This window comes from Vigna unguiculata, chromosome 4 (genome assembly GCF_037176805.1).
Source record: "Vigna unguiculata cultivar grain cowpea cultivar isolate G323 ecotype 2 chromosome 4, ASM3717680v1, whole genome shotgun sequence".
NCBI classification, from domain to species: Eukaryota; Viridiplantae; Streptophyta; class Magnoliopsida; order Fabales; family Fabaceae; genus Vigna; species Vigna unguiculata.
Genome location: NC_140795.1, coordinates 20,586,958 through 20,731,136, shown reverse-complemented (window position 1 = coordinate 20,731,136; position 144,179 = coordinate 20,586,958). Strand labels below are relative to the sequence as shown.

Sequence of the window (144,179 nt, the reverse complement as noted above, 5' to 3'; positions counted from 1 at the left end):
AATTGATATTTAATATACAAAAATTGAACAAAAATTTCACAAGAAATAGGTTGCCAATACTCGGATGGAATTGGTGTTCTTAAATTTGACAAATTCCATTTCATGGTAACACGTTTTTTAATTTTTTTACTATTGTTTAATATTTACAATTTAAATTATTGATATTTTATGTATAAAAATTGTTCAAAATTTCCCAACAAACAACTTGGCCAATACTTAAAAGGGAATTCTGTTCAGAAATTTGAAATATATCATCTTTTGGTAACACTTTATAATTTTTTTTACTATTTTTTACCATTTACAATTTAAATAATTCATATTTTCCACATCAAGGTTGCTCAAAATTTCACAAGAAACCCGTTAGCCAATACTCAAAGTGGATTGGTGTTATGACATTTGAAAAATTAATTCTTTTTGTAACACTTTTTAAATTTTTTTTTACTATTTTTTACTATTACCAATTTAAACAATTGATATTTTATAAATAAGAGTTGTACAAAATTTTGCACGAAACATGTTGGCCAATACTCGGATGGGTTTGCAGTTTCAAATTTGAAAAATTCCATCTCATGTAAGACATTGTTAATTTTTGTTTACTATTTACAATTTAAATAATTGATATTTTATATATAAAATTGCTGAAAATTTTACAATAAACAGGTTGGCCGATACTTAAAGGGGATTGTTGTTCTTAAATTTGAAAAATTCCATCTTTTGGTAAAACTTTTTCAATTTTTTTGCTTTTTTTTGCCATTTACAATTTAAATAATTCATATTTTCTACTTAAAGATTGCCCATAATTTTACAAGAAACCCATTGGCCAATACTCAAAGTGGATTCGTGTTATGAAATTTGAAAAATTCCTTCTTTTTGTAACACTTTTTAAATTTTTTAAATATTTTTTAGTATTTAGAATTTTAATAATTGATATTTTATAAACAAAAATTGCACAAAATTTCACATGAAACAGGTAGGCCAATACTCGGATGCAATTGGTGTACTTAAATTTGACAAATTTCATCCCATGGAAATACTTTGTTAATTTTTTTTTTGTCCTATTTTTTACCATTTACAATTTAAATAATTCATATTATCAACATAGAAAATTCTCAAAATTTCACAAGAAACCCATTGGCCAATGCTAAAACTGGATTAGTGTTATGAAATTTAAAAATTCCTTCTTTTAGTAAGACTTTTTTAACTTTGTTTACTATTTACAATTTAAGTAATTAATATTTTGTAAATAAGAATTGCACAAAATTTCACACGAAACAGGTTGGCCAATACTCGGATGGGATTGGTCTTTTAAATTTCACAAATTCCACCTCATGGTAACACTTTGTTACTTTTTTTTTACTATTTACAATTTAAATAATTGATATTTTATGTATAAAAATTGCTCAAAATTTAAAAAATTCAATCATTTTGTTACACTTTTTCAATTCTTTTTCCTATTTTCAATTGACAATTTAAATAATTCATATTTTCTACATAAAGATTGCTCAAAATTTCACAAGAAACTCGTTGGCCAATACTCATAGGAGATTTGAGTGATGAAATTTGAAAAATTCCTTCTTTTTGTAACATTTTTAAAATTTTTTGAACCATTTTGAACTATTTCGAATTTTAATAATTAAGATTTTACATACAAAAATTGCACAAATTTTCACAAGAAAGAGGTTGGCCATTACTCGAATAGGATTGTTGTTCTTAAATTTGACAAATTTCATCTCATGGTAACACTTTGTTAATTTTTTTTATTATCTTTTACTATATATATATATATATATATATATATATATTCAATAATTGATGTTTTATATAAAAAAAATTGAACAAAAAATTCCTAAGAAATAAGTTAGCTAATAATCGGATGGGATTGATGTTTTAAAATTTGACAAATTTCATTTCATGGTAACACTTTTTAATTGTTTTTACTTTTTTTTGTCTGTTTACAGTTTAAATAATTGATATTTTCTGTATAAAATTGCTCAAAAATTTACAATAAACAGGTTGGCCGATACTCATAGGGATTATTGTTCTTAAATTTGAAAATTTTCATCTTTTGGTAACACTTTTTCAATTTTTTTTCCTTTTTTTTCCATTTACAATTTAAATACTTCATATTTTCTACTTAAAGATTGCCCAAAATTTTATAGAAACCCGTTGGCCAATACTCAAAGTGGATTCGTGTTATGAAATTAGAAAAATTCCTTCTTTTTGAAACACTTTTTTAATTTTTTGTACTATTTCGAATTTTAATAATTAAGATTTTACATACAAATATTGCATAAAATTTCACAAGAAAAAGGTTGGCCATTAGTCGGACAGGATAGTTGTTCTTAAATTTGACAAATTCTATTTCATGGTAACACTTTCTTAATTTTTTTACTATTTTTTACTATTTACAATTTAAATAATTGATATTTTATATACAAAAATTGAACAAAAATTTCACAAGAAATAGGTTGGCCACTAATCGGATGGGATTGGTGTTCTTAAATTTGACAAATTCTATTTCATGGTAACACTTTTTTAAGTTTTTATACTATTTATTTCTATTTACAATTTAAATAATTGATATTTTATGTATAAAAATTGTTCAAGATTTCCCAACAAACAGTTGGCCAATACTAAGAGATGATTGGTCTTATGAAATTTGAAAAATTCCTTCTTTTTGTAACACTTTCTTTAATTGATATTTTATAAACATAAATTGCACAAAATTTCACATGAAACAGGTTGACCAATACTCGGATGCAATTGGTGTACTTAAATTTGACAAATTTCATCTCATGGAAACACTTTGTTAATTTTTTTCTCCTACTTTTTACCATTTACAATTTAAATAATTCATATTATCAACATAGAAAATTTTCAAAATTTCACAAGAAACCCATTGGCCAATACTCAAACTGGATTGGTATTATGAAATTTAAAAATTCCTTCTTTTAGTAACACTTTTTGAACTTTTTTTTCTATTTACAATTTAAGTAAGTAGTATTTTATAAATAAGAATTGCACAATATTTCACACGAAACAGGTTGGCCAATACTCGGATGGGATTGGTCTTTTAAATTTGACAAATTCCACCTCATGGCTGCACTTTGTTATTTGTTTTTTACTATTTACAATTTAAATAATTAATATTTTATGTATCAAAATTGCTCAAAGTTTAACAACAAACAGGTTGACCGATACTCAGAGGAGATTTTTGTTCTAAAATTTAAAAAATTCCATCTTTTGGTAACACTTTTTCAATTTTTTATCCTATTTTTACAATTTACAATTTAAATAATTCATATTTTCTAAATAAAGATTGCTCAAAATTTCACAAGAAACTCGTTGACCAATACTCATAGGAGATTTGAGTGATGAAATTTGAAAAATTCCTTCTTTTTGTAACATTTTTTTAATTTTTTGAATTATTTTTAACTATTTCAAATTTTAATAATTATGATTTTAAATACAAAAATTGCACAAATTTCACAAGAAAGAGGTTGGGCATTACTCGGACATGATCGTTCTTCTTAAATTTGACAAATTCCATCTCATGGTAACACTTTGTTAATGTTTTTTACTATCATTTACTATATACAATTTAAATAATTGATGTTTTATATACAAAAATTGAACAAAAAATTCACAAGAAATAAGTTAACTAATAATCGGATGGGATTGATGTTTTTAAATTTGAAAAATTCCATTTCATGGTAACACTTCTTAATTGTTTTCACTCTTTTTTTTCTGTTTACAATTTAAATAATTGATATTTTATGAATAAAATTGCTCAAAATTTTACAATAAACAGGTTGGTCGATACTTAAAGGGGATTGTTATTCTTTAATTTGAAAAATTCCATCTTTTGGTAATACTTTTTCAATTTTTTTCCTTTTTTTTTGCCATTTACAATTTAAATAATTCATATTTTCTACTTAAAGATTGCCCAAAATTTTACAAGAAACCCGTTGGCCAATACTCAAGTGGATTCGTGTTATGAAATTTGAAAAATTCCTTCTTTTTGTAACACTCTTTTAATTTTTTTACTATTTTTTACTATTAACAATTTAAATAATTGATATTTTATAAACAAGAGTTGTACAAAATTTCGCATGAAACAGGTTGGCAATTACTCGGATGGGATTGCTGTTTTAAATTTGACAAATTCCATCTCATGGTAACACTTTGTTAATTTTTGTTTACTATTTACAATTTAAATAATTGATATTTTATGTATAAAATTTGCTCAAAATTTTACAACAAACAGGTTTGCCGATACTCGGAGTGGATTGTTGTTGTAACATTTGAAAAATTCCATCTTTTGGTAATAGTTTTTCAATTTTTTTCCTATTTTTTACCTTTTACAATTTAAATAATTCTTATTTTCTGCATAAATATTGCTCAAAATTTCACAAGAAACCCATTGGCCAATACTCATAGGAGATTTGTGTGATGAAATTTGAAAAATTCTTTCTTTTTGTAACACTTTTTTAATTTTTTGAACTATTTTTAACTATTTAGAATTTTAATAATTAAGATTTTACATACAAAAATTGCACAAAAATTCATGACAAAACAAGTTGGCCAATACTAAGATAGGATTTGTGTCCTTAAATGTGACAAATTCCATCTCATGGTAACACTTATTTGATTTTTTTTTTACTATTTTTTACTATTTAGAATTTAAATAATTGCTATTTTATATACAAAAATTGAACAAAAATTTCACTAGAAATAGGTTGGACATTGCTCGGATGGGATTGGTATTCTTAAATTTGACAAACTCTTGGTAACACTTTTTTAATTTTTTATACTATTTATTTCTATTTACAATTTAAATAATTTATATTTTATGTATAAAAATTCTTCAAGATTTCCCAACAAACAACTTGGCAGATACTCAAAGGGGATTGTAGTTGAGAAATTTTAAAAATTCCATATCTTTTGGTAACAATTTATAAATTTTTTTACTATTTTTTACCGTTTACAATTTATATAATTGATATTTTCTATATTGAGATTGCTCAAAATTTCGCAAGAAACCCGTTGGCCAATACTTGGATGGGATTGGTGTTCTTAAATTTGACAAATTTCATCTCATGGAAAAAATTTGTTAATCATTTTTTTTTTACTATTTTTTTACTTTTTACAATTTAAATAATTGATATTTTAAGGATACAAATTGTTCAAAATTTCACAACAAACAGGTTAGCGATACTTAGATGAGATTGGAGTTCTGAGATTTGACAAACTTCATCTCTTGATAACACTTTTTTAATTCTTTTTACTATTTTTTACTGTTTACAATATAAATAATTGATATTTTATATATAAAAACTGTTCAGAATTTCACAACAAACAGGTTGGCTGTACTCACAAGGGATTGGTGTTCTGAAATATGAAAAATTTCATCTTTTGGTTTCAATTTTAAATTTTTTTTATCCTATTTTTTACCATTTACAATTTAAATACTTCATATTATCAACATAGAAAATTCTCAAAATTTCACAAGAAACCCGTTGCCCAATACTCAAAGTGGATTAGTGTTATGAAATTTGAAAAATTCCTTCTTTTTGTAACACTTTTTTTAACTATTTTTACTATTTACAATTTAAATAATTGATATTTTATATATAAAAATTGCGCAAAAGTTAACAACAACTAGGTTGGCTGATACTCCGAGGGGATTTCTGTTCTAAAATTTGAAAAATTTCATCTTTTTGTTACACTTTTTAAATTTTTCCTATTTTTAACCATTTACAATTTAAATAATTCATATTTTCTGCATAAAGATTGTTCAAAATTTCACAAGAAATTCGTTGGCCAATACTCATAAGAGATTTGAGTGATGAAATTTGAAAAATTCCTTCTTTTTGTAACATTTTTTTAATTTTTTGAACTATTTTGAACTATTTAGAATTTTAATACTTAAGATTTTACATAGAAAAATTGCACAAAATTTCACAAGAAACAAGTTGACAAATTTCATCTCATGGTAACACTTTATTAATGTTTTTTTACTATCTTTTACTATATACAATTTAAATAATTGATGTTTTATATACAAAAATTGAATAAAATTTTCGCAAGAAATAAGTTGGCTACTAACGGGTGGGATTGATGTTCTGAAATTTGACAAAATTCATTTCATGGTAACACTTTTTAATTTTTTTACTTTTTTTTCTGTTTACAATTTAAATAATTGATATTTTATGTATAAAAATTGAACAAATTTTCACAACAAAAAGGTTGGCAGATACTCAAAGCGGATTGTTGTTCTCAAATTTGAAAAATTTCCCCCTTTTGGTAACAATTTTTAATTTTTTTCTACTATTTCTTTCCATTTACTATTTAAATAATTCATATTTTCTATATAAAAATTGCTCAAAATTGAACAAGAAACCTATTGGCCAATACTCAAAGAGAATTGGTGTGATGAAATTTGAAAAATTCCTTCTTTTTGTAACATTTTTTTGATTTTTTGAACTATTTTGAACTATTTAGATTTTTAATAATTAAGATTTTACATACAAAAATTGCACAAAATTTCACAAGAAACAGGTTGACAAATTCCATCTCATGGTAATACTTTGTTAATGTTTTTTTACTATCTTTTACTATATACAATTTAAATAATTGATGTTTTATACACAAAAATTGAATAAAAATTTCACAAGAAATAATTTGGCTAACTAAAACTACTAAATCTACTTGTTCTTGATTACTAACTAAATGAATATTGAAGATTTGGTCCTCTTTTTGCTCCCACTCTATGTAGAGGTTTGGATCATTCTCCCCCTTGAACTTTGGAATCTTGATTGGTGGAGGTTGTCTTTGTGGGAGTTGATTGCGCCTTCCACCACCATCATAGTCGTGTCTTCTTCTTCTTCCACCATGGCTAGAGTCCTCGGAAGAGGACCTCCTCCTTCTTCTCTCATCTTCCCTAAGCTCAAGTCTTTGGATGTGCTCTTGTAGGAAGATCTCACTTTGCCTCCTATCCGCCCTTAATTGGTCAAAAGTTTCTCTCCTACTCACTTCCATCTCACGTAAGATGTTGGCAAGGGTTATTTGTCCACTTTCTTGGGCCATAGGAGTCACCATGGGAGGGGAATAAGGTGAGGCCGACTCCTCCTCTTCTTCTACCTCCAAGATTGGATCCATATTTATGTTCCGACACCAAAAACCGAGACAAGGAAGAGGTTAGCTAACAAACAATTCCAAACCCGAGACCAAGTGTGGTCTTCTCAAGCACCCAAGTGTTTTTTATCACACTCCCAAAGCACACAAGCAAGGCTAGCACTCAAAAACATTCCAAACAAGTGAAAACACCTTTAAAGAGATGAAAACCATTTCAAAGCTCAAACAAGTGGCTCGACCACAACACTCTAGGAAGACAAGGAAAAGAAAACTACTAAGACAAAACAAAGATTACCTAAAGACAAGCAAGCAAAGCTCAAAAAACAAGAAAGTTTAACTTCTAAGGAAACTTGTTTTTAAAGACAAAACTTGAACAAGACTAAAGCAATGAAAAACACTTTCAAAGACTCTATGGAAAGCATTTGAACAAGCCAAGATTATACCTCAAATTATGCATACACCAAGAAAGATCATAACCAAGTTAAAGCATGGAACTAATTTGCCAATATCACCCAAAATCCAAGTATAAAATTTGGTAGCATAACACCTAGTAAAAATGGCACAAATGGATTCACCAAGCAACACATTAGCTCTCGGCCAAACTGTTTTTGGTCATGAAAATAATTTTTCTTTTCAAAACTAGGCACTTAAGATGATGAGAAGGATATTTTAGGGTGTCTTGAACACTTAGTTCCCAAAAAAATTAGGTCAAAATCAATTTCAAGGAGCATACAACAACAAAAGGCATAGATCTCATGCAATAGCTCAAATACTTAGAACTCCAAATGCGTTAATTCTTTTTTTGTTGGAAACTAGACTCACAGAGCTTTCTTTTGATATAAAGAACGTTACTTTTGGACCACTAAGCTAGCTGCAGTATTTTTTTCAAAAACGCACACGTTGCTGCCAGCACTGTTTTTATGTGGACCATTCAAAGATAGCTACACAAGACAAGGTTAGAACATGAAAACACCATATTCAAGGAAAACCAAAGCTCTAGATACCAAATGATGAAGGATTATCTTGTTCCCTTTTAGAGTTATGAATATGGTCAAGTTGTTTAAGAAAGTTTTTTGAAAATTCCCACGGGACATTAAGATAGCATGCTATCTAGATGTGAAGGTTCATTTCTCAAGCTCATGAAAGGAAGAAGAGAGTTGGATTCAAGCTTAAACACACACGGCAATAACAACACTAAAGAGCAAAATGAAAGAAGAAACAATAAAAATGGAAAGCATAGAAGATGAAGAATGGAAGAAGCACGTCACTCATAGGGGGGGATCTAAGCCAACCAAGCCCTAGAGATGAGTGATGGTGCCGCCACTTGCAAGCAAGATAAGGCAAAGGTGAGTTCACTTCTAGGAAGGAGAGGTCACGAAAATTTAAAGGTTGAAACACAATAGTTTAGAAACAAAATGATCAACCCTTTTACAAGACAAGGAGCACCCTTTAAATAGGAGTTCATAGGGGTCCTTTAGCAAATACAAAAACATGAAAAAAGATTAACTAGCAAACCCTAAACCTAATGTGAGAGTGAGTCTTGGCCAAGTGAAGGGAGATGATTGGTGGAGGCATTCCCATGAGGATTCTAGGCCAAAAGAGGAAGGAGACCAAGTGACCTTCTAAGGCATAAACCACAAAGGCAAAAGGAGACAAGGTACATGTCTACTTTTGCTTTTGCTTTTTGCTTTTTGCTTTCCTCTCTCTTCCACTTCATCCAAGTGCTCCAATCACCAAATGCCACCTAGCCATGCTCTACTTTCTCTTAATTACCTACAAAACAAGACAAACAAGGATTAGCATGTTGGTTTAAGTTAATCTAATCTTGGTCAAAGGTCAACTTTGGATCAAAGTCAACAAGTCAACCAAAATAAATCAACTAGAAACCAATTTACGGAATTCAAACTAAAGTAATGCAAAACAAAGATAAAGGTGATGGAATAGAAGACTCCCCTCTAGACATGCTTCTAGTGATCCTTCTTGATGGAACTTCTAAGGAGGTGGTCATGCCTTCATCAGATTCCCCCCCCCCGTAATCCTTGTGACTCCCCCACCCCACTATTTCACAGTTCATCTTTACAATGATGTAATTTCGCACGCATCATACCCAGAATCAGATTACCATCAGATCATGATCCATCACACGCAAACAATTCACCATTCACAATCACTGGTTATGACATTCATTCCCAAACCCAAGCGAGACCTAAATATACCAACTCACATGAAAATTCATGAAATCTTCCACCAATTTCGCGATTATAGGTAATCACACAACAACTCAATCATACACACATCATATAAATTAACCCAGACCTCCAACAACATAGAACCACCCAAAACCTGCGAGAACTGGAAAATCCAGTATGTGTCGCCTGGCGGGCAGCACCTTGCCGCCAGGCGGTGCATGAGGAAAACCTAGTTCTTGGGACTTACACGTATGAGTCGTCGGGCGGGCCTTCAACATCGCCAGGCGATTTCTAGGAAAAATCCAGAAACTGCAAAAAATGTCACAAACGCAAGTAGCACATGCAATTTCATTCACATTAGACATAGTTCATCATAACCACGATAAAAGCAATATAAACAGCTCAGGCGGTGCATGAGGAAAACCTAGTTCTTGGGACTTACACGTATGAGTCGTCGGGCGGGCCTTCAACATCGCTAGGCGATTTCTAGGAAAAATCCAAAAACTGCAAAAAATGTCACAAACGCAAGTAGCACATGCAATTTCATTCACATTAGACATAGTTCATCATAACCACGATAAAAGCAATATAAACAGCTCCCCTAACCTGGATTAGAGCTTTCCCCAGTAATCTTGTGCTTCTTTCCTCTGTCTACAGTTTCATTTGGGTCTTCCAAGGTTTGAACCCACACCCATGCACATACCAACTCAATGCCTAACCAATGCAACCAATTCATGTTTCATACTAACCAATATAATTCAATAATTATACAAATCCACAACACGTTTTAATATACACAAAAATAATACTAATTTAATAACACACATAGGACTCGAACCCAAGTCCTCTCACACAATCAAAGTATTCTCAACCACATGAACTAGCACTTTTCCACATCATACACTCCACATTTATTACCTTAAAGGTTCTCTTTACCCACATTTATCCAATAATTATTTAATTTTTCTTGGGTCTTACAGAATGCATGTTGTTCATTTGTTTATGCTTAACTTACAGATTCATTGCATATTTTTGGGTTAGGTTATGTTCATTCTTAATGTACGTAGCTTGGTTGTCATGAATTCATGGATTTGTGCATTGCTTAATTGCATAATGAAGCTGGATTTTAACTTTCACTTAGTGGGCTATCATCTAGTGGATTGAGAGAAGGTAGAGGTGTTAATTTGGTGGCCTATGATAAGTGAAATTATGTTTGAATCAAGGATGTTAATACATTTTTAATCACTGTTGCATTTAATTTTAATTTGTTGATTAGCATTGTGAATTTGCCAACCCCCCGCCCCTTTGTGTTGAATTACATCTGAAAAGCTCTTTGAATGAAAGGTTTGGTCATTGAGAGACGACCTTGGTTGAACTACTGAGTATTACAATTAAATGTTTTATTTGGTCGAGTACGACTTCAATAAGTATCCGTCAACTTGTTTTTTGTGAAATTTTGAGCAATTTTTATACATAAAATATCAACTATTTAAATTGTAAATAATAAAAAATGGTAAAAAAAAATTAGCAAAGTGTTACCATGAGATGAAATTTGTAAAATTTAAGAAAACCAATCCCATCCGAGTATTGGCCAACTTGTTTCTTGTGAAATTTTGTGAAATTTTTGTATATAAAATATCAATTATTAAAACTGTAAATAGTAAAAATAGCTAAAAAATAAAAAAAGTTTTACAAAAAAAAAGGAAATTTCAAAATTTCATATCACAAATCTCCGATGAGTATTGGCCAACAATCTTTATGTGAAAAAAATGAAATATTTAAAGTGTAAATGGTAAAAAAAAGAAAAGAAATGGAAAAAGTGTTACCAAAAGATGGAATTTTTTCAAATTTTAGAACACTAATCCCCTTGGAGTATCGGCCAACCTGTTTGTTGTGAAATTTTGAGCAATTTTTATACATCAAATATCAATTATTTAAATTGTCAATAGAAAAAAATAGTAAAAAATTTTAAAATGTGTTACCATGAGATGGAATTTTTCAAATTTAAGAATATCAATCTCATCCGAAAAATGGCCAACCTATTTCTTGTGAAATCTTGTCTAATTTTTGTTTACAAAATATCAATTATTTAAATTGTAAATACTAAAATATAGTAAAAAAAATAAAAATGAATTTACAAAAAGAAGGAATTTTTCAAATTTCATAACACTAATCCAGTTTGAGTATTGTCCAACGGGTTTCTTATGAAATTTTGTGCATTTTTTATGTAGATAATATGAATTATTTAAATTGTAAATGGTAAAATATAGAAAAAATAAAACTTAAAAATTGTTACCAAAAGATAAATTTTTTCAAATTTCAAAACACCAAGTATCAGCCAACCTGTTTGTTGTGGAATTTTGAGCAATTTTTACATATAAAATATCAATTATTTAAATTATAAATAGTAAAAATAGTAAAAGCAATTAAAAAGGTGTTATCAAGAGATGAAATTTGTCAAATTTAAGAACACCAATCCCATTCGAGTATTGGCTAACCGGTTTCTTATGAAATTTTGTGCAACTTTTGTTTATAAAATATAAATTACTTAATTATAAATAGTAAAAAATAGTAAAAAAATTATCAAAGTGTTACCATGAGATGAAATTTTTCAAATTTAAGAACACCAATCCCATCCTATTTCTTGTGAATTTTTGTGCAACTTTTGTATATAAAATTTTAATTATTAAAATTCTAAATAGTTAAAAATAGTTAAAATTTTTTAAAAAGTGTTTCAAAAAGAAGGAATTTTTCAAATTTCATCACAAAAATCTCCTGAGTAGTTGCAAGGGGGTTTCTTTTGAAATTTTGAGCAATTATTACCTAAAAAATAGAAATTATTTAAATTGTAAATGGTAAAAAATAGTAAAAAAATTGAAAAAATGTTACCAAAGATTGAATTTTTTATATTCCATAACACTGATCCCCTCTAAGTATCGACCAACTTATTTGTTGTGAATAGTTGAGCAATTTTTAATATAAAATATCAATTATTTAAATTGTAATTAGTAAAAAATAGTAAAAAGAATTAAAAAAGTGTTACCAAGAAATGAAATTTGTCAATTTTCAGAACACCAATCTCATCTGAGTATCCGCCAACCTGTTTGTTGTAAAATTTTGAGCAATTTTTATACATAAAATATCAATTATTTAAATTGTAAATAGTATGAAATAGTAAAAAAAAATTAACAAAGTGTTACCATGAGATAGAATTTGTCAAATTTAAGAACACGAATCCTAACCGAGTATTGGCCAACCCGTTTCTTGTAAATTTTGTGCCATTTTTGTATATAAAATATCAATTATTAAAATTGCAAATAGTAAAAAATAGATAAATTTTTTTAAAAGTGATACAAAAAGAAAGAATTTTTCAAATTTCGTAACACAAATCTCCTATGAGTATTGGCCAATGGATTTCTTGTGAAATTTTTCGCAATCTTACTGTAGAAAATATGAATTATTTGAATTGTAAATGGTCAAAAAAAGGAAAAAAAAATATAAAAAGTGTTACCAAAAGATGGAATTTTTCAAATTTCAGAATAATAATCGTCTCAGAGTATCGGCCAACTTGTTTGTTGTGAAATTTTTAGCAATTTTTATACATAAAATATAATTTATTTAAATTGTAAACAGTAAAAAATATTAAAAAAAATTAAAAAAGTGTTACCATGAAATGGAATTTGTCAAATTTAAGAATACCAATCACATACGAGTATTAGCAAACCTCTTTCTTGTGAAATGTTTGTATATAAAATATAAATTATTTAAATTGTAAATAGCAAAAAATAGTAAAGAAAATTAAAAAAAAAAAGTGTTACAAATAGAAGGAATTTTTCCAATTTCATAACACCAATCCAATCCGAGTATTGGTCAACCTTTTTCTTGTGAAATTTTATGCAATTTTTGTATATAAAATATCAATTATTTAAATTGTAAAAAAAAGGAAAAATATAAAAAAGTGTTACAAAAAGAAAGAATTTTTCAAATTTCACAACACCAATCCCCTTTGAGTATTGGCCAACGAGTTTTTTATGAAATTTTGAGTAATTTTTATGTAGAAAGTCTAAATTATTTCAATTTTAAATAGTAAAAAATAGTGAAAAGAATTAAAAAAGTGTTATCAAGAGATGAAATTTGCCAAATTTCAAAACACCAATCTCATCTGTGTATCCATCTGCCAACCTGTTTGTTGTAAAATTTTTGTTTATAAAATATCAATTATTTAAATTATAAATAGTAAAAATAAGTAAAAAAAAATTAAAAAAAGTGTTAGAAAAAGAAGAAAATTTTCCAATATCATAAAACCAATCCCATCACCAACCTATTGCTTGTGAAATTCTGTACAATTTTTGTATATAAAATATCAATTATTTAAATGGTAAACATTAAAAAATAGTAAAAACTTTAAAATAGTGTTACAAAATGAAATAATTTTTCACATTTCATAACACCAATTCCCTTTGAGTATTGTCCAATGGGTTTCTTGTGAAATTTTGAGCAATTTTTACGTAAAAAATTTAAATTATTTAAATTGTAAATGGTAAAAAATAGTTAACAAAAAATTGAAAAAGTGTTACCAAAAGAAAGAATGTTTGAAATTTCAGAACACCAATCCCCTTTTGAGTATCGCCCACCTATTTGTTGAGAAATTTTGAGCAATTTTTATATATAAAATATCAATTATTTAAATTGTAAATAGTAAAATAAATTTAAAAAGTGTGACCATGAGATGGAATTTTTAAAATTTCAAAACAAGTATCCCCTCTGAGTATCGACCAACTTGTTTGTTGTGAAATTTTGAACAACTTTAATACATAAAATGTCAATTATTTAAATTATAAATAGTAAAACATAGTAAAAAAATTAAAGAGGTGTTATCAAGGGTTGGAATTTGTCAAATTTCAGAACACTAATACCTTCTAAGTATCCGCCAACATCTTTGTTTTCAAATTTTGTTCCATCTCTACCATAATTATGTGCTTATAGGATAAGTATGCTAAGGTTTTGATCAGAGTACCTAGGGATCGAAGGATGACTCTTTCGTCTACGTGAGGCAGTGGGAAGGGGTTCTTTTTGCCTAGTGGAAGAGGATAGATTTTAGTGTTGTGACCTCTCGCTTGTGCGAGACAATGAAAAGGGGAAAATGTTTCACTCTTAGTTCCGACACGTTGCTGAGTATAGTGCTTGGTGTGAGATTCACTAAAATTGTTACTCGTAAGTCCTTGAGGAGCAAGGGAGATAGGTCCGTGACGCGATAGGCAGCATGACTCAAACTATTTGGTTTTAGGGAACTAGATCTTTTTGCTAGAAAACAAGTGATGAGAAAACGAGAGTGTGGTTGTCTTTATCATGCTTGTATTTTACTCATTCGTATGTGATGTTGATATCACTTGCAATGTTTTGATCTGCTAAATATCCTTAAATATATTATTGTTTGTGGTTAGCTCAACCCCAATTGGTTGTTGTTGTGTATGCATTGATCATATAATGTGTGTTTTATATGGGAGTAGGTAATAATACATGTGTTATAGACGTGGAGTAGATTGACAAGAGGAAGGGACTTGAGGTTTTCTTTTGTTAAATTATATTTCGAATAAATATTAGATAGTGTAATTTATTTTGAAGTTACTATTGTATTTGAAAACTCTTGGATAATTTATTTTTTCTTACGCGTTTAAAAGTAATATTAATTTTTTATTTTTGTTGTTTTTCTATGAAGCGTATATTTTATAAATGTTAGTTACATCCTAAGTCGGGGTGTTACATTTTAGATGAGAATCACGAGAGGGCTCCCTATCTTCTTCCTCCATCTCGTTGTTGCACCAGTTGTGGTTGTCGCCAGTCCCGCCACATGATTCGATGGCCACCATGTTGTCGGGAATGTGATCGAAGTTGTCGCTGCCATCATCCACCGTCGGAACCACCATGACATTGATATTTAGACTCCTTTTCTAACACATTTCCAAAACTTTTCTTCTTTCTAATCCACTTTATTTTCAATATTGATCGTGGTTTTTATTATTTATTTATGTATAATCTGATAAGTATTTTGTTTATGTTCAATTCAATTATTTTTTTTTGGAATCCTTACTGCAATTAATCATGTAACAACACAAAATATCATAGCAAATTTCAAAATTATGAACCTGATTGTGTTTCAATGTACTCCTATTCCACTCTCAATATCTTGCTCTTCGTCTTTTGAATATCTATGTTATTTGATGTTCCTACAGAGAACAAACAAGATAAGTTAGGCACAAGCGTCACCTTATCCATGTAGTCCGCTATCTCCTCAGTTGGTCTCTTCTCGGTTGGTACATGTCGGTTTGGACCCAGGAGGGGTTGCCTGCAGAAGGGACTCTGAAGCTCAGGTGAGTCAAAACTCTCAAAAAGGTCAAATCTGTGATTAATGAATGCGTACCTTTAATTACTAGGGTCCACGCGTATTTATAGAGCATTAATTATGTTTGGTTATCCCATGGGTCGGGCCTTGGCTTGGGCTCTAGCTTGGGCTGAAAGTGGGCCTGGGCACTAACCCAGGCCCTTAAGACCTATTGAACATGGGGGGCTAAACCGACTACTTCCCTTGGCGGTCTATGTGCCGTCTTAGGGAGGTTGTTCCTCTAGACGTCTAGGTTACCGGTTACTTGAATGCTTTGGTATGGTGATCGTTTTATCATTATTTTGTTAAGTTGGCTTGGTGTGGTACACCAGTCCCCCAGCCTTGACCGACATAGGTGTTGGTTAAGGGTGATATGTGTTGATATGCTAGCGGAACTGGCTAGGTGTGATACACCAGTCCCCCAACCTTTAAGTGTGATGAACAGTGTTAAGGCTAAAAAGTGATAACTGTTTGAAGGTAGGTGAAGGGGTGTCAGGGGTCAAATCAGGAAGTTCAGGCACCGTCGTTTTTAAGAGTCACGTCTCTTGTAATGATGGTGTCGATTGGTATGAGTTGTTGTTTTGGCGGGAAGGGGTTTTCGCCGTTTGGGATTCTGGCCTATAAATATAGATTTCAAAGCGAGTGAGGGGTTACTTGTTTCATTTGCGAGAGTTTTGTATTCAGAGGTCTTGTGTGCATTTTACTGTTCGACTAGTTCCCAATTTCAGCCGACATCTTTCCGTAAACACGAAAAAGGTATGTCTAGTAGCGATAGTCTATCGTTGTCCACATCTAGTAGTGAGAGTATGGGGTCGGAGAGGAGTAGAGATAGGCAAGTATATGAAGAGGGTACTAGTTCTGGAGGTATGATAAGTGGGATCCCCATGGAGACGGTGAGGGAGGTTCAAGAAGATCCCCCTGAAGAGTTGGCCGAGAGTGACTGGCCGGCCAAAGGCGGTTATGGGTGGATGGCTACCGATGTCCGTAATCAATCATCTTTGTTTCGGTGGTCTCGTTTATTGAACTCCTGGCTGAATTGTACGCCTGTCATCTCGAAGGGGGTAAGCGGTGATATCGTTTCCCTGGAGAGGGTTAGCGTTGTTGACTGTGTGTGTCACGGGCAGGAGGGGGCCGCGGAGAAGTTCTTCTATATGTACATGTGTCACTTTTCGCAACTACATGTACGACTACCGTTAGATAATTTCACTATGGGTGTGTTGCGCACATTGAACGTGGCACCTACACAGTTGCACTCGAATAGTTGGGATTACTTGCAAGCCTTTCGCATCTTGTGCCAATCTATATACTTGGAGCCTTCTCCTTACGCCTTCTTATACTTCTATGACACCAGACCCCGGCAGCCGACTACTTGGCTGTCTCTGATAAGTCGTCCTAGTATCAGCAAACTGGACGCATTCTCCCAGTCTTTCAAGCACTTCAAGGACGGGTACTTCAAAGTGGTGGTGAAGGGAGAAGGCAAGCCTTATTTCTTGAACGCAGACGGGAGTACAAAATTCCCATTTAGTTGGACGGGTACCCCTTCTCGGTACAAGGATATGGGGATGGATGAGTTATCGGCGGGGGATAAGGAGGTGGTGGAGATCTTAATGAAGTTTGTTAATAAGTTGCCCACTAAGGGCTTAGTTAGAGTTTATAATTCGGTGCATCTGATTATAGATATTGAAGGTATCTGTTTGTTACTTAAACTGTGTTAATGATTCTAAGTTGTTTTAATCTGGGGTTTAATATATCATTGTAGGGCACATGGCACAATCTGGGAAGAAGAACTTGGCGCTCTTCTAGTCGTTGAGGAAGGAGATGGCCGCTAAGGTTAAGGCATTGGGAAAAGTTGACGTTCCCAATTAGCAAGAGTCTGTGGTGGAAGTACATGTTCATGGTGGGACGAAAAGGAAAGCGGAGTTGTCGCCTCGTCCCGGCAAGGGGAACGACGTGAAGAAAGTGAGGGCGGTCTTGCTCGGCGCGGGGTCGGCCAGTGGGGCGGGGTCGGCTAGTGGGGAGAAAGGGCTGGAGTCTGGTTTAATTGAGTTGCCAGAAGTATCTGTGAGGAAGGATATTGCGATCAACCTCCCAAATACCATTATAAATTCTATTGATAGTATGGAGGCAGACCATATTGTGAGGATGATGGTGGAGTTTGGAAGCAAAGCCTTGATATTAAGCCACCGTCTGGGGTCTTTATATTGGAGGGAGTTGAAGGAGGGAGGTTGGGAAAAGGTGGAGGAGTTATAGGGAAAAGTCGACAAGTTTGAGGAAGAGAGGGCTACGTGGAAGAAGGAAAGGGAGGGTTGGGAGGAAGAGAGAAAAAGGTTGGGAACTTGGAGGGTTCGCTGTTTGGACTTAGAGGGAAAGTTGAAGAAGAAAATAGAAGAGTTGGAGGAAGATTATGACGAGTTAAAAGACAAGTATGAAGGTGCTACAGGTGAGCTTGATGACTTGAAGAACTGCATCATACAAGAGCACATCAACGACTTTGAGAAGGGATTACGTCAAGCAGCCTTTTTCTATCAGGAGGTCGACATTTTGGACTTCAAAGTTTGATGTGAACAAGGATGTTATTGATGGTAAGCTCGTCAAGGAAGATGAGAGCAGTCCGGATGAGGAGGAGGAAAGGAGGCGGCTGAAGAGGTGAAAGAGGCGGGTGATGCTGAGGAGGTGGCTCCTGATGCGGCAGAATAGGACTTTAATCTTTATTGATTTGAAAATATTATTCAGCCTATGTCTGTAATATTTGATACATTATGTTACGTTGATATACTTTGTGTTTACGCTTAATGCGATTGATGTTCTATATGTTGTTGTGTATGTCGGGTTTTGGTCATATGTGGTGTATGTGTGACGCGATCGATTGTATGTTAGGAGTGTTTGACCCAATCCGCTTACTTGTGGGAAGGGTGGGGAATTTAAACGAATTAAGTATAAGTTAAGGGTGTTCGACCCAGGTCGCTTACTTGTGGTAAGGATGGGGAACTTAAACAAATTAAGAACAAGTTAAGGGTGTTCGACCCAGGCCGCTTACTTGTGGTAAGAGTGGGGAACTTAAACGAATTAAGCACAAGTTAAGGGTGTTCGACCCAAGCCGCTTACTTGTGGTAAGGGTGGGGAACTTAAACGAATTAAGCATAAGTTAAGGGTGTTCGACCCAGGCCGCTTACTTGTGGTAAGGGTGGGGAACTTAAACGAATTAAGCACAAGTTAAGGGTGTTCGACCCAGGCCGCTTACTTGTGGTAAGGGTGGGGAACTTAAACGAGTTAAGCACAAGTTAAGTGTGTTCGACCCAGGCCGCTTACTTGTGGTAAGGGTGGGGAACTTAAACGAATTAAGCATAAGTTAAGGGTGTTCGACCCAGGCCGCTTACTTGTGGTAAGGGTGGGGAACTTAAACGAGTTAAGCACAAGATAAGGGTGTTCGACTCAAGCCTCTTACTTGTGGTAAGGGTGGGGAACTTAAACGAATTAAGCATAAGTTAAGGGTGTTCGACCCAGGCCGCTTACTTGTGGTAAGGGTGGGGAACTTAAACGAATTATCCACAAGTTAAGGGTGTTCGACCCAGGCCGCTTACTTGTGGTAAGGGTGGGGAACTTAAACGAGTTAAGCACAAGTTAAGTGTGTTCGACCCAGGCCGCTTACTTGTGGTAAGGGTAGGGAACTTAAACGAATATGAGAGTAAAAACGTAGGAAAGTTGTGGCTCAGGATAGGGGTTAAACACGTGGCATTCTATGGGTTGTGGCCTGGACTGACTTCCTTTGAGTTATGGCTCGGGATAGCGGATGAAGACGAGGAACCCTTGAGTTGTGGCTCGGGTTGGCGAGTGTTGCCAGTGTGAGTGTGCTGGTTGTGGCCAGTACGGATGGGTCCAGATAGATTGCCCTCCTCAGTAATTGATAATACTGTCGTTGACGCGATCAAATTAATACTACTTATCTATAACAATTTCAATATTGTTAAGAAAGTAGTCAACAAAATAGAAAGGGCAAAGTAACCTAAAGTCGTCTCCCAACGAACACGAAATTGATTTTTAACAAATTAGTTCTTATAAAATCTATACAAAAGTGTTAGTCAAATAAAATAATAAAAATATGGGAGGATTAAGATAAACAAGAAAGAAATAGGAAAGATAAAAAGAGATAAAAACAATAGTAAAGAAAATAGATCGATTCTATTACTTTTTCAAAATAGATTCATCATCGGTTATCTAAAGATTATTACTCAATTAATTATTGTTGTAGATTTACAAATTAATCAATGTAAAGTCTCAATTAATTTGTTGGCATTCTCACTTTTAACCAAAGTACAGTCTCAATTAAAAGTGAGAACTTTTAGATTATCCATAGTAAATTCAACCAAAGTACAGTCTCAATCAAATTTTACTATGCCTAATCATGTATATTCTTTTATCTCCTCACCAAATAAAAAGCTTAATTAATCAAAGTAAAGTCTCAATTAATTGTAGTTAGAGTAAATACCTTTAACTAAATTAAAGTCTCAATTATTGGTAAAAACTCATTTAATCATATGAAAGTTTCTAAATAAAATCAAAGTAAAGTCTCAATTCAATTTAAAAACCATTGGACTCATATGATCAACATGCATATAGATTTAAAATCATTACTTTTTACGTGATTCAAAGATAAAAGACATAGATGAATTAAAACCTCAACAATAATAAAAAGAACAAAGAAATTATTTCATTCTAACCTCAGAATCCATAATGAAATTACATTGGAATCAACCCAAGAAGTTTAGCACTCCATGAAATACAAAAGAAATAAAAGAAGAATAGAGAGAAGAAAAGAGAGAGAAGGAAATTAGGCCCCCCTAAAGGTTCCTCAATTCCGACGTGCCGAGCTTGTCCCCCTCTACTTCTCCCTTGTTCTCTTTATATAGGATTTGGATTGGGCTTTTCTGTTGCTAAAATCTCTCAAAGATCTTTAAAATAAAAATAAAGATAAATATTCAAAGATATGTGGAGAGATATATAGACTATTTGACAAATATAATTGGTTAATAATTTATGATATAATTAAATAAATTAATTATTTAAAGATATCTGATAAATTATCACCAAATAATATTTGTATTAATTTTCTAAATAGCCTATTTTCAATCCTATAGTCCAATTTTGCAGAGACATCCAAAAATATCAATATTTGCAGTTAAACCCCTCTTGTTTGACAAGTCTTTGACCAGATTTGACTGTTGACTGTCCATTGACAGGATGACACGTGACCGCCTTCTCCTTCTCTCATATCAGAATTAGGGTTTCCTCTCACACTTTTCTCCCTCCCATGGTTGCGTGGCTGACGGTGGCTGCTCCGACGCGGTGGTGCTGCTGCTATGGTGGCCGTGAATGCAGAACGCTGGTGGCTGCAGGTGTTGCGCGAGGTGCAGAGATGGCTCGCTGTCACGGTGCATTGGTCGAGCTTTCGCTGCCATGGGTTGCTACTGCACTCCGTCATGGTGATGGTTCGAATTGCAGGTGCGTGAAGGTTATTGCAGGCTGCTTCATTAGTCACGGTGGCTGAAACAGATGCGTGTTCGAACTGCTGCTTCGCAGTTGAAGGTGCGCCAATGGGATTCCCGAATCTGGTGCGTGCTAGAGCTGCAGTGGCTGCTGGTGCGTGAGATGGTGGTGTGTGGTTGCAGGTTTCCGCAAGGTGCAGGCGCGCGTCGCGATTTGCTACAGCTTGATGGTGTAGTTGCAGATCTATGGTGTGCATCTTTTCTGGTTCGTGGTGGCGGCAGCGTGAAGGATTCGCATGTGCAACAGCTTGAATGGATGACGGTGGTGGCCTCGTATGTAGGAACGTGGAAGATGCGTTGCGGAGAAGATGGAAGCTGTGAATGGAGGATGCTTCGTGGTGATGGTGTTGCGCGAACTGGTGCATGAACGTCTCCGCTGCTGCCATGGTTTCCTTGCGGAGAGAAGATGACTCATGATGGTGGCTGCAACCGTGGTGGCCGGAGGTTTGATAGGATAGTGACACATGGCAATAGATGGTTGGATAGATTTGAAACTTGAGGATTGCCACATGGCATAATCTGGTTGAGATGGGTTTAAGTGATAGGAGGAGTGCAACTTAGTAGAAACTGGGGGTGCAGAATAGGTTTTTAAGTGGTCCACTTGAAATAGGGGAGTGTGTAAAATAAAAACTGGGGTGCAAAAGTGATTTTTCCAGAACTTGCTAATTTCATCTTATTTAAAGGTGTCCTGTAACTTCAATCAATTTATTTTCTCACCTTTAAATGAGCTTAAAACTTAACTTCAGCTGCATCAACAAACGTTAAAATATCAAAAAATAATTTATGCAACTAAAAATCACTTTTTAAGACATTTTTATCACACAAGCTCAAATAGCCTAATTATCAGAAGTGTCAATTAAATCACTCTTAAAGCATACAAATTCAATTAAATACCCATAATTAAACATTAAATGATGGCAAAAATACGCACTCAATAGTAGTTGATTGACGAGTTTGGTAGTCTTGGGACATTACGGACTATGTTCGTATTTGGGAACTCCACCTGGCGTTACGGAGTGTGATTCGTAGCATGGTTTCCTGCACGTGTTTTATCGGTTGTGGCCGATAGGTATGACAGCAAGACATCTTGAGGTACTCGTTAGAGGATGTAGGACACAGTTAACATTGTTGTGGCCATGTGGAAGGAAATTATGAGTCTTCCTTGATGCAAGTTGATCTCAACATGGTTGTGGCCATGGGAAATGAATGGAGGAAAATTCTTGTTGTGTTTTATTATATATATATATATATATATATATATATATATATATATATATATATGATTGATATATATTTATGTGTTATCTTGTTAGCTCACCCTATCTACTTGTGTTTGGCGATGATCGTGTACGCGGTACACGTGAGCAGATGATATTGCAGGTGGAGCTAGTGAGGCTTAGGCTCGGAGCGAGGGCTAGCTTTGGAGTTTTTATGAATTGTGTTTTAAAAAAATAAATTATAAACACTATGGATATTTATTTTGTTTTACGTTTCATAAATTATGGAATATTGGACTATTCTTAGTTTTTATTAAAGTTTTAAGTTTTCTCGCGCTTTATGGGAAATGAAGTATTATTAATTGCGATGTAATTTTGTTTTATCTATTTTATTTTAATTAAACTAGTAATATCCTAACAGGATGTTACATTATCTATTGATGGACCTTTCTAGTCCAAGAGAGGCATCGCCATAATGACCCTTTCGTCAAGTATTGCAATGATCTAAAATTTGGCGTTAAGAGGAAGCACATTCCCTCCTACTACAATAAGGAACTCATGGATAAACTCCAAAGACTTCAATTGAGGTCTATAGTTATAGAGGAATATAGACAAAAAATGGAGTTGTTCATGATGAGGGCGAGTATAGTTGAGGAAGAGGACATCACTTTAACTAAGCTCTTAAGTTGGTTGAACCTTAATATAAGAGATAGATTTAAACTCCTATGTTATAGAGATTTGAATGATTTGGTTCAAACGTGTATAAAGGTAAAGCAACAATCATTGAGAAGATCTTCTTCTAAAAATTATCAAGCTCCATCTGCCTCCTATGTCAAAAGAGATTTCAAGAAAGAAAAGGAAGAACCTCCTAAGAAATTAGCCAAGGAAAAAGGGAAAGCCAAGGGTGAATCATCTGCACATATTTGCATTAATGATATTAAGTGCTTCAAGTGTTTGGGAAGAGGCTACACAGTTGCTCAATGCCCCACCAAAAGGACTATTATCTTATAGTAGTCAAGAAGAGTCAACCACTAGTGAAGGTGAGAGTGAGAGCTCCCAAGAGTCAAATGGAGAGGATGCATACCTTTGTGAAAGAGATCTTCTCATGATTAGAAGGCTCCTTAACAACCAACCTAGTGCTTCCCACAACAAACAAAGAGAGAACATATTTTTTACAAGAAGTAATGTTTCAAACAATATATGTTCTCTAGTTGTTGATAGTGGTTCTTGTTGCAACTGCTCCAACACTAGATTGGTTGAGAAGTTGAATTTAGTTGTCCTAACAAGTGAAGGTACAATTCTCCATTGAGAAATACCAACATGAAGTTTTATGTGACGTAGCTCCCACAAACATCATTGTTAGGAAGACCATGACAATTTGATAGAAAGTTTACACCCAATGGTCTTTATAATGAAATAACCCTCATACACAAGAAAAGAAATTTTTACTTCATCCTTTGACACCATCATAAGTGGCTGAGGATCAAGTACAAATGAAGATCAAAAGGGAGGAAGAAGAAAAAACAAAAAAGTCAAAAAGTAGCTAATAAAGAGTCTGAGGTGTGGGAAAATGGTGTTCCTTCCCACAAGGTTAGTTAACTTAAGGTTCTTTTAACACAAAAATCTTTAGAAAATGCTCTTAATGTTGAACAACATTCATACCTCCTTTTTTTCAAGGAACACTCACATACATATCTAGTGAGTCTACACCTAAGAAAATATCTCCTTCCATAGAAAATCTTTTGAAGGAATTTGATGATATATTTCCTAAAGAAAGACTTGTTAGGCTTCCACCTTTTAGGGGAATAAAGCATGAAACTGACCTAGTGCCTAGGGCTAGCCTTCCTAATAGGTCTGCCTATAAGATAAATCCTCAAGAAACCAAGGAGATAGAGTCTCAAGTGTAAGACTTGTTAGATAAGGGTTGGATTCAAAAGAGTCTTAGCCCTTGTGTTGTGCTAGTCTTGAGAAGGGCAAGTGGAATGTGTTGTGATTGCAGAGCCATCAATAATATCACAATAAAGTATAGGCACCCAATTCCAATACTAGATTACATGCTAGATGAATTATATGGGTTCATTGTATTCTCCAAAGTTGATCTTAAGAGTGGCTATCACCAAATTCGAGTCAAAGAAGGTGATGAGTGAAAAACTACATTTAAGAAAAATTTGGATTGTATGAATGGTTAGTGATGCCTTTTGGCCTTACTAATGCCCCTAGTACTTTCATGTTGTTTATGCATCATGTCCTAAGAGATTGCATAGGAAAGTTTGTTGTTATCTATTTTGATGACATTTTATTGTATGGTAAAAGTCTGCATGATCATGTAGGTCAACTTAGGTTAGTCCTCTCCATTCTTAGGGTCCATCATTTGTTTTCTAACATAGATAAGTATACTTTTTGTGTTAATAGTGTTGTCATCCTAGGGTTTGTATTAACTAAACAAAGGGTTCATGTGGACCCTGAGAAAATAAAGGTTATCCAATAGTGCCCTAGACCCAATAATGTGGGAAAAGTTAAGAGCTTCCATGGTTTGGCAAGTTTATATATAGAAGGTTTGTTCCTAACTCCTCTAGTCTAGCTTCACCATTCAATAAGTTAGCAAAGAAGGATGTCACATTTGTTTGGGGAGCAAAACAACAAAATGCTTTTGAAGAAATTAAAGAGAGGCTTACTAAGGCACCCATTCCAGCTTTGCCAAACTTTTTCATAACCTTTGAACTAGAATGTGATGCCTCGGGAGTTGGTATAGGTGTGATTTTATTGCAAGAAGGTCACCCAACAACATATTTCAGTGAAAAACATAATGGTGCTTCTCGCAATTATCCCACCTATGATAATGATTATATGCATTTGTGGGAGCTCTTTAAACTTGGGAGCATTACCTTATATTCAAGTATGGGTGGGCAAAAAATCTAATTTTCAAGATCCAATCTACTTTTTTTCTGATCCAATCCATTTAAGATCTATTTTATTAAAAATCCAATCCATTTAAAATTCATTTTATTGGATCTGGATTTCAATTTGATCTACATTTTATATATTTTACGAATTAGATATCCATTCTCTAAATCTAGATTTTTAAAATGGATAATCTAAAACATCCAATCTAAATTTTTAATTTATATTTTTAGTTGGGTTAAGTTAAAGGTCGAGATGGACTCGCCCAAATTTGGTCGTATTCGACTGAGTCGGCATGATCCTATATGAAATTTGGTCGTATTCAGCCAAATTTAGTCAAGTCGACCCCGATCGAAATTTGGCCCAGCTAGTCCTGGACAAAATTTGGAAGTAGTCGGTCGAGTTGACCATTTCCCAAATTTGACCGCATTGGGCTTAGTCGGCCCCAGACAAATTTGACCGTATTCGGCCGCGACGGCCACGACTAAAATTTGGTCGTATTCAACCTAGTTGGAACCGGTCAAAATTCAGTCAAATTCAATCGAGTTGGCACCGTTCAAGATTTGGATGAGTCGACGTTGGCCCAAATTTGGTTGTATTCAACTGAGACGGCCTAGGAGGAAATTTGGCTGTATACGAACGAGTTGGTCACGATCGAAATTTGGTTGTATTGAACTGAGTCAGCCATGATCGAAATTCGGCCGAATTCAATCGAGTTGGTCCTAGCCCGAATTTGTTCATATTCGACAGAGGTCGCGACCAAAATTTGGCTATATTCAGGCGAGTCGGTCCCGACCTAAATTTGGCCGAATTCAGTCAGGTTGGCCATGACCAAAATTTGGTTGAGTTGTTCTAACCCAAATTAAGTCGTAATTGTAATCAGTTGAGTTAGTCCCGGACAAAATTTATTCGTATTCAATTGAGTCGACCGTGACCGAAATTTGGCCATATTAAATCAAATCGACCCCAACCGACGAATTCAATGGAGTCAACCATGACTGAAATTTGACAAATCAGACCCTGGCCCAAATGTTCCCATATTTGGCCATGTAGGCTCTTGCCAAAATTTCGTCGTATTAGGCAAAACAGCCTTGGCCGAAATTCGATCGAATCTAGTCAAGTAGATCTCGACCGAAATTTTGCTGAATCGACCCTGTCCCAAATTTGGTCACGTCGTCCCCGAATGCAATTTGTTTGAATTTGGCCGAGTTGACCCCAACCAAAATTCCGCCGAATTCGACCAAAATTCAGCCATCCACGATCGAAAGTCAGCCGAGTTTGTCCCTTGCTGAAATTTGGCCTAGTTGGCTTCGACAAAAAATCTACCAAATTCGATGGTGTCAGCCATATGGACATAAGTTTTAAAAAATTCAATTTAAATTTATTTTATGAAAAAATGGATTCTGGATTTTGAACCTGATCCAAGTATTTGGATCTGGATTTAAATCTCTATCATATATTTGGATCTGGATTCAAAAAAAATCTAATCTACTTTTGTTCAAAAATTAGATTTGGATCAAAAATCTGATCCAATTATTTGGGTCCAAAATGGATGTGGATTGGATCATTAAAAATCCAATCCATGATCTCCCCTATTTCCAAGGAATTTGGCATTCATAGTGATCATGTGATGAGCTCCAAATGCATGGTTGAGTTAAGGTTGAAGCTCCAATTGATGTGTAGCGAAAGCAAATTATGGAAGAAGTCTAAGAAGGTCAGGCCAATCCTAGAGGAAGGAGGCTAAAAGAGGTTCCTAAAAGGATGCTTTAGCTAGAGACTCTTAAGAAGAAAGGTATCTGGAGTGATCTCAACATTATACCTTTGCAAAAAGTAAAATTTGATTGTACATCGTGTGGAGCTCTAAATTTTTAGGAGGGAGAGCTCCAAAGTCTTGACCAAAAAGAAGGGGAAGTTCAAAGAATTTAGCACGTGCTTCCTAACCTCCTAGCCTTGATTTGTGGATCAAGTGACATGTGTCACCTTACATTTTACATGCATTTCACCATGTGCTAAATATGTTAAATGTGAGGATTTCTAAAAGAGAAGCTCTCGGCCTAGCTTTTTAATTGGGTCAATTGAAAGCCCAATTAAATCCCTAGGTGATCTTCCTTGATCCAAATCAATTTGTCACTCAATTATTTAAAGTAAGGCCTAAATACATGACCCAAATGTAAATCTATACTACTAGCCCAAATACAAGCCCATCATATTTTAATGTCCTCCATGGACCAAGTAATATAAGCTTAAGCCCATTAGACCCATTTGTCTTAGCATGCTCTCAATCTTCTTATAATCTTCTTAGCATGCTTCTAGTAATAGTGCCATTGGCTAGGCCAATGTCATTATCTCCTCCCTGTTGAGAAGGATTTGTCCTCAAATCTGGAGGATCCATATCATCATCAGAACCACCTACGAAAGGAATAAGGTTAGTGACAGTAAAGGTGTTATGCACTCCATAATCCTCAAGCAAGTCCAACTAATATGCATTATTGTTGAGTTTCCTAAGGATTTGGAAGGGACCATCTCTTTGGGGGGTAAGTTTACGCTTCCTTTGTTTAGGAAATTTTCATTGTTTAAGTGAAGCCAAACTAAATCCCCTTCCTTGAAGACAAACTCTCTTTTCCACCATATTGGTGTACTTGGTATATCTCTCAATTTCTTTTGGTATTTGTTTTAACCTTTTCTTGCAAATCCATGATAAACTTAGACTTTGATATCCCTTCCTTGTGAAAAAAAAGAAAGTAGGAAGAGGTATCAAATCCAATGTTGTTAAATGGTTAAAACCATACACAGCCTCAAAAGGAGATATTTTATTAGTTTTATGAACTACTCTATTATATGAAAATTCAATATAGGGAAGGTATTCATCCGAAGATTTATGGTTACCCTTCAAGACTACCCTCAATAGTGTAGACAAGGATCGATCCACTTTTGTTTGCCCATCAGTTTGTGGGCAACTAGTAGAAAATTTTAACTTACTCCCTAGTCTAGACCATAAGTTCCTCAAAAGGTGACTAAGAAACTTGGTATCCCTATCAGAAACGATAGTGCGAGGTAGGCCATGAAGTTTAACCACATCTCTAAAGAACAACCTTGTAATATTGCTTACATTCCACTTTGTGGCAAGGTATAAAATAAATCATTTTGCTAAATTTGTCCACTACCACAAAGATAGAATTTGACCAAGGCAAACACAAACATGGAAGAAGAAGCTTGAAGCATGACAGTAACACATCACTAAGGAGATGCCAATTTTAGGCTATTTTGTGGTGCTACTTTCTCCCACTTTGGACTTCCAATCTTACACTTGTCGTCCTACATTTTGTGTCATTAGGTGCAAAGAGGTTATGCATTTATAAATAAGACCCCTTGGATATTGTAGTAGTTAACTCTAAGTGATAATTGAAATGCTTTTTAAGTTTCTTGTTAACTTAAGTCATACATGAGAGTAAGTTTCTCCAAGACTCGATATGATCAAACTGGCCCTACCCTATTCATCATGACTTTACATGAATTAGGTTAGGCTTAACTTGCATGACCTTGACTCGATTCATCTCAACATGATCTGGACTTGACCTAACTTAACTTGAACCTTGTTCAATCAACTTGACATGGGGCTAATCTAGTTTAAGTTTACCTAAGTCATTCTCGACTTTCCTATACTAGGTTTGGATTTTGATTGAGTAAATATTTTTCATATTTGGATATAAATTTAAGGGAGGATTGCCTAGGTTTGGAGGATCTTTTCCCTCGTACTTTAAGGAAGAACTCCTGGATGAATTCTTAGAACGATCCCAATGCGTCACATAAGAGATAAGCTAAGAAATATCATTGTGATAAGCAAAGGAAGAAGTGACTTGCCATAACTATGTCACACTCAAAACAAGAACTCACGCATATTCTTATTTATCAAAAATTATCAAAACGAGTTAAATAGCTCTCCTTTCATAAAGTGTGGTGAAAAGGAAAATAGTTAAGCACTTCCCTTCCTTAACTTTATGTCTCAACAAAGTATAAAATATATTAAATTTGGAAGTAACTAGTTTATTCTTACAATTCTGGAAACAAAAAGAAAATACACATCTATATTTATTTTCTAGATCACATCATCCACATCATCCTTCCCTTCAAAGAAAATTCATCCCAATTTTTAGTTGAGCTACATGCCTCAGATCTTCCCGAAAATTTCTCCTCAAACCCATGCTTTTTTTTTGCTTGAATTACACCAAATGGCATCAAATTCGACTCATCACTTCAAATCCAACGAACAACACTTTGCTCAACCAAGTTTGTTCTTAGAACTTGCACTTAGCACGGTATGCAGCTGCTTCCGCATTTACGTAAGATACTTATCAACTGGCCAACAAGCAACCGCTTATGACGGAAACAGCAACTTGTGCCTGATCGATTCTATATCGAAAGCATCGTAGGAAACGCTTCCACCAATTGATTCACGGGCACCGATATTTTGGCATGTAAAATCTATGCTTCTTCATATGGAAAAAACAAAAAGGTGTTCATCTCAGGATCAAGGTGACAATGTTACACATGTTATTAGGTGATACATCTTCCAGTGAAAGCAGCACTGAAGGAGACACTTCTAGTGAATGTGGATGCTAGTGTACAGCTTCATTGCAAAAGTTTCAGAAAGGAACACTAGCACTTGTCGACAAATGATTTTGGTGTCAATGGTCAGTTATAAAATTACTCTACTGTTTTTATTGTGTAAAATAATCACATTAAGATTAAAATAACTTAATATATTCACCACTAAGTCGACCCACACCAATGAAAGCAAAATAATACGGAATTAAGACGGAAAAGAATTAGGAAACGTTCTTATTTTCCGATTTTGTTGGGTTCATGCCAATGCTAAATTCTCTCTATAAACAGTAGGCAAAAGTGCACATCAGGTTTAATATTGATAAATTTCACTTTTGTAATCTATTAACAATACCATTCACTTTAAAACTATGAACAGCGTAAAAGGGAAACTGAAAAATAAATTAAAATATTAGATCCCAAGGGAAGGAAAACAGTATTCAAATAAAAATAATAACAATTAATAAATAACTCCTCACATCCGAGTCCTAAAAGGGTCTACATTTATGACGAATCTCATCTTATTTTCCGGAAGAAATATGAGAGAATTCATCTTCCTATGTTAAAAAAAAACTTGGATCATCTAAGTTACCGTCACACCATTTTCGTTTTATAACTCAATTATAAAATAAAAATATTAAGCAATGCATCTTTTTCTTTTTTCTTTTTTTTTATGAATGACTGCATGTATGGCTACTGTCATACATTATAATCAGAAGTTTGTGATTACTACACTTACAGACAAGAATATCCAATAAAAAAATCAAATTGTAAATAAACGAACTAACTTTGGAATCCGAATCACAAAATTCATTAACAAAAAAATATTACTACAAATATATCATGATATACAATGTTAAATATAATAATTTTAAATCGAACATAGATAAAACAATTCAAGCATAAGTCTTATAAAATAAAATTATTAGTTATATATATGTATATATATACATATACATATGTATGTATATACATACATATACATATATATATATATATATATACATATACATATACATATATATATATATATATATATATATCAGTAAAGCCTTTATTTTAGAAAAATGAAATAGCAAAATATAGTATATATTTTTTATTTATAAAAAATGCATGTATTGAATAAGCTACTCACAAATAAAATAGTGAAATAACTAAATAGTGAAATAATCAAATTCTTTCATTAATAAATTAAATTTATTTCAATTCTTTTCATGAGTATTGGTGAAAATAAAAATTAAGGAATTGTTGAATTACGTGATTTTTATGGAAATTTTACAGAGCCGTTCATTTATCTATCACGAAATTCATCTTAAAGCATGAATGGGTAGGTGGTCGAATACTATTGAATTGTGGAATCGAATAGCAAACACTACGATCACAAGCTTATACTTAGAAGGGACTTATCTTGGTGGCCAACTTTAATAAAATCTCAGGAACAAACTGTTTTCTTCGGGGTGCAAAGGCGTCCTTTGTAAGAGCATCACTATCATTGGAATGTATAACGGCAACTGCATGCTCGAATAGGTAATCAATACCTCCTCGGAGTGGATCCTGCACAGCATGTGGTTCACAATTAGAAGTTCCACACACATGGTGGAACTCTGATGCGTCATCGTAGGTTCACCAGAGAAAAAAGAAAGAAAACAACTAAAACAAAACAAACTTTTCTCTATATTTCATTACCATAATGGTATAAAGACCTGTATTCTAACAAAAAAGAGTACTAATATTCTACAGGGAAAGATTCCTATATGACCAAGAATCTAAACATCACAGGATCTTATTCTAACAAAAAAAAAAATACTAGGGGGACATGTAATTGATAGAAGGCTCACTGTCAATTACTGCATCCAGCGGAGGAACACTGAGTGTCATATTAGATACTTATTTAGTGTTTTAGAGCACTTCTTTTTGGGTCTTTTCTTCATTTTCTATTTTTATAACATTTTAGTATTTTCTTTTAAAAATCTTAGTTTTAATAAAAACATCTTAAAAAGAGTGTTTTTAGGGTAAAGTTTAGTTTAGAAAGTTGAGTCCGTGGTAAGTAGTAGAATGTAGTTTTAAATAGGCAATTGAAATTTTCAGCTTGATTAATTCCTCTGAATTTTTACTGTAGTAAAATTAAGAGAATCCTCAAGAGAGACTTGGACCAGTGCCAAGGAAGAATGGAAGCCTACAAGTCAATTCTGACGTTTGCCTAGCAGATAACAAGAGCATTGGAGAATAATGAGAAATGACTTGGAGAGAAGCCGTCCAACGTGGCAACAGGATATTTGCTTCAATTTGCTGACAGGACAGTTTGGGCTAAGAAGGAGTGTTTGCTGCAGTTGGAAGATAGAAGGCTGAAAAGTTAGTTACCTATAGGAGTCTTTGCAACGAGAGATCCATTGTACTAAAAACTGATTTTTGTTCTAGAATCTATCTCTAAGAATTCTAGTTAGTTCATTGTATTTTCTTTTCTTTAAACAGGATAGATAGGAGAGAGTATGGACACCACCAACATCACGATCCACACTACTATCACTCCAAACACATACATCCTCTTTCACACGACCCATAGCACACCAGATTAGGTCACCCCAACATCCATATTATGAATCTTGTACTCAAACATTGTAATCTTTCTTTGCATAATAAAGTTGATTCTGAATTCTGTAAATTTTGTTGTGTTGGTCCTGCAGATATCACATCTCAAGTTGGTTATAAGTATTACTTGTCTTTTGTTGATGCTTTCTCTAGATATATGTGGATTTTTCCTATAAAGACTAAGAACGAAACTCTGACTGTTTTCAGACCTTTAAAACAGTGGTTGATTTACTACTTAACTATAAAATTAAACAAGTCTAATCTGAAAAGGGTGGTGAATTTCGTCCTTTTACAAATTATTTAGCTCATCATGGTATTATTCATAGACTCATATGTCCTCACACTCATCATCAAAACGGAGTCATTGAACATAAACATAGGCACATTGTTGAGTTAGGACTTACCCTGTTACATCAAGGATCTCTTCCTTTGTAGTTTTGGATTATGCTTTTACTCGTGTTGTCTATCTTATCAATAGACTACCCACTGTATCTCTTAAATTTGTTGTTCCCTTTTCTATCCTATTTAATAAAAATCCTGATAATTGCTTAAGAGTTTTGGATGTTCTTGTTTTCCTTTGTTACGTCCTTATACGCGCATAAGCTTGATTTTAGGTCTCTCTTTCTTGGTTATTCTCACCTTCACAAGGAATACAAGTGCTTGGCTTCCGGTGGGCGTATCTTTATTTCTAAGGATATCCTATTTGATGAGCTTCAGTTTCCTTATTCTAAGTTGTTTCCCAAGTCTCCTAATTCTATTAAAGATGTTAATCAGTATTTTCTGTTACAGCCTAACTTGTCACCACCAGGTTCACTTGCACCGTTTGTTTCATCTATTGTGGAACCACCTGTTCAGGTTTCTCATGACAGTTCCTCTAGTTCTACTTTAAGTACTTTATCTCCTGGTTTAAGGCCAAACCTACTTCCTTTGGTTCTTCATCTTCTGTTTGACATATTGGTGTAGGTTCTGTCTGTTGTTACTTCACACAGAGGTTGTCCTTCTTTGTTACTTTCTCATTATGAGCCTAAGAATGGCAAACAAGCTTTTCATGATGAAAATTGGAAAGCTGCCATGCAAAGTAAGTATGAGGCCTTAATTAAACAACAAACCTGGGATCTGGTCCCTCTTCCTCATGGCAGAAAAATAATTGGCTATAAATGGGTGTTTAGAGTAAAAGAAAATGTCAATGGCTCTATCAACAAATATAAAGCTCATTTTGTAGCTAAAGGATTTCATCAAGATCATGGTTTTAACTTCCATGAAACCTTATGTCCAGTGATCAAGCGAGTTACTATGTGTCTAATTCTCACAATTGTTGTTTCTCATAGGTGGAAATTGTTCCATCTTGATGTTAATAAGGCCTTTCTAAACGGGCTCATGGATGAAACAATTTACATGCATCAACCATCAGGGTTGAAGCCATTGATTTAAGTCGTTAGTTTGCAAGCTGAATATGGCTCTCTATGGCCTAAAGCAAGCCCCAAGACAGTGGACACCTGCAGGCTACTCTCCAGCATTTGGGTTTTGTCTCTAGCTCTTGTGATACTTCTTTGTTCATTTATGATCATGGATCTGATGTGATTTATCTTTTGGTGTATGTTGATGACATTCTGGTCACTAGTAGCTCTCTTAGTTTAATTAAGGCTATTAATGCTCAACTCAATGCCAACTTTTCTCTAAACAGCTTGGACAGTTAGGCTATTTTCTTGGTTTTGAGGTTAAACATTCACTGGATGGCTCTATTCTCATGACTTAAACTAAGTATATCCATGATTTACTTCATAAAACCAACATGGGAGAGGCTCAGGCTCTTTCTTCTCCCATGGTATCTAATTGTAAGTTGTCTAAACAGGGTGCTAATATTTTCCTAGACCCAACTCTGTATAGGTCTGTTGTTGGAGCTCTCCAATATATTACTCTTACCAGACCTAAAATAGCCTTTGCTGTAAACAAAGTCTATCAATTCATGGCTAGTCCTTTAGATTCTCATTGGGTTGTAGTCAAGCATACTCTGCGATATCTGAAAGGCACTTTGTTCCATGACTTCACCTTCAACCTGCTGTGCTCACCAGTCCAGTCTCCTTGACAGCATTTTGTGATGTTGATTGGGCTTCTAACATTGATGGCAAAAGATCCACATCTGGTGCAGCCATAATCTTGGGTCCAAATTTGATTTCCTGGAGGTCTCGCAAGCAACAAGTCATTGCTTGGTCTAAATGTTTGGCAAAATTTGGCAAAATTTCTGCTGAATTGACATGGATTGCCAAATTACTTACAGAACTAAATGTTTTTTTTTTTAAAACACCGTAGTTATTATATGATAATTAGAGAGCAGTAGCTATTGCCCACAATCATGTCTTTCACAACCACACTAAACACATGGAGATTAATGTCTTTTTTATCCGAGAGAAGATTATGTCCCAACAGTTGGTTATTTTTCACGTTCCAGCTCTTGATCAGCGAGTTGATATTTTTAACAAAATCCCTCTCAGCTACATGCTTTGTTGTCCTTCGTGGAATACTTAATGTGAAGGATTTTTCTTTTCAAAAATCTTCTACTTAAGTCTGAGGGGAGCTATTAGAGTAATATCTTGCTAGTTCAAATGTATTTGAGTACAACTGTATGTTTTCTCTATTCTGTGTAGTTTACTCTGATGACACTTGTAAGGTTCTATTTTACTAACAAAACCAATCTCTTATAAATATTCTTAATGTACATGACTTGAATCAGTTTCAATAACAATAAAATACTTTTGTTCACTATTCATCTTCTCTATCTATTCGGTTCATCAAAGAAAGGAGTGCAATGTCACCACTTGATTCAATAGGTTTGTATGAACTAAAGAATTTCAAATTATAGACCAAGACTCATGATTCTAAGTTTTGCCTTCGAAAACCCATTTTCACTACCTCAACCCACATGATGACTTTTAGTATTAAATTCAGTTCTGAATTTTTCTCACTGCTTTTGAAGTATTCTCATGACTTTAAATATGTTCTAATTCTTAGATTTCAGCTTTGAACTCAAAAATCTCAAAAGTTAGGTAACGTAGTTATGTTTCCCACTTTTTGTTTTCGAACTTGCTATAATCTTATATTTTTGCATTTCAGCGAATTCTTTATGTTTCTTTGCATTTCAGTATGTTTGATCAGTGTATAGTGAGCCATCAATTACCGCATTCCATGCATTTTACAAGTTTTGAACCATTGAGTATATTCTAGGTTTTCTAGTCTAGCTTAAATTGGGAATGTTATTCTACATTAACCCTTTTGGTAAATTCTCTATTTTGGTAGTCCATTAGCATCATATTACACATGTTTAGAGGATAAAATCATACATTGATGCACAGCTGCACGTTCAGACCTCATTTACTAAATTATGCATAAAACTAGCATAATTTTCTTTGCTCCCAAGTTTGCTTTAATGACTGATTTTCTGTTTTGGTATTTTCTGGACAGTTCTGATCATCCACTTTGCATACCTTAGCATATTAAAACTTGTTCAAAGCATTTACATGGCATGAAACACTGCTTCTATCTTCATATGCATTTTAGCCACTTTTTAGAAGTTATTTTGCACTTACTTTAATTTAACTAGTTATTTATGAATTCCCTTTAACTAGTCATGTCCATTTGCATACTGAAACATGCATTTGTTATTTAGTTTAGTGCAGTTTTTAGTGCAGTTTAACCATTCATTTTACTTGTTTCTGCATATCGAAACTTGTCTAGGTCATTTGCATTGCATAAATAATAGTTTAGCTCATTCAAGCATTTCATTAAAAACTTGGTGAAAACTAGGTCTTCACTGAGGCATTTCATCAAACACTTTTCTGTTTGCATTAGGAGATATTTTAGGACAGTTTGAGGTCTATAACATCTTTCATTCATGTTTCTTTATAGATGTACAGGTTCATTCATCATATTAGAGCATTCCATCATCATTTGCATATAGATTTGAGCATTTTCCCTTTAAAACCTGTCAAATATTCTACTGCAGTAATACCTTTATGTTCTAGCATTTTTAAATCCATTTCATTCATCATTTGCACTGTTCTAGAGTAGACTTTACATTGTTTCTACTTCCCCCATTGTTTGTTTCACTTTTAGATTAAAAATTGGGCACATTTTAGCTACAAAATTAGAAAATTCCTTTGATTGATACCTAGGTTGTTTCCTATACTTCATTAGTTCCATTTTTAGCCATTTTTAACCGAGAAAGCTCATTTTTAGCCATCGTAGCCACACTCAGATTAAGATGATCAACATAACCCTAACTCTTAAGCCAAAGTCTAATGTCTCATGCCCAAGTATCAAAATTAGTTCCATCCAATTCATCAATGCATAGATGCACATTGAGATAATTGGTATATGTTAGAGATCTCACATCGACTAGATATATATCAAATTTATAGTATAAAGTGGGGGTCAAACCTCACCTTACAATTCGGTTTTGTAAAATTGAGTTAGACATTAAAGTTCACTTCTTAAGATAGCATCAGAGCCACCCGAAATCCATCCTTGCGAGACTTTGTTTGTTGGACCTATCTTGCCACTCACTATGATACCACTATAAATGTCTAGTCTCATACTCAAGATATATATACCTTGACATAAAGGGATTTGTTGGAGATGAAATGTTGACTAGAGATAAGACAAATTTATACTTCATAAGTTAGTGCAAACCTCATCTTATAAATCGATTTTTAAGAATGAGATAGACTTAAAGTCCACTTCTTAAGAGTATAGATGGGCCTAAGTTTAGGCTGAATCCCTAATGTGTATATAGCATATACAATTATGCATTTACAAATAGGAAAGTACAAAGAAATAGGCCTAAGTTTGTTACATCTAATAAGGTTGAAAAGGAATCAATTCAAGTTTATGAGACCAAACGTTTAGACTTGCTACATATATGGCACACGGATTCGTTTTTCAGCTCTATGATTACAAAGATAGTCAAAATGCTAACATAGAAAGTGTTGCATAATATAAAGTTTTATATTTTGTTGTTAGTTGAATATTAAATTAAAAGTTGTTGGTAGTATATTAAATGTATTATTAGAAGTTATTAGAAGCTCTTAAAAGATTCTAGAGATCTCTTGTAATTATTACTTTAAGGTTTGAGATCTCTATAAATAGAGAAGTTGATGTACTGTTTTAAGTGAATTAATAAAACAGTAAAATTCTCTTTCTTTCAGATTATTCCTTTCAAGTTATTTTATTTCGTGTCCAAAACATTGAAATCTTCCACATTTAACTTACTTGTAGAAACAAATCTGTATGACTCTTCCCCTCACATAAAATCAACTCAGCTCTTGCCCCTGCCTTCTTAAGAGCATCAGCAAACCGTTCACTGCAAAAATCACATATTAATATCCCCTCACACAAAGGCAACCTACCTTTTGACATTAATATTTGTATTTGTAAGCCTAGCAACCAAAATTACCACAGTTGATTTTTCATTTATTAGTAAACAATAGCATTCCATCTTTGTGTTTAATAATCAATGGAGATAACACAAGTACTGTAGAAAAGAAAGAACAACTGACAAAGGCATAAATGTTATTTAGTTTTATGTTATGATAACCGGAGATCATCAAACTCTTCCTGTGTTGTAATTAATTAGTACAAGCCAAGATTTAAAGAGGGTTAAGTTAGGTACATGACAATCAAGTAACCCTTTCAATCTTTACGGTATAACAATGATCAGGTCTTATTTATAGTGTGGCAATACACCGCACAAGAATACGATTGAGACCTTTAGAAATTTCCTTAAACAAAAAAAAAAATATGATGTGATAACCAATTGTTTTATGAACAAAATATAATAACCTATTGTTAGTTAGATATTAAATGCAATACTAGAAGTTGTTAGTAGGATATTAAATGTATTACTAGAAGTTGTTAGGAGTTGCTAGAAGTTGTTAGAAGGTTTTAGAGATCTCATATAATTATTACTTTAAGGTTTGAGTTCTCTATAAATAGAAGTTGATGTACTGTTTTACATGAACCAATTGAATAAAATCTTTTTTCTTTCATATAAATTCTTTCAAGTAGTAAATTTCAATTCTGTAGACTAACCTCGCTACTGATGGTATGGAATAATCTGCAGTTCCATGGACCAGATATACTGATGGGAAGTGAGGAATGGCACTTTTGAGACATGGATCTTGAATTTTAATTTCAGGTGAATATACCTTCAAAGACTCTTCACCTTCCATTATGCTGAAATGATGATCAGTTATAAAAACGGAAAAAGATCCATCAGTTTTAACGAAACTTGGTTTTTCAGGACATACCTTAAAAAGATCCGACGGTACAAGCCACGATTGTCAAAATGATCCACTAAATCCAATAAGTTGTATCTGCATATATGTGTTCAAACTGTTAATAGGTTATCCTTAACAGGTCTAAACCAATTTATCGGAGTGCACAATTCAGAAGCAGTCATAACTCTTCACACAAAAAAGAAAAACAGAAATCTGTTTCACTCTTTTTAACATAAGTAAAATGAAAATGTACCATGGAAACATGCAAGGGATCAAACATTGCAACAATAAACCAAAAATTTCACATCCCATGAGCATATGGAATAATATTTACTGCCCCCACCAAGGTTATCAGACTTGGAAAACTTGTGGAAGCACCGTAAACTGACTTGTAATAGTTTACTTAATATGAGAAAGATAATTAGTGACAAGTTGATAATAGTTTACTTAATAGTTTACTTAATATGAGACCTAAGTTTCTTGAAAGTGAGCACAAGTTGATTTTTAATAGTGACACAAACTGCATAACAATATAGTTAACCTTAGAGTCATGTGTGTTAGAATAAAAGAGAGACATAATCTGAATCCCTACCGTGTTTAGACCCCATAGGGTTATGCATTTATAAATAGGAAATACAAGGAGATGGGCCTAAATACAAAGAGATGGAACATCTAACACTACCCCTCAGTTAGTGCATATAAATTATATGTACCAAGTTTGATACAAATATAATCAATTCTAGATCCCTATAATTATTTAGTAAAAGCATATGCTATACGATCATTAGAACTAACAAACTCAGTCTTGATATCTCTAGCTACCATATTTTCTCAAATAAAATGACAATCAATCTCAATATGTTTGTTCCTTTCAAAAGACAGGATTTAGCTGATATAAAGAGTAGTTTGATTGTCAGATAGCAATGTCCTAAGTGACCTCTACAAAATACAATTCTTTAACTAATTGTTTAAGCCAAATGAGGTCACAAGAAGTTGAGGCCATACCTCTATATTCCACATCCACACTAAATCTTGCTACAACATTTCTTTTCTTGTTGATCCAAGAGTTCAAATTATCACTAATGGAGACACAATATCTAGAAGTGGATCTTCTATCAGAAGGAAAGCTTGCCCAATCGACATTAGAATATTATAGGACCTGGTATTATTGAATCGAAAATGTAGCAACAACGGAATAGAAAAATACTGAAACCAGAAAACATAAATCAGAGAATGTTCTCTGCCCTGTGACAACAGTCACTCCAAAATACCCTAAAATGATTCCTCCCCCTAACCTCCTCCACTCTCTAGCTTTTTATTCTCTTTTCTCTCTACGTATTCCCGCATCTCCTTTCCCCCAGTCCCCTCCCATGCCACGTGTGCAGTTAGTTACCTCCACTCATAACAAACTCATTCCCACTAGTGACCTTTTTGGCCCTTCTGCGGTAATAATATTTCAAAGGCCTTTGCTGTCGAGGCCCATCAATACCCTTCCCAACAAGCGACACCTTGTCCTCAAGGTGGAATTGGGGAAAAAAAGTTTGAATCACCTCATAATCTTCCCAGGAACTGTCTTTTGTGGGTAACTCAGTCCATTGATCAACACTTGCCACTTTCCATTCAACAATTTCCTTGTGCCCAACACTTGCTCCGGCTCTACCATCAATTCAAACTCATTTGAGAGGAACTTGGGCAATTCTTGACTTAGCTCGCAGGAGGGTAAAGCCTTCTTTAACTGTGAAACATGAAACACAGGGTGTATTCGTGAGCTTTCTGGAAGTTGTAACTTGTACGCCACTTCCCCAATTTTGGCCAAGACCTTGAATGGCCCATAAAACCTGGGACTGAGTTTTTCATTCATGCGTGTAGTTAATGGTCGCAATTTATAAGGTTGAGCTTTCAAGTACACCATATCTCCTACCCGAAATTCCACCTCACACCTTCCCTTATCAGCTTGTTCTTTCATTCTCCCTTTTGCCTTGAGCAGATTTTGCTTCAACTCAGCCAATATACTATCACGAAGCATCAACTCTTTGTCCACTTCCACTATGATAGTGTTGTCTCTTGGATATGGGATAATCATTTAGGAGGATCCCGACCATAAAGAGCTTTATATGGATTCATTTTTATAGTGGCATTGAAAGAGGAATTAAACCAAAATTCTCCCCATGGTAAGCATTTCACCCATTGTCGTGGGTGATAGAAACAAAGCATCTCAAATACGCTTCAATGGTGCGATTGGTCACCTCCGTTTGGCCATCGGTTTGAAGGTAGTAGACGGAACTAAATTTGAGTGAAGTGCCTGACAACCGAAAGAGCTCCTGCCAAAATGTACTTAGGAACACTCGGTCCCTATCGAGACTATGGATTTGGGAAATCCATGCAATCTGACAATTTCTTTCACAAAAATAGAAGCCACATCCTTGGCTGTATATGGGTGTAATAATGGAACAAAGTGACAATTTCTTTCCCAAAAATAGAAGCCACATCCTTACCTCCGCCTTCACCTCGTCTTTCAAACCATTCATGAAAGCTCCCTTCATGAATTCCTCATTTGCGAATCGGAGCCAAGCTGAAAGAAGTTCGGACTGTTCACAATATTCCGTAACTAACTCCTTTTGTTTTAAACCCATCAAAGCTTCACATGGGTTTTCTGTGGATGCTGATTGAAATCTCCCCAACACCGCTTTTCAAAAAACTGGCCATATCATCATCAGAACTCGCGGTTCCCACCATTGAAACAAGTTCAATGCACGTCCTTCTAAACACACCACTGTCGTATCCACCCTCTTCACCGCAGGGATTCTATTGACTTCGAAATATCGTTCCACCATGGTACATGTCCTTGGCCTCCAAAGCTAGGAGAAGGGGAGCAGCATCAACATGGGATCTCACACTAAATGGCCTCAATATGGAATCTCCCTTGTACACTTTTTGGATTTGCTTAGAGACCTTCAATATAAGGGGTGCTCATGGACTTGTAAAAAGGTTGATCAATTTGATGTTAAACACTTGTTATTGTTGTCCAACCATGAGAGTCTCATCCATCGGGAGTGAAACTTCTAAGCCTTATCTTGAGCTAGCTCAAGTGGCGGCAGTGGCGGCACAACACCACTCATCTTCAAGGATTGGTTGCTTTGGCCCTCCTTGTAGTCGCATGCTTGATCTCCCCATTTCCATCATTTTGTCTTTCATTTTTAACTTGTTTTTCCATCTATCCATTCGGATTTTATGCTCTTGTTGTTCTTTGATTTTGTTTTCTTGCTTAATTGGTTCTTTTCCTTCTCTTGAACCTCTTGAAGTGCACCTCCACATCTAAATATCTTGCTATCTTAATGTCCAGTGAAAATCTTCACTAGGTTTTCTTAAGAAACTCAACACTATATTTGCAAAGCACAAAATGAACCACCACTATCCTACATCAACCATGATAGTTAAAATAAAAATAATGATTAGAATCATAAAAGACTCACAAAATCATAAATCATGGGATTGCAACATAGATTGTAAATTTTACTTTTTACAAAAATACATACATATATACATATATACATACATACATATATACATATATACATATATACATATATATATATATATATATATATATATATTGTTAAAAGTGGGCTTTAAGCCTAACTCAATCCCACACAACCAACTTGTAAGGTGAGGTTTGCACCTCACTTTTATACTATGAAATTGTATTATCTCTAATTGATGTGGGACTTCCAACACACCTCCTCACACCAAGGTATATACATCTTGTGCATGGAACTAGAAATTAATGGGTGGTCTGATAGCGGGTGGAACAAAATGTCCAAGAAATCTTGCTAGGATAGGTTTTTTTTTTTTTTAAACAATGGCTCTGATACCATGTTAAAGTGGGCTTTAAGCCTAACTCAACCCCACAAAACCGGCTTGTAAGGTGAGGTTTGCACCTCACTTATATACTATGAAATTGTCTTATCTCTAGTCGATGTGGGACTTCCAACATATATATATATATAACATGCCTTTGTGTTTTACTTTGTAAAATTAATATAATTTTATAAAAGTGGAGACACAAATGCGAATCAATCACTTACTTTCTAAGTAGAGGGGTTTAGAAGCCCCAATTCCCAAACCCATTATATTGTAACATGCATTTGTGTTTTACTTCGTAAAATTAATATAATTTTATAAAAGAGGAGACACAAATGCAATAGATCAAAACAGAAGATATTAAACACGAAGATGCAAAAGCAGACTTGTTCTGACTATGATTACTTACCGAAAGAAAGGAGATTTGAAAGTAACCAAACATGGACAACGAAATAAAAGAAAAGTACATTTAGGCGAAGGAGACACAACAAAAACCAAAAGGACCGTCCTACCACTCTAGAACTAGATGAGAATGAAGATATAAAACTAAAATTGCACCAAGCACCGCACCACGTCTGATAGACAAAGAAGATGAAGAACGTGCACAAAGTTGAAAAGGAAAGAATTGAAGATACAAATCATTTACCAGTGTGTGAAGAAGAGGGAAAATCCTTTTTTATCAAGTTTGAAAGGAACAAATATTGTTGACCCAAAATAAAACTCGAAATGATGATTATGCAGTTTTTCAATTTTCAGTGCCGATCTCACTAATCTCACATTGTTCCAAACATATGCAAGCGCAAGAACGGACATAAAGTGCATTTCTGATACATCTCAAAACTAGAAAAAAAATAATTTCTCTTATTTGGTATCATTATATATATATATATATATATATATATATATATATATATATATATATATATATATATATTAATCAGATAAGTTAGGAAACAAGCACAGCCTATTCTAGGAAATAAATCTCGAAGATCGTGGGATTGATATGCTAGTAATAAAACTAAGATACAACCAATAAGACTAATAGGAAATAAATCTGAAACTTCCTTATATATCTCAATAAAATTTGATTCACCTCAGATGTGCCTTAAATTGCTCCCTAATTTCAATTTTCTATTACAAAATTTAAAAACATATTCTATAATTATTAAATAATTAAATTATTACTATTTCTTAATTCCTAATTCTAATTTTCAATTAAAGTTAAAAAAAAAATAGATTATATAACTTAAACTAGAAATAAATGCAGAACGTAGCAAAACAACTTAGCCACAAGAGAGCAGCTTACCACGACGCAACGAGAGCAGACCATGCATGAAGCACCATTTATTTTTAGATCCTTCTCAATGGTTTGCACTTGGAAGATTTTCATATTTTAAATTACCTTTTTGGCCGGTTCTCAGTCAAACTCTTCTAATTTGGACTTCTATTGGTATTACTTTCTTGTGTTAAATATTTAGGGCGTGGTTCTACATATTTCCTGAATAAGAGTTTCTTAATTTTTCTCAAACACGTTCTTTTCTCTTATCTTTCTGGTCTGGGCACTCATCGAATAAAACTTTTCCATTGTGAAACATGTCTTATACTCCTGTTACCCCTTTGTTGTCAAATATTCAGCACCGTTAAGCAGCAATGATCATGTGAACGAGAAGTTTAAGTTTTCCACTTTGCTTAAGGCACATCTTAGTATAACAAATAACTTCAAAATTAAAGGACATCATTTCTAAGAAGGAAATGCATCAATATTTTCTAGACAATCTAGAATGAACATATACTTATTGAAATCCACCATTTCAATAAAATTCAAGACATAGATGAAACACTAACCAGTGTCTTACCCTCCAGATAAACCAAAATAAGCTTTGATCTGGGAAATGCTCCAAGAAACATTCTCTCCTTTATTTGTTTCTCTGGCTGCTTGCTCCAGTAAAGCGCAAGATGAAATATGAGCACCGGCAGATTGTCCCATTAGATAAACTCTGTTATTAGTTACAAAAAAAAAATTAATAGATCAATCTCAGTTGAATGTCCAAATATATGACGAAAAGGAATCTTGTACCATAGTAGCAGTCCACCTGTTAGGGTCACCTCCATAATTAGCTATGTTGTTGATGATAAAGGAAATTCCCTGAGAAGTGTCATTTACCATGTCACTGATAGTCCCTTGAGGAAAATTTCTACACACACAAATAAACAAAAATCTATTAAATGCTAAACAGAGCATTTTATTAAAAAACTAGATGTAACAATTATGTTGTTTGCACCCTTTATTATATAACTAAGTTATAACGTTTCGTAAAAGCGATCTCGTCATTTGGAACAACTTTAAGATTAAGATTTCAATTACAAAAATACTAATACTAATTGTGATGTACTATATTTCTAACTTAAAAACAAATTATGAATTAAAATGTGCATAGTCAGAAACTATTAAGTTCAGGACATAATGTGATGCAAGCATCCTTGTAGTTATGATTTATGAATTTCCCGGACTAAATGTCCTAGAAATAGACATAAAAAGAACCCAACTTGTCCATCAAAATACCTCAAACATAGAGCAAGTCAGACCAAATGTAAATTGTAGACTCAATCTTGCACTGCTGAACTGAGACCAGGTACCTGTAATCTAAGCATGCCACTATAATGCCTCTTTCTGCCAACTGTAGTCCTAAAAGGGAACCCCATGCTTTATACCTAAATCAAAACCCAACGGCAATTATTTCAACTTTTAAAAGATAAAAGATTGCTGAATAGGTTTACATACACACATAAACTAAAATTCTAGCCATGCCATGGTGCAGGAAACCAACTATATCACGGCATCACAAAGTGTGACATGAACCAAATCCTTCAAGTCAGTAAATTTTTAAAATTCAATTTCTAACACTTACCTGGTATACTCTTTTCAAACAATTCATCATAACTACTTGTAGTATTTTGTCGATCCCCTCTTAGATAAAGGATAAAACCATAATAAAAGGATGTAACATTTTATCATTTATGTAACACGTAAAGAAAAATACATAGGGAGCATTTACAGTAGCTACCCTTGAAAGCAGAAAGATCAAAAAGCCACAAAATAATCACCAAAAAGGGACAGGAAATAACAAAATAAAGGGGAATGTTGTGCTAGTGTAATGGAAAGATACGAAGAGAAAATAAATATTCTTTTATATCCTAATAGCCCCCTAAAACTCAAGGTCCAATTGCATAAGGAAAATTCAGTCACATTGAGTGTCTTTGAGCAAAGTAAATATCGTTGGAGAAAGAGGCTTCATCAGAAAATCTGCCCATTGATCCAAGGCTAGAATATCATAAATCTGATTTGTTTGGAGAGAACTTTATCACGAACAAAGATAGGCGTAGAAAAGGGAACATGCAGTTCTTCTAACGTGTGACATCAACTTCCATAAGTTTAGCGTGACTATGAAAAACAAGGTTTTGATCAATGACCGTTGTACTTTGACTGTCACAGAGTAAGATATGAGTAGAAAAGGGAACATGCAGTTCTTGTAACAAAGCTTGAAGCCAAGTTAACTCAGTTGTGGTTTCAGAGCCTCCATACTACACTTGGCTATAACTTGTTGTGTAGAGGATCACCAAGAGATTAAGTTAGATGTTGAGAAAAGATGGGGCCAGAGGTGGATCTGCAGTCATCAATGTTAGAGGCCCAGTCAGCATCACATAGTGGAGTGATAGAATGAGGTCTTCCTACTGCAGCAGATTTCATGAAAAGACCATGCAAGGTAGTTCCTTTAAGATACTGTAGAATTGTCTTAACTTCCACCTAGTGAGTATCAAGGTGTGGAAACAATAAGGAATGAAGACACGGATTAAATAATATAAATTTGGACTTGGCTTGCATGGGGTGAACATTAACAGGTCAAGGAGAGGTGACACAGATGAAGGATGATGGTCATCAAGATGGTGACTAGTATCAGAAGAAAAAAGGATGTTGTGAAGGTGCCACAGGAGGAGATCGTTGGGAATAGTCCAAGTGTGAGTCAAAAGTCCCACATTGGATAGAATAGACAAAGTTAAATATTGTATAAGAATAAAAGCCCATAACACCATTTCCTTAAGGTTTTGAGTTAAAAGTGGTGTCAAATGTATTATATGTGTAAGACTAATGTCACATATATAGAACCACAATCTTTCAATGACTATAACCCATATGACTATAATATATAAACCCAACAGATAAATCTGGTGTATTATGAAAATAGTCAGACCAGGAACTATTCTTGGTAGGACTTTGCTCAAAAAGAACATAGTAAAGAAGAGTTTGTTGAAATACTAAAGAGTTTCAGATTTGGACTTTAAGAGATAAATCCATGTGAACTTAGAATATGCATCAATAAAGGAAACATAATAAGTGTAACCAAAATGTGAGATAATATGTTTGGCAGGGCTGTAATGATACAGAAAGAAAATTAAAAATATAAGTAGTAAAGGAGTTAGTTTGGATGAGATTTTACGAGAAATTCTATATATAATCTTATCTTGCGGATCTGAAGAATAAGAAGAGTTTTCGGTTCTTGTTGGAATGCTTTGTGTGAAAGGAAGAGATTTCTTTTGTAAGCAGATGTTTGTGCTTAAAGTTGATAAATGCTGAAATAATACATAAAGAAGAGTCTCAATCTACATTTTTTCTATTCTTTGAGGAGGCATGTAACAAGTTGATGTTATATTTTGTGGCTCCCCACTAACATGAAAAGAGGCACCATAATAAGGAATCCATGAAGAATTAAAACCACCTTGAGATCAGGTCTTAGGAACAATGGCATTGAAAGTGGTTTACCCAAGAGTATTATCTTGATTGAAATTCTTCAAATTAGGATTCACTCAATTGTTAGGAGTTTTGGTGTTAGCCTATGAAGGATTGAGCTAGACATGATGCAATGTGGAATGATCATAGGAAAGAAGAGACACATGTGGTTGATAAGTTGCATCATCCCTATAGGAGCAAATGTTAGAAGTGTCCATTATCAAACAGATTTGGCATTGAATATTGGCAAAGTGTTCACCATGACCTTAAGACCACCCCAACCAACCCCACTGATGGTGTCACCTCGGCCTCCACTAGCATGAGCATAACCACTATTAGGATGAGGTCTAGGATTATGTGAGGTAGGTGGTACATATCCTTGAATGTAGTTAAGTGAAGGAGAGAAGGATTTCTTATTAAATTGGGTGGCACAAGATTCATGAGCAAGAACAAGAGCCTCCACTTTAGTATCAGAAGTAGTAATGAACTTCGCTTTCAATAATAGAATTGAGTGGTGCACACTCTATGGTAAATCTCCAAGGATATGGCATCAACATTCTCTTCAAGCAGAACAGGGTTACCTATACCCTTAAGTTATTAACAATGGTTTTGAAGTGAGATAAAAAAATCTCACATCATCTTGCATGGACAGATACACAAGATCATGACGAAGTTGTCGAGCACACGTTTTTGTCTAAATATGAAAGTACTCATGAATCATGTCCCAAACCTGGTAGGATTGTGTTAAAATATTAATGCAAAAGAGAATTGACTTCAATAATGTTGATTGAAGCCATGTAAAAAGCATTTGATCCTAAACTTCCCAAACATCATATGGGGGATTCATAGGATCAACATCATGGTCTTGATTCAAGAGATATCGTGGAGGAATTGTAAGAGAAGCAATGTATGGTGAACTCAAAATGATTTAAAATGGGTCCAACTTGTGGATGCCAACGAAGATAGTTGGAGTCATCAAGGTTTTCAGAAAAAGAAGTGGAAAAGCAATAAGTTGCAAAAGCAATGCGATTAGTCGTAGCCACGACCGGAAAGAAACAACCAAGGTTAAAAAAATAATGTTGGCATGGGGATGAAATGCTAAGATAGTTTTCGAATATAATCAGCTGTTACAGATTTCCAGAAAATCAACCTTTACATAATCTCGGAAATTAGGACGATTAAGTTCTTATTATTATGTGTCTTTATTGTAATTGATTCTATTCAATAGTATAAATACATATTGTGTGGTTTGCATTAGACACACAATACATTTAGAACATATATAATTCTATAGATACCATCTTAGAGAAAAGTTAAAACCGTAATAAGGGACATAATGTTTTATTATTTCTGGAACAGGTAAAGCATAGTACAAAGGGAGTATTTATAGTAGCTAGCCTTGAAAGAAAAATGACAAAAACACCAAAACAGAATCATTAAAAAGAGACAGCCCTAGGGAATATTGTGCTAGTGTAATGGAATAATACAAAGAGAGAAAAGAATATATTTTATTTTGTTTACTCCAATATATCATAATACCACCCATACACCTAAGAATGTTGCTGTATGTTTCAAAGCAACATCAACAGCATGCAGTTGCTTTTTGCTAAGACTTCAGCCATAGACAAAACTGCTTGTAACTTGAAAATGAATTACTGTTGCATGTACTGAACAAGAATCAACACTATACAGAGAGTAAATTAAAACATGATAGCAAAGCCATGTAGACATTTCAAACTACTCACCCAATAATCCATGCTCCCCCGGTTACAAATATCAAAACTGGCTTAGGTTCACCAATATCGGCTGGTAGATACAGATCGAACCTGAAAAACCACAATTTACGTGACTATCAGGCACACAATACATTAAATGACCAACATCCCAAGATATCGGCTGGTAGATACAGATAAACCTAAAAACCCACAATTTACTTGACTATCAAGCACACAATACATTAAATGACCAACCTCACAAGACATATTACCAAAGTTTTAGTTTACCTGTTTCTGGGCTGATCTCCATAAACAAGGCTTCGCTGTACCTTGGGTGAGAAGAAATAGTAATATGCAACTGCAGAAAGTCAAAAGTGAGAGAGAAAACAAAAATAAAAAGATCTATTTTCTATTAATATTGCTGGATACATAATTTGTATGTGAAATTTTCCACACCTCCCCTAGTGGAAGGAAAAACAGCAACATGTAATATAAAAGAGCCAAGTGTCAGGAATGGCATTCAGATTGTCATTGATCATTAAGTAAACAGAATGCATAAGAATATATATGATGATCTATTCATTGTTGGAAGCTTCCAAAATAAATTCAGCACTTAAATTTTCATTATTGGTGATAAGAAAAGAGAAAACCACAATTATATTAAGCAAACCTTGTAAAAAACCGGGCATAAGTAGCATGGCATAACATCCAAGAGCAAGTAATTGTGTAATCCAACGGTAACCAATCCTGAACAATGTATCAACTGAAAATCAGACATGCCATAAGGCACAAAGAACTATAGTGGATGTTTGAGAACGAATTATTTTCAGTTCCTTAAAAAAACTCAATTAAAATAGACAGTTATTCCTTTGGAATAAAGAGAACAAAGCACTTAAAGTACATTTAAGTGAACTCATATTTTAGATTATTTGTCCTAATAGTTACAAAGCATGCACTATGGGTATGGGACACGGTTCATGCATGTTCTTAGTTGTATGGCTTTTAATAGTATTATCCTACTGTCTTCTTTCCCTATCTGGTCTTGGTTCTATGATCATAGCCCAATTGACATTTCTCAAATTTTTTTAGGACGTATTTCTCTCTGCAGTTCATAATGGCTTTTTCTAGTGGTGCCCGATCTGATTCTTCTATCTTTACTAATTATGTAATGTTCCCCAATTCATTGACAAGTTAAACGGAATTAATTATGACACTTGGACATCTGACCCGAAGCTTTGGCTTAAAGGCCAAAGTTATGTTGATCATCTTACTCAAACAGCAGCCTCCATAAAAGAAAAAAGTCGCTCTCACTTGTCTGAAATTGATACTCAACTCTGCAGTGTGCAAAGTGAATGCACCTTGAGAAAAGCAAACTTATAACAATTCACCAGGCAATCTAAAACGTAGCTTGAATTCAACTGAACAAAGTAGGTCTGAACAATTAACAAACGAACTAGTAGCACAACCCACAACTCACTGAGTTCGAACACAATTCAACAAAAAGAATTAGGAACAAGGAGAAATTCACCATTTGAAACTTCAAATTTATTTAGTAGAAAAATTACAAGGTAGATCTAGAACAATTTACCAATTGAAAACACAAATTGATGAAGTAGAAACGATATCGAGCTGAACGTGAATCAATTGATCAATTGAAACTTCAAAAGAGAACTAAAGCAATTTCAAGCTAAATCCAAAAGAATCCACCAATTAAGATTTGAATTGGATGGAGCGGAAACAATAGTGGACTTAATTATGAAGAAATCAATGAAGAAGTATAAGAAATTGGATCGCTGAAAATTTTGCTCTAGATACCATCTTAGATAAACTGAACAAAGAAAAGAGAGAGAATAGAACATGAACTGAATGATTTTATTATTGTATCATACTCTGAAACATGTTTACAAGATGTACTTGTAGATGTAGTTTACTATTAGCTGTATAAGGACGGAAAGCTATGCAAAGTAGTTTACAGTTGATCCTACAAACCTGCAGTTGTACAAAGAAAATGAAGTAGCTAGACAAGATACATATATAAACATAAACTAACTATCTTGTATTTACTAACATCACCCCTTACCTCCTAAAGTTTTGGGGTCTACATGCTTTCTCCATATCCATACTCTTGACCCTGATAAATTGTCTGCTCAATCTCACAGATGTGTCATTTGAGGTTTTGGGGTCTTTTTATGTCTTCCTCTCTCCCCTCTAACAATCTAACCACCACTAATGGCAAGCTCCTTTGCTCCTTCAACAAAACTGAGAGGAAGAAGGACTCCATGGATAAGTGTGAATGCAGAAGCTTGGAAGAGATGAAGATAGCATGGTGTAAGCGAATTTCATAGGGAGAGGTAAGGCCAACACCTAAGGAAGGAAGCCTAGTCTAGAAGAGAAGACTAATCTAAGGAGAGCTCAAACAAGAGAAGCGTGCACTCATCTTGATAGCAATTATTTACTCAAATTCAAGCTAGATTTACACATGAAGTAAGCCCTTCTATTTATAAGCTAAAAGGAGAGCGAGATGTTTCCAAAAATCAAGAGGAAAAAGTAGTCTAGAATGTTATATTTGGAGCCAAAAAGAGAGCATGCATAAGGTGTGACAAGCTTAATTCATATTATTTATATTTGTAACAAGCTTAATTCATATTATTTATATGTACCAACTTGAGTAGGAGGGTTAAATGTAACTAATATGCGGACCTTAGGCTATCTCTTTATATCTTCTTTGTATTTGAGACTCTTTTATATTTATATATATATATATATATATATATATATATTAAATGTAACTAATATGCGGACCTTAGGCTATCTCTTTATATCTTCTTTGTATTTGAGACTCTTTTATATATATATATATATATATATATATATATATATATGCTCATGTTGGAATAGACACAGAGAAATTATTTTTGTAGGAAAAACAAGTTACTCTATAATATTTTGTATAAAATTCAACAGGTTAATTATATTTTTTTTTAATACTTGTGTGGAAGCTTTAATTGTATACTAAGAAGTAATTTCTTAAAAAGTAGCGTATAAATAATTTTTAACTGATCAGAATATTTTATATTGAGAATAATGCATGTAAGTAGAGCGCTTTCATGAAGTAATTCACACATATTTGTCATATTTGTTGTTTGCAAGTAAGAACAATTTGTAATTGCGTAAAACAGAAAGTAGAGTCATATTATATGCAAATAATAATCAAAGAGATTGTAGATAAAAACAAATAAGCGAAGAGATTACTGAAATTTGACACACTTACCCAAGGTACCGAAGAAGCGTGATGGCGAGGCGAGTAATCAAGTAGGTTTCTGCGGCAACGTGGCCAATGTTTCGGCGGAAAGATTCTTGCCGACCGAGGTGAGGCTGGAGCACAGTTTTTTCGGTGACAAGGTAGGGCATCGTGCGGTAGTTGGTGGAAATGGAGTCTGTAGTTATCGCCCGGCCATCAATGTCATCCTGCGGGAGTGTGTGACGGCGATTGGACAGGGTGGCCATCCCCGGCGTTGGCTGACGAATCGAAGGCTGTATCGGATCGGAAAAGAGTAAATTATTGCATTGGTTTTGTTTGTTATGAGATCAAACTTCAATGGTGAGTTGGTTACATACGCAAATATATATATATATAGAGAGAGAGGGGTGTTGCATATATGTAGACGGGAATGGATTCAACGTACCTGCGTAACTGGGTTTTCACACTTTGTTTTATAATGGTTTGAAAATAGAAAATAGAAATCAGATTTTATGTACTTTCCAGTTCATGCTGTCAAAAAACTATCGAGAAAATTATTCTATTACGAAGACTTCGATCTATAATTCTTAAACCAGTTTGCTTTCTATTTCAGTTTTTAAGAATCTTTTAATTTATAAAAATTTAAGTATATGTAAATTATTTTTCACATTCATATTTTTAATGTTCGAAATTTATTATTTTTATTTATAAATAAATAAATAATATCTAATTATACATTCTGTATTGTGATGGCATTAATATATTTATATATAGTTTTATTTTAGTTTCTAAAATCTTTTAATTTTATAAAATTTAAATTCCTTATCTTTAACTCTAATAAAATCAGAAAATTTTAATTTAGGTTTATGTAAAATATTTTTCAGATTCATTTATTTAATATTTTTGAAATTGTTTTTGTTATTTAAAAATAAATAAATAATAGCTAATTATATATTCTGTATTAAGCTCACATTAGCTAATATATAATTTATTTCTGTTTTGATGAGAAATTCTCGCATATTCATCTCGTTCATGTAACCGTCATAATACCTATTCTTATTAGGGGTGAGCAAAAAAACCGGAATCCATCGAAACTGATCCATTCGAATCAAAAAATAGAATGCCAGTTTTAGGCGAATTTGGATTTTAATGAATAAAAAGTTTCGGGTAAAAACGGATATATACGGTCGGATATGGATCATAAAAAGAAAATTCTCAAATACCCGACCCGACCCGTTAAAGTTTTATCATTATAATTTTTCACCATCTAAACTCTAGTCGCTGGCTGGCCCCTTTCCTCTCCTCCTTCACCTGTAATCTCTTTCCCTTTCTTCTACAACTTCCCTTTTCTTTGAATTCACTCACCCTTCATGCTCATTGGAAGGTACTGTCTTTTTACGGCAAGGTGGACTGGTTTGCGTTCGCGATGCAGATCTGCGTAGTCACACTTTTCTCGACGAGGTGGACTGGCTTGCGTTTGTGATGCAGATCTATCTACTCATAGTAGTTGTGTCGAGACTTCTCCTTTGTTGTTCATCTTCCATTTGTAGTTCTCGCTGTGTTGCTTTCAAAGTCAGTTGTGACGTAGTTCACAACTTGTTGCTTGTCTTCGAATGGGAGAGAGGAGAGGAAGATCAAGAGGTCGCGGCAGCAGCAACTAAGTTCATAAGTGGCAGCGACAACAGCTAGTCCATAGGTCGCGAGGGCGTTTAAAGGAGGGGGAGGGACCAGAGCGTTGACGGTGTTGGTGATGTCTATAGAATGTCGTTGACGAGCTTCTGGTGTGTGTGTGTGTGTGTGTTACGTTGATTTTCTTCTTTCTGAAACCGTCTAATCCGAATGGCTAAATGGTCGGGTTTGGATTTGAAAAAATAAATTTGGATTGCGTTGGATTGGACATATTGGACCTAAATCCGACCCAACCCGATCGTCGCTCAGCCTTAATTCTTATTATATCTTCAACCTCACTTAAATTTTTAAAATAGTCACCATCTATTAAGTAACTTTATAATATATATATATATATATATATATATATATATATATATACACTAGCATTTCTATCCGTGCCACAAGACATGAGATTTTAAAAATTTAAAATTATAAAAGTATAATTAAATTTAATATAAATATTTTATTTTATAAAATTAAATAATAACTTTGTAATTAATTTTAAAATAAAAATATATTTAAGTTATGTATTTTTAACAAAATATATTATATATAATTATTTTAAATAATATATTAAGATTGAATTAATCAAAATTAAGAAATCGAATTCAATTTTAAATAAAATATTTAGTAGACAATGTAGAAAAATGTAATAGTTGGTTTTCTAATATTAAAAATTATAAATGATATAGAAATTATTGAGTAGACCCTATAGACTCTACAAAAATACAAAGGTTTGTTCAACAATGCCTAACTCAACCCCACATAACCAACTTGTAAGGTGAGGTTTGCACCTCACTTATATACTATAAGATTGTTTTATGTTGGAACTTCCAACATAACATTTTATAGTTTTTTGGATGCTGAATTTTAAATTTAAACTTTAATATTATATTTTTACATATTTTTTTCTATTTTAAAATTTAAATTTAAATATATTTTATTTAAATTTTGAATTTTAAATTTTATGTATTGTCGATAATATAAATGTTAATTAAAAAAATTCATTGCTTTTTTTATAGTTTAATTTTCAAATTGTAACTTATTTTTTAAAATGTTATAAAAATGTAACTTATCCGTTTATTTCTTCCTTTTAGTAATAAGAAAGTGATTCTATAATAATTTTTAAAAAATAAATAAAATAGACAAAAATCAATTAATATATGTATAATTTAAATAGAAAATATTATATGTATATATATATATACTATTTATTTATTTATAGCTATGTTTGATTTTATATATAACTTTATACAAAATAAATAATTTTAATAAGATAATAAATTTTGATAAATATGAGTGCTATATTTATATATTAAATTAGATACATTTTTATGTATTTGGCAAAGTTTGGATTTTATTTTTTTTACTTTGAATTTCAAATTAAAACTTAGTTATTGTAATGTCCCATTTAAGTAATAACATAATTAAATGAAACATTACGATGGATAATAAAAAGGCAAAGTCATGAAGTATAAACGCTACTTCTTACATTTATTCAAGAATATTTAGAAGGAAAACTAAGGCACACCACGACGCCAATAACAAGACAGAGAAAGAAGTTTAACAGTATTAAAGTAAGTGCTCCAAGAGTAAGGAAATACATGGGCTACAAGTCCTCGCTTAGGCAAGATTGCCAGCAGAGAGTACTATAGTGTTCACGAGCTCTCGCTTGGGCGAGACCTCCTCGCCTGAGTGAGACTGCTCTTCGCTCAAAGGTAAGGTCTCTCACCTGAGCTGCAACTAAGCGAAACACAAACAGGCTCTTACGCGTTCTCGCTTAGGTGAGCCCCTCTCGCCTAAGCAAGATGACACCTCGCTCAAAACGAGAGCTCTCTGCCTAAGCGAGAGCTCGAGCAGGAATCTAGGCCAGCATATGCTATTCTCGCCTAGGCGAGACGAACTTGCTTGGGCGAGAATATCAATTCCCGCCACTATTTGTACCTGTATCAGCCATACAGACATACTCGAGACACAAAACAAAGCATTCCATATGACCACAATAGCATACAAGTCATACAAACTCGAGGCAAGTCAAAAATAGACAAACATTCAGCAAATACGAGGAACCCTAGCTTCCCTTACCTGAAAAGAGCTAGTAAAAGACTTCGACACCCCAACCAATTGAGCACCGTAGCTCTAAGAGCAGATTCGAGAGCTAAAAAATAGCGGAACAGATTTAAGACAAGCTCCCTACGGTGAACCCTAACTGAAATTGCAAAAATATGACTAGAAGGGAGAGGAAGGAGGTCCAAACCCTAACAAAGGTTTTGTTTGGGAAAAAAGGAGAGGAGTGAAGCACTGTTTTTGCAAAGTGAGCTAAAATGAGGGGGTTAGAGTTGTTTAGGATCTTGGACACCCTATGGGTCAGCCTTATGTCCAACTAATTAGGGTAGGCCTTTAAAAATTAGAGCAGAAAAAAATTAAGTGGGCTTTACAATTACCTTATTTTTATAGTTTTTTGCGATTTTAAATTTCAAATTAAAATTCTATTATCATATATTTCAAATTTTAAATTTGGCAATATGTATCTTAATTTTAGAAAGAAAAAAAAGTAAAATTAAAATCATTAGGGTAAGCTAGAGCCAAAAATAGTTTTATCATGCAATCATATACTCTTTCACAGTCAAGTATACATACATCACCCAAGCATGTTATGACCTTCCAAACAATACACTAAGACTCGACACAACTCATTCGGATACATATAATTTAGTCGGATTCAGTGGATGCTTGCACTTGTGGTGGAATTCCTTGCTCACCCTCGAGCTAAGTGTTACAATGTCTCAATACCCCACACACAAGGTTAGCCCTTAATGAGTTTCATGCCTCCTACTACTCTCACCGCAAGTGTCAGTCCGCTCTATGTGAGACTAACTGACTCCTTAGAGCGTCAGGATGCAACCTTACCTTGAATCCTTACTAAATTATATAGATGGGGCACCACCATGAACTCCCACTATTAAGGGTCATGGAATTACGTCTCGACCCACCACGGGTTGGCGGGTTAAACGGGTTGGCTCACTGGCTCACTTAATTAAAAAAAAAACACACAATTTTTTGTTCTTCAATCTCAAGAAAACTAAATTATAATTTCGATTAAATCTAAATAAACTTCAATACAATCCAAATAAAATCCCAAATTATGTTAAACTCCAAATACAAACCAAAATCACAAAAATATAAATTACTACCTAACATCAAATCATTATTGTCACTTATCAAACTATAGTATTAAAAAATCTTGAATGAATAAATTCACAATATTTTCATCTCTTGAAACATCTTCTTTATCCCCATCTACAATATATATGTATATATATATAATATATATAATATATATATATATATAATATTAATTTAATATATATATATATTAATTAAATATTTAAAATTTATTGGCGGGTTGGTGAGCAAACCCGGCTCATCACGGGTTCAATTCGAATGAGCCGGGTTCTTAGTGGGTTGGGTTCATTTTTAACCCGTACTAAAATTTGTAATTTTTTTTCAACCCAACCCGACCCGAACCCGTGATGAGCCGGGTTGGCTCACGGGTTATAACCCATTTTGACGACTCTAGTCTATACTAATGCTTTGATATGCAACATCTCATATTTTAACATCCTCCTTAGCCAATGAGAAGAGCATTTGAAGCTCGTGAGGATTTTGGCCATCTTGAGAGAAGCTCATTTGAATCTTTCTTAACATGCTTCTTGATATTCATCATCATCCACTAACCCTACAAAGGGAATTAAGTCAAATATATTGAATGTGGAGTGAACACCATAGTTAGCAGGAAGATCCAATTGATAAGCATTATCATTGATTTTCTTGATTATTTGGAATGGACCATCACCACAGGGACTAAGTTTGGATTTTCTCAAATGTGAAAATCTTTCATTTCTTAAGTGTAACCAAACTAAGTCACCCTCATTAAAACTCCTAACTCTCTTTCCTTTGTTATTATACTTGACAGCCTTTTCATTTTGAGCTTGAATTTGGTTTCTCACCTTTTCATGTAAGTCTTTGATGAACTTAGATTTAGATACCCCTTCTTCATGGATAAAATAAAAAGAAGTAGGAAGTGGTATCAAATCTAAATGTGTGATAATGAAACCATAAACAACCTCAAAAGGAGAGAGCTTGGTAGTGCTATGGACCACACAATTTTATGAAAATTCAATGTGAGGAAGATACTCATCCCAAGATTTATGGTTGCCTTTAAGGACGACCCTCAACAAAGTGGATAGAGATCTATTGACTAATTTAGTTTGCCCATCGGTTTATGGGTGACAAGTAGTAGAAAAAGCTAGCTTGGTTCCTAGCCGAGACCACAAGGTTCTCCAAAAGTGGCTAAGGAACTTAGTATCTTTATAAGACACAATGATTTTAGGTAGACCATGAAGACAAACCACTTCCTTGAAAAACAACTTTGTTATATTGCTAGCATCATCTACTTTGCAGCATGGTATAAAATGTGTCATTTTTGAAAAACGATCCACCACCACAAAAATAGAATCAACACCCCTACAAGTTCTTGGAATTCCTAGGACAAAGTCCATGCTTAGGTCCTCCTAAGGGGTGGAAGCAATAGGCAAAAGAGTATAAAGGCCAGAAGTCATTGTAGTAGTTTTAGCATGTAAGCATGTGATGCAACTAGAGCAATGTCTTTGGACCTTTTTCTTCATATGGGACCAAAAGAATTTTTCTTTAAGCATGAATAAAGTTTTAGCAACCCAAAGTGTCTCATAAGTCCCCCTTTATGCATTTCTTGTATAAGGAGTTTTTTATGCAAACCATGAGGAATATGAATTCTTGCTTATTTTAAAGTTCACATAGAATCCTCCTTGGGACTTTTGTTCACAAGACTTGTAAATGGGCGAAAAGTATGGATCTTGAAGATACAATTCGCAAATATTATCAAAGCCAAGAATTTGAGAATCTAAGGTGGCTAGAAGAGTGTAGGTTTGAAATGGTGATTTAAGCCAAGAAGGGGGACGGGGTGGATTGAATTGGCTATTTAAAACTTTTTCGAAAGCATAAAACTCTTTTCAATTGAATCAAATAGACTGGAAAGTTAGAATGGAAAAGTTATAGACCACTACACTTTCAATCGGTCAAAAAATAAAATAGCAGACTAGTTTGTTTTTGAGCTATGAAACTGTCGATTAAAATGACAAATTAGTCGGCTAAAATACTGGCAATTTATGTAGAATGTAGAATTCACAGATTTAACTTAAACAACAATCTTCTATATACAAGACTTGTTCCAATCAATATTTCTAATTATTATACAGCCTCAGATTATAAAAGAACGGATTAAAACACAACAAAGAGTGGATTACTTGATTTTCTTGAGTTTTTAAGTGATTCAAAGTAAGTGAGATGAGGGAAAGAGAATTGCACAATTATTTTTATATTGGTTCACTCAATCATAGAGCTATATCCAGTTACCAGGACAACATGAGTCTGGTTTCCACTATAGATGCCCAAGGGAGGTTAATAAATAGATGTCCAATCGAACTTGAACTCACTTAAGCATCAGAGTCTTTTAGACAGGTTCCCCGATCGCCTGAACAGGAAAAGAAAAAGACACCAAATAGGAGAAAGAATTGAACACAAGCTAAATGAAGAGAGCGTCAGACAAAAGAACTTAAAAATAATTTGAGCATTGGAAATAGATGCTTAGTCACTTACCCAAAACATTTATGATCACAAATTTGATTATATTTCATTTTGTTTTGTTTTAACCTTTTAAAAATATTTATAATTCTGGACACTCATACAAGTTACATCTTACACATATCACACTAGAAAATTCCATGAAACCATAACTAATGTATTTCTAGCTCATTCAATATTTGTTACCATCTACAGGTTATATGAGGATTAGATTACCTGACATCGCAACAAAAATATAATCTAGTCATTTCTTCTCTTAATAAGTTATATGACAATAAGATTGTCTGGTATCTCTACAAATTATTTCTTCGGCTTACATCCTAACATTATTACATTAAATTCGGAAGCTGCATAAATATATTTAATTCACTGTTGCCAAAAAAAAAACATTTATGCATATATAAATATGACTAATATGGTAAAATCAATTCATGTTGACCGGATTTAAATTCCTAGATTGAAATGCAAGTGAGAAATAAACAATGAAAAATGTTAAGTAGATTTACAATGCCTACCAGATTTTCTTGCCTCCCAGAAATAATTTTCATCTTTCATACTAATTATCAGCTACACAAGGATAAATGTTGCTGCTAATGACCAACATGTAAAAATTAAAATTTTAAGATGTAAACTTAAATTCATAAATTTCTATATCTTGCCAATCTTAGATTCGACGCTACGCTATATTGAACATCTTGGTTTCCCATTTTTGTACCATTTTCATTTCTCAGCGAAATGTTGCACTACGATTCCCAGAAGCTGGAAAAGCCTGACGTCTTTTACCTTGTTGCAATTGTTTAGTCGAATTACTAGCTTGTTCCTGCCCAATTGTCGAAAGTTGCTTGCTATCTGAGACCTCTACCTCACCACAATCCTGGGAAGATGCATGCTTTGTATGTTCTCCAAACTCGACATGCTTCCTTGCAGCTTCATAATCAAATGCCTTCAGCTGCACCACGCCACTGGACTCTTCAGTTTTCCCGTGCTGTCTGGTTTTATTATTTTGGTCATTTGAATGAAAGCATTTTTTAAAATTTGATGATAATTCCGATAGAGACACTGGTTCTTTATCCTCTTTTCCCGAAGTGAACACACCAGAACTTTTCTCCATGTGCACATTGTAGTTTTCTAGGTTATTCAGCTCCATACCCTCTGCACCCGTATCAGATTCTAGCATTATAATCTCATCAAGCGGAGAGGCAGAAACTATATCAGAAACAGGTTTCGGTGGCTCTAATATTTCAGTCGCTACACTGGGAGTTTGTACTGTAGGTTCTAACTTCTCGCTGCTACCCAAAAATGTATGGAAAGGAAGACTAACGGAAGCTCTAATCTGCTCTAACTTGATATCTTCCTTTCCCTGAGAAGAAATCCAAATATGTTGTATCAAAATAGTATTCAACAGACATGGAGCTACATGTTAGCATCACATGTAATATATTGAGTTTGACAAAAGGATACCTTATCAGGACCAAGCTTCCTCTTTGAAGCTGAATTCCCCAGAAGTGCCCCAAAAGCACCAGAAGGCTTTTTTAGCACCTGAACAGTCGTTCTATTTCCCTATCAAGAAATTAACAGATATAATTCAGATCAATGTTCATCACTAGGTGGATAAAACATTGAACTAATACCGAGACATTTTTCAACCTTTTCCGAAGAAAGTGCACCAACATTTGCATCCCTATCCAGCTCTAAAACTGTGAGACTCACCCTTGGCTCAGATGTAAGACTACTGGACTTGATTTTTATTTGTACGTTTGTATCTTGATGCACAGAAGGTTCCTATTTGGGATCAAAAACATAAATCGAGACTACTCAAGGATAATAATATTACTACAGCAACTATTTTCAATTTCAACACTTTAGTTGGACTTCCAACCTTAGAATCTTGTTTATAGAATTGGGGGTCTTCAGTTCCATCAGTAACTGGTACCACATCTAATGCCTGTTAAGCAATCATACAACTCAATCAACAAAAAATAGAAATTAAGACTGAAAAAAATTAAAATAAAACCCATTATGCAGGTAGAAAAAGCATTAATTCTTTAAAATATTCAGCAATTATACACACCAGGTTGATTAATTTTATCTGTTTTGAAACTTAGCTGGCATTCATAATGGATCCAAAAGACATGAGCAATTTACCATAATCCCAATTAATTGGAGACCTTCTCAAATGTATATATTTAAAAATACCTTACAATATTACTGTTATATATGCAGAAAATCAAACTGAAATGACCTATTTATAATTATTGAATTGTAACACATTTATATTTAAATTTGTTAAAAAATGAATTTTAAACCCAACTCAACCTTAAAAAATCATTTTGCAAGATAAGTTTTACACCCACTTACATATAGTAATATGGTCATATTCTACTTGATATAGGGTCTTCAACACACCCTCTCACATTTAAAGATGGACATCTAGAGTGTGAAAATTAAAAGGAGCTTGATAGCACAAACCAAACTCAACCTAACAAAATCGGCTTATAAGATTCCCCACACCATATATATATATATATATATATATATATATATATATATATATATATATATATATATAATAACTAATCATTGACATGATTACTTAAAGTGAATAGAACATATAAAAGATTACAAACAAAATATATCTTCAGAGTTCTGACAATTATATTTTCCTAAAAATTTTGTGGAAATATAAAATATTCTCATTCCACACTATAAAAAAATAAGGTTTACAGTAATTGTTTTTCGTTACAACAAGCTAAAACATAAGATGTATCATGAGTATAACTGTTAAATAATTAGGGTGAGTTGGGAATATAATTACCACAATAATCTAATATTAGCCAAGAATTATACCAGCTGACCCTAAACAAATAGATCTTATTAAGTGTTAGAACATTATAAATACAAGGTTACCATGTTAAGAACCAATAATTGAAAAGGAAAGACAAGAATTGGATAAAATGAAAAGAGAAAGAAATAGGAGAGTACTCCCTACAGAAGATTATAATCAATTATTGACGTGATTAAAAGACATAAAAATGAATAAAACCTATAGAAGAATATAATAAAAAGAGATCCAGAGTTCCAAGAATTATATTTTCTTTAACATTCTGTGGAAACATAAAATAATTTATTGTCACAATATGACAAAATGAGGTGCCAACCATTGTTTCTTCGTAACAAGAAAATCCATTAGTAAGATGTATAATGAGGAGAACTGATAAATAATTAGTCCATTCGGTGAGTTGAGAATTTACTATCAGGCTGGAATATTACTAGCCGACACCAAACAAATAGAGTGTGGGAACATTATAAATACCAATGTTGTAAAAATTGCAAGTAAACAAGCACAGTCCTTTGAATATGGAGCACACTGAGAGTTGACGCAAGCACTGGATCACAGAAGGATTGAATCATTGAGGGATCACAATGGATCTCATCAAATTTTAGGATCATGGGTCACTTCAATCCTTCCGGCCTCGTGAAGCTAAAAGTTAAGATGCTCACTATTGTATTTTAGGAATTTTTTTATTTCATCCATGCTATAATTTTATTCTTTCAGTATCCCACTATTAATACTAGGATTATGTATTTATACTCAGTCCCATAATTACCGGGATTTGTTTCTTCAGAATTAGCTCTCTATATTTCCTAAAATAACCATCAAGCTCATGTATCATAGGTCCAATGACATCATTATTGTAATACAAAAATATATTATTCTTTCTAAATTTGAGAATGTGTGTGTATATATATATATATATATATATATATATATATATATACATACATACATATACAATTAATACATCCTGGTAAATATGTTACTTACCACGGCAGCGTGTGCTTCTTTCAACAGTTGAGATGCTTCTTCAAATGCAGCAGCATTCTGAATAGAATGTCTAATGATGCTGACAACTGTATCAAGATTGTGTTCAACATAAGGGTGTTTTGACTTCACTAATCGTCTTAGTTTGCTTGTAGTAAGAGGAATCTGCTTAGCTTTTAAAAAAGTAAATACAAATTAAGCTATGAACGTAAAGCCAAATTGTTAACATTAAGATACCCAGAACTTGCACATGTTTCATACCGATTTCAAGAACGGATTTATTTGGCAATACATATCCTGTGCTCTCATCCTCTGCCCGGGCAACAATGTCTCTCCATTCACATAGTCCCTGCAATCCAGGAAATCAGAGTAAAAGCCTTCAATGGATGTTTAGTACAGAGAATGACAAAATCCAAAACGAATGCAAATTATGCAATACGTAACATTCCACATTCTACTAGTTTTACAAGTAGGAAATTCTTCTATCACAAATTCCTTACATTGTTCCAGCACTGGAATCTATTTTGGATTGTTCCAGAAAAATACAAAAAAACTTGAACATAGATACAAGAATCATGCTTGGAAGGCTATTAGTATTATTTCTTGCTGTCCAACCAAAGCTGTTTCATGATAGAAAACAACATGAAAGAGCAAGATAACTATTCCAGGAGCGCCTAGTGATGATTGAGATGATAACAGGGTAACTTGGTGGTAAGGACATTTATGGTGGTAATATGGTAAGAAATGGTATCAAAAGCTAAGTTAATATTTTGATGATCACGTTGAAATTGGTTATTTTATAAGATACAGAAAATTAACGAAGAGATTGATCAATAAAATACAGGAAATAAGTTCACCTATATTGTGTTATATTGATATTCGTGAAAACAATGGCTTGTAGATTAAGTCGACAGAATTGACCACAATACTTAAAAAATGGGATAGCAATAATTCATTAAAGGATTGCTTAGTGGAACAGTTGAGAACATTTTTCATGCTCAAAATTGGTGCCACAAATAATTTAAAAATAGTAACTCACAGATACAATGGCAAGCTGCTGAGCATTGAAACCAGCTCCTTGCAACCTATCAAGAAACAGTAACTAAGCTTTACTTTAAATTTCTTGGCATGCATTACATGCAACACAGAACTTTAAACACTCCCTTTACATAAAAGAGTTATTGATGTAATCAGGATATACAAAAAGATATTAGTGAACAATTGCTACTTGTATAATACACAAAATTCATGAAACAGCTATTATAAAAGTAACGAACCCATATATATGAAGATAGGAGTTCTCTGTCAAAAGTTCTTTCTCATACAGCTGCATGCAGACATCATAACTTCGTTTGTAGACCTGTTCGTTTTTGAGCCAACCATTCAGCCAAGTTGTGTCTCAATTTAATTAACATTTATAATTAAATCATTGCCCAAAATCCTTTATGCATAGAAAGCAAAGGTCAAACGGGTCTAATCAAATCATTAGTGTAAAATGTGTAAAAGTTCAAATAACTGATTAAGAAGCCTGTGAATCTAAAAGATAGGAAGAACTGATAAACAGTAATGTCACCTTCTACTGTGCAAAATTGGTAAGGTTTAACGCACATTATAAAACCTTGTAAACTTGTTCAAGGTTATCATTAACAAATTTCAACCACAACACAAATTTCTACACTCAGTAAAGTATGTGTAAGACATTCAACCAACCAAATCAAATTCATCCACGGAAAGAGATTCCTTTAGTGTAGAAGATAGTTACCTCCACCAGAGAAATATCAGAAGACTCAGAACTTTCAGAATCCTTAGACAAGGCAAATAACTTAATCCTCATTAAATCATATATATATAACAGATAGTGTGTATCTTCTCTAGCATATCTGTCATCAGAAAACAGTTAATTAGGTTGTAACAATTAGATTGTTCATGCCATTATACCAGTAATCATCAAGCTGAAACCAAGAAAAAAATAGTAAACTATTTTCCTTGTGGAAGGGGGAGGGAGGAACTAAACACAAAAATTAGCATTGCTGGTGACAATTTAATTTCCTTGTTATGTGCAGATCAGAGAGAGCTTAATTATCCCTTAGCTGATCCATTCATTTATATGGATTCTTACATCAGTGAACTACAACAATATATGACAATCCACACTTAAGTATCGAATAGGTAATACAGAAGATAGGTTAACCTATTGTACACCCTATAGATAGGGATAATGATATAGAAAAGAAGTAATAATTCTAACAGAATTCATGAAATGGTACAAGCAATGTCACACATCTGGTTGCACTACTTCTATTGCACACCACAGACCCTTCCTTTGTTGGTCTCATTCAATCCTCTCGGTTCTTGGGTTCTCAACTCTAGGGCTACCAATCACATCTATGGTAATAATTCTATGTTCTCTTCCCTTTCTACTCCCTGTTTTTTACCATCTGTCACCATCACTAGCGGTTCTCAAGCCTCCTCTCATGGTATTCGTGTTGTTCATCTTTTACCTACTCTTTCCATTGACAACATTCTTTAAGTCCCAAAATCTCCATTTAATTTATTTTCCATTAATCCTCTTACACGTTCTTTGACTGTATCCTCTCTTTTAATAAAGATTTTTTTTTCTTATAGGATTGGAGTTCGTGATAGATTAAACGGGAATTAAATATGACAAGGAAAGAAAATGAAAAATTAAACATGACAAGTTAAAAGTATATACCTTAGCATCTCATCAGGAAGTGGACGTAGTCTCCAATCTGCATTCTGGTAACTGCAAGGAGATGTTAATATAAACCTTCCAAAATTTATGCATGAAAAAATTAGGAAAAATCAAGCCCAAAAGCAAAAAATAAAGCAATTGGGCTCAATCAATTGATTCAAAATTAAAGCAAAAGACTAAGGACAACATACTCTTTGTTTGCAGTAACTTCACAAAAATGATACAGAATATACTCCAAACTATTTCTCTCCAAGCCTAACAACTTTGAAGCCTAAGCAATGCCATGAAAATAGATTAGTCTAGGGCCAAATATTCTTCAACTAAAACATTATAAATACATGAACACCTAGCTAAATAATCACAAAAATCTCATACATGATTACTATTACAAACCAAATACGTGATATTGGACTTTAGCATCTCAATCAACAGTCAATAGTCAGAGCATTCAAACAAACCTGGTGAGTGTCAAACAGATTACAAACATAAATTCCAAAGTCTCGTTGAAGCCATAAAATATCACGATCCGCACCATGCATGACCTAATTAATAGTAAATAATGTTTAATACAATGAGACAAAAATGTTAAATTAAAAGAAAACCCAATCATGTGCAACTAACCTTTTTCTTGGAAGGGTCCTTGAAAACATCCCTAAGATAGGGTCCTATATGAATGCGAAGTTTCAATGTGTCAACAACAAAATCTTCAGCCCTTGTTGAGATTTGCATAAGGCAAGTCAAACCTTGAAAAGACCGATATTGATTATGTTCCAAATCAACCTATATATTTCAACTTCAAGTCATTACAAAAAATAAGTCAAAAGAATGCAATGAATGAAAGTCATAGTGATTGCAGGAGAGGAGAAATATTATTCCAGCAATCAAATGCAATTGAAAAATGAGTGCATCTAATGACAGGGACACAATCAATGACAAAGCACTTGAAGGAATTGGAAGGCCCATAACTAGGTCAAGAACTAGGAAAGCTAAGGAAGCCATGCAACATAAGGTGACATCCCTACTTGAAGATATTCTAACTTAAGGGCGGCCCTAGGAGCAAAAGTTAAGGAATTGTCTAAAGCCTATTGAAGTTTCAATGTGTCAACAACAAAATCTTCAGCCCTTGTTGAGATTTGCATAAGGCAAGTCAAACCTTGAAAAGACCGATATTGATTATGTTCCAAATCAACCTATATATTTCAACTTCAAGTCATTACAAAAAATAAGTCAAAAGAATGCAATGAATGAAAGTCATAGTGATTGCAGGAGAGGAGAAATATTATTCCAACAATCAAACGCAATTGAAAAATGAGTGCACCTAATGGTGGGGACACAATCAATGACAAAGCACTTGAAGGAATTGGAAGGCCCATAACTAGGTCAAGAACTAGGAAAGCTAAGGAAGCCATGCAACATAAGGTGACATCCCTACTTGAAGATTCTATCTTAAGGGCCCTAGGAGCAAAAATTAAGGAATTGTCTAAAGCCTATTGAAGATTAATGAGCCTTCAAGACAAGAAGAAATTTCTAATTAGTTTACATTTTATTTTGTTTAAAATTTGAAACAATGGGCCACCAACTTTTGGCATTATTTTTCCTTGAATTTTCTTTTGGGAGTTTTAAGAATTTCAATTGTGAAGTGGGCTGCATGTGGCACTCCTATGATCTGACCAAAGCCCGCTATGATCACCTCAAGGCCTTTTAATGTTCTCTTAGTGGAAATTTAAGGCAGGGTGTGGTGGAAATTAAAACTCCACGTGGGAGGGTTCAATGAAATGTTTAGTCGAGCAATTAGAAGCTTTAAGAGTCACAATGGAAACAAAAATCAAAACACAAACAAGAACTCTCAGGTCAAGTGTAAAACCAGAAAAAATGGAATAGTGATAGTTTACCTCAATGACCAAATCTACAAGGTTAAGTTCAAAATATACAATTAGGATCCATTAATGTAATACAACAAAATTTCATGTGTGACATGATCAAATTGTACTACTTATCATGTGTTATTGCAATTAAACCTTTCAGGTACAATAATCAAATTATGTAATTGGTCATGAGCTAATTTCTACGTAAAATGTTATGAATAGTGATCATGTTTACCGAAAATTCATTAACAGAACGCAGCCTAGCAGCCAACTCCTTTAAATCTTTGACTTCCTCCACGAGCTTGAAAGGAGTGTTATCTATTGAGGGAGGCTTCATTGGCACAACATCCCCAGGACTTCCATCAACAAAATCCAAAACAGAGAGCATTTCCTGGAATAATAAATTAATGATAGATTAACATGAAAAAGATACAAAAGATGACAAAAACATTTAAGATAATAAAAAAATTATGAAAATTTTCCTTCAGTTCACCTGAGACACACAAGGTTGGAGATTACTAATGCAAAACAAAATACAACTGCCAATAGCTACTCTGTGAAGACATACATGCTAGAAAAGCAAGATCTAAACGTAGAATGCAATCAGCCAAACAAAATTTCTTTTAACAACAATTAAATACAAAAAAAAAAAAAAGAATTTAACCCTTCCAAAGGATTTATTCCTTCATTAAGACTTTCAACAAGGTTCATTGAATGAACATCCCTGGTTCATGCAAATATTAGAAAAGTGAAAGGGTAGGAACATGACACAGAAAATATCATTGAACACAAGTAATTGCTTTAAAGTACACCATACCAACATATAAATAGTCAGCATGAATGACCTCGAGAATACTATTTAACGACCCCATGAAATTGGCATTATTATCACTTCTTAATTGAAGAGAGTCTGTAACTAACTACACATCACAGATCACAAAAGGGGACAGAATTGAGTTTAACTAAAGACATTCTTGAATGAAATTTGTATCTTCTCCCATTGTTAATTAACAAGATATGATCAGGTCAGAGAAAGAAAGACATAACAAGAAGAAAATATGAATAGTCAGCATGATTGATCTTGAGAATACTATTTAACAAACCCATGAAACAGGCATTATTATCACTTCTTAATTGAAGAGACTCTGCAACTACACATTACAGTTTACAAAGGGGATACAATTGAGTTTAACTAAAGACATTCTAGAATGGGATTTGCATCTTCTCCTATTCTTAATTAACAAGATATGGTAAAAAAAAAACAAGATATGGTCAGGTCAGAGAAAGAAAGACATAATAAAAAGAATATATGAGTTGTGGTCCTACGACCCATCATTGTACGTAATTGTTTAATAAAACTTATTTCTCTCCCACCAACAGAACCATATCTTGCTTCTTAACATGAGAAGAAAAACCAAATTTCTTCTCTTATCTGGCCATGTTAGATCCCAGTTTTTAGGACTCCACCCTTGTAAAGGAAATAGAGGTGTTATATATTTCTAACAATATAATCTTGTTTCAGGGGATTCAGAACCATCTATTACGCTAAATTAACAACATGCATCAATGAGATAGCATTAATATCAACAAGACCACAGAACAACTTTAAACAAGTTATTACATGCCAAATGAACTTGATATACACGCCAACCCAAGTCAAACGAAACCTTAATGGAAAGAAAGTAAAAAAAAAAAAACTATACGCCTGCCAAAACTAGCTTTTCCATCATAAGCAAATATGAGAGGCAGCCATACAATCATATTTTTACAAAGACTACAATCAGAGACAATTGAAAATTTTCCTTCATATCAACAAAACATAAGGGAAAATAACAAAAACAACAAAAGATTATGTTCATTCTAATAACTAGCCGCTAAATTGTTAATAAAAATCATCCATCACAACCACATCCTATAAAGTCCAACTGATCTTCTACAAACTTTAACTTGCGTAATGTCATATCATGTTCCCGTGTTCTCTACTTTTAAGAGTATTCACAGAGGAAGTCAATCTAAACATACTTGTACAAACTATATAAGCAAAACATAAACAAAAATATTGTACAAACTATATAAGCAAAACATGAACAAAAATAGTAAATAACGAACCAGTGGATGAATGAACCTTGACCCATCTTCGCTACTCTGCAACCACACATGCTCAAAAGGCATGTTTGCATTGTTAACCACAATACTATACTCATCCTGCGGTCTCCTTATAGTTGGAATATGAAACGGAACCTTGGGCTTGGGCCCCATCGTCTTCTTATCCTTAGTCGCCACAGTGACTCCAGGTGTCGCCGGACTCACCTCAGGACCCGTCCCTGGAATCACATTCCCTCTTGCCCCTTTCTTCTTCCTCCCAGAAACCAGCTGAAACCCATCCTCCTCCATCGGGTGCTTCGCCGGATGCCCAGTCTTTTCCTCCTCCCGATGCCTCCGGAACTCGTCCATGGATGCATCAAACCGCTCCAGGACATCATCGTTCACGTTCACAAGCCAGTCATAGGCGTCGTCGACGTCAGCAGGGAACGCTGCGTGCGCCGCGGCTCCGATGGCCTCCAGCATCGACCGCGACTCCCTCGCGATTTCCTCGACAGGGACCTTAAACTCCTCGAAGTTTCGGTAGAAGTGGAAGTCCTTGTCAGAAGGGAGGCAGCGCGAGGACGCGGCGAGCTTTGCCACCGATGAGGAGAGAGGACCCGCTGCTAGGGTCTGCAGCGCCTGGGCCTTCGCGGCCGCGGCGGAAGGTTGATCATGGTCCACGTCCATGGCGTCGCAAAGATCGATCAATAGAATTTTCTTAAAGATTCCCAAATTTTTTTTTCGGTCGTTTTTGTTAGGGTTAGGGTTTAGGATTCTACAACGTAGCCACCATTGTCAAGCACTGCATTTCCCTTTGAAGTGAGAAAAAGAGTGAGAAGACCGAGAAGGTGCGTTCGTATTTATATACGTTCATCTCACGTGTTTTGGGTGTGAGGAGTGCAAGTGGCGATATAAAGTGATGGGAAAATCACATGCATCAGAATTAAGTGTTTTATGTTAAAATATATATATATATATATATATATATATATATATATATATTATGTATTATCTATAATACATATTTATATTTAAATTTTATATATTTAGACATAATACCGATTTTTCTATCTTATGTTCAAAGTTTTTTCTAGATTTACTTTTAAGTAAAACTTTTCAAAGTAAAATAATTATTTTATTAATTTTATCGTTTTTTAAAATTACATTTTTTTTAATTTAACCGTTTTAAAATTTAATATTTTTATAATTATAAAATTACTTATAAAATAAATAAAAAATATTTACAATAAAATTATATTATAATTTTATATCCATAATATTAATAATAAGTTAATTATATTTTATTATCTTAAAAAATATGAATATACATTAAGAACCTTTTTTTTTAATTTATTCTTTCCTTTTTCCATGTACCCTCTTTCTCTCTGCTACCATTTCACAAAAACAATACTCCACTCTCACTTTACACTCTTCTCCATTTCTATTTCCTCTGTCTTCTCTCTAACAAAAAGGGTCTGAATTCCTACCCAAAATTTTGATTCATTCTTTCCTTCTTGTTGCAGCAATCAGACCTGAGGTTACTGTAGAACCTCTTTCTCGAGCTGAGCATTCCCTCCCTACACGTAAGTTAACCTCAACTTCTCCTTGCCTTCAAATTTTCGAATTTTGGGTGCTTCAATCTTGTTGAGTCTAGTTAGGGTCCCATTCTTACTCCTGGTATCTATAATCTAGCTCCTTAGGTTGTGCAATTGAGGTATCTCCCTGTTGAGAGCTGAATTTGCAAGTGGTAATTGCAAAGGTAAGGAAAGCTAACCTTTTTCCTAAAATTCGTATAGAAATTTGTTCTGATGGTTCTGGATTGCATGTTTGAGTGTTGAATGGAGATTTGAACTGCATAATTGGATGTGTGTTTGAATGGTGAAAAGATTTTGGGCTCTTGCATGCGGGAACAGGTGCGTAATCTGGTATTTTCGCCCAGGCGAGTGGCTTTCGCCTCAGTGAAAACACCAGAGAACCCACCCATGTTCCTACGCGAAGCCTCGCCTAGGTGAGCTGAGGTCGCTTGAGCGAGAGACACTCTTATCTAAGCGAACCAGCTTTGCTTGAGAGTTCGCCCAAATTTTTTATTTTGCCCACTATTAGAGCCTCGCTCAGGCGAGAATGACCCGCCTAAGCGAGATGGCCTCTCGCCTGGGCTAGATCTTCTAGCTTGAGCGAGAACCACTACAGTTGGGTGTTTGATTTTTCTGTTTTTTTGGGGGAGATTATATATTTGAATGTGAACTTATGCAACTAGCCCTTATATATGCTTGGAATGTTATTACTAATATTACGAATGGTGAAATTGGATGAATATAGATTATGAGGAGATATGGTTGAATTAGAATTTCAAGGGAAATTCAAAGGAGTATGTTAGTGTGTGTAAGGACGTGAGGACTCCGTATTGATTGGTATCATGAAACTCCAATAATCATTCACGCTTAGATAGAGCAGAATGGATTATGTCGTGAGAAGTAGTAGGAGGTCCTAGTCTTTGGACTTGATCAAGTCTTAGACGCGAAGGGGACTTACCCTGGGAGTGGTCGGGTGATAACCCCTTGCGCCCAAACTCTGCAGAGTTTGGGGACCGTCACAGGTGCATGCCACCAAGAGATCCAATGTCACTTACACAATCCGAATATTGAGTCTAGAGTTATGTATTTGAGCTATGTTTGTGATGATATTCATAATTTGAACTGCATGATTGTTATTATTTAAGTTAACTTACCCTTTCTTGTCTATGTTGTTTTCCTTGTGTGTTTCTCTTATGCAATGATCACCTATCATTTTGTGTGAGCAGAGAAGAATCTAGGTGAAGACACCCCTCTCCTGGACAGGAGTTGATCCTTGGCTTGGAAATCTAGTAGTAGCTTTTGGGTTAGGCTCTATGGAGTTTTGTGATGTATAAATTTACTTTTCCTTAGTATAGACTGCACATGTCGATAATGACTTATATGGTTATTTTGGATGACTGTATAAGCACTCTATAATGGTTTATTCCTACTATCTGCTTTGTTTGATCATAATGTGATGTTTTATTTAGTAGCGTAAAAACTATTAAATGAGATGTTACATTTTTTGTATCAGAGCAGTGGTTCCTTTATGATCTGTAGGTGTGAGCTTGCTTAGTTTCTGTTGTGTGTTCCTAGTGATGTCTTTGACATGGTTTTGGTATCTGTTAGCCGGACTGATGGTTCTTTCTTTGTGTGGTTAGAAAGTTATGGCACCTAGGCCTCCTCCTCCTCCTCTTCCAAACTCAAATAACTCTCACTTGGTGGGGGCAATTGAGGCAATGATAGCAGCCATGCAGCAACAGAACACTAACATGGTGAATCAGCACAACCTGGCCTTGCAGCAGATGGAATCTGCTAGGCTAGCAGCGGAGGCGACTCAACAGAGGCATTTGGAAGCCCTACATCAGATAGGGGAGAATCGTTCTACAACTGGTTCTTCCCAGGCTCCACCACCTCAAGTGCAAGAGTGAAGTTTGGAGGATTTCCTTCAACATCATCCATCCCACTTCAATGGCAAGACTAGCCCGAATGAGGCAAATCAGTGGATGAGAGATATAGAGCGGATTTATGATGCGAAGAAGTGCCCTGCAGAGAACAAGCTGGCATATTCTAAGTATCTTCTTGCTGGAGAGCCGTTCACTAGTGGTCTAGTATGAAGATGATGCTGGAAGACAGCAGGGAGCCTATCACTTGGGAGCTATTTAAGAAAACATTTTATGTTGAGTACTTCCCAGACAGTGTGAGGTACGCCAAAGAGGTCGAGTTTTTGCAGTTGATGCAAGGAGATATGTTAGTATTGGAGTATGCTGAAAAGTTCAAACACCTGGACAGGTTCCACTCCCTAAAAATGGCAGAGGATTGGTAGTGTAGAAAGTTTGAGAATTGATTGAGAGGCGATCTCAAGCTCATGGTGGCTCCATTCTCTATCAAGGAATTCCTTGCCTTTGTAGAGAAAGCAAGAGTAATGGAAAGGTTGAAAGTTGAGATCGAGGTTCAACAGCAATCGCAGCAGAAGGTGGGAGGACCATCTAGGTCCATGAGCAGACAGGATGATAGGAGGAAACCATACTCCAGGCCTCAGCCTCAGAGGCCTAGGAAGTTCTCACCTCTGCCACAACAGTCTCAGCTTTCCAGGCCGTAGTGTTATCATTGTGGAGAGCCCCACCTGAAGAATGCTTGCCCCCAGTTGATTGGCAAGAGGACATGTCACAAGTGTGCCCAATAGGGTCACTTTTGTTGACATGAGAAGCCAAGGTGGTTTACTTCTTGAAGATTTGATGAAGATTGAATGAAGCTCTTTTGAACTATCTTGAAGCCATTACCATTGGAATGAAGCCTACATTGATGAAAGAAAGGAGATTTGATGATACTCATGTTGATTAAGGCTGGAACGTGTGCTCTCCATGTAGTTACATCATTTAAAAAGTGTATTTTAAGTTTGTAATTCATGTTATAGACCTTATAGCATTAATCATATGTTTTTGGTCTTAGGTGTGTCTTTTAATCTGTTAAATGGTTTTTCAACAGGTTAAAATGTCTCTTTTAGTCTGTTGATTTAGTTTTTAATCGACTAATTTCACTTAAGTCAAGTGAAATCAACCGATTGATTTGAAAATCAACCTGTTGAATTTCGTAACAGTTTGACTATAAAAGTTTTGATTTTTGAAAGAGAGGTCTGTTGATCATTTTAGAGTGCGAATTTGTTCTGGAAACTTGTGGAAACTCTCTCCTTCGTGATCATACGTGTTGCAACTGTTGAAGATTGATCTTGGATAAATTCTTTGAGCTTTTGGCTTGGTTTGAAGCTTGGAGAAAGTGGTTTGTGGTAGGATGGGTTGTGCTACCACTGAGGTTTGATCTTTATCAAACTTTGGGTGTGTGCCTGGTGGTTTTCTAGGTCTACAAGAGGGTTCTTGCTTTGCTAGTGTGATTCTTGTGTGATTCAAGAGTCTTTTGTGGTGTTTTTGCATATTTTGGAAGTGATACTTTGTAAATATTTTTAAATAGTGCAAAGTCAAGCTTAGGTTGCCTTGACAAACTAGATGTAGCTCAGATTTGAGTGAACTAGTATAAAAATCTTGTGGTGTCCTCTCTTCTTTAACCTTTCTCTCTTGCATTTTCATTTTAAAGTTTAAAGAACTTGTGCTTTAATCATCTTTTTCATGTTCTTGCATGTTTTCATAGCATTTGCAGCATTGAGCATGTTTACATAATCATTTGGAACCTATCTTGATCATTCTTGTGAATTGTTCTTGGTTTAAAATTCAAATTTGCATTTCTGCATTTTTTCTAGTATTTTAGTCGACTGTTTTCCTGTTTCAATCGGTTGATTATACCAGAACAGAATTTGTTTAGTAAAATCAATCGATTAACTCTGTTTTTGATTGATTGAAAGTGTACAGTTCAATATTATTTGCATCCTAACTTGGTGATCTATTTGATTCAATTAAAGGTGGTTTTTAGCTTGCAAAGATAGCCTAAATTTTTAACTAGCCAATTCAACCCACCCTTCTTGGCTTTTCAACCATTTCAAAACTAACAACTTTATTAGGGAGTGCCCTGCCAATAGGAGTGCAATTTTGAGGCCTCCAGCACAATCTCAGGCACAACAGGCAAGGGGAGGTGCAAGGCCTCAAGCAGTTGGCCGGGTGTAAGCCATGACGGGTACAGAGGTGGTCAGATCAGGTAACCTTATCATCAGATCGTGAATGATTGGTGGTAGGAGTTTGTGCGTGTTATATGATTCTGGAGCGACACACTCCTTTGTGTTAGAATCTAAAGTGGTAGAGTTGGGTCTTCCGGTGAGGGAGCTCCAGTTTGATCTGGTGGTGTCCATGCATGCTTCTAGGTTGGTTAGAACCTCGACGATGTGTGCTAGATGTTTCATCGAGGTTGAGGGACGCAAGTACAGGGTAAACCTAAATTTTTCCTACCTTTGCCTTGGCCCCATCATAACATGTGAAAAGTCCTCATAATCTTTGAATGCATTCTGAAAGTTTTATGAATATCAGAGTCTTGTTAAGTATTATGAGTGTTTATTTGCATGAGTATTTTGAGTGAAAACACAAGCCAAAACACTTGAGAGAATTTTGGTGAGAAAATACATATTTAACTTGAGTGCTTTCTTTCATAATTGATTGTCTTGTGAATTCAAAAGATTAACTCATGTGTGAAAAATAGAATCTTTCCGTTTGTTTATGCATGGTAACTTGATTTCTAGAATATTGATTTGTCTCAAGTAAGGTTCATTCCTTTGATCCAGTGTTGATATGAAGTAAAATACCTCAGAATAAAGTTTTGAAATTGCTTAATTTTGCCCAAGAGTGCAAAAGGATAAGTGTGTGGTTATGATGAGTTCGTATTTTTGCCCTCATTTAATGTTTAATTATGGGTATTTAATTGAATTTGTCTACTTAAAGATTGATTTAATTGGGATTTCCTATAATTGAGTTTATTGAGCATGAGATACAAAAACATGTTAAAAATAACTTTTTAGTTGAATAAATGTTCTTTGGATATTTTGAAGTGTGTTAGTGCAGCTGCAGCTAAGTTGAGCTCATGGAGGTGTGGAAATAAATTGCTTAAAGCTTCATGACACCTTAAAGATAAATCCAAGAATAAGAAATTATCAAAAGCACAAAAATCCTAGCCAAGCATTGTATGAAGACGGCAAGAAAAGCTTGAAAAAGTGAAGAAGTTTGGCTAAATGAAGAAAAGGGCAACAAAAAAATTGGACCTTACGGTTTTCTTTATCTTTATGATAGAAGATAATTTGGGAAAAATATATCTTTATATATTTTATTTGATATTTTTAAATAATTATCTTATTTAATTATATCATAAATATTAAAAGATAATAACTACCAAATCTGTTTAAATATGACAAGATCTTCTTGAATCTTTTTAGATCCACAACAAAGAAATATATCTTGAAGATATTAGATTATTTAGAAGATAATTTGAGGAGATTGCAAAGGGTTGATTTGAAAAATTAATACAAATATTAATTGGTGATAATTTATCATATATCTTTAATTTATTTATTTATTTAACTATATTAGATATTGATATTATCAACCATTTATATTTGTCAAATAGTCTATATCTCTCCAAATATTTTTAAATATTTAGCTTTATCTTTATTTTAAAAGATATTTGAGAGATTTTAGCAACTGAAAAGCTCAGTCCAAGTCCTATATAAAGAGAACAAGGGGGAAGCAGAAAGAACAAGCTCGACACTTTGGAATTTAGGAACCCTTATGGGGCCCTAATTTCTTTCTCTCTTTTCTTCTTCTATTTTTATTTTATTTTGTATTCTATGGAATGCTAAACTTCTTGGGTTGATTCCATTGTAATTTCATTATGGATTATGAGGTTAGAATGAAATAATTTCTTTGTTCCTTTTATTATTGTTAAGGTTTTCATTGATCTATGTCTTTTATCTTTGAATAACATAAAAAGTAAAAATTTTAAATCTATATACATGTTGATCATATGAGTCAAGGGTTTTTTAAATTTAATTGAGACTTTACTTTGATTTTATTTAGAAACTTTCATGTGATTGAATGAGTTTTTACCAATAATTGAGACTTTACTTTGATTAAATGTATTTATTCTAACTAAAATTAATTAAGACTTTACTTTGATTAATTAAGCTATTTATTTGATGAGGAGATAAAAGAATATACATGAATAAGCATAGTAAAATTAGATTGAGACAGTACTTTGGTTGAATTTACTGTGGATAATCTAAAAGTTCTCACTTTTAATTGAGATTGTACTTTGGTTTAAAGTGAGAACGCCAACAAATTAATTGAGACTTTACATTGATTAATTTGTAAATCTACAACAATAATTAATTGAGCAATAATCTTTAGATAACCAATGATGAATCTATTTTGAAAAAACAATGGGATCAATCTATTTTCTTTACTATTGTTTTTATCTTTTCTATTTGTTTCTTGTTTATCTTAATCCTCCTATATTTTTATTATTTTATATGACTAACTCTTTTGTATAGATTTTATAAGAACTAATTTGTTAAAAATCAATTTCGTGCTCGTTGGGAGACGACTTTGGGTTAATTTACCCTTTCTATTTCCTTAACTACTATCTTAGCAATACTAAAGTTACTATAGTTTAGTAGTATTAATTTGTTCGCGTCAACGACAGCGTTATCAAATTTGGCGTCGTTGCCGGGGAACACAGTTAGAATTTTTATCATTTTAGTTCTTATTTTTTATTATTTTGATTTTTTTTATCACTAACATTTTTTTATCTGAATTTTTTTTCTAACATTTATTTTATTTTCTTTAGTTAATTTTTTTTAGTTACTTTATTTTTTTAAGCATAATTTTTTGTTTGAGGATTTTTGTTGGGAAATTTGTGAAACTAGTTGGGAAACACTTTGGCTAAGGAAAGACAAGGTACTTAAGTTGTCCACTGAGACACACCTATGTTTCCTAAAAGTCTACTCAACAAGCTTTCAACTTATTTCTTTTCAGAAAACCCCTTTCAAAAATGTAAATAATTTTTCATATGAAAATAATCAACAGTGTGATTTTCAAGTGAATTATAATTATTATCCACAACAACCACATGATCCATATGATTATCAGCTAGAAATTGTCACACCTACTTCTGCACCTGATTTAAGTAGGTTAACTATACGTCAACTAAATGATGTATATCCTATATCATCTTTTTTGGAACATGAGCAACAATCCTACCATGAGCAACAATCATATTCTGTGTGTCCAGTCCAGCCATCATATGTTCCATTTGGTTCCCAACAACAACAACATGCACCATCACAACAAGTTACAGCAATCAATGGACCATCCTATAAGGAAGTTGTGTTATTAATGGATGGACTAAGAGAGAAATTAGACACCATAGATGAAAGGTTGCGAGCTGATCAACGATGCAAAGATATTAAGCAAAAATGGTATGGAAATGATAGAGGATTGTATGACATGGTGGAGGATGCAAGTAACAACAACTTTGTAGAATTACTTTGTACTGTTAATACCACCCTCCAATGGCATCCGAGATTTGTTGAAATCCCAAAATTTAGAGCACTTTGTCAAGAAATAGAAGATATGCTTCTAAAGTTGGCCACTAGAGCTGAACAAATGTCAAAAGATTTAAGTCAGCTAATGAAAGACAAAGCTGTGGAGGCCACCTTAGAAAAACTTATGAAGACGATAGTTGAGCAAAGGGATGAAATGATAATGTTAAGGAGCATGAATCAAAGGATGGAACAATTAAGCATTGATGTGAATGAGTACATGATTCAAATATTAGATCAACCAACATCAGAATCACATCACACTGATATATCTATTGATAGATATAATGATGCTCATAGTAATATGTCTACTTATGGACATATCAATTTTGCTAAAGATGTTGCTGATGAAGAAATTGAAGATTCTCACACATACATATCTACTGATAGATATGTTGATGATATGAGTATAGATGATCTTTTTGAGGAGCAAAGTTGTGAGAACAATACAATGAAGGAACCAAGTGCAATTGAAGAGCCAACAATATTCGAAGATGCAACTGAAGCATCATGTTGCAACTGACTTGGTTAATGATGAAGCAGCAGATTCAACTACTTAAAGTGCAGATTTTTGCTTACAAGGTGAGATTATGAGGATTACTAATGATCCTGTTAACCATTTGAATGAACCTGATGATGCTCAAATTGAGTTGAAGCCACACACTTCACACATCAAGTTTGTTGATGTGAATGATGCAAATAAGTTTTTAGTGGTGATTTTTGTTGACTTGGTTGCTAAGAAAGAAGAAAGGTTATTGCAAAAGGAAAAGAGGTTAGACTCATATTCTTTTGAAAACATTGTTGATAAAAAAGTTAATTTGCATGCATGTTTGTTTTTTGTTTCTATTTTTAATTTTAAAAATATTAAAAAAATTTCAAAAATATGTGTTCTTATTTTCTTTAATAAAATTGTACAAGCTTACTTGTACTTTATAAAATTAAAGAAAATAAATTTTGACATATGGTCAGATTGAGCCAGAAGTCACAATTTTTCGTTTCCTCCCCAAAATAAGTCCATCAAGGACATTCTTTTGAAATAAGTGTGGGGGAGAAAAACTGTAGGTAGGATTTTTCTTTTTTGCTTTTCAATTTTTGTTTTGTTTTCATAAAAAAAATGTGATTTCTTTTTGAGAAAATTGTGAAAGTATTAACTTTTTACTAAGTGAAACTTTTAAACAATATGTCTCTTAAAAAATCCACCAAAATTATTTCCCTGCTTTCAATGAAACATATTGACATTGAATTTTTAGGATTTAATTCAATAATTGGGATGATCATAATAACATAAAAGTCATAAAAGTTTCTATGATTGTTTCTATGATTTTCTAATTGAGTTGATTTGAGAATTTCTTGATTAAATCTTTTGTGAAAGATTTTGACCTTGTGAGTCTTGAGCCTTAATGCAAAGGATGGACCGCCATGTGCCATTCGTATTTTTTTTCTTGAGTGACTTGCTCATGTTTGTTTATACTCAAATATTTAGCTTGATTCTTTTGTTTTGCAACTTAGGTGAATATGCATGATTTGATATGACTGAGACATTTCTTGTTTTTAGCTACTTGGCCAAATAAGCCCACCTTGATATTAATCCATTGAAGCCCCTTTGAGTTTTAAACCTCTTTTTCTTGTTTTAAGCCCATTGTAAACCCTTAAAAAGAAAAAGACCATGTTTTTCCTTATCTTAGGAAGGAAGAAAAGAGGTAGTGGATTATGATAGGATTGGTTGAGGAATAAAGTGTGTGGGTGAGGTACCTCATCCACAAATTAATAAAAATGGCAAAAGGAAAAATTGTTGATGAAAAAGTGTTGAAATGAAAAAAATAATTGCTTTCTAAAAAAAGAGAGAGAGCAACAAAGCAATAAACGAAAAAGAGTTGTTTTTGAAATTATGCTCCATTATTCTTCCAACATTAATATTTCAAAAACCCAAAAATCCTAAAATTTTTCCTACCTTTGCCTTGCCCCATCATAACCTGTGAAAAGTCCTCATGATCTTTGAATGCATGTTTTCTGAAAGTTTGTGAATATCAGAGTCTTGTAAAGTAAATGAGTGTTTATTTGCATGAGTATTTTGAGTGAAAACATAAGCCAAAACACTTGAGAGAATTTTGGTGAGAAAATACACATTTAACTTGAGTGCTTTCTTTCATAATTGATTGTCTTGTGAATTCAAAAGATTAACTCATGTGTGAAAAATAGAATCTTTCCGTTTGTTTATGCATGGTAACTTGATTTCTAGAATATTGATTTGTCTCAAGTAAGGTTCATTCCTTTGATCCAATGTTGATATGATGTAAAATACCTCAGAATAAAGTTTTGAAATTGCTCAATTTTGGCCAAGAGTGCAAAAGGATAAGTGTGTGGTTATGATGAGTGCGTATTTTTGCCCTCTTTTAATGTTTAATTATGGGTATTTAATTGAATGTGTCTACTTAAAGATTGATTTAATTGGGATTTCCTATAATTGAGTTATTTGAGCATGAGATATAAAAACATGTTAAAAATAGCTTTTTAGTTGCATAAATGTTCTTTGGATATTTTGAGGTGTGTTAGTGCAGCTGCAGCTAAGTTGAGCTCATGGAGGTGTGGAAATAAATTGCTTAAAGCTTCATGAAACCTTAAAGATAAATCCAAGAATAAAAAATTATCAAAAACACAAAAATCCTAGCCAAACATTGCATGAAGACGGCAAGAAAAGCTTGAAAAAGTGAAGAAGTTTGGCTAAATGAAGAAAAAGGCAACAAAAAAATTGGACCTTGCGGTTTTCTTTATGTTTATGATTGAAGATAATTTGGAAAAAATATATCTTGAGATATTTTATTTGAAATTTTTAAATAGTTATCTTATTTAATTATATCAAAATATTAAAAGATAATAACTACCAAATCTTTTTAAATATGACAAGATCTTCTTGAATCTTTTTAGATCCATAACAAACAAATATATCTTGAAGATATTGGATTATTTAGAAGATAATTTGAGAAAATTGCAAAGGGTTGATTTGGAAAATTAATACAAATATTAATTGGTGATAATTTATCATATATCTTTAATTAATTAATTTATTTAATTATATTAGATATTGATATTATCAACCATTTATATTTGTGAAATAGTCTATATCTCTCCAAATATTTTTAAATATTTAGCTTTATCTTTATTGTAAAAGATATTTGAGAGATTTTAGCAACCGAAAGGTCTCACTTTTAATTGAGACTGTACTTTGGTTAAAAGTGAGAACGCCAACAAATTAATTGAGACTTTACATTGATTAATTTGTAAATCTACAACAATAATTAATTGAGCAATAATCTTTCACTACAAGAAAACTTGGTTTTAGTAACTAAATTATTGGTCACTAAAATGATAAAATTAGTCACTAATTCAATTAGTAACCAATTTAGAGTCCAATAGTCACAAGTAACTAAAACATAGGTAGCTAATATTAGCTACCAATTTAGTTTCTAATTTAGAACCCAATTTAGTAACCAATTATGTTGAAACCAATTTAGCAACCAATTATGTTGAAACCAATTTAGTAACCAATTGTATAGAAACCAATTTAGTAATGCAATATTTAAAACCAATTTAATGACCATTTTATTACAAACCAATTTAGTAACCATGTTATATAGAAACCAATTTAATGACCATATTATATAAAAACCAATTTAGTTACCAAAAATATATAAAGATAAAAAACGGTCTCTATATTGGTGTCTAAATAATGATAATTTGTTTTTAAATATTTTCTACTTTCTTGTTTGTCTACAAAATCTTTCATATTTTATATTTAATTCTAAATTTGATATCATTATTATTAAAATAATATATCAACAATTAAAATTTATTTTTACTATAATTTAAATTATTCATTACAATATTTAATAATAAATTCAAGAATTTATACCGTGTTTGATTTTCTCACATTAAATTCATATTTTACAATTATAAAAATAAAAATATTTAACAATATATTCTTAATATGAATCAAAATGTAATATATTTAGAAACATATATGTATGTATGTTACATAATGAAGCAGAAAATCCAAACCACTACCACAGACATGTCAATGGAACACTAGTCCATCATTGAAAATTCTTCTATGCAAGGAATAAAAATCTAACAAAACTAAAAATGAACATATCGAAGCAAGAGTTTCATTTTATATATATAACATACCCTGTTCATTCATGAATTCAAGTGCAATAGTTGTTAAACACAAATAATCTCTTACTCATGTTGGAGTCCTAAGAATAACCAAAGTATTAGTTTTGTTATATAACCTATAAGCACAATTTTTTATTTGCCGTCATAGTTCCTCTCAAAACACCTTCAACATTTACTTCAAGCCCAATTATTATCTAACTGTGAAAAAACATAAAAAAGTATTAGAGATTGAAATTTAAATATATATATATATATATATATATATATATATATATATATATAGAGAGAGAGAGAGAGAGAGAGAGAGAAAATAATGAAACAAAATTACCTTGACAAGAACTAGGTGGTTGTGTTTCATCTTTTTGAGTTTACTCAAAACTTAGTGGCATGGATTGACGATTAATACTATTCATCCATTGTCGAATCATTGCATTATTTTCCTCAAACAACCTCTCAATATTTACAATTTTGATTCGAAGTTCATCTCTTTCTTGCTTAACTCCTTCAAGGTCTTTTTTAAGTTTTTCAAGCTCTTGACTTTGAATCCATCCATTTGATGAAGATGTGCCATGATAATAAGGCCAACCTCTAATCACAGTAGATTCCATTCCAAGGCCATATATCCTCCCATTCTTGGTTCCAACTACATCACACCAAACATCTAATTCATTTGGTGGAGTAATTCCTTGTGTAGATGCACTTTGTGTTAATTCTTCAAATCACAGTAGATTCCATTCCAAGGCCATACATGAACAAAATTCATTGTGATTAGTTCATAATTTTAAAAAATGCCTACATTAATATTTGACAAGAGAAAATACAAATATAACAATGAATAGAGATGGTTTATGCCATAACACTAGTGCATTCCATTTATACCAATTAGGGGACTCACTGCTAGACACATGTCTCAATCTATTAGTTATTCTATAACTCAGTAGCTAGATATGTCTTTGTACAAGGTCAATCTTTGGTGTGGATTTTCAATAAAGCACTCCAAATAATTTAGTATTATCTAGTTTCAATTTTGCTTCTTAACTACATAACTCGTGTTGTAATCAGTCCATAACTCATGCCTTAAATTAATGTGTAATCAGCTAATATCAAGAATGTAATATCAATAAAATCTCAAAATTGGAGAAAGTTGTGGAATAAATATACAGATCAGAAAAAAAAATCAAACATAATGACAACTTAACCATTTTACTTTACTAGATTTTAATTGTCTTTCCTTCACTATGAGATTTTGGACTAATTCTATCTTCAACATCTTACATATTTACTCTACTAACCAGGAATATTTCATATTGAAAAGCCCATAGCATCCCATAGTCAAATATTTTATTTGAACATTGTGTGAACCGATGAAAGAGAAGAGAGAATTTAGAAATGCATTTATTGAACGACAACAAGAGAAAGAATTATCCCACAAGGATTTCCCCTTCTCAGAGAGTTATTTCTTCCCCTAAAACTTTTTAATTATCTAAATAATTCCTTTCACACTTAATCATTTCCTCCGTACTTTATCTAACTGATTCCTACTAACCAACTGTTCTAACCGTCTCTAACTACTTTTCTTCCCCTGTGTCCTAACAATACCATGTTCTTTTTAAATTCAGCAATCCTTATGGTTCAAATCCTGGAAAATGGAAATGAAATAGATACACGTCTGGCAGATAACTTTCCCACTACCTTCTTCAGTTGGAAGACACGAAAAACATAGTGAATCTAGGCTTGTTCTAGGGGCCAAAGTTGGACAGTAAATGTATCTATCTTTTGAGCCTGAAATAGAGACCATGAACTATTTTTTTTTCTTCTTTTTGTTGGTAATATTAAGACTCGTGTATTGTAATAAAAATATGAGTCCACTACATAACTCTTCTTTTTATGCAAGAAATAAACATACCATGATACTAAGAAACAAATTGAACAAAGCAACTAGTAACATTAGTTTGAAACTAAGGCATAAACATATGTAGGTATCTATATTGGAATGGCTACAATCATATATTTTATTAATGAATATCAATAGTGGAAATAACCTTTGAACTAAATGAATATGAAGATCATAAAAGTGTGATTTATTACATTTACTTGCTCTGATTTTTCATCCACCCAAGAGTTGTCCTTACGCCGTTGGTGTGTGTGACGAAACAATTCTATTAATGTTGGAGGCATTCCATTCATCTTTGCCTACAAAAAATAAAATAAATTTTACACAGTTATGCACATTTATAAAAAGAAAGTAGTTAACAAACAAATTACCATATTATATCTATGTTGAGATGTGGTAATAGAGCCACATGTGTGAAGAGACCCTCCAAAACTTCCAAAGTTAGAGGCCCGATTTTCCTTTCCAGTCATGCTTTTTATTTTAAATTCTTTAGATTCCCAATGCTGACACAATATATCCCATGTGCTATCTAAAATCCAATTTGGCTTAGTATTGATTTTCCGAGCCTTTTGTAGACTACTTTTCATGATTACAGCACCTCACATTTCAAAATTTCTTCTTGCCCATCTATGATCCGATGGACAAATTGAAAACTTCTTCTACAAGAAAGAAACAAAGTTTTCCATATGTAAGACTAATATAGACATGAAAATTAAACTATATAATTAAACAAAGTTAATTATATGAAACAACTAGTAACTCTCCAAACCACAAGTCCCTTTGTCTAATTGGTATCTTCTTCCATGATGGCCATGGCTCATTATAATGACTTTTGAGGATATCACTAATCCAATTAGCTGCAAGGCGTGAAGGTAAGAATCTGCAAAATGACATGTATAAAGTCATAATAATTATAAAGTATTGAAATAAGCCATAAATTTTTGAAAGTATATGTATACCCTTGTCCATCAAGGTTTAAAATTGGCTTGAAAACATTGTAATTTGACTCAGATGCAACAAATGTTTCATTTGATCCAGGACTAGTTGCATTTATTGTAGAACTAGTTTCATCTGATTTGGAATTAGTTTGATCTGGTCCAAGATTAGGTCTACCATCCATAGGAGTTGGATTTGGATTTGTTGATTGCACTCCTTGTACCAAAGGTGGAGGTGCAAAATGAGATGTTTTGAATGATTCATTAACATTTGGATTTGAATTTGAATTCAATGCTCCATGTACTAACGGTGGAGGTGCAAATTGAGATGTTTTGAATGATTGATCAACATTTGGCCTTGAATTTGATTTCAATGCTCTTTGTGCCAAAGGTGGAGATCCAAAATGAGTTCTTCTAAATGATGAACCAGTGGATGGGAAAGCAAAAAGTTGAGAACTCCAAGTAAATTATGAAGGACGTCTTGGTTGTCGTTTGGTCGAATGGCTTGTAGAAGCAACTTCTTTACCATGCTCTTGGTTTGACATCTACAACAACCATAATTTGGATATTTTTCCACAACTCAAAAGTTAGCAATAAACATAATTTGGATATTATAGAAATCAACAAAACATAATGGAACAAAATAGAAAAGAAAACAACAAAAATACAAATGAAACATCACCTTTACACCAGCAAAAAGAAAGTGATTTACTCATCACTATCATCATTGCTACCATTAAATTCATCATCAAGTTTATTTTGAGTTTCATCATCTTCAGAAATATACTCAAATTCACTTTGACAAACAATTTCTTCTTCCTCTTCTTCCTCTTCAATTTGCTTACTTTCTTTTGAATTATCAACAACTGCCATATCTACTTCATCTAGTTCCTCATACTCTTCTCCATCAACCAAATGAACAAGTAGCTCCTCATTTGTTGTGATATTCACATTAGTTGTTGATTCTTGGTAAGCAACTTCTAATGTATATCGATCATCAACTGTACATATTGGTTTGGTTTTAATGACAACCCACCAATCAACCTTTTCTTTTATTTTTTCAGGATAAGGTACATAATATACTTGAATTGCATTTGTGGCAAATATGAAAGGATCAAAATTTGAATATCTTCTATGAAAATTAACCTCCACTATGCCATATTGGGGTTGAACTTTTATACCATGATTAATGGTATTATCAAACCACTCACAGTTAAATACCACTAATTGCTTGGTTGGTTCTCCTGAGTATTCTACTTGTATAATTTCTTTAACAATACCATAGTAGTATTGTTCACCATCATCCTTTACACAAAACTCCACAATTGATTGTTTTTTTACCAATACTCCATTCTTCCGTGTGAAACTTGAAACCATTGACAAAGTATATGGGCCAAGTATGAACCTTTTTTTGAGGGCCCCATGCCAAGTGATGCAAATATTGATTTTGTACTAAGTTATTTCTATCATGAACCTATAAATAACAAACACTATGTCATTAATTTTCAAAATTAATAAGATTAGTTAGGAGAAAATAGTAGAATACTTACATATGTTCGAAACCAAAATGGAAATTCGGATGTAATTCTCCTATCAATATCAGTTCGATTTATATTTGGAATAGATGCTTCCAAATATTGCACAAAGTATCTGTAATTATATACATCTTATATGAATTACAAGCAATTATTAACAAAATAAATAAATGAGATATAATCTTAAACTACTTACTCAATATATGGTTGAACTTCTTCACAATTAAGCAAGACATGTAAATGCACAACAACTAATTCTTTTTCATCCAAATAACGACTGTTACAAGTTCCTGCTGGACGACCAATATAATTGAAAACAGATAAAGTTTTCTGACTCCTGTCACTTTGACCTCCAAAATCATTTTGACTAACTTTAGTTCTCATTGATTGGACATGTGGCTCAAGATAATATGAACAGAAATGAGAAGTCTCCATGCTTAAGTATGCCTCACAAATAGATCCTTCGACATGGGATTTGTTTTTAACCATTCGTTTCAACCTATTCAAGTACCTATCCAAAATCATATTGTTAACTACTAAACTCAAAAATAAGAAATAAATTCTATTTACATTAAATGAAATAAACAATTACCTCTCAAATGGATACATCCATCGATATTGAACAGGACCTCCTACTCTTGCTTCATAAGGTAAATGAATAGGTAGATGCTCCATGGAATTGAAAAATCCAGGTGGAAAGATTCGTTCCAACTTACATGTTGTAATGATGATGTTCTTTTCCATTAATAACAAATCATCCACTCTCAAAATTGTAGAGCACAAATCCTTAAAAAACTTACTTAATTCAGCTATAGGATTCCACACTTGATAGGGAAGTGCACGAAAAACAATAGGTAATAGCATCTCCATTAATACATGGCAATCATGAGTTTTCATCCCAAACAACTTCCTCTGATCTAGGTTTACACACCTACACAAATTTGAGGCATACCCATCTGGAATTTTCAACTCACTAATCCACTTGTAAACAAAACTTCTTTGTTCATTGGACAAAACAAACTTTGCTTTAGGCTTTAATACTTTTCCACTAGGCAGAATATGTAGTTCTAGTTCCCTTCATTTACAATACTCCTTCAAGTCTATTCTTGCCTTAACATTATCTTTGGTCTTATTTTTTATATCCATAACAGTGTTAAAGACATTATCAAATACATTTTTCTCTATATGCATTACATCAAGATTATGTCTTATCAAATTGGTTTTCCAATAAGGCAACTCCCAAAAGATGCTTTGTTTCGTCCAATTATGAGACTCACCATGTTCATCACATACACAAGGATTGACTTTAGTGACTTTTGGAAAAAGACAAATTTGTTCCCATAATTCATTCCCAGACAAAAGGTGTGGAGGTTGAGACTTTTCAATTTGATTTTTATAAAATGCATCCTTATTTCTTCTAAATGAATGGTCCATAGGCAAAAATTGACGATGGAAATCAAACCAAGAAAATTTTCTACCGTTTTTCAATCTAAAAGCCTTTGATTGGTTCATACAATATGGACATGCTAATCTCCCCGATGTACTCCAACCCGACAACATTCCATATGCAGGAAAATCACTAATAGTCCACATTAAGGCAGCTTTCATGATAAAATTTTCTTTTTTCGAAATATCATATGTCAACACTCCAGTCCATAATTGTTTTAACTCGTCAATCAATGGTTGCAAATACACATCTATTTTACCTTTCAGACTATGTGGCCCAGGGATGATCAATGTCAAAAACATAAAGGGAGTTGTCATGCATAACTCTGGAGGAAGATTATAAGGAGTGACAATTATCGACCAACAAGAATAAGGTGGAGTCGAGTTATAGAAAGGTGAAAACCCATCAGAAGATAAAGCTAACCTCACATTTCTTGGTTCAGATGCAAATTCAGGATACATTTTATCAAAATGTTTCCAAGCTTCACCATCAGACGGATGACACAACACCCTAGGTTCTCTTCTATTTTCATAATGCCACCTCATATGTGGAGCAGAACTCATAGAGGCATATAATCTCTTAAGCCTAGGAAGGAGAGGCAAATAATGCATTCTCTTAATAAGAACCTCTTTGTATTTACCCCTACCAACACCTTTCATTTGAAAACGTGGTTTATGACAAAATTTGCATTCTTTCAATGGCATATCTTCCATAGTGTAAAATAACATACAACCATCAACACAACAGTCAATTTTTTTTTGCAGTTAAACCAAGTTTTGAGACTATTTTTTGGACCCTGTAGAAATCTTTAGGAATAATATTATCTGTAGGATGGGTCTCTTTCATAAGAGCTAATGTTTGATCACATGATCTGTGAGACATGTTTCCCTCTGATTTAATTGTCAAGAATTTGACAGCAAAAGATAATTCAGTGTGATTATTACATCCAGGCCATAATGGTTTTTGGGCTGCATCTAATAATTCATAAAATTTTTGGGCTTCTATATTTGGAGACTCATCCATATTTGGAGATTCATCTATTTCTTGATCATGATCCATTTCATACTCTAAACCAGCAACATCATAAACCATGCTCTTATATTTATTGAGGTGTCTCTCTTGTGAGCTAAATATAGTATGACTAGTATCTACGCAAATAGTTGGGTCACTTTCTCCATGACATGTCCAATACCAATATTCAGGCATGAATCCTTTTTTGTAAAGATGAACTTTAACTTCTTCAAAATGGAAGAATTTCAAATTTTTGCACTTAGAACAAGGACATCTTATTTTCCCATTTGACACATTCGTTTCTTGACATGCATAGGACACAAAATCATCTACTCCTTGTACAAATGCATCAGTATATCCCCTCCTATCAGGCATTAATCTATTATACATCCAACTTCGATTTTGAAGAATATTCATAGTCTGTCATATAAAAGACTGCATCATTCAACTATAATAAAGAAATAAAAAAAATGAGACTAGATTTATTAGAAAGAAATGGAGAATGATACATAGAAAAACTCTTATCAACAAAATAAAACATATTAATAAATCAATTTGCCAATTTAGGAAACTTACCTCATCAAAGGTGTGGTCGTAAGTCCAAAAGTTAAGTTAGGAGCTCAATGTTCTGAATAATGATTTCCTGCAAGTTCAAATTGCTAAATCAATTTTGTGAATAGCCTAAATCAAAATAAACTGAGATATAAGAGAAAAATACATTATGAAAATACTTCAAATAATTTGTACATGCGAAAAAGTATATAATTAACTCATTATAACACTATTTTTTGACCATGGTATGGAAATTACCGGTTGATTTTTGACGAAGAAAAATGGTAACTATAAAGGGAGAATAAATTATTTAATAGAAATCCTAGCTACAAGCAATTATTTTCAATAAAAAGCTTAGAAAAATGGTTTTGGTCTTCCTCTGTCATTATTACCAGTTGAAATGCTGCACATAACTAACTAGTAATAGCTTAAGCCTGGTCACAAATAAGAACAAGTCCGGTCACAATGTATTAATAATCCCAGTCATACTGTAATAATCCTACAAACCTTTAATATATGATAATTAATTATAATTAATCCCTTTTGTAGCCTTACGCGACTTTTCATTAAGATCACACTGTCAAAGCAAAAAAATTGACCCCTTTCACCAATAAGATTCTTGTATATATACCACCTGAAGACTCTTCAACTCAAAACATTTCTTGGTGCATGCAATCTTGAATAACTAGTTTTTCTTCTTCTTTTTTTTACAGTTGAAGACGTCTTAATAATAGTTTATATTTTGCTGCTCAACAAAGATAACAAAATCAAACTAATAGCATATTTAAAGATGACCCATCTAAATTAAAGGGTGGCTAAGCAAAGTTTTAAGAAAGAAGAAAGTGGAAATTAAGTTGAGGTGGTCTCTCAAATTTGAAAATGATTATTACAGAACCCTTGAAGGTTGAACCATGATGAATGAAATGCATTCTTAAACCACCATAAAAAGGGGATGAGTTAATTAAAGGGGGTGTAACACGACAAAGCTAGGTTGCCCAAAATAATCTTAATTAATATTTACTTCTGTTGTGTGTTTGTTCCATTTCGCAGTGATGATTTAACAGATATAGTAGCATAGGAGGATTTTTGGTGATACTTTGTAGTTGTCATCGACGGTATATATCAACTTCAAAACAAGGGAAGCCAACTTTGAGAATTGGCTTCATTCCAATTTACCCTGCAAAACTATTTATTTAATATCGTACACACTAATAATAATAATAATTAATCCGACAAGCATTCAATCAAATAAACTTTGTGGTTGAACATTGTAAATGTCATGTTAATAAGGTAGAACGTACTATCGTGCGACATGTTGTAAAAGTTAACTTTATTTTGTGCACCAGGTCTTTCACAGAAGCTGTTTATTAAAGGAATCATATAAGAAGGTAACATTGTTTTCATGAATTGTTTTATATTTATATTGTTGCTTGATTCAAAGCAAAATATGTGGCAGAAGAAGAGAGAAATAGACCGTTAAAATGATGGTAGCAGTTCTACATCTATCTATTTTCTCCATGCTTGGTGCGATTGTGGGGAGAAGCGGGAATAGAAGGGTTTGAAATAGCTTTCAAACAGTGAATGCAAACTTCCATTTCCTTCAACTGTCTCTATATGAAAACCATAACACCTTTTCTTTCTCACTCACCTTCCTACGTAACCTAAGCAACCCACATGTTTGATACCCATGTTTGATGTTTCAACAAAATACCAATTTCATGACAGGTGTATCTCTTCTATCATTAATGTTTTGGCATTTATCACACAATGCCCTCCTATACTATTCTTCTCTTCTCCTGCTACACTTGTTTTCCCCTCTTTTCTCTACCAGGAATATTCATCAAAAATACCCACCAATCCAAAACTATTTACATCTCTAGAATTAGAAATATCGAACACCTTGTCTTCATACCTCCTCTTCGTCTTTCCCTAATATAAAAATAACTTCGTCTCAACAATACCTAATTTCCTAATAAGTATGTGTATTTAAGTGTATAAATTACATTTTTGATACTTTAGATTGTGATATTATGTAATTATCAAATAATGAAAAGTTCATTTAAAAAAATGATATAAAAATTAGAAATGGAGAGTAGACAAATGAGATGGATGATTAAGATCGAGTATATACGTAAAGACAAAAAATGAGAATGCATTTTATATGTATACTTAATCCCGACACTGATTTAAGCTAGATGAGACATATCCAACTTACATCAGTAAACTCCAGAATAGTAAAGGATAGAGGCATAAAATATTTTACATTGTTTATTAAATCTATCCAATAAATTTAGAGTATTACCTGGCCTGCTGGCACATTCAGATGAGTAAAGCCCATGTGCACTAATATATAGACCTGATGAAAGTGAAAATATTTAATATTCAGTATACACTCAGATTAAAATCTTACAGTGAGCATATGTGTTTGTGGTGGTTTTGGGGAGGAGAGATGACTAAACAACGCTGGCACTTGTGTGTGTGAGTATATGAGCAGATTCAGACTTACACATTCATAATAATCAATTAAAAGTTGTTCAGGGAAATTGAAAGACTAGTTATTGATTCTCATAATTATTTCAGTAAACGAAAATATCTTGGAAAATAACAATTTTGCACAAGTGATTAATGTTGTCACATGTCAGCTATAGCAAGAAATATGTTGTATATATGTACGTAATATTTGGAAGCATACTTGTACAATCATGTTCAATCTATAATCAACAATATCCACTCTGAAAAATGGTCCAGGTTTTCTAGCCTAAATTTCTACTAGCCTTTGAAAAATAAACAACGGGTGCTAAATAAAATGGTCAAGAGGTTCTTTGATAGTGACTTATACAAGACTAACTATATATAACGGCTAAGAGACTCCACATTTCTACTTTTATTTGATCAAACTCTGGTTCCTACCCAAGAAAACCTCAAGCAACACCAGACCTATTAGTGACTGTACAAGTGTAGGGAACCTCGAAGCACAGTAACATAACAAATATGAAGCTGTGTTTTAAAAACTGGATATCTCTTCATGCGTGGTTCAGACGGGGATCTGCTTTAAGCGAACTGCTAGTGGCATGCTTCCATATCCAACCCCTAAGCAGAAGATCCATTGTACTAGACTGAGAGGTGTTGTGTTGGCAAAGGTTCCCAAGTACTCAACTATTACGATTTGAAAGAAAATAGTGCAACCGAGGACCGCTATGAACACATGATTTTCCCATATGCCTTTTAAAACATCTATTTCCTCCATCTCACGTGAGTTTACCTCATTGAAATACAGGAGACAGCTCAAGGTACCAGTCCCTGTGCTTTATTTCACCAATCATCATTGCCTTTTCAAAATCAGAATCCTTATAAAATATGCACACACACAACATTTTGAAGGTACACATGATGCATATGCACACACACGTTAATGATCTATAAGAGAAAACAATTAAAATTAAGATTAATGAGTATTCACAAAAATTATTCATTTGTTAGAAAGTTTGTCCATAACAGATGTTGAAGAGTAGAGTAAAAAACAAGCTAAAATACTCTTTTAAGTAAATCAACTTTGTAAGTACAAGTAAGCTAACTTACTTTAACATTTTAAGGCATTAACTTCATCACCAAGAAGTAAGCGACCTTTCCTATTGCAAGAAACTTAGTAATAAATTCATAAACATACACTAAGACCACACTCATTTTAGTAATAATCCTAAATTTGAGCCTGGCTCGTGCTACAATTAACCTAATTCAAACAAATTGACCCTAAATTCAAATAAATTAACCAAAACAAGACAAAACCCTAAATTATATTCATGAGAGAATAAACCTAATTTGCCAAACAAGAATTGCACTTGAGTATTGATGTAGACGAAGACGAAGACGCACCTGAAGGCACAATGAAAATCGAGAGATGTTGAGAGGAACGTCGTTGACAGGGATGCACAGAGAAGATGTTGAGATGTTGTTGAGAGGCACAAAAATATGGTGTTGAGATAAGGAGATGCAAGCGTTGGCAAAGGAAGAAGAGATGTTGAGAGGCACAAGAATATGGCAAGCGCTCGCAAACGAAGCAGATGAAGGACAGAACCACGTTTATTCAGAAACCAAACGAGGAGACAAAAACATAAAGGCAGAAGAAGGAGGCAAAACACAAAACAACATTGTTTATTTTTAATTTTAATGTAACTTGGAATGTTTTTTCTTTTTTTCAGTTTATACACTATTTAAATAATTACACTGCCTTTAAATCAAGAAATACATTTTTTGATTATCGTCACCGATAATATAAATAAATTAGATGTTAATTTAATAACTAAAATTAGTTATTATTTTGGTGATTGAATCTGGAGAATTCTATATTTTTTAAAACTAATTTTCATAATTTAACTATTTTATTAACAAAATAATATACTATAAAAGCTTCAAACCTTATAATCAAGTTTTATAAAGAAATTAAGATTATTTTTAAGTTTATACACTTCTAAAAATAGTCTAGTGTGTCTAAATAATAAATAATATTTTTATTATTATTAATTACAAAAAATATAAATAAATTAAAGACTAATTTAATGACTAAAACTAGTTACTAAGTGAGTATTAATAATGACTAAATTAGTAACCTATTTGAATAACTAAAGATTTTTTGTCACTAAATCAGTTGTTAAGTATTGAAAAAAATAATTGGTCACCAATTTAGTTATTAATAATGACTATATTTGTTAGTCGTTAAATTTGGTCACCATTTATTGATAATAGTGACCAATTTAATTACTGATTTTTTGTTATTGATAATTCAGTCACCAAAATAGTCATTAAATAAATAAATATGTTTGGTCACTAATTTAATCACTGACAGTAACTAATATTTTTTGTCACTAAAATTTAGTCACTATCTATTAATTTTTTAATAATTGTGACTGTTTTAGTTATTATTTTTTGTGACTAAGAATCGTGTCATTAAATTGGTCACTAATTTGAAAAAATAAAATTGGTCACTAATTAAGTAATTAATAGTGACTAATAATTTTAGTCATTAAAATTGGTCACCATTTACCCTTTTTCTTGTAGTGTTTAGATAACCGATGATGAATTTATTTTGAAAAAATAATGGCATTAATCTATTTTCTTTATTATTGTTTTTATATTTTCTATTTCTTTCTAGTTTATCTTAATACTCCTATATTTTTATTATTTTATATGACTAACTATTTTGTATAGATTTTATAAGAACTAATTTGTTAAAATTAATTATGTGCTCGTTCGGAGACGACTTTGGGTTACTTCACCCTTTTCTATTTCCTTAACTACTATCTTAGCAATACTGAACTTGCTATAGTTTAGTACTATTAATTTGATCGCGTCAACGACAACGTTATCAACAATTAAGGAGGGATCTCAATGTTTCTTAGTTCTGACTCAACTGTCTGTTGAGAATGGAGGAGGAAATATTGAGACATCTGTAGTAAGGGAGTTCTCTGATGTGTTCCCTGAGGATGTGCCTGGCCTACCCCCTCCTAGGGAGATAGAGTTCTCCATTGATCTGGTGCTAGGAGCAGGGCGAGTATCAATAGCATCCTACAGAATGGCTCCTGCAGAGCTAGTGGAGCTGAAGAAACATATAGAAGAACTCCTAGAGAAACAATTTAATGCTCAGATGCTTTTTTTTCTCCTTCCCTTTTTTTAGAGCATCATCAAGACTCATTGCATCTAGATGTATTTCATCTCTAAAACTAAAAAAATATGAGTAATTTTTTCTTGTAATATCAAGAGTCACAAATTCAAATTTTGTAAGGTTTGATTTGTTTAAAATTTTCTTATAAAATATTGATAATAATCAAAATTTATTTATGAAACTATAAAATTAATATAGACAATAATTAAAATAATCATCATAATAAAAATAATAATAATATAATAATAATAATAATAATAATAAGTGCTGAAGGATTGACCCTAACCAAGGATGAAGGCACATGCTTAAGAAGACTAAGCATGTTTAAAAAGAAAGTTCACTAATCCTTCATCCCTTTCATTTGTGTTTTTTATTTTTGATTCCCTAAGTTGACTTAGTTGAATCAACTTTAGTTGACTTGTTTACCATTGACTAGGTTTGACTTGTTGACTATAGTTGACTTGACTTAAACCAACATGCTAATCTATGTTTATTTGCTTTGTAGGTTAATTAAGAGTAAGAAAGCAATGCTAGGTGGTGCATGGTGATTGGGGAGCATAAATGATGTGGAGGAGAGAGTAAAGCAAATGCATAAAACATAAAGAAAAAGGCATAAAGCAAGTGTACCTATGTACCTTTGGTCTCCTTTGTTTTTAGCACACTTTGGCCACTTTTAGAGACATATGAGACACCTTCTTGGTCTCCTTTAGTGCTAGAACGAAATTGGCCTTGCACACACCATAGTTAACTCTTTTGTCTCTCATTTTGTAACCTTATTTGACCTAGTTTCTAGAAGCTAGGGTTAGGTTTTTGTAGAGACATCCTTAGGTATCTTTTATTTTCTTAGAGGCCCATAAACTCTTCTATTTAAGGGGTGTTCTACCACTTGTACAAGGGTTGAGCATTTTGACGTAAAAACACTCTTGTGTCTCAACCATTTGTGAGAGTTTCCTCTCTAGGGAGTGAATACTTTTAAGCCTTATCTTGCATAGCAAGTGGCGGCACACATCCACTCATCTTCAAGGTTTCCATGGCTTCTAGCCTAGCCTTGTAGTGGCGTGCTTCTCACATTTTTACCATTTCTTTCCTTTCCATTTTATGTTTTCTTCTTCCTTTAATTGTTCTTGGTTTTCTATGATTTATGTGCTTTCCATTTCCTTTTCGTTTTGAATCAATCCATCATCTTCTTCTCTTGAGCTTTGTGAAAGGAACCTTCACATATAGATAGCTTGCTATCTTAATGTCCAGTGGGGATTTCACTTAGCTTTCTTAATCAACTCACACCATATTCAATAATCTTAAAACAAAACAACATAATCCTTCATCAGTAAGACAAATATTGAAACCTGATAAAGTCAAATAACTTTTTATCACAAAAAAAAATAAGAATATAAGACAAATTTGTCAATAAGGAATGGATTAGAAAGAGTCTAGATTGAGGTATGTAGAGCATTGTCTTTAAAGAGAAAACATCTCCACTAACTCAGTTGGATAGCCTTTGTGTTGATAACGCGTGTTATAAAATAAAAGAGAGAAAGAGAATAGAGCGTAGAGACTGATTTTCTGTGTGTCATTTTCAAGGGGAAAAGTCCTTATTTATAGGTACAGAAGACAACTCAAAGGGTACAACTCAAGGGTTACATACTTAATGTAAATAATGTAAACAGAATCAATAGTAGTCAAGCTGAGTAACGGTTAGCGACTTAATGGACAATCCATAAATTTGAAAAAAATATCTATTAAAAAGATAAAATGGTAATATAATTATAATAATTTATAAAGTAATTAAATTTAGATTATAAGTTACTTAAAGGATAAAAATGAGAATGTAATTATATTAGTAGTTTAAAATAATGTTTTCTAAAATGATAAAATTGTAGAAAAAAAAACCATGTTCACAAAAAGAACAAATTATCTTTCATAATATATATATATATATATATATATATATATATATATATATATATATATATATATATTATTGTATAAAGGGAATTCATCTTTTTTTTATACATTTTTTTCAAATTTACCCTTTAAATGTTTTTTTAAAAATTTAACTATTTTTTTATGTAACTTTTTTTAAAATTTAATCATCATAAAATTAAATAAATAAAAATTATCTAAAAAATAAATAAAAACTATCTACAATCAAATTATTAAATTTATTTTTTTTATCTTTATAATTATAATTTTGTTATTTTTATCATTATCCTCATACAGATAATTGATGATTTTGAGACTAGATTAACAAATCTTAATACTTATGAATAGATAAATATATTGTAACTTTGTAGATTTGTCTTTAAATAGTGTAGTTGCTTATTTATATTTTAAAATTTATTTATGAGTGTATTTCTTCTAAACGGTATAACTACATGTTTGAGATTGAAATTGTTATTTTATAGGTTGGAATTTTTTTTATTCAAGCATATTAGTGTTGTGTTCGCATGAGTAGATTTATTAAATCCGTTGATTTAAAGCGACAGATTGTAATCTTAATTCGTGTTCCAATGCCACAATTTGAGAGTGAATGCGCAGATCGATTTGCGGGATACTATCGTAATCTCATCTCTTCAAAAGTGCAGAGATTTGCAAGGACAAGTGGTCATTTTATTATTATATCCTTATCATGTGCCATCCTCCATTGACGTGCTCGATTTGTGTGTTGGTGGAGTGCGATGGTCCTCAACCTTTGGAGATCAATAGTGGAAGTTCTCTTCATGTGAGGGTAGTGTTATATAAATGTTGTGTGTGTGACTATGCAACCATTTGTGTATGGGTGGGGGGAGGGGGTAGGGAAAATCGGTTCCATAACCGATTCTCGTGTGCTTAACACATGAGAATAATCTACATTTTCTTTCTATACAAGAAGACCCTGGACCAACTAGTATCAGTGAGAAAAGAGAAGGTTAGTTAACCCGATCCTATGGTGTCACTAGTGCAGAATTCTCATTTTACCTCGCCTTATATGTCTCGGTTGGTCAGGAACCGAAGCATATAATGGCGCGGTGGCATTTTTGTAATTTCAGCCAAGTTTTAGGCCTCGGTTCTCCAAATACCCGAAGCCAAAAAGGGGTATAGGCCCCAGTTCGCCCAAAACCGATGCCAAATGGTGGTATAGGCCTCGATCCAGTAAGACCCGAAGCCAAAAAGTGGTTGGACGTTGGCTGTTTGGCCTCGGTCCAAGGAGACCCGGTGCCAAAAGGGGGTCTATGGCTTCGGTTCCCCTAACAACCGAAGCCATAGGGTTTATTTAGGGTTCGAATTTCGCGAACCATTCTTCTTCCCCTCTGCAACTCCTTCCCCTCGCTCTCTCTCGCGCACTCTCTCTCTCTCTTCGAAAAAATGGCTTAAGGTTAAGCCTGGAACTGTTCCTGTGTGCCACTTTCTTCCTGGTGGAGCCCGTGACGATGAAGTCGACGACGTCGTCAGGGGAGCAGAGATTGAGCGGCACGGCGGCAAACTGGGTTGTGGCGCCGCTCTGGAGGAAGAGGACAGAATACTCCGGCGGGATCTGGAGGAGGGTGCGAATACTCCGCTCATGTCAGATCCGCCCCAGTTGTAGAGCTCGGATTGGGCACGGAGGAGAACCTTTTCCGGGAGGGTGGCAGGGCCGGCGACAAAGTTGAAGACGCGATCTTGGGCGTGGGTGAGGGGTGGGGGTTGGGTGTGGAGTTGGGTGGCGCATTTGATTGATGTGGGTTTGAAGAAGGTGGGGCGAGGGGAGGAGAGGCGGAAATGGGTGGTGCGGTTTTGGAAGAAAGGTTGTCTTTCTATCAGTGATGACTGCGGGAGATGAAGTGGTGGAGAGTGGATCGACGCCGGAGAATGAAACTGGGAATATGGCACCAGTTTTGAAACAACCGAAGCATAAAAGTGGGTATATGGCTTCGGGTGATAACCGAGGCCAAAAGGGGTACATTTTGGCCTCGCCCCAATATGCCTCGGTTCGAGACCCGAGGCAAAATGTAAAAAATAACCGGGACAAAAAGCCCTTACTGCACTAGTGTGTGTGTGGAGTGTGGAGAATCTCGGTTACGTAATCGGTTCATAATATGAATGTTTAGGAAGATACTTGTTAGATATCACTGTACCTATGTTGCAACAATAATGCAGTTGTCATGACATATAGTGTAATGCTTTGAAAAAAAGAGAATTTGTTTGAGGTAGCTAGCAGAGGGTGAGAATTATGGTGTTCTATCACTTAGAATAGAAGCCCCCATTAGAGTGGGAAAGGTCCACCTATTTGATGCAGAGGTGGTAGGTTCTTTGTAGATGACAAGCAGAAAGGATAATATAAGAGTAATAAAGATGACGAACAGTTGCACCATTTTCATTAAACCCTGCATCTTAGTTCACAATTCGGTTTTTTTTCCAAAATGGTGCAATTTTAATCCCTATTTCCTAAATTGGTGCAGGCTTTTTTTTTTAAATTCCTGACAGAGGTAAGTCGTGCACGACTTCGTCTTGAAGAAGTCGTGCCAAAGTAAGACGAGTTTGATTAAGTTGTGCTGAAGTTGTCCTAAATCACATAGACTTCAATATCTTTCATGAAATCGTCACAAACAGAGACGACTTCACTTAAATTAATTACAAGAATAATCAAAGTCGTGCCATAATGGGACGACTTCATAACAAGGAAAGTCTTGCCATATTGGCACAACTTCAGTATTGGGTTATTAAGAAAGTCTTGCCATAATGGCACGACTTCAGTATTAGGTTATTATGAAAGTCTTGCCATAATGACACGACTTCAATGTTTTGCACTATAAAGGAAGTCTTTCCACAATGGCACGACTTCAGTGTGTTAAGCTATAAAGAAATTCTTACCATAATGGTACAACTTCATTGTTAATCATATGTGAATAAAGAAAAAAAAATAGAAGTTTAATAAAAAAGAGAAAAAATTATTGAATTATGATAATATTAAATTGAATAAAGAAGTTAAAATTTTTATTGTATATACAAGATATACAAAGGTAAAGAAAAAGAAAAGAGTTTTTTAATAACAAATATATGAGATCCAATAATTTTTTAGTTGATATGTATTAAAATAAAAGTGAACAACAAAGTCGGTAAACTGAAGTTACAAGACTGTTCCCCTAATAAGGAAAACCCTAGACCAGCTTAACACTAAACAGGTGAATAGCAAACACACAACTTTCATCGCTACTGATATATAGTTTTTTTAGTTCTTGTGGACACCGTACTCCAAGGTCGCTACACTAATTGATATTGAGGTCTCGCCAAAATATTCCAACTAACCCTTTAAATTTTGATCAGCTTCACAGAGAAGATATGAGAGGTAGAACAGAAAGAAATTGGCCTCAATACCATGCCACATGGATAGCAATGTGGAACGATCGCTATAATTGTCTAATTGAAGGTATTAACTTCACTGGCAATGGCCACTTGCGTGACACCACAACATATATGGAGTGGTACATCAACCATGTTATTTGTTATATTTTGCCTCCGCAATCATCATCCGACGACATGTAAGTCACCTCACTTGAACAATTTATTTGTAAGTTTTTTATCATCTTAACTAAATATTTTCATTTTATATTACAGTACGATATGCCACAAGAGTCTACCCAACCTCCACCACACACTCCTTATCAGCATGTTGGGTCTTCTTCATATGTTCCACCATACTTGGATGAGTCACAACCAATGTCTTCACATACTCCATTCCAGCAAGTTCCATACACATACAACATGTTTCTTTAACAACCAGACACTTTTTCTAGTCTTACACAAAATGTCTTTGCAACTTCTTTGTCAACACCTCCATCCGCATATCCCACATCCTTCCAACAATATTATCGGCCTACAATGCCACCACAAATGGTGGAAGATATAAACCAAAGACAACAACATGAAGATAATGATGATGACGATCCAGTTCAGAGCCCTCAAATCAGACCTAGACGACACTGAAGAAGACCTCCTTGTGGCGTAGGCTCTCATAGAAAACTTTCATGCCCTATTATAAGAAACCAAAATCATCATGAAACTTTTAATTACTTATATGCATTATTATTTAACTAATTAATATGACTAAAAAATATTTAATTTTTATTCGAACTAAAGTCGTCCCAATATGGTACGACTTCTTCATTATCAATATAACATTGAAGTCTCTCCAATATGGAACGACTTATTCATTAACATTTAATACTAAAGTCTTTCCATATTGGCACGACTTTGCTTAGATTGTTAATTAAAGTCGTCTCAATATGGCACGACTTCTCAACAACATAGAAGTCTCTCCATGTTGGCACGACTTCAGCTTATTTTAATTAAAATCGTCTGATTTTGGCATGACTTCTTCATATTGAAATCGCATCATCTTGGCACGACTTACCCTTCGCCGAAATTTAAAAAAAAAAATTGCACCACTTTAGTAAATGCATAAATAAATTACACCATTGTGGGAAAAAAAACCTCACAATTCAATTATTTTAAAAGTTATAATCCTATATGTAAGTTATTAACTATTATGTGACTATTATGGGATTTGAATATATAAAAGTATAAAAGTTTAAAAAGTAAAAATAAAAGAATTATAAAAAAAGCAATAACAATTTTAATTTTTAGAACAAAAAATTCAATAACTTTTTCATTTATTTTTAAAAGCAAAGAAAAAAATTAAACATCTCAACGTATTTTTAACATCAATAATAAATAATAAATAAATATATTTTTTCTCATACAAAATAAACTGTATTAATTTATTTATTCTTTCTATTAATTTTTTATTATTTTATTGAATAACAATTTTTAAAGTTTAATATTTTTAACTTATTCAAAAATTATTTCATATTACATTTATCATTAAGGATAATTTAGTAATTTTAATATTCTATCTATTATAATTTTTCTTTATCTATCATATTGGTCTCATCACTCTAAGTTTTTCACAAATTTTACTCAAAATCCACTTACTTTTACTTCCAAATCTGATAGACTCATCCTCAAGCTAGGTTGGGTGATGAATTCAAATTTTTGCCTTCATTTAATTTTTAAATTTGGGGATTTAATAGAATTTTTGTGTTTAAGGATTGATTTAATTAGGATTTGTGATTATTGGAGTTTTTGAGTACGTAAGGTAAAAATGGCATAAAAATTGATTATAAGCCCAAAATCAGGAAATTCTGGAAAAGAATAATTCAGGAGCTAAATGCACCCCCAATTTTATTTTACACACTTCCCCTACAAGTGGACCACAAAAACCTGTTATGCACCCCTAGTTTCTACTAAGTTACACCCCCTCCTACTACTTAAACTCCACTCAACCAGATTATGCCAAGTGGCAATCCTCACCTTCTAAATTTGTCCAACCACATGATGACATGTGTCATAATCCTCCACTCACCAAATTGACCAATCAGAGCTTGCCACGTCACCATCTTCCAAAATGAAACCCTAACCCTTGTTTTCCTCCTCTCCCACCATCACCATGCCGAAAGCCGTGACAACCACTTTCACGAGTTCCTTCGACCACCACGAACCAGAACAACAACGGAAACCATCTTCGCGAGTTTCTGCAGTAATCACGGAGCCACCATGGCGCCCACCATCGTTCTCCACCACTTTCTTCACACAGCCGCTGCACGCAGTAACACCACGAACCAACGTTGTGGGAGAAGAAGAAGAAACAACAGTGTTTATGCACCTACAACAGCCTTCACGCACCAGTTGTAGTGCTGTTTTCAGCCACCACTGTTGCACCTCGCATCAATATTAACACAGATCTACACTACCAGGGAAGCAACAAGAATGAACCAGAAAAAGCAGCAATACATCAACAACACCTTCATCGTCGCACAGCGAAACAACAACCTTGCACCTTGCGGAAACCATCACTGCAGCGTGCCTCCACACCATGCTTGATGCGAGTCCTCCTTCGCCGAAGCAGCGTTGCTACCACCACGCATCGGCACCGTGCCGGAGTCAATCAGTCGTTGGAATCTGCACAGCAGCAACCGTCATCACGTAGCAGCTTCATTGGAGAAGAGTGTGAGAGTGAAACCCTAATTCTGGAAAGAGAGTGCACTCTGCTATTACACAATCAAACTGGTCAACAGGTCAACTAGTCAAAGCAGCAGTCAACTCTGGTCAAATTCTGGTCAAGATTGTAAAAATGGTTAAACAAGAGGGGCAGAATTGGAAATTGGACAGAAATTAAGTTGCTAATTAATTAAATAAAGATAAAAGATTTTAGCAACCGAACAAATAAAGTCCAAGTCCAATTGAAGCCTATATAAAGAGACCTAAGGGAGCAGAAGAGGGACACTTAGCAACTCTCTTGTTTTGGCAAATACCGTCATCCACCACATCTCTCATTCTTCCTTTTATTTTCTTTCCTTCATCATATTATTATCATGTATTCCATCCAAGCCATGGAGGGCTAAGCTTTTAGGGTTGATTCCACTGTAATTTCTTAACTAGATCCTGAGGTTAGATGAATTTATGTATTTGTTATTTTGATTATTGTTGTGGCTTTTGTTTATCTATGTCCTTTGCTTCTTAATAGAATAAAAAATAATGATTTTAAATCTACACGCATGTTAACCACATGAGTTAAAAGGTTTTTAAATTCAATTGAGACTTTACTTTGAAATGGTGACTATGGTGATGGTGGATTCACAGAAGCTTGGTGTTGAGAGAAAATGGCTCTCGATTTTGGTGATTTAATGGTGGGATAAAGGTTTTTGTGAAGTTCTAAGAGAGGTTAGGCCAACTCTAGAGAAATGGTTGCTAGAGGGACCTCTGGAGATGCTCTAGCAAGTGACTAAGAGAAGAAGTATGGCTCAAAAATAATTTTGGCAGCATAACATTATCATTCTCAAAGTGAGAAATACATGGGGGAGACACCTCTATTTATAGAGTAAGGTGTCTCCAAAATGGTTAAAACCCTAGAATGCTAACATGCACATAAACCCTAAAAATGCTATCTTGTTGAAGGAGAGTTTGACATGTGGCAATCCTCACTCTCACAAAACAAACCACTCATGTGTTGCCATGTGAAAAGCTACTTTATGAAAATTCTCTCCAATAAGATAATGACAGATGGCCACTACCTATGTAAGATAACTCTCCATTAAAGAGCTTGCCATGTGGCACAGGTGGGATGCTCTTCCTAAGCTAGTTTGATTAACATAATTAAACATCAAAGAGTTTCTTAAGTAGACGCATATGATGCTCCCTACTTAAGCAAGATTGTTTTTAAAACCCTACACTACTTGACTCTTTATACAAGGCCTAGAAGAAACCTACACTACTTGGCCCTTAATACAAGGCCTAAATATTCATAATCTACTAAAGATACTCCATTGTGACCTAAAAGAAAAGAGTTTTGCTTCACCTTGCAAAGATACTCCATCTCTTCATGAAAGTGCTTGACCATGCTAAGGGGTATGCCATCAAAAACCCTTCAAAGGAACACTATAAATCCATCCAAATTCATTCACATACACCAGTGCAGTAAGGGCTTTTGGCCCCAGTTATTTTTAATATTCTGCCCCGGTTTTAGAACCGAGGCATATTGGGGCGAGACAAAAAGGGGGTGGTTTTTAGCCTCGGGAGTGAACCGAAGCCAAAACACCCATTTTCTACCTCGGTTCTGGTAAACCCAAAGCCGTATAGGGAACTTTTATGTCTCGGTTCTGGTCGAACTGAAGCCATACAATCAAAAAGTATTTAATTAAATTAAAATTTCTAAGACCTCTTGGCCTCGGTTGTGGTCTGAACCGAGGCCATAGACTACTTTTTTGCCTCAGTTATGGTAAGAATCGAGGCCTAATGTACTATTTTTTTAAAATACGTTTTTTATTTTATGGTTATTCCCACATTTAAACCTGCATATTTTTTTCAGAAATCAGCACAGACTAGAACAAAATATTTTATGAAACATCCACAATCCAAATACATTTTGAAAGACAATTGAAAATCATCCATAATCGAAATACTATCCTAATCAATAATATTATACATCTGAATTATAAATTTTGCACATGCTATCCTACCAAACTTTATGGACTTCGCCGGAATTGATGCAGGACTCTTGAATGTCTACAAAATAAGACATTAACTTAAGTTAGTATATAAAAATACAATATAAAAGTATTCGTTTTAATTCAAATATATATTACCGTTTCCCAATTAGTTGTAATACGAGCACGCATAATGGTTGTCATCCATTGCATTATATAATAACCACACTCATATGAGTCGGTTTGTCTATTACACTACATTATATCAACAACATTACAATTAATTAAGGAAGAAAATCAAATCAAACAATTCTAAATATATGGATAGAAATATCAAACCTGGAGGGAACAACATGCAAGACATTTTGCCTTAGCCATTGATCTCCCTAACAACATGTTATGTTCAACAATTGAACTATGATAAAGGGAATAAGTTAGGATACTTTTATATAACATGTCATATTCATAAGATTAACATTGAGGTTCTTATCAATCTATCACTTGTCTAAGATGGTTGGGGGGAGGGCGGTGCAAAGAGCAAAACCACACAACAAGGTTCTCCCTTAAGGAAACCACAAGTAACTACCAATGATGCCTGAGAAGAAATAAATTCATTGTTATGCATTAAAATGACATAATATATTCAGAAGTTAAAAAAAATGACTTACCCAACAACATAAGGGACAAAATAAATTTCTTTTCCGCATTGAAAGCATTTGGTCACATATGCTTGGGTGTCATCAAACTTGTTGCCTTCATGAGTGAGTTGGGGGTCTACAAACCCATATAAATCATTCAGCCCCATAGTTTCAGTGACATCAGACAAATACCTAAACATAAAATTGATTTGATATAAGTAAATAGATAAATATATCAAATAACTATATATAATGACTAAAAGACTTACATCATCCATGAATAATGGTAATATTCAGTTCCTCTTGTCTTCGTGCAAGCTCCAAGACATCTTGGGAATGCAAGTAAAGTGGGATCTCAAGGTCTCTCCAAAAAATGTTAGAATCTCAAGGAACTTGCATCGGCTTATTATCTATGATTTCAGCAAGTTGGAGTAATGCACCAAGAGCATCTTCTAAAGAGAGAGGAATCTTCTTTGGTTGAGGATTTCCCTATATAGATGCAATTTCAGTTAAAATGGAATATAATTTAAATTTGAATATAATAAACATGTAAACTTAAAATTTTAGTATATGGTAGGTTTAAGAGTCTATACTGGGGTCAGAATCAACCAAATTTCTAGGCCAAGCGAGGAAACATTAGAATGCCTGTGCCATAATATATACCAAATCTTTGCTGCTTGGGATCTGCCTTTTGACTATTGACCTACTAATTTAATTATTTTAAAAAACATACACATATTACAAGACCTAAACAGCTAAACCATTAAGTCTTCAATGTATCTCTTGAATCCAAGCATTCTATAAGTCTTTAACATTTTCCATGCATCATTATTAAGTCTTCCATACTTCTTCATAAGTCGTCATCATCATCATCATCATCATCATCATCATCATCAAAACTCCTTATTGAAGGAAGATGTTCATCTTCTTCATTTTGTAAAAATTTCCCCCTTTTTTATGACGATCAAAATTTGTTGAAGACTTATGATATGCCATATTCTTAATCAACAATTTAAGAGAAAAGAGTAGTTAATGCAAAAAAAAAAAGATAAATAATTTTCTCCCCTTTTTAAAACGCAAGGTATTACAAGACATCAACATAAACATGTCTCCCCCTTTTATATCATAATAAAAAATGAATTTTTTAGACAGCTCCCCCTAAATCAGATAACTTAAGTTTCCCTTTTGATAGAAAAAAATAGTTTAAGAGATAAAACTCCCCTTATATGTAATATTTTCCTGTATTCATAAAAACAAACATTTCAAGAACAAATACTCCCCCTAAATCAAAGAGAAACTCTAAAGTTTAGAGAAAACGAAGATTAAAAAAAAAAACTAATTTCTATTTATGAATGACAATAACTTAAATGTTTGAAAAACTCATACAATGTCAAAATTTTGAATTTTTGTATTCAACTACACAAGATAATCGATTATGACAAATGATAATCGCTTATTAGTTCATCAATTTTTCTCAAAAATTTCCAGAACATCAGATAGTCAATTATTTTTCGCAATGATCGATTATTTCATAATGATAATCGATTATGACTTAAAATAATCGATTATTTTCACGACGATTTTTGAAAAACAATAAAAATGGTCATTTTTTAAGTTTAAGACACATTAGTAACATTCAATGTGCCTAAATCTTTTCTCAGTACATAGAACTTACCAGGATACCATTGAAACATTCTTGGTTTTGAAATTAACCTGCAAAATTGAAAAAAAAAATGGTCCCCAAAGACTTATTTGGGTCCTTTAAGGTTAGAGACATGTTACTTTATAATAGGAATCCAAGCATATCTTCCATTATGAACATCAAAATTTTTAATTCTACATATATTTGAAGTGTGCCCCTTTTACATACAATAGAAGCATGTTACATAATTTATATTCCTAGAATTAGTTGTTCCTTTCTCTACCCATACCCTACGGGTTCTTTTACTTTTATTCTTGTGAGCTTGCTTATTTTTATGAAAATACTTTCTCTTAAACATTGGTTTTTCAAAACTTTTATTATTTGTTGCATCTTCAAGTTCTTTTTCAAGAGTGTTAATATCAAACATATAACTTTTGCAAGATGCACACTCAATATTTTCAGTCCCTTTATTTTCTAAAATTGAAATTTTATATTTCAAAATTTCTTCTTCTTCAGGATATTTTTTGAACTTACTTTGTAAATCCTTAAAATCAGGTTTTAATTTTTTATGAGTAGTATCTAATTTACTGGACTTATGAAGTAGTTGTTGAAATGCATCATATAAAGAATCATAATCATCCTTATTACTACAAGAGCTTACCTCATTGTCAGAAGAGTCATGGTCATCAATCAAACACAGATTTGCTTCCTCATCAAATTCACTAGAGTTGGATGATATTGAAGAAGAACTTCAATCGTTACCCTCCCATTTATTTTTCTTGAAAAACTATTTACCCTTCTTCTCTTTACCTTTTTTAACAGTTAGGCAGTATGCTTTTACGTGACCTGTCTCACCACATTCATAGCAATTGAAATTTGAAACAAAATTTTGGTTTTCATTTTTATGCCTTTTATGATGTCCTTTGTTTTTGCTCTTCATAAACTTTGTGAACTTTTTTATCATGAGACTCATGTTCCCATCGTCAGAGTCGTCATCTTTTTTGGGGCTTTTGCTTTTGACAACCTCAGACTTAAAGACAATATTTTTCTTTCTTCCTTGGTCTTCTTCGTTTAATCTGCCTAGTTCAAGCTCGTGCTCCCTTAACTTTCTGAAGAGAGATGCCATGGACATTGTTGCAAGGTTTTTGTGATTTTGTAATGGTTGTCACCTTTGGCTGCCAATTCATGTTCAAAGTTTTAAGAACTTTTATATTTAGCTCACTAGTGTCAAAATTTTTACTTAAACCGGAGAGATGATTGACGATATGAGTGAAATGCTTTTGCACATCATATATTGTTTCTCCTTGTAGCATTTGAAACATCTCGAACTCCTGGATGAGAGAATTTTTCCTTGCTCGTTTAACATCATATGTACCTTCATGTGTTACTCTTAAAATCTCTCACATTTCCTAGGCACTTGTACAAACTCATCAAGAATTAGCGTAGATGATATTATATTTCTAGCCCTAACATCATATTGAGCCCTTCTATTTTCTTTCGTAGTCCATTGCGAAAAGGGCTTAGGTTCCTGGAAATTATTAACAATAATAGTAGAAACAAAAGGACCATTTAAAATAGCATCCCAAATACCTTTATCAATAGACTCAAAAAAGATTTGCATCCTGACTTTTCAGAAAAGATAATTTTCACTAGTAAAAAGTGGAGGTTTGTCAATAGACGCACCCTCTACATAGGTTTGATTTTTCCTAACCATTTTCAAAAATTTTGAAAAATTATCAAACCAAGCTTTGATACCAATTGTTAGAATTCGCGTAGCGGAATGATTCACGTGTGGACAAAATCCAAGAGGGAGGGTGAATTGGGTTCTTAATAAAAATTGTACTTTTAATTTTTTTTCCCTTTTAATATCAAAGATCAATTTAAATTCTTTCATTTATTTTAATAACCACAATAAAATAAAAAAGAGTAGGGAAGAGAAATTGCACAATATATTTATACTGGTTCGGATCAAAAGACCCTACGTCTAGTTGTTAATCTCTAAAAAATGAGATTAACTCAATCACTAAAATAAATCACAAATACAATCACAAATAAGAAAGTTTAGGGTTTAGAAAACACCTCTCTTGAATCACTCAAGAGATGAAGAAACACCTTCCTTGAATCGCACGAGGAATGAACACCTCCTTTGAATCACACAAAGGATGACCAGCTTCTCCTAGCAATAGCACCAGCACTCAATCACTCAAAATCCTACTTGATGAAAGTTATCGCTCTACCCACACTAGGTTTTCCAAAGCCTTCCCATAGAGAGTTCTCAAGTACTCAAACTTCTCTTACTTTTGTCTGTCCAAATGAAAGCCTACCATTTTATTTATAGAAGCCTATTTAGAAGTTAGGCTAAGAATATGAAAAGTTAAGTTACAATTACCATAGATAATCGATTATCATAAGTGATAATCGATTATTCCATAACAGTTTCTGAAAAACATTGTTTCGCGCTGATAATCGATTATCCAGAGCAGTTTCTGAAAAAATAGAGAAATACTTAGGATAATCGATTATCATAAGTTTGTTTTATAAAAATAAACATTCTCTAAGTGCTCTGCTACTTGGGTTCTTCCTTTTGACTCTTAACCTGCTAATTTAACTATTTTAAATAACATACACATATTACAAGACCTAAACAACTAAACCCTTAAGTCTTTAATGTATCTCTTGAATCCAAGCATTCTTTAAGTCTTCAATATTTTCATGCATCGTTATTAAGTCTACCATACTTCTTCATAAGTCATCATCATCATTAAAACTCCTTATTAAAGGAAGTCCATCTTTTTTTGTCACCACAAAAACATATTAAGATGAATTGTCATTTTATGAAAAAAATTAAAACATGAAAACATCACCACTAAATTTATTAACTTTATTAAGTTAATAAATAATTAACAACCAAAAGAACCCATGATCAATTATATTTACACTAAATTAAGAACATTTGACTTATACTTCAACTTGAGAAAGAATATTATAATTATAAAAATAAAAGCTAGTCAAATATTTAAATTAGCCTTAATCAATTTTTAAGTCCTTAATAAATTTTGAAGTTTTCAATTAAATTTCTATTAAATTTTTGTGGTTTATTAAATCCTTAAAAATTCAAAAAAATTCAATTAATGTTACCTTGTGTTTTGGATGGAGCATTTCAACAATGCTTAGAAATTGAAATGCTTTGTATTTGAATGGCTTGTAATTAAATTCCATTCATTTTTTAAATAACTTGTTTGGATAAAGAAATTAAAATACCTTACATTTCAATTTCTTGTTTGGAAAAAAAATTGAATTTATTGTGAGATAAAATTTAATTTTAACAATATTTATGTTACGCTTAATTATGTTTTGAGTTCATGATAAATTTGGAAACATGCTCGACAACCCAGATGGGTCGGGCAGACCCAAAAACGCAATTGGATTGGTTAGACCCGATGACCCACCCGAGTTGGACCGACTGGGAAGCCCAAACAGGCTGGGTGACCCGATGATATAGAGGCCTGATGACTCATACTGCATGATTGTGCTGTTAAGTTCGTCAATATGGCCCGGTCCAACCAGTCTAGATCATTGGCCTAATGCTCCAAACGGGTTCGACGACCTGAACGGGCCCGACGACCTGGACGGACTAAAGACCTGGACGGGCCTGACGAGCTGGACAAGCCTGACAATCCGTACGGGGCCGAATACTCAGACGGGTCCGAATACCCAGACGGGTTCGACGACCCGGACGAGCCCGTACACCCAGATGAGGCTGAAGACCCGGACGGGTCCGAATACCCGGACGAGTTTGATGATCCGGACGAGCCCGTACACCCAGACGAGCCCGAAGACCCGGACGGGTCCAACGACTAGGATGGGCCAGAGGATCCGAACGAGCCTGACGACTTAGATGGGCCCGACGACTTGGACACGTCCGACGACCCGGACAGGCCCAATGACCTAGACGGGCCCAGGGCTCGAACGGGCCCGACAACTCGTACGAGCCCTTTCAAACTGTCGAGCCCGTCCGGATAGTCTGGCTCGTACGAGTTGTCGGGCCCGTTTGGATCATTGAGATCGTCCGTGTCATCGGGCCTGTCCAACGACCTAGACGGGCCCATTCGGGTCATCGGGCCCGTCTAGGTTGTCAGGCCTATCCGCATCGTCCCGCACTTTCGGGTCATCGGGCACGTCCGAGTCGTCGTGCTCGTCTGGGTCGTCGGGCCCAATGATTTTGAAGGGTCCGTCTGGGTCGTCAGGCTCTTTTGGGTCGTCAAGCCCGTCCATGTTGTCAGGCTCGTCTGGGTTGTCTGACTCGTCTAGGTCGTCAGACTCGTCTGGGTCATCGAGCCCATCTAGATCGTCGGGCCTGTTTGGGTCGTCAGACCTGTTTGGGTCATCGGGCTCGTTTGGGTTGTCGGGCCCGTCCGGTTCGTCAGGGTCGTTGGGTCCGTCCGGGTCATCGGGCACGTTCGGGTCGTCGGACACGTCCGAGTCGTCGTGTCCGTCTGTATCATCTAGAATGTGAGGTTGAGTGAGAAGAATTTCAAATTCCACCTATTTTGAGGGTATTTGAATTTCTACTAATTTAGCTAATTGAAATCTCTCAAAAAAATGCTTGCGTTTGAAATACTTTTTAATTTCTCTATCCAAATAAAACTTTTCATTACAAAGAAATCTAAATTCTTCAAAAAAAGAAAATTGCTTTATTAAATTACTCTATCCAAACACACTCATAGATTTTCTGTTAACTAGGTAACGTGACTATTAAGTAAAGAATGTGGTTATCATCTTACTTTTTTTCATGTAACTTTATAATTTTATAATTTTGTACTCTTTTAACTTTAATAAGAATATTTGACCACCTCTTTGTCACTAAAGAACAGGAAAAGAAGTTTCAATAAAGATTGGAGACCTTCAACGACATTGTCTCACGGGTTAACTACAAGAGAAATAGTACATGGACAATGTATTTCTCTTTAACATTCACAACCTCTAAAATGTTGTAACATTCCCCACTTTGCGGCACAGAAAATCCTATGAATAAATTAACCCAAGTTTCAAGCTTTGCAAACCTTACAAAATAATCGTATCCGTAAGCATCCACCAATAAAAAATCCGAGAGAAATAGTTACTATGTACTACCCACATAGGAATTGCTATCAGCACAACATTTTGTACTGTTATAAATCTCTTATCTATACCGCGCGATCTTTTTATTTGTTATTAGAAGATATCAAGTCTCCTCTATTTATTATCTATTTATTATGTTAACTTCTTTTTCTCAAAATAAATAAAATACTCATTGTCTTAAAATAAAAATACACACCATTTCATTTGAATTTCATCTTGAGTGTTTCATCTGGAGTGTAACAATTAACGAGACCCATAAAAGACAATTATCTTAACGAAAGAAATGCATTAAAATCGATGGTTCTAATCCTACGAAGGAATAAAGACATCAGAAATTATTGGCTACATAAACTACAATCATTGATAAAATTCAACACTTTGAACTTCAAACCTCAAATCATCCAAAAACACGAAATCAAGGGCATTAAATCATCAGGAAGCATACAAAATCCAACTAGTGAAGCCTTTGCATTTCCTATAGATGTTCCAAATGCTCAATTACAAAGTTACGTAATACAACTTTGGAATAAATATGTCTAGTCTATTAATCTGCATCCATTTCTTCAAGAGCTGCTTTGGCGGCTGCTTTAGCCTCTTCTAGAAGATCGTCTGGGACCTGAACAGTAACAACAACAATAATCAACTTTCTAACTCAAAGGATAGCTTCTTTTGCAAGAATGAGTGAACACACTAATTCCTTTCTAGATGTAGAGACCACTAAACTGGGTTTTCTTTCTCCCAAGTTTTCACCATTTACATGACTAGGAATCGAAACCTAGGCAACGTGGTAATAGAACTCAACTGTGTTGGACCTGGTTGGCAAAGATTTCCAAGGGAACTCGTTAAAATAAATTCAGGTCATTTTATGGATGAGATGAATTCCTTATCAAAAGAGAGACAAGCAATTGGAGGAAAAAAACTGTCCAGTGATATTTTAGTTATCACCCAAGAGGATCCAAAGGGCAAGGATGCCCAGAGGTTTAGCATTCTCCACTTCACAGGGAGGAAGAATTTGCAAACAGAAGTCAAAAAATAAGCAACCAAAAGTGCAGAAAAGAAATCCATGTCCTGAGCCATAGAAAATTCTGCTATGAAGCAGGGACGGTCCAGAAACATTCCATGGATAAATGTCATGAGTCAAACCAAAATCATGTAAAAAGGAGCGCATGCACACATACATTAAGCTACAGTATCTAAATACCAGCCATGCTGGACTAAAGATGCTTTATACTGTGGTAATCTTTTTACCCCCACACAAATAGTTAAACACCTAAGAAATCCACCTTGAATGCAATACCATGGGAGTTCAAAATAGCACAGGAAGTCTTTGCAGTAAACTGAACTCGTACTTCCTACAACAAATATAATTTAAATGCCAGCCCTAGGTAGCAACTTCTTCAATGCTCTCCCCTTACCTTGACAGGCCAATATTTCCATTTCCTGTAACTTACCTTCAAAAACATTTTTCTTCATTCTTTTTATCATCAGCTAGAAAATATAGCTTAAAAAAGAATAAACTGGATGATAAAGAAAAAGAAATAAATGTAAAAACTACAACTAGTCCCCAACCAAATGAAGCATATTTGTCATTGTTATAAACTGACACAAATTGCCTGCATATAGAAGTAACTGAAAGCACACCCAAACATACCTTTACATGTTGTCGATTTGAATCATCACATACCCAGCTCATTTCTAGTTCAAAATCTTTGTCCTTTGCCTCATCATGAACTCCATATATACTGTTTGACACAATTATTATTATTATTCATACTCTGATCAAAATTAGCAACAGTTCGTATGTAATGAGAAACAACAAAGCATTCAAATAAAAAATTAGGAAAGTCCACATTCAAGAATATAAAATAAAGCAACTACAGATACTGTAGCCAATAATCATAACCATTCCACTTACATCTTAGCCACTTCAATAACCCCTTGTCGACAAGTCATATCAGCAAGCTTCAACTTCTCAATCTCTCTGCCAAGAAAGTAACAAGACTGTTTAATATCATATTGGGTACACATCTAATATATCAAGATCTCATTTGAGTCACATTTGTCCAAGTCCACCAGTTCTAGGCCGTTCTTTGGTTCAAACAAACCAAACACTGAACTGGTACAGTGGTTTCCTCGTTGAACTGGCGGTCCAGTCTGTTGTTCCAAGTTTGGCAACCAAATAACCAGGTCAGAGTTATCGTTAAATTTGGTCAAGAATCCAGTAATTTCTTTTTCTTGTCCAAATCAATATGGCACAAGGAATACAACAGAGTGCAAGTAAGGTATTTCAAATTGGGGTAAAAGGCTAAATGATTCTGGAGTGGATTCTGAATTACATAGTGTGTTTGGTCTGGCGGCAATTGGACGTGTAATTGATTTCAGAAATAAAATTCACGTCAAATTAATTAAAAGTTTCACGTCATTGAGAAGCAAATCGTCCAAGAATCGATTTGAACGTTTTGAACGTGATACGCTAAAGCTTCCATGATTTTGTCTATTCATTGCAAGTAATTAGAAGCATATATCAAAATGAAAACAAGTGGCAAAAATGAACACATTATCATTTGGTTTTCTGACAACTACCCCACAAACTTGATACACTCACTCAGTAAGAGATGTTTCTACAAGATCTAACGCTCTCTTGCTTCACCTTCAGTAGCTTATAGCCATAATTCACAAACCAAGATCCCACATCACTCAATAGTTACTAGAAAGCATGAAATATATTTTACTAGAAAATAAATATCAAGAGAAAGTTAAGGATGCAAAGAAAAGTGCATAAGATACCGCCCCTAGCAAAGAAAGTAAAAACAAAAACATAATTACTACAAAATATACACTTACGTTTTAGCAGCCTGCCTGCCCTTCCCAATTGCAGCACCAAAATATCTCTGGAACAAATACCAAAAACACAAATCAATACAATAATGGCACACATGGAACATCTAAGAACAAATAGCAATAACTTGAGCAATTATCGTTTCAAAAAACAATATGTAGATTTACATAGGAAACACCGGAAGGTTCAACCATATACAACTGGGGCCCATCCCTGTCATAACCTCCAAGTATGACACCGCATCCAAAAGGTCTGCATCACCATAACATATCTATTATTAATATCAAATACAACAAAATACAGATTTGAGTTCACTACAAGAGATGTGATCTGATTGAACCTGAGCCACCAATATAGAGTACAAAGGTGCACATAACTAGCCACACGGTCAGCGAGTTCCTTAACAGGAATTGGTTCACCATAAACGCTGAAAAGATATACAAGCTAGAATGAAAAGTTTTCCTCTCAAAAGATGAAAACAAACATATAAACCACACAGTTAAGAGATACTTAGTCATGGTAAACAGTATATATAGACCACTTACTTTTCATGGAAGTTGCAGGCTCACTTTTTTTTTGTCGGGGAAAGGGCAAGAGTTTATTAAGTTTAACTTGAAAATTTAAAACAAGTCATATTATACCGGGCTTCAATTGGTCTATCTGAACTGAGCTGGTGAAATTTTCTAGGTAAAACTTTTTTTCCTTCAGGAAAATATGGCTTAATGAAACGAACTTAGAAATAAAAAATAAAAGGCTTTTCCAAGGTGTCAAATTAGTCCATGATAGTAGCAATAAAAAAAAAAAATAGGTACTCATCATACATTTAGATAAATAAAAGGGGTGAGGAGAGGAAGCAACTTCAGATGTATATGTTGCAAGAGAATGAAGCAAACCTGTCATAGTTAGTTGCTTCAGACTTGGCCCGGGCAACAATTTGCCTGCCATCAGCTGCTAATCCTGCTACAGCCTAAAATTGGAAGAAGATTACGGCCCACATAAAAAGATTGTGACACGTGGCACCATACTATGACTACTTAAGTAATGCTTTAACTTGATTACAGTATAATGCTTGCTTTAGGAGGTGACACCATACGCACACAATAATTTGTTCTGAACTGTATTTTATCTATAACATCATGATTTCATGGCTTCTCTAATATCCATCTCCAATAAACAAATAAGAAAAATTCCTGAAACATCGTTACTGTTTAATTTTTGGTTAGTAATAATCTATGATTTACTATGTTCCTGAATTCCCATAAACCAAAAACAAATTGTGCTTCCAATTAAGGTATTAAGGTACTGACTATATATAAAATGACAGTGCTCATACTTCTTCACTTTCTTTCACTCTTAACCTTCATCACAAAAACCAAAGTTTTAAATTAGCGGTCAAAGCTGCAGCTAAGGTTTTACTATGAACTTGATATTGCAGAAAACCGTAGACAAATGAAGCTGATGCAACCCCAGAGACCACAAAAAAAATCCTTGACATTGCAGATGCAATTGCATCACAGAACATTTTTAAAAGCCCCAGCTCACGACTTCATCAGTAGCATTTCAAGAGTCACTCTCAAGCTTGCAAACAAATACAAGTCAAACCACGACTCTCTTAAGCAAATGTCTTTGTGGTTATCATAAAATAAAAACAAAAATCAGAAGAATCAAGCAACAAATAAAGTAAAATACCAGGCAAGTGGTCATAGACAAATTACCATCCCAGAGTGACGATGAACCGAGTGTATTCTTCTGTTTGAACCCGGAAGCATCATTTTCGACGGAATAAGCTTCTCTACACCCTAAACCCAAAAGTTCAAATCAAGAAAAGATTAAAAAATAAATAACTATAAAAACCCTAAATGTAGCAGAAATTTTAAGAAAAACCTACCAACACAACTCCGTCTTTGCATTTGATCCCAATAACAGTTCTGAAACAAAGTTTCAAATCTAAGATCAGCAGCAAAGACACAATTATAAAACCAGAATCATAACTATTAACATAACTTGTTTTAATTTGAAAAGCATGAACTGAAGAAAGAAAAGGTACCCGCTGTTGTCGACGGCTTTGGCAGCGTACTCGATCTGGAAAACGCGGCCATCAGGGGAGAACGTGGTGACCGATAGATCGTAACCGGTTCCGATGCTACTCATCTTTTTCAAGCTCTGGCTTTTCTTTTTCGTTCTTCTGTGATTCTCAGTGCTGCGCACCCCAGAGGAACGAACCAACGAATATAAAGGGGTCTTAACTTGTTCGGGAGTTTACCTTGGTGACTGAATTACATATTACATATATAAAAATTATAAAAATAAAGGATAAAAATAAATATTAAGTTATATGTTTGGTTTCGATTTTCACTTTAAAATATTAATTTAGTCATTCTAATTTTTTATATCAATTTAATTTATATTTTAAAAAATTTGATACAATCAAGTCTTTTTATATGTTGTATAATAATAATGTTCCTGAATTTTTTGAATTTTTTTGAATTTTTTTTTATTTTTTGAATTTTTTTCAAATTTTTTAAAAAAATTAAAAATTATAAAGGGGTCTTAACTTGCTGGGGAGTTTACCTGAGTGACTGAATTACATATTACATATATAAAAATTACAAAAATAAAGGATAAAAATAAAGGTTAAATTATATGTTTGGTTTCGATTTTCACAGTAAAATATTAATTTAGTCTTTCTATTTTTTTATCTCAATTTAATTTATATTTTGGAATTTGATGTAATCAAGTTCTTTCTATTAGTGGTATAGTAACGGCATTAAATGAGATGTCATGTGTCAGTTTCTGAATTTTTTTAATTTTTTTTATCTTTTTAAAATTTAAAAAAAAATTTCCACGTGTCAAACTAACATCGTGCTACCTAGCAGTGATAGTGCCACGTGTACTATTATGTCAGGTGTCATCTTTTCAATATGTCCTTGTATTTTAATTTTTGTCTCAATTTAATTCCATTTTTTGTAAAAATTGTGCAATTTCGTCCTCTTCCAAATTGAGACAAAAAATAACTTTTATATAAATGTTATACAAATACTTTTATTAAATTTGATTTTTTTTATTCAAATGGATATTTTTATTATATATTTTTAACAAAACTAAGTTTATTTAAATTTGTTTCACATTCAATTTTACTTAAAATTGTTTTCAAATTTTAAATTTATTTGTTTTTTATTGTTACATAAACTAGTTAATTTTTTTAAATTATATAATTGTTATTTTTACACCAACTAAAATATTTGTATAGAAATTATTGAATTTTACACATTTTAAAAATATGCAATTATTTAAAATATAAATTCAAATAAAAAACAATATTAAAGTATGATGTGATAAAATATCAATATAATTTATGATTTTTTTTTGTTATTAGCATTATTTTCTATTAACAACTTTAAAACAATTTTAAATAAAGTTTAATATAAAATATAAATTTAAATAAACTTAATCTTGTTAAAAATATTTATTCGAAATATTAGTTTTGGTAGAAATATTTGTGTACATTTACATAGAGATTAAATTTGGTTTAAATTTGGAGAGGAACAAAATTTCTCAATTTTTACAAAAATTAGGACTAAATTGAGACAAAAATTTAAATACTGAGACTAAATTGAGAATAGGAAAATGACACCTGGCTTAATAGTGACACGTGACACTGTCACTGCCACATGGCACGATGTTAGCTTGACACATGGCAAATTTTTAATTTTTTTAAAAATTCAAAAAATTCAAAAAGTCCAGGAACTAACATGTGGCACCTCATTTAACGTTGTTACTGGGGATGGCAACGGGGTGGGGCAGGGACGGGTTTCACTATCCCATATCCATCCCTGTAAAAATAATTCATTCTCATCCCCATCCCCAAACCCAACGGGTATCAAAAGTTTTAACCCATCCCCATCCCCACAGGGTGTAACATCCTGTTTTAATAGTTTTTAAACTACCAAACAAAACATTATATTATGATAATTCAAAGTAGATGATAGGAATAGGCTGATATAAAGTATCAATACAGTCATCCAGAAATAACCATACATGCACTATCTATAATCACAGCCTACACTAAGAAAGGGTTACAAAACACCCGACGTCTAAGCAAAACATGGAGTAAATACTACTGCTGGAATCGCTTATGCCATAAATCAACTCCTATCCAGGAGGGGTGTGTCTTCACCTGCACTTTTATCTACTCACACCAATTGTAGGCGATCATTGCAAAAGAGAAAAGACACAAAAAGAACAAACATATGCAAAAAGGGTAAGCTAACTTAATTAAGAGAAATCATACAACTCATTAAATAGACATCAATCAAGGGCTTATCACATTTATCAGAATTATTCAAGCCACCACAACCACATCACATATACATGACTCTAGACTCAATATCCGGATTATGTAAGAGACATTGGAGCTCTTGGTGGCTTATACCTGTGACGGTTCCCAAACTCTGTAGAGTTTGGGCACAAGGGGTTATCACCCAACCACTCCCAGGGTAAGTCCCCTTCACGTCTATGACTGATCGGGTTCATAGATTAGGACCTCCTGCTACTCCTCCCGACATAATCCATTATACTCTACATGAGTCTTAATGGTTATTGGAGCGTGAGGATACCTCCAAAACTAAGTCCTTATGTCCTTACATTCACTAAAACCTTCCTTTTAGAATTTCCCTTGAAATCCTAATTTAACCACATCTTCTCATAATCCAATTATGATGAGATGCCTCTAACCAAGGGACCTACACCAAGGGCCATGGCTAGGAGGATACAAGAGGAATGGGCCTCCAATGCACATACAAGGCCCAAGATGAACTTCACATGGGCCAAGAAAGATGTGAAGACCTAGCCTAAGACTCTTTGTTTGTAAATATTAGAATAGGGTTTATTTTTGGGCCTTGTATTTTGGGCTTTGTAGAATAGGGTTTTGTTTGGGTCATGTATTGGGCCTTGGAGGGTTTTTGGGCCTCAAAGAGAATTGGACCAAAGAAGAGTTGGGCTTGAAATTGGACCAAAGAAGAGTTGGGCTTGAAATTGGCCCAACAAGAGGGAGAACGCATTTCAAGAGGATCTAGATCCTTCTTGCTCAAAGCTTGGTCACCAAGCTTCTCTTATGCGCCTAGAAGCAAGTTCCTTGTGACTTGCTTAGGTGGCAAGTCACACTTGCCTCATGCTATCTTTTTGGCTCCAAATACCACATTCTAGATCCATTTTTCTAGACCACTTGGCTATCTTTTTCTACTATAAATAGAGAGCTTAGGAGACCTTGTATTTTCATTCATGAATATAGTAGAGAAACTCTGTTGAGATGACTCCATACTCCTCTCTTTTTGTGAGTCAACTTAGGCTAGAGTTCTCCTTCTTGAATTCCTCTAGCCCCCTTCCTTGAGTGTTGGCCTAACCTCACTTTAGAGCTTCTCTAAACACCATTGCCGCATCACTTCTCCTCTCATCTGCTAGCTTCCACACCTTTATCCTTCTCCATGGAAGCCTCATCAATTCTGCATGGCTTCTCCTTGGCTTCCTTACTCTTGAAGATGGACTTATCATTACTTCCTTTGGTTGTCTTGTTGTTTTTCTTCTTTTCACCTCATTGGTTATATGGTTCTTATCATTGTTCCTTTGGAACCATTCGGCTATTGTGCCTAAGAGCTCAACCATGGTGAATTTGTGTGCCTTTTACATTTTTGTTTGAGTCTTGTTCATTTTCTATTTCATCTATTTGAGTCATTTTAATTTTCTCATCCATATGTTTTGTCTAGAGTAATGTGTAGTTCAATTATGTCTTAAATTCCTTTATTTAGCTTTCCATTCTGCTGTTGTTTTGTTGCTGTATTGCTACTATTTTGCTGCTATTTTTGGTTCATAAATACACCTTCTCTTCTCCCTTGGAGCCCTGGAAATGAACCTTCACATCTAGATAACCTTTGTTATCTTAATGTCTAGTGGGAATTTTCCTTGTGCTTGCTTAATCACCTAAGTTTCATTTTCGTTTCTAGTGTGCTTTGTGTGCTTTTAATTTTCGCATTTGAGTTCATACTTGTTAATTAATTCTTGGCAAGTTCTTTAGAGTTAATTTCCATTGTGTTTCCTTGAGTTTCATCATATTCTTCTTTTGATTCCTTTAAGGTTCCTTCTATTTTGTTTCTATTAAAATGCAAATGATCAAGCATAGTGTGGTGGTGATTCTGATTTGTGGTGGAAACTAGCTGCTGTAAGAGCTATAAAAAAAGAAAGAAAAAGAGCACAAAAAGAGTACAAGCAAGTGCCAAAAATAATCAAAAGAAAAGATCAAAAGAAAGTGGCAAAAGAAGTACATCCTAGGAGATGGAAACCAAAGTGAAACTCCAAGCTACAAGTGAAGTTCACAAAGGAGAAAATTCAAAACAAACACTTGAGTGAGACAAAAGAAGAAAGAAAAGAGTGGAGTGAAACACTTGAAGACTTTTAAATTTTGCGCAAATTTGTGATTGTATTCATTTGAGTCGTATTTGTTCAAGTTTTCTTTCTTGTATCTCTTTGGACTAACTAAGTGTCTTGGGGGAGCCTTTGGTGTTCTCTCATCTCTTAATTAGAACCTTCTTAAATAGTAAAAGCGCTTGTAGACGGTGAATGTGTCTTGCAACATCAAGCCTCACCAAAGTAGGCCGCATAGTTAGACTCCAAATTTTTTTTGTTTTTGTTGCTTAATTGTTAGTGTGTGTCTAATTCTATTTTAGAAGTTTTGTGCAACATTCTTTAAATTACTTTGGCAAGGAAAGACTTGGTAAATAAGCAATCCAAGTGATTCACCTCTCTTTCCTGGAAGATAATTCAAGAAGTTTGCTATTTACTTCTTTAGAATTTCTTAGTTAGCTTTTAGTAATCATGGCTAGTCAACCCTCCCTACATAGTGTAAGTGATTATGAGGATTCAATTCATAGTTTAAAACATGTTTCTCAACAACTCAAATCACTTGAACTATGGAGACAACAAGAGGCAATTTACAAGGTAAAGATCAATTGGAAAGAGATGGCCAAATTGCTCTCTTGGAGGAACAAATCAAAGCTTTAAAGAAAAGAGATGAGAAAATCCAAAATAAGCTAAAAAGTAGGAGTAATTCTAGCAAAGGGTCTAGAAGTGGAGCTTCAATATATGGGGAAGAGGAAGGATTAAGATTAGGAGAATATTATCAACAACCTTCCCACATTAAGAGACAAAGAAAAGACCTTACTCCTAGAGAAGTTAAAGTAGACTTGCCTCACTTTCAAGACAAGGATGTTGTTGAAGCTTATTTGGATTGGGAGATGAAGGTTGAGCAACTCTTTTCTTGCCATCAAGTTAGTGAAGAAAGGAAAGTGCCTCTAGCTACCCTAAGCTTTCAAGGGTATGCTATGTATTGGTGGACTTCTATAGTCCAAGAGAGGCTAAGAAGTAATTGACCTTCAATTGAATATTGGAATGATCTTAAGTCAACCCTTAGGAGGAGACACATTCCCTCCTACTACAATAGGGAGCTCATGAACAAGCTCCAAAGACTCTTTAACATCCCTAAAAGATATTACTTAAATAAATAATTAAGTATATAAAAAGAAGCTGGAACGTCACAACTTCATTAATATCCGCCGCGGAAGTAAAACAAAAATTTAATGTTCAACGCGACAATCATTGTTGGCAAAAGCAATACAAGTCTAAATGTTGAAGCAAGATTTTGATGATGATAAAAGAAGCCTGAAAGCCATCTGGAAGTCAATATGAAGAACATGTGTTGTTGTGTTTAAAGCTATCTTGAAAAGTGTAATTAGATTTGTTAGAATCAATATTGTACAAGAAAATTCTGGTATTTCTCGAAAAATCAAAGTGATAGTCGATTATCACTTAGGATAATCAATTATCTTGAGTTGAACCACTTTTTTCAAGAAAGCACTGGAATAATCGATTATCACATCTGATAATCGATTATCTGTTCAAAAATTTGTTTTTCATAAAACACACTAGAATAATCGATTATCACTAGTGATAATCGATTATCCTGGTCAGTTGGGCGCGACTGTTCAGCTTTTTGACCTAATTTCTGGAACCCCTATTTAAGGAACATCAGAGTTACTTTCACTTACCTTTTTGAGAAGCTAGAGTGCTAGTGTTGTGATTGCAAGAGAGTTCTCTGAGTGTTCTCAAAAGAAGCTTTGAAAAACCTAGTGTGGGTAGAGCGATAACTTTTCCTGAGAGGTGTTATAGGAGATTGAGTGCTACTGCTGTTGCTAGGAAAGCTAAGGTCAAGGTTCTCTGTGTGATTCAGAGAAAGGTGTTCATCTCTTGTGTGATCAAGAGATGTGTTTTCTTTCCTTATACTTTTACTATCTGATTGTAATATGTTATTTATTAGTGATTTAGTTAATCTTGTTTTTAAGAGATTAACAACTGGACGTAGGGTCTTTTGATCCGAACCAATATAAATACTTATGTTCAATCTTCTTCTCCATCTCTTTATTTCATCTATTATTGTGTTTAAAGAAATTAATATTTGATTTAATCGATAAATTTTGGAAAAATTTTAAAGTATTAATTTTATTACTTAAAACCAATTCACCCCCTTCTTGATTTCTGTCCAAACACTTAAACATTTCGCTGCGCGATACCAATAATTGGTATCAGAGCTTGCTTTGATAGTTATTCAAATTTTTTCGAAAATGGTGGGACAAAATCAAACCTTTGCTGAGGGTGCGTCTATCAATAGACCTCCTCTATTTACTGGTGAAAACTATCCTTTTTGGAAAGTTAGGATGCAAATTTTTCTGGAATCTGTTGATAGAGGTATTTGGGATGCTGTGGTAAATGGTCCATTTGTTCCGGTTAATATTGTAAATGATGTGCAGGAACCAAAGCCATTCTCGCAATGGACAACAGACGAAAATAGACGAGCTCAGTATGATGTAAAAGCTAGAAATATAATTTCATATGCTTTAACCCTATATGAGTTTTACAGGATCTCAGTCTGCACCAGTGCACAAGATATGTGGGAAATATTGCGTGTGACCCATGAAGGAACAGACGATGTGAAAAGGACACGCAAGAACTCCTTGATCTAAGAATACAAAATGTTTCGGATGCAACAAGGAGAAACTATCTACGATGTGCAGAAACGATTCACACATATCGTCAATCATTTCACAAGTCTAGGTAAAACTTTTGACACTGATGAATTAAATATAAAAATTCTTAAATCCTTGAACAGGACTTGGCAGCCGAAGGTGACAACCATCACAGAGTCACAAAATCTTGCGACAATGACGATGGTGGCTCTATTTGGAAAATTGGGAGAACATGAGCTCTAACTGGGCAGACTAAATGAAGAAGAAGATATTGGAAGAAAGAAAAACATAGCCTTCAAAACTGAAGTGGTTAAAGGCAAAAAGCAAAAGGAAGAAGAAGATTCAAATGACGATGAAAATCTTAGTCTTATGATTAAGAAGTTTACAAAATTCATGAAGGCCAAAGGTAAAAATCAATTCAAAAACAACAAGAAGGATAATCAAGGATCATCCTCAAATTTCAAATGCTACGGATGTGGAGAATCTGGACACCTCACAAGGCTGATTGCCTAAATTCAAAGATAAGTGAAGAAAAGAAGGGCAGAAAATTCTTTAAAAAGAAGGCATACATAACATGGGAAGATAATGCCTCAAGCTCATCAAATTCTAGCGATTCTGAAAATGAAGAAGCAAATCTATGTTTGATGGCTAATCACGGTGATTCTGACAGTGAGATGACTTCTAAATCCAGAAGATCAATGTGGTATCTTGACAATGGTTGTTCAAGACACATGACTGGAGACAAAAAGAAGTTTAAGAACTTTAAAAGAAAGGAACAAGGATTTGTCACTTATGGGGATAACAACAAGGGAAAAATACTTGGAACGAGTGATGTAGGTGGAGGAAATACTTTGGAGATCAAAGATGTATTGTATGTGGAAGGACTTTGTCACTTATGGGGATAACAACAAGGGAAAAATACTTGGAACGAGTGATGTAGGTGGAGGAAATACTTTGGAGATCAAAGATGTATTGTATGTGGAAGGACTAAAACACAATCTTCTCAGTATAAGCCAATTATGCGATAAAGGACTCAAAGTAATATTTGAGAGTGACTACTGCACTATTCATCAAAAGGACTCCAAAGAAGTAACCTTGAAAGGTATGAGACACAATAACATTTACTTGATTGATCTTGATAATGCATCGTCTAGTGATATAACTTGTTTGGTTGTTAAAGAAGAAAATCCTTGGTTGTGACATAAATGAGCTGCTCATATTCACATGCAACAATTAAAGAAATTAATTTCTAAAGAATTAGTAATTGGATTGCCAAAGATAAAGTTTGAAAAAGATAAACTATATGCTGCATGTCAAAAAGGAAAACAGGTAAAATCTTCATTTTATTCAAGAAATGTGATTTCTACATCAAAGCCTTTAGAACTTTTGCATATGGATTTGTTTGGTCCTTCAAGGACAAAAAGTTTTGGAGGAAATTATTATGCTCTTGTTATTGTTGATGATTACTCAAGATATACATGAACCTTCTTTCTCACACTAAAAAGTGAGGCATTTAAAGCTTTTAAGAAATTTGCAAAAGTAGTTCAAAATGAAAAAGATTTGAAAATTAAAGTTTTAAGAAGTGATCATGGTGGAGAATTTCAAAATGAATTGTTTGAAAACTTTTGTGAAGAAAACGGAATTATGCATAATTTTTCTGCACCTAGAACTCCTCAACAAAATGAAGTTGTAGAAAGGAAAAATAGATCCTTAGAAGAATTAGCTCGCACAATGTTGAACGAATATGATGTGCCTAAATATTTTTGGGCTGATGCTGTGAGCACATCATGTTATGTATTAAATAGAATGCTCATTAGACCAATTTTAAAAATTACCCCCTATGAATTGTTTAAAGGAAGAAAGCCTAATGTAGCACATTTAAAAATATTTGGATGCAAATGCTTTATTCTAAATAACGGAAAAGAAAATTTGGGTAAATTTAATTCTAAAGCCGATGAAGCTATTTTCTTAGGATATTCATTAACTAGTAAAGCCTACAAAATTTTCAATAGAAGAATCTTGAATGTGGAAGAATCTGTGCATGTTGTTTTTGATGAAATTGTGGACCTTGAGGAGAACCCTCTTGAGTCAAATAAAACAAATGCAGGTGATGAAGAATATTTTAAAGAAGCTCTTGATGAGATGTATCTAAATGAAAATCCATTGACTGAACCCGAAGATCTTGCCAAAAGCTGGAAATCACCTAGAGGATTGTCTTTGGAAAATGTCATTGGAGATATATCAAAGGGAGTAGTTACTAGAAATATGTCAAATTTCTGTATGACTGTTGCTTTTGTTTCACAGATAGAACCCAAAAGTGTAGAAGAAGCTCTTCAAGATGATCAATGGTGTATAGCAATGCAAGAAGAGCTGAATCAATTTGAAAGGAATGAAGTTTGGGAACTCATTCCTAGGGATGATTCACACCAAGTCATAAGAACAAAATGGGTGTTCAGAAACAAGCTAGATGAAGATGGAAACATCACTAAAAACAAAGCCAGACTTGTAGCAAAGGGATACAGACAAGAAGAAGGTATAGACTATGATGAGACATATGCTCTAGTTGCCAGGTTAGAAGCTATACGTTTACTTCTTGCCTATGCTTCTCTCATGAAATTTAAACTATATCAGATGGATGTCAAAAGTGCTTTCCTAAATGGATTTATAAAAGAAAATGTGTATGTTGAACAACCACCTGGCTTTGAAGACTATAAGTTTCCTAATCACATTTATAAATTAAAGAAAGCATTGTATGGATTAAAACAAGCACCTAGATCTTGGTATGAACGATTAAGTACATTTTTGTTAGAAAATGATTTTGAAAGAGGTAAAATTGATTTAACTCTGTTTATTAAAAGAGTAAATGAGCATATTTTGCTAGTTCAGATTTATGTAGATGACATAATATTTGGGTCTACTGATAGTTCACTATGTAAAGGCTTTGCAAGCATAATACAGGGAGAATTTGAAATGTCAATGATGGGAGAATTGACATTCTTTTTGGGTTTACAAATTAAGCAAATGGAAAATGAAACTTTCATTTCTCAATCTAAATACTATAAAGAAGTACTTAAGAAATTTTGAATGGATACTGCTAAGGAAGCAAGTACTCCTATTGGAACCTCCTACTACTTAGACAAAGATGAATCAGGAATAGAGGTAAATTAGACTATGTTTAGAGGCATGATAGGTTCTTTGTTGTATCTTACTGCAAGTAGGCCTAACATTATGCAATATGTATGTGTGTGTGCTCGTTTTCAAGCCAATCCAAAAGAATCACATCTTACTGCTATGAAAAGAATTTTAAAATATTTAAAAGGAACTACATGTTTTGGACTTTGGTATCCTTCAGGAGCATCTCCTAATTTGATAGGCTATTCAGATGCTGATTATGGTGGTTGTAAAATAGATAGAAAAGGTACCAATGGTACTTGTCACCTCTTAGGAAGTTCATTAGTCTCTTGGCACTCTAAGAAACAAGCTTGTGTGGCTTTGTCAACTATAGAGGCTGAATACATAGCAGTTGGAAACTGTTATGCTCAAATTCTTTGGATGAAACAACAATTAGAAGACTATCATATCTTTCTAAATCATATACCTCTGAAATGTGATAATACCAGTGCTATTAACTTAACCAAAAATCCTATAATGCACTCTAGGACAAAGCACATTGAAATAAGGGATATTTCCTAAGAGATCACATAAATAAAGGGAATTGTGAGATAGAATACGTAGATACAAAACATCAATTAGCTGATATTTTTACCAAACCTTTAGCTAAAGATAGATTTTATGAACTAAGAAGAGACTTAGGCATATTAGAGATCTCTTAAATTGCCAAAAACTCAATTTCCTTAAAAATCCGAAAAATAGCGTCAATAATCGATTATAAGTGTCAATAATCGATTATTAGCCACCCTTAAAAATCCCAAAACATTCTGGAATAATCGATTATTTGGGGCAATAATCGATTATCTTTAATTCTGAGCCAAAAATGAAAAACTCTCTGGAATAATCGATTATCACTTAGGATAATCGATTATCAGCTTGTCAGGATTCATATTTTACCCAGTTCTTGAACCAATAATCGATTATCACCTTCTGATAATCGATTATTACACGTCGTTGGACCAAATAAATTCAAAAACTAGCCGTTGCAACGACTAGATTTGCATTAAATTGCGTGTATATGGCCGTTGGAGACCCTTCTCTATATATATATATCAGCCATTTTGGTCCCCAGAACACTCTTTTCTCACCTTCCACACTCAAGAACCTATCATTTTCTCAAAATTCTCAAAAACTCTCAAAGCTTCCCTCTCTTTTACCTCAACAATGGTTGAACCCTCTCGTCGGAAGATTCCTACCCGCAGGAGGACTACATCTCGTGCCTCTCAACCCTCAATTGCACCTAAGACTGCCTCCATTGAAGGATGAATTTCAGATGAAGATAGAAGATCTGAATTCATCACATTATGGAAAGACAAGCCCCTTATCACTCCGAAATTTATCCAGTCTCAATGGTTTGTCAATCACCATTTCACCATTCCTACTTTTCTTTCTGAACAAGGGGTAAAATTCTTCACCGAGATGCAAGGCACCTACTACCCCGATTTGGTACGAGCCTTCTACTTCAATTACAAATTCAGAGATGGCGTGGGTTTTACAAAGGTGAAAGGTGTTGACATTATTCTGGATGATGATATTTGGGAAAATGTTGCTCAATTTCCTATTCATGATGGCACATCTCCAATCCTCACTGCTGGCATTGAAGGGTTCAACAAAATATTCGCTTATAGATCCTTTATGCGACGACCGAATCAAGAAATAGGTCGCCAATTGTTAGCAGGACCTCTCAAACTTGATGAGCGTCTACTTCACTATCTTATTGTTTGGATTTTATGTCCACGTGGTACAAATCACGCACAGTGCAGTGAAGCAGATCTTATGATCATCTATGCTATGCTCAACCACATTCCTACCATTGGCCAAGCATAATTCTTGACACCATGCTCAAAGCCAAGAGATTGCCTTAATATCCACTCCCATATTCCTTGCTCATCTCTCGTATTTGTGAGTACAAAGGAGTAAATGTCTCTGATGAACAATCTCATAAAACCACTAAGGCAAACAAAATTGCGGAAAACTCCTTGAAGCAGATGAAATTTATTCCTTTTGGGAATACCTACATTCACAAGGATGATATGCCTTCCTCAGACAATGAAGAAGAAGAGAATCCTCCCACTGCTCCTATTCCTCCTGTTGCACAAATATTGGATCATCCAGTAGTGTTGGTGGCTCATCCTCTTCTTTAGAGGATCACATTTTAAACCTAAACCAAAGACTTGAAGAATTCTTTCTTCTCTCCACTCACCGACATGAAGAAGTCACTGGCCTTAATTAGAGGACTAGATTCTAGGATTTGTAATTTAGAACATAAGTTTGATAAATATGATAAGGTGATGACATGAGTCAAGACTTTTATAGGTCTACATCATAGTTATTTTTTATTGCTATTGTAATATGTTTTCCAGTTTTATTATTTCTTAATAAAAGTCTATTTTTTGTTATTCTTTACCATTGTCTAATTGAGGGGGAGCTTCTCTATTAAAACTTTTTTCATATGATCAAAACAGGGGGAGAAAAAGTTTAAAAGTTTAAACCAAACAGTGCTACTAACAAATCTACTTGTAAGATATTTTGATTGCAGATACTTTAAACATATTGTTTTGATCATCATCAAAAATGGAGAGATTGCTGGCAAAAGCAATACAAGTCTAAATGTTGAAGCAAGATTTTGATGATGATAAAAGAAGTCTGAAAGCCATTTGGAAGTCAATATGAAGAAGATGTGTTGTTGTGTTTAAAGCTATCTTGAAAAGTGTAATTAGATTTGTTAGAATCAATATTGTACAAGAAAATTCTGGTATTTCTCGAAAAATCAAAGTGATAATCGATTATCACTTAGGATAATCGATTATCCTAAGTTGAACCAATTTTTTCAAGAAAGCACTGGAATAATCGATTATCACCTCTGATAATCGATTATCTGTTCAAAAATTTGTTTTTCATAAAACGCACTGGAATAATCGATTATCACTAGTGATAATCGATTATCCTGGTCAGTTGGACGCGACTGTTGAGCTTTTTGACCTAATTTCTGGAACCCCTATTTAAGGAACATCAGAGTTACTTCTCACTTACCTTTTTGAGAAGCTAGAGTGCTAGTGCTGTGACTACAAGAGAGTTCTCTGAGTGTTCTCAAAAGAAGCTTTAAAAAACCTAGTGTGGGTAGAGCGATAACTTTTCCTGAGAGGTGTTCTAGGAGATTGAGTGCTGCTGCTATTGCTAGGAAAGCTAAGGTCAAGGTTCTCTGTGTGATTCAGAGAAAGGTGTTCATCTCTTGTGTGATCAAGAGAGGTGTTTTCTTTCCTTATACTTTTACTATCTGATTGTAATCTGTTATTTGTTAATGATTTAGTTAATCTCGTTTTTAAGAGATTAACAACTGGACGTAGGGTCTTTTGATCCGAACCAGTATAAATACTTGTGTTCAATCTTCTTCTCTATCTCTTTATTTCATCTATTATTGTGTTTAAAGAAATTAATATTTGATTTAATCGATAAATTTTGGAAAAATTTTAAAGTATTAATTTTATTACTTAAAACCAATTCACCCCCCTCTTGGTTTCTGTCCAAATGCTTAAATATTTCGCTGCGCGATACCAACAATCATCTGATAACAATAAATAATTCCAAAGCTTTTACAAGTTCCAAATAAAACTTTTAAACATAGAAAATCCCTAGCTCTAATTCCCAGCTAGTCCCCCTCTCCATCTCAAGTGTTAACAGCATTACTTGTATCATCAACTGCTCCCGTGTAAAATTACACGATCATCGGCATACACAAACAGAAAGGGTGAGCTCAAAAATATATATAAAAATCACAGAAATTAAATAATAGAAAACACCCAATCTTATTATCATGATTACATCTTGGTTACATTCTCAACACGCCTCAATGTTGTTCAACTACTAACATACAACAAGGTTAGTCATGGACTCAGGATTCCTGATGCTCACACGAACTTGCCTGCTCGTGGTCCTGCTTCTACGAACCTCCCCGCTCGTAGTCCTACTCTACAGACCTAGCCGCTCGTAGTCCTACTCTACGGACCTAGCCGCCCGTAGTCCAACACATGTGATTCACAAGCTACGTAACTCCCCGCACGCAACATCTCTCAATTATGAGCATGAAACATATGAACCTACCTCGCTCGTATCCCTACAGGAGAGTAATCGAGTATGAACCTCCCCGCTCATACCATCACATGTTAATCACCATCCATGAACCTACCCGTTCATGGCACAGCATCTCCTGATCCATGTTTCATCAAAGTATACAATAATGCACATAGACTGCACTAAACTCGCTTGGACTAGAAGCCTTAACTTAAGCAACCAAGCCTGTCTCGCTCAAGCTAAGATTTCTCGCCTAAGCTAGCATGCAAACAGGTTTCACGTGCTGAAATAACATGACCTAAAAACTGCACTTCTTCTAACCAGAACTCACATTTAGACAACTTACCATAGAGCTGATGTTCTCTAAGTACTGCCAATAACACTCTGAGATGATCTGCGTGTTCCTCCTTGTTCTTGGAGTAGATAAGAATATCATCTATGAACACCACCACAAACTTGTCCTAATAGGGCTGAAACATCCTATTCATATAGTCCATAAAGATCGTTGGAGCATTAGTCACTCCAAATGGCATTACTACATACTCGTAATGTCCATACCTTGACCTGAATGTTGTCTTCTGAACGTCTTCCGGTTTGACCAAGATGTGATGGTATCCCAACCTCAAGTCAATTTTGGAAAACACAGCTGCTCCTCTTAATTGATCAAGCAAGTCATCAATCCTCAAAAGTGGGTACTTGTTCTTTATTGTCAGTTTATTCAACTGCCGATAGTCTACACATAACCGAGAACTCCCATCCTTCTTTTTCACTAGTAACACAGGGGCTCCCCACGACGATGCACTAGGTTTGATAAACTTCTTCTCTAGCAGATCCTCGGTCTGCTTTTTCAGTTCTACCAATTCTGCTGGTGCCATTCTATACGGAGCCGCCGACACTGGACTCGCCCTAGGGATTAGATCAATAGAGAAATCTATATCCCTGCTAGGTGGCAACTCGGGTATTTCATTGGGAAAAACATCGGCATACTCGTCAACTACCGGTATACTTCTGATCTGTTCCTCTGAGCTTTTCTTTTCTCTATGAGCCACTATCATGTAGCAGGTAGCTACTTCTTCAATCTCATTTAAAGCTTTGTGAGTGGAGATCAACTCAAACCCTTCCGATTCTGGGAACACCACTCTGCGTCGTCCGTAATCAATGACAATATGATTACTTGACAACCAATCCATCCCCAGTATCACGTCCAGTCCCTCCATAGGCAAGCATACTAGGTTCACCTTGAATCACCTGCCCTCTACCTCTATCGAGCATCTAACACAGGCAGAATTAGTTGAAACCTGTCCAGATGCTGGTGTTGAGACTATTAACTCGCATCCCAGATCACGAGTCGACAATCCCAAATTCTTCACGCAGTCATGAGATATAAAGGAGTGCGAAGCTCCTGAATTAAACAACACTAACACCCGGTTACCCAACAATAAGCAAAAGTCGAGTATAAGACTACTTGACTGAGTGGCCTCTGTGCTGGTCAAAGCAAAGACTCGGCCTGCTGCTCTAGGCCTGTCTGACGAAGATGATGGAGGTCGTGCTCCCGTGGTAGTCTTCTTATTAGGACACCGACTGGCAAAGTACCCCGGCTGATCACACGCATAGCACTTGCGAGTGCTAGCACTGTTTCCCCCACTACCTGCAGGCTGTGTACAATTTCTCCTCAGGTGCTCTCCTCCACAATTATAGCATCGCAACTTCTGTGAGGATGATGACGGTCGGCTATAGGGCTTCTTCTATTGTCTGCCCTCAGGACAATTCTTCTGGGATCTGTTAACTCTGTTGGGTCCCATCTCCAACTGCTCCACACTCTTGGCCTGCTCGACCAAGACAGGAATCTTCTTGACCCTCAACGGTACAATGAAGCGCCTCAGTTCATGCCTTAGGCCACCTTCAAATTTCCTGCAACGCCACTCCTCCATCACAGTCTGGGAGTAAAACCTCACCAAGTACTCAAATCGATCCACAGAGGCCTACACTAACATCGACCCTTATTGCAGGGTAAGGAACTCAGCTTCGCGCTCATGCCTAGCGCTGTCGGGGAAATACTTCTCCAGAAACCTCTTCCTGAAGTTAACCCAATTCACCTCCTCTTCGCAGGTCTGCATCTCTTGCTGCATAGTGCATGACTCGGGCCAATCCGGGTTAATTTTATCAACTTGATTCAGAACTTGAAAGGAACTTGCGTAAATCACGTAGGAGACTTGAACTTAGGTGTTCTACTAAAGGAGCACCATCATCATCTGAACCTACCACTGAAAGTGTACCACTAGAATCACCACCGGTGATTAACATATCTTCTGATCCATCACCTGAACCAGAAATTCAAGAAGATAGAATGGAAGAAAGAACAATAAGAGAATTGGCTTCACCGGATGCAGCAATTACACAAAACATGTGCATCCAATATCCAGATGGAGAATGTGAGCTTAAGTCTGGGTTAATCCATCTTTTACCCAAATTCCATGGATTAGCAAGAGAAGACCCGTACCATCATTTGAAGGAATTTCATGTTGTTTGTTCATCCATGAGACCTACAACAGTGACAGAGGAACATATCAAGCTTAAGGCTTTTCCATTCTCATTGCAAGATGCCGCTAAGAATTAGTTATACTGCCTTCCACCAGGATCCATCAATACCTGGGAGACTCTGAAAAGATTATTTCTGGAAAAGTTTTTTCCAGCATCTAGAGTTGCTGCTATTCGCAAAGATATTTATGGGATAAGGCAACAAGAAAGAGAAAGTCTTCACGAGTATTGGGAGAGATTCAAAAAGTTGTGTGCTTCCTGTCCTCATCACCAAATAAACGAGCATCTCCTCATTCAATACTTTTATGAGGGATTGAGTATCATGGATAGACAAATGATAGATGCTGCAAGTGGAGGGTCATTGGTGGACAAAACGCCAACAAATGCAAGACAATTGATTGAAACTATGGCGTCGAACCATCAACAATTTTCCACAAGGAGTAATTCTATAACTCTATTGAAGGGAACCCATGGAGTAGAAGCTTCATATGTTGCAGATCACAAGAAATTAGAAGGGAAGTTGGATGACTTAGCAGCCATGGTAAGGACCTTGACAGACTTACAGAAAAAGCCTATCCCTTCTACTTTATGTGGAATTTGTGCTTCTATTAATCATCCTACAGAGGCTTGTTCTATGTTAAAAGAGACAGGGACGTTAGATAATGAACAACCTCAGGCATATGCTGCAAACATCTATGGCAATAATAGACCACCTCGGCAGCAATACAACCATGATTTGTCCTCCAACAAGTACAACCCAGATTGGAAGGAATATCCCAGCCAGAAATGGGGAAATCAACAGCCTCAACACCAACAAGTTTATGTTCCACCTCAACAGAGGCAACAACCACAACCAGCGGCAACCTCTGGTGATTCAAACATGGAGGCAATGATGAAAATGATGGCTGACATGATGAAGGGACAAATCAATGAGTTGAAACAGACGATGGAAGCAACCAATCAAAATTTGCAGAACCAGATTGGACAAATGGCAAATGAGTTAAATCAGATGAAGTCTCAACAAGGCTCAAGCAATTTGCCTGCACAAACTGTAATTAACCCGCGAAATGTAAGTGCTATTACTTTAAGATCGGGTAAGCAAATACAAGGTCTTGGGGATGCCCAAGAAGATGAAGATAAGGACAATGAAGTTGTACCTAATGATGAAAGAGGAAGATCAGATGAAGCAACACAAGCAACATCTGAGATGCCTGCACCCAGTGATAACTCCAGTTTGGTATCCCCTAATACTTCCTCTGAAAATCCTTCTCCTTATTCTCCTCCTCCTCCTCCCTATCCAAACCGTTTGAAACCAAAAACTAAAAAGATGGAGGAGTTAGACAAAGAAATCCTGAATACCTTCAAGAAAGTGGAGATAAACATTCCTTTGTTGGATGCTGTGAGACAAATTCCTAAATACGCCAAGTTTCTCAAAGAATTATGTACACATAAAAGGCGTATTATGGACAAAGAGGTAGTGAACATGGGAAGAAACGTTTCTAGCTTAATTAAGAAGCCTGCAGTTAGAATGCCGCAAAAGTGTAAGGATCCAGGTATGTTTTCTGTTCCCTGCATTATAGGTAGTACTAAGTTTGACAATGCTATGTTAGATTTAGGAGCTTCTATTAATGTAATGCCTTTATCTGTTTTTACTTCACTTCATCTTGGACCTCTTAAGTCTACTGGTGTGGTCATTCAATTGGCCAACCGTAGCACAGTTAACCCTGCAGGTGTGCTAGAAGATGTGCTTGTCCGTGTGGACAAGTTAATTTTTCCTGCAGATTTCTACATCTTGGATATGAAGGATGATGAAGGAATGAGTTCAACCACAATCATCTTGGGAAGACCATTCATGATGACAGCACGTACCAAGATAGACGTGCATGCAGGATCCTTGACTATGGAGATAGGAGATGAGAAGGTGCAGTTCAACGTGCATTTTATCTGGTTTTTCTTCTTCTTTGGATTTTTCTTTTTCGAATGTTTCGGGCTCAATTTTAGACGAAAGAGAAAATTTTAAAACAGGTGATGTTGAGGACGCGGTGTCACTATTTGATACCTCTGTGGCGTCCAAGTGTGATGCTGAGGTGGCTGAAATTACCTTAGGCAGTAAAATGTTGCCATCTGTGGAACAGCCACCCACTTTGGAGTTGAAACCTTTACCATCTCATTTGAAATATGTTTATCTTGAGAGGGATGGGAAACTCCCTGTTATTATATCTGCCTTGCTTACTGATGAGCAGGAACAAAAGCTATTGCAGGTTATCAAAGATCACAAGCGAGCAATAGGCTGGACTTTGGCAGATATTCTTGGTATTAGTCCTTCTTTCTGCATGCACAGAATACTCTTGGAGGAGGATGCTAAGCCAGTGAGGCAACCTCAGAGGAGACTGAATCCTCAACTGATGGAGGTTGTGAAGAAAGAAGTCACCAAGTTGCTACAAGCAGGTATTATATATCCCATTTCTGACAGCACTTGGGTGAGTCCTGTACATGTGGTCCCCAAGAAATCTGGGATCACCGTGGTCAAGAATGAGAAGAACGAGTTGATTCCTACTCGTATTCAGAATAGCTGGAGGGTCTGTATTGATTATAGAAGACTAAACCAGGCCACCAGGAAGGACCACTTTCCTTTACCATTCATGGACCAGATGTTAGATCGATTGGCAGGTAAGTCTCATTACTATTTTCTTGATGGATTCTTTGGGTATTTTCAGATTTGTATTGCCCCAGAGGATCAACATAAGACTACTTTTACTTGTCCATTCGGTACATATGCTTATAGGAAAATGCCATTTGGCCTTTGCAATGCTCCTGGAACATTTCAGCGATGTATGATGAGTATTTTTACAGATTTGTTGGAGCATTGTATTGAGGTTTTTATGGATGATTTTAGTGTATATGGTTCATCTTTTGATCATTGCTTGTCTAATCTTGCTAGAGTCTTGGAGAGATGTGAAGAAACTAACCTTGTTCTAAATTTTGAAAAATGTCATTTTATGGTGGAACAAGGTATAGTTTTAGGTCACGTTGTTTCCAAGAATGGTATATCTGTAGATCCTGCTAAAATTGATATTATTTCACAATTGCCTTACCCCTCTTCTGTGAAAGAGGTTCGATCTTTTCTTGGACATGCAGGATTTTACAGGAGGTTTATCAAAGACTTCAGCAAGATAGCCAACCCTCTCTCCAACTTGTTGCAAAAGGATGTAGTATTTGACTTTGGAGAGAGGTGCAAAGATGCATTTGATACATTGAAAAAGGCGCTTACCACCACTCCTATCATCCAGCCACCTGATTGGACATTACCATTCGAGTTGATGTGTGATGCATCAAACTTTGCAGTAGGAGCGGTGCTTGCACAAAAAGATGGGAAGCTATCACATGTGATATATTATGCTTCCAGAACATTGGATACAGCGCAGGCTAACTACACCACGACTGAGAAGGAATTATTGGCTGTTGTGTTTGCCTTGGACAAATTCAGACCGTACATACTTGGTTCCAAGGTAATTGTTTATACTGATCATGCAGCATTAAAATTCCTTCTGAAGAAAGCAGATTCGAAACCAAGGTTGATCAGATGGATGCTACTGCTCCAAGAGTTTGACATTGAGATTCTAGACAGAAGTGGAGCACATAACTTGGTAGCTGATCATCTTAGCAGGATTAAAAATGGAGAAGATAACATTCCTATTAAGGATGACTTTCCTGATGAAGTCCTCCTAGCATTGACTGCTGTGAAAGGTATGTTTCCTGAACCTTGGTTTGCTGACATTGTTAATTATTTGGTTGTTTCTGCTATTCCTCCTTCCTTCTCCAAATATGAAAGAATCAAGCTAAAAAGTGAGGCAAAGTACTATATCTGGGAAGACCCAATTTTATGGCGCATTGGTAGTGACCAAGTCATAAGGAGGTGTGTTCCAGATATCGAGATACCTCATGTGCTTGAGTTCTGTCATTCATCTCCTTTTGGTGGACATTATGGCACACAAAGAACAGGTAGAAAGGTGTTGGATTGTGGATTATATTGGCCTACTATCTTTAAAGATGCACAGAGGGTATATGAAAATTGTGAGCAGTGCCAAAGGGCAGCCAGATCCATTACAAGAAGGGATGAAATGCCTCAACAACCCATGCTATATTGTGAGGTATTTGATATTTGGGGTATTGATTTTATGGGTCCTTTTCCTCCTTCTTTTGGGTTTTCTTATATTTTGCTTGCTGTAGACTATGTCTCCAAATGGGTGGAAGCCATAGCTACAAGGACTAATGATTCTCGAGTTGTTATGAGTTTTGTCAGGTCTAACATTTTCTGCAGATTTGGGATACCACGAGCCATCATCAGTGACCAGGGGACTCATTTCTGTAATAGGCTACTTGAGAACATGTTGAAGAAGTATGGGGTGACACATCGCATTGCTACACCATATCACCCCCAAACCAATGGACAAGCAGAGATCTCTAACAGAGAGATTAAAAAGATACTAGAGAAAGTAGTGAAGCCTAGTCGAAAGGATTGGGCAACAAGATTGGATGATGCACTTTGGGCACACAGGACAGCCTACAAAACACCTATAGGTATGTCACCTTTCAGGGTGGTTTTTGGAAAGGCTTGTCATCTACCTGTGGAGATTGAACATCGGGCCTATTGGGCCGTGAAAGCATGCAACTTGGATTTGGAAGAAGCAGGAAATGAGCGAAAGCTTCAGTTGCAAGAACTAGAGGAGATTAGGCTTGCAGCCTATGAAAATTCAAAGTTCTACAAAGAGAAAACCAAGAAGTTCCATGACCAAAAGCTTGTGGCTAGAAAGGATTTCAAGGTAGGCCAGAAGGTGTTACTATACAAATCCAAGCTTGGTCACATGAGTGGTAAGTTGCGTTCTTCTTGGGAAGGACCATACATTGTTACAGAAGTCTTCCCTTATGGAGCAGTGGAGATCAAGGAAGAATCTTCAGCAAGAACTTTTAAAGTTAATGGGCATCGTCTTCGGATATTCAATGAAAATCAAGATATGCTGAATAAGACGATGGATGGGATGAACTTGACTTCTCCCTCATACCTTCCACCTTGAGGAGGTAAGTACACTTCATACTTTTTCTTTGCATTTTATACATATTGAATACATTGAGGACAATGCATGGATAAAGTGTGGGGGTGTGGGGAGATTTTCCCCCTTTTCTGTTTTTGTTTTCTATTTGTTTTGTTTTTCCTTTTCTAATTTTGTTTTCTGTTTGTTTTTATTAAAAAAAAAAGGTTTCTGTTTTCAATAAAACATATTGACATTGGATTTTTGGATTTGATTTACTAATTGGAACGGTCATAATTCTGGGAAAATAAGAGTCATGTGTTATGAATGGATTGTTTTTGTGATTTACTTGACTGAGTTGATTTGAGAGTTTCTGGAATAAATCTTTTGTGAAAGAGTTTTTGACCTTGTGAGTTTTGAGCTTTATTGTAAGGATGAACTACCGTGTGTCATTCCTATTTTTCTTGTGTGATTTGCTCATGTCTTGTTGATACTCAAATGTTTAGCTTGATTCTGTTGTTTTGCATCTTAGGTGAACATGCATGATTTGATATGACTGAGGCATTTCTTGTTTTTAGCTACTTGGCCAAATAAGCTAACCATAACATTGATCCATTGGTAGCCTCTTGAGCTTAAACTTCTTTTTCTTGTTTTGAGCATATTGCTAAACCTTAAAAAGAAAAAGACCATGTTTTTCCTTACCTTAGGAGAAAGAAGGAGCTAGTGGATTATGTTGAGATTGGTTGAGGAATAAAGTGTGGGGGTGAGTATTTCCCCCACAAAGTTATAAAAATGGCAAAAAGGAAAATAATTGTTGACGACAGAGTGTTGAAATGAAAAGTGATTGCTGTTTGAAAAAGAGCAACAAAGGACAAAAAAGAGAAAAAAGAGAGAAGTAAGGATTGTTTTTGAAACTATGCTCCATAACTCTTTCTTCCCTACTATTTCAAAAACACACAAATCCTAAAGTTTTTCCTACCTTTGCCTTGGCCTCATTATAACCTATGAAAAGTCCTCATGATTTTTGAATGCATGTTTTCTGAAAGTGTGAATATTAGAGTCTTGCTAAGCATTGAGAGTGTTAACTTGCATGGATATTTTGAGTGAAAACACAAGCCAAAACACTTGAGCGAATCTTGGTGAGAAAATATATATTTAACTTGAGTGTTTCTCTTTCATATTTGATTATCTTGTAAACTCAAAAGATTAACTCATGTGTGAAAAACAGAATTTTATCCATTTGTTTGTGCATGACAACATGATTTCTAGAAGTTTGATCTGTTTCCATTGGTATTCATTTCTTTAATCCACTGAAAATATGGGATAAAAGACCTCAGAAAAAAGTTTTGAAATTGTTCAATTTTGCCAGGAGTGCAAAAGGATAAGTGTGGGTGTGTGATGAGTTCAAATTTTTGCCCTCATTTAATATTTAAATTTGGGGATTTAATTGAATTTTCTGTGCTTAAAGATTGATTTAATTAGGATTTGTGATTATTGGATTTATTGAGTAAGTTTGGTAAAAGTGGCGTAAAAATTGATTTTAGTTGCATAAAATATTATTGGATATTCTAACGTTTGTTAATGCAGCTGGAATTTATTTTTGGTCAATTAATAGTGTGATTTTAAAATATTCAAAGTTACAAAATAAGTCCAAAATCAAGAAATTCTGAAAAAGAATAAATCAGGAGCTAAATGCACCCCCAGATTTTATTTGCACACTCCTCCCTCAAGTGGACCACAAAAACCTGTTCTGCACCCCCAGTTTCCACTAAGTTGCACCCCTCCTACCATTTAAACTCCACTCAACCAGATCATGCCATGTGGCAATCCCCACCTCTTAAAATTAGCCAACCAGAACAAGCCACGTGTCATAATCCTACCCTCACCAAATTAACCAATCAGATCTTGCCACGTCATCATCTCCTCCATCTCACACATGAAACCCTAACCCTAGTTTCCCTTCCACCCTCCACGGCAGCCGCCGCCACCAACCTCGTCAGCCACCATTAGCACCACCACGCAGCTACAGCAGTGCCGCCACTGTTTCGCCACCATCTTCCTCCATCAAAGCGCGAGTTCGTCTTCTTCCGGCCACCACGTTCAACCACTGAACTCCCGCAGCCACGACGAACCATCCAGCGGTGCCACTCGCGATCATCTTCTCTGCAGCGCATCCTCATCGTCGCAGTTCCGTCACCACTGCAGACCTGCAACCACCGCGAGCACACCGCCAGCGCGACCTGCGCAGTTCTGTCACGCATCCAACCTCCACCATCTCCGCTCCGTTGCGCGAACCTGCGCAGCGCACACGAACCACCACCGCGAGTTCTTCTTCCCACGAGCGCGTCAGCCACCGCTGCAGCAACACCACCGCGTCGCGCCACCACGCCGGAAAAATGGCAGCAGCCGCCGTCAGCCGCGCAGCCAAGGAAGAAACATGGGGCAGAAACCCTAATTCTGGAAAGTGCACTCTGCGCCACGTGTCAGCCTCTGATTGCACAGTCAAATTGGTCAAATTTGGTCAACTGGTCAACTCTGGTCAACTAGTCAAAGTCAGCAGTCAACACTGGTCAAAACTGCAAATATGGTTAAATGAGAGGGGCAGAATTGGAAATTTGACAACAATTAAGTTGCTAATTAATTAAATAAAAATAAAAGATTTTAGCAACTGACAGATAAAGCCCAAAGTCCAGTTGAAGCCTATATAAAGAGACTTAAGGGAGCAGAAGGGACTGACATTTTTTTTACAACTTACAGCTTAGACACTTAGAACTCTCTGGTTTTGGCAGATACCATCTCCACCACATCTCTCATTCTTTCTTTTATTTTCTTTCCTTCATATCATCATGTATTCCATCAAAGCCATGGAGGGCTAAGCTTTTAGGGTTGATTCCACTGTAATTTCTTAAATGGATTCTGAGGTTAGATGAATTTATATGTTTTGTTATTTTGATTATTGTTGTGGTTTTTGTTTATCTATGTCCTTTGCTTCTTAATCGAATAGAAAATAATGATTTTAAATCTACATGCATGCTAATCATATGAATTAAAAGGTTTTTAAATTAAATTGAGACTTTACTTTGATTTTGTTTAGAAACTTTCATTTGATTAGATAAGTTTTTGTCAATAATTGAGACTTTAATTTGATTAGAGGTAATTACTTTAACTAAAATTAGTCAAGACTTTACTTTGATTAATTAAGTTTTCTATTTGGTAAAGAAACAAAGGAATAGACATGATTAGGCATAGTAAAATTAATTGAGACTGTACTTTGATTAAATTTACTATGGACAATCTAAACAATTCTCACTTTTAATTGAGACTGTACTTTGACTAAAAGTGAGGATGCCAACAAATGAATTGAGTCTTTACATTGATTTATTTGTAAATCAACAACAATAATTAATTTAACAATAATCTCTAGATAACCAATGAAGAATCTTATTTAGAAAAAGCAGTGGAATTGACCTATTTACTATTACTGTGTTTACAA

The 144,179-nt window shown here is 34.3% G+C and overlaps 4 protein-coding genes, 1 long non-coding RNA gene and 1 pseudogene across 10 annotated transcripts; all 6 read right to left on the bottom strand.

The window, feature by feature from the left end:
- Positions 1-31,130: 31,130 nt before the first annotated feature.
- On the bottom strand, positions 31,131-53,013 carry ICME-LIKE2 (alpha/beta-Hydrolases superfamily protein). Of its 5 annotated transcripts, none has more exons than XM_028069608.2 (12): positions 52,881-53,013; positions 52,466-52,728; positions 49,865-49,941; positions 49,483-49,552; positions 49,225-49,305; positions 45,331-45,405; positions 44,787-44,888; positions 44,550-44,690; positions 38,863-38,928; positions 38,645-38,788; positions 37,826-37,916; positions 31,131-31,525 (listed from the first exon to the last, which is right to left on the bottom strand). In XM_028069608.2, the coding sequence occupies exons 2-12, from the start codon at positions 52,699-52,701 to the stop codon at positions 31,364-31,366; spliced, it is 1,245 nt and encodes a 414-aa protein (XP_027925409.1). In that variant the 5' UTR covers positions 52,702-52,728; positions 52,881-53,013; the 3' UTR covers positions 31,131-31,363. The 5 variants fall into 5 exon arrangements, with proteins under 5 accessions (XP_027925409.1, XP_085528664.1, XP_085528665.1 ...); XM_085672538.1 differs by lacking the exon at positions 52,881-53,013 and adding an exon at positions 52,813-52,831; XM_085672539.1 differs by lacking the exon at positions 52,881-53,013 and adding an exon at positions 51,275-51,453 and having other exon boundaries at positions 52,466-52,603.
- Positions 53,014-60,207: 7,194 nt separating this feature from the next.
- Positions 60,208-71,112, bottom strand: LOC114181550 (Polynucleotidyl transferase, ribonuclease H fold protein with HRDC domain-containing protein). Its single transcript, XM_028068030.2, has 15 exons — positions 70,299-71,112; positions 68,425-68,580; positions 66,946-67,104; positions 66,783-66,866; positions 66,516-66,595; positions 66,325-66,375; positions 65,374-65,491; positions 64,889-64,971; positions 64,651-64,696; positions 63,873-63,960; positions 63,615-63,784; positions 61,668-61,733; positions 61,436-61,570; positions 61,250-61,348; positions 60,208-61,148 (listed from the first exon to the last, which is right to left on the bottom strand). Exons 1-15 carry the CDS (start codon positions 70,959-70,961, stop codon positions 60,516-60,518), a joined length of 2,631 nt encoding a protein of 876 aa, XP_027923831.1. The 5' UTR covers positions 70,962-71,112; the 3' UTR covers positions 60,208-60,515.
- Positions 71,113-85,532: 14,420 nt separating this feature from the next.
- LOC146886920 (uncharacterized) lies at positions 85,533-95,026 on the bottom strand. Its single transcript, XR_014994209.1, has 5 exons — positions 94,779-95,026; positions 93,208-93,261; positions 90,930-90,996; positions 85,797-86,305; positions 85,533-85,724 (listed from the first exon to the last, which is right to left on the bottom strand). It is a non-coding gene; the product is annotated as an uncharacterized LOC146886920 (long non-coding RNA).
- On the bottom strand, positions 87,046-90,770 carry LOC114165486 (uncharacterized; annotated as a pseudogene). Its single transcript, XR_014994154.1, has 4 exons — positions 88,488-90,770; positions 88,092-88,406; positions 87,911-88,010; positions 87,046-87,834 (listed from the first exon to the last, which is right to left on the bottom strand). The product of XR_014994154.1 is annotated as an uncharacterized LOC114165486 (transcript).
- Positions 95,027-114,326: 19,300 nt separating the features above from the next.
- On the bottom strand, positions 114,327-119,075 carry PAG1 (20S proteasome alpha subunit G1). The gene is made up of 10 exons (XM_028068746.2): positions 118,853-119,075; positions 118,694-118,733; positions 118,521-118,604; positions 117,699-117,772; positions 117,146-117,232; positions 116,973-117,057; positions 116,811-116,857; positions 115,882-115,947; positions 115,618-115,708; positions 114,327-114,582 (listed from the first exon to the last, which is right to left on the bottom strand). The coding sequence occupies exons 1-10, from the start codon at positions 118,954-118,956 to the stop codon at positions 114,511-114,513; spliced, it is 750 nt and encodes a 249-aa protein (XP_027924547.1). The 5' UTR covers positions 118,957-119,075; the 3' UTR covers positions 114,327-114,510.
- A 15,287-nt stretch (positions 119,076-134,362) lies between these two features.
- On the bottom strand, positions 134,363-135,049 carry LOC114180573 (uncharacterized). The gene is made up of 2 exons (XM_028066881.1): positions 134,906-135,049; positions 134,363-134,773 (listed from the first exon to the last, which is right to left on the bottom strand). The coding sequence occupies exons 1-2, from the start codon at positions 135,047-135,049 to the stop codon at positions 134,363-134,365; spliced, it is 555 nt and encodes a 184-aa protein (XP_027922682.1).
- Between the last annotated feature and the right edge of the window lie 9,130 nt (positions 135,050-144,179).

Coding starts and splice junctions, on each gene's coding strand:
- ICME-LIKE2 (XM_028069608.2), bottom strand. CDS start 52,701: ATGGCCACCCTGTCCAATCGCCGTCACACACTCCCGCAGGATGACATT. Junction 38,789..38,862: donor TACCGTCGGATCTTTTTAAG/GTATGTCCTGAA, acceptor TCATCATTTCAG/CATAATGGAAGGTGAAGAGT. Junction 31,526..37,825: donor ATACAGATTTGTTTCTACAA/GTAAGTTAAATG, acceptor CATGCTGTGCAG/GATCCACTCCGAGGAGGTAT.
- LOC114181550 (XM_028068030.2), bottom strand. CDS start 70,961: ATGGACGTGGACCATGATCAACCTTCCGCCGCGGCCGCGAAGGCCCAG. Junction 65,492..66,324: donor CTTCCTGATGAGATGCTAAG/GTATATACTTTT, acceptor TTCTGATGACAG/ATATGCTAGAGAAGATACAC. Junction 61,349..61,435: donor GTGCACTTTCTTCGGAAAAG/GTTGAAAAATGT, acceptor ATTTCTTGATAG/GGAAATAGAACGACTGTTCA.
- PAG1 (XM_028068746.2), bottom strand. CDS start 118,956: ATGAGTAGCATCGGAACCGGTTACGATCTATCGGTCACCACGTTCTCC. Junction 118,605..118,693: donor GCAAAGACGGAGTTGTGTTG/GTAGGTTTTTCT, acceptor TTTTGGGTTTAG/GGTGTAGAGAAGCTTATTCC. Junction 115,709..115,881: donor GTTATTGAAGTGGCTAAGAT/GTAAGTGGAATG, acceptor TGTGTCAAACAG/TATATATGGAGTTCATGATG.
- LOC114180573 (XM_028066881.1), bottom strand. CDS start 135,049: ATGGAGGAGTGGCGTTGCAGGAAATTTGAAGGTGGCCTAAGGCATGAA. Junction 134,774..134,905: donor TGGAGATGGGACCCAACAGA/GTTAACAGATCC, acceptor AATTGTACACAG/CCTGCAGGTAGTGGGGGAAA.